Here is a 140,140-nt window from a genome sequence, read left to right on the forward strand (position 1 = left end):
TTGACACATGGGATCTTAGTTCCCTGACCAGGGATCGAACTCAGGCTCCCCGACTTGGGAACATGGAGTCTTATTCACTGGACCACCAGGGAAGTCCCTAAGTTGCTTTCATGTCTTGAGTAATGCTGCAGTGAACATGGAGGGGTGTAAATATCTTTTTTAAGACAGTGATTGCATTTCCTTCAGATAGATACCCCAAAGTGGAATTGCTAGATAATCCAATAGTTCTATTTTTCACTTTGTAAGAATACTCCATGCTGTTCTCCAAAGCAGCTGCACCAATTTACATTCCTACCAACAGTGCAAGAGGGTTCCCTTTCTCCACATCCTCACCAGTGATTGTTGTTATCTCTTGTCTTTGCCTTTCTCTTATAAAGATACCTGAAATGGCATTTACAAGCCACTGAGATAATCCAAGTGGGTCATAAATGCCATCTTTTGCCCTATGGGATAATATTCACAGGTTCCAAGGGTCAGGATGGGGACATCTCTTTGAGGGGGCCTACCATTCAGCCCACTACACCCTCTCACAGCAGACATCTATCTATGGCCATAGTTCCCAATCAGGGATGATTGGGGCCCCTGGGGACATACAGAAATGTTTGGAGACATTTTTGTTGCCACAACTGAGGGGGAAAGATGCAGCTAGCATCTTGTTAATAGATGCCAGCGATATTGCTAATTACCCTACAAGGCACAGTGTGTGTGAAAGTGCTCAGTTGTGTCCAAACACATGGACTGTAGTCCGCCAGGCTCTTCTGTCCATGAGATTCTCCAGGCAAGAATACTGGAGTGGGTTACCATGCTCTCCTCCAAGAGATCTTCCCAACCCAGGGATTGAACCCCTGTCTGTTGCATCTCCTGCATTGGCAGGCAGATTCTTTAACACCAGCGCCACCTGAGAAACCCCATGGCTCAGCAGGTAAAGAATTCACCTGCAATGCAGGAGACACAATGCACAGGACAACTCTAAAGCAAAGACTTAACCAGCCTAAAGTGTCGATAGTGTTGAGGTTGAGAAACCCTGAATTATAATGAAAATGAAAGTGAAGTCGCTCAGTTGTATCCGACTCTTTGCAACCCCCTGGTTTGTAGCCTGCCAGGCTCCTCCATCCACGGGATTTTCCAGGCAAAAATACAGGAGTGGGTTGCCATTTCCTTCTCCATGATTTATAATACATTATTATTATTACATATGCTCTAAGAAGCCTCCATGGTCAACTTTATCTCTTTATCCAACTTTATTTTTCATTATAGCCTTTATTATTTGCGACATTAAATACATCCCATTCTGTTTTATTCTATCCTCTTCTATTAATTTGTTTGTTGTCTGTCTCCCTCAACACATCAGCTCAATGAGGGCAGAGATTTGTGTCCGCTTTGTTCACTGCTATATCCTCAGCCTTTTGAACAGCACCCAGAATGTAGTAAGCAATTTCCAAATGTGTATTTAATTAACTCATTAGTTAATTAAAATGAAGACATTTCCTGAGCTTTTACTGTACATGAACACAGTGCTAGGTTATCTCATTTTGATGTTCATTAAAAAAAAATTCTAGAAGGTAGGAAGTATTGTTATTCTCCTCCATTTTCCAGATAAAGAAACTGAAGAAGTTAAACAGCTTACTGAAGATTACACAGCTCTTAAGAGGACAAGACAGGAGGCTTCCCTGGTGATCCAGTGGCTAAGACTTCACACTCCCAATGGAGGGGGCCTGGATTCAATCCCTGGTCAGGTGACTAGATCCTATATGCTGAAACTAAGAGTTTTCATGCTGAGTTTTCACCATGAAGACTGAAGATCCCACCTGCCACAACTAAGACCCCGTGCAGCCAAATAAATAAATATTAAAACAAAAAAAGAGGTCAAAGTAGAGCCTTTTCTCAGGTGTCCAATCCCAGGGTATATTCCCTTGGAGAGGTTGGGCTTACCATGTGCCAGGCAGGGTACCAGGGAACACAGAAGTGAAGAAGATGCAATCCCTGTCCCCAAGTCTCTAGTCCAGTGGGACAAAAAGCAAGTAAATAGGCACTTATGACACCAGTCATTGCAGGGGACTCTGAGGGTTAAACCAACCTCGGGAAATCAGGGGAGACTTGATTGGTGGTTCAGTCAGTAAAGAATTCGCCTGCAATGTTGGGTTGGAAAGATCCCCTGGAGGAGAGCATGGCAACCCCCTCCAGTATTCTTCCCTGGAGAATTGCCATGGACAGAGGAGTCTGGTGGGCTGCAGTCCACGGGGTCTCAAGAGTTGGACACTAGTGAGCGACTAAGCACACCACAGCACATCATCTGTGATGCTTTGCCTCCCAACCCAAACCTCAATCCATGGATGTTCACACTCATGAGTGCTCAGGGGACAGGAAGACAACAGGAGGATGGATCCTCTACTCCATCTGCCCCCTGGGGGCCACGGCCATTCACAGACCAGTCTGCATCCATGCCAGACCTTCAGCCCTGGGAATGTCGTGCTTTCATTCATGGCCATGGGAAGGCATCCACTCTGTTCCACTCCTTTAAAGGCCCCTGGCTCTCTTGGTGGTCATGGGAATGGAACAGCAGTTATCAACCTTGTCCTGAAAAAACCCAACAGAACCAGGGCCTTCCATGTGCTGCTACCCACTTAGTGGGGAATGCGAGTCCTGCACGAACAAGTCAGCTGCAGGTTACAGGCCATTCCTGAGGTGCTGCTACACCCCAGGGTGTGCTGGGCTTGGCCACCCCTGCATAGGAAGCTGTTGTGGGTGGACACCTGCACAGCATCCAGGAATCGCCCTGGGCTTTGCTGTCCTTTCCTCTGCTCTGCCCCTTCTCCACTTTCATCCAGGTGTATTTTGATTCCTGTGTGTGTTCTAAGTTTCCCTGAGCATGCATGCTCAGTCATATTCAACTCTTTGCAACCCCATGGTCTATAGCCTGCCAGGCTCCTCTGTCCATGGGATTTCCCAGGCAAGAATACTGAAGTGGGTTGCCTAGGTGAAGCCACTGCCTCTAAATATCCCTAGCTTGCAGACACGGCCATCCTCCCCTTTGTCACCTTCACCAGTAGCTGTGGCTCCATGCGTAGGTGAAAGGCTCCATCAGCAGTCCCCGATGGAGGCATCTGCTGAGCCACTCCAGTGATTCAGTTTTGGGCTCTGTAGATGGGGTGGGGGACTGCCACTTGGCTCCATTTGAGCCTGTGGGCCCAGAGTTGCCAGACTCTCCCTAACTTCAAGAACAGCCAAAAATCCTGGTTTTCTTTTCTTTTTTAAAAATCAGTCTGTTAATTTATGTATTAATCTGTGTGGGGTCTCAGCTGGGGCTCACAGGCTCTTTGCTGCAAAGCAAGGGCTTAGCTGCCCTGCAGCATGTGGGATTTTAATTCCAATGCAGGAATCAAACCTGCGTCCCCTGCATTGGAAGGTGAATTCTTAACCATTGAACCACCAGGGAAGTCCCCAGAAATCCTGATTTTCATGTGACCATTTCTGAATTTTTTAAGGATGCAACTCAATTTAAACTTTTTTTTTTAATTAAAAAAATAAATAAATAAAAACAAGAACAAAAACTTTGCACCATGGGGCCAAATGCCATTTGGGTCAAACCACATATGCTTATGGGACATGGACATGGGCTCTGAGTCTCCTCAGACTAAAAATCTGCTCTCCAGACCTTTATACAGGTAATTAATGTTGACTCACGCCGGGAAAGTAGTCACGGTTGTCTTCAGAACACTACTTCCAGTGTCTGCAGGACACAAATCACCCCTACCCAGCAAATTAGGTCCCTCATCACCCCATCCTAGTTCCTGCCCCCTGTACGCTTCAGGGACAGAGACTGGATAGCAAGGGAAAACCGGCATTTTGTGTGTGTGTGTTTTTGCTGCTTTCTTCTCTTGGTTCTTCTCTGCTAGCCACATTGTTGGTTTCTATTTGTTTTTATTTTGGCTGCTCTGGGTATCACTTGTGGCTTGCAGGCTCTTCATTGTGGCTTGCAGGCTTTCTCTAGTTGCAGCACACGGGCTTCTCGTTGAGGTGCGCAGGCTCAGTAGCTACAGTGTGGGCACTTAGTTGCCCCCATGGGAAGTGGAATCTTAGTTCCCTGATCAGGGATCGAACCCACGTGCCCTGAGTTGGACGGTGGATTCTTAACCACTGGAACACCAAGGAGGTCCCACCACACTGTTTTTAGGAAATTTCCTTTCATCCACCTCCTCCTGCAGGTCACAGGTGGCAGGTCAACACTCTCATCTGCAAGGCTTAGCCCTCCAAGATGGCATTTGTCACACCTGCCACCCTAGTGACCTTGTCAAGAGAGGACAGAGTCTGAATGTGACATGCATGTTGTCACCACATCCTGGTGATCCTGAGTGTCCTCCAGGTAGAGGCAGAAGAGCCCAACTATCTGGGAGGGACTAGGAGACTCCAGTCTCTGCCCAACCCATCCACAGCACTTGCCCCTGACTAAAGTGGCTGAATCCTGGGTGGAGAGCTCTGCTTTCTCTCCATCACCCTCCATTACTCTTATCCCTGCATGGGCTTTTCTCATCCATCACAAGCTTGGCTTCTTACCTGATAGAAAATTTGAACAACCAGTTTTTTGTGGCATCTACAGCTTTTGCAAGACTCCATTTATTTTAGCTTTGAGCCTTCCTGAGACTATAGTAGGCTCCCCTGATGCCTCAAATGGTAAAGAATCTGCTTGCAGTGCAGGAGACCTGGGTTCGGCCCATGGATTGGGAAGATCCCCTGAAGGAGAGCATGGCTACCCACTTCAGTATTCTTGCCTGGAGAATCCCATGGACACAGGAGTCTGACGAGCAACAGTCCATGGGATCATAAAGAGTCAGATATGACTGAGTGACCAAGCAGGCTCGCAAGCATGCAAGACTATATAACCCAGTACCAAGTACTGAGCAGTCATTAGGTTAAAACAGTGAAAAGTTAGACAAGTGTCTTCTATAAATAGTGCTGGAACAGCTGGATATATGATCCAGCAATCAAGCTCCTTGAATTTTAACCCAAAGAAGCTGAAAATGTACATCCACACAAAAACCTGCACGTGGATATTAATAGCAGCTTTATTCATAGTTGCCAAAACTTGGAAACAACCAACATGTCCTTCAGTACACGAATGAATAAGTTCACTATGGTCCATTGTACCTTCCCTGGTGGCTCAGATGGTTAAGTGTCTGCCTACAATGCGGGAGACCTGGGTTTGATCCCTGGGTCGGGAAGATACTCTGGAGAAGGAAATGGCAACCCACTCCAGTACCCTTGCCTGGAAAATCCCATGGAAGTGTGGTAGACTACAGTCCATGGGGTTGCAAAGAGTTGGACACAACTGAGCGACTCCACTTTCACTTTCATGGTCCATTAGACAATGGAATATTATTTAGCACTAAAAAGAAATGAGTTATTAATATCAAGCCTTGAAAAAGTATGGAGGCACCTTGAATGCCATATTACTGAGTGACAGAAGCCAATCTGTAAAAATTACATATTGTATGATTCCAACTATATGACATACCAGAAAAGGCAAACCTATGCAGACAATAAAAAGGACCAGAGGTTGCCAGGGCTTGAGGAGTGGGGTGGGGATGAATCGGCAGAACACAGAGGAATTGTAGGACAGTGAAAATACTGTGTGATGCTATAATGATGGATGCATGTCATTATATATTTGTTCAGACCCACAGAACATACAGCACCAAGAATAAGCCCTACAGTAAACTATAGACTCCAGGTGACTAAAATACTTCAATGTAGGTTCATCCTTGGTTTAATAAAAAAAAAGTATTATTCTGGTGAGTGATCTTGATAATGGGGGATGCTATGCATGTGTGAGTGTGAGAGTAGTGGTGTGTAAGAAATTTCTGTACCATCCTCTTGATACTCTTATAAACCTAAAACTACTCTTAAAAGACAAAATCTTTTTAAAGAGGTTCAACAAGTTCCTTGACCCAGTGGAACAGGTTCCTTCTACTCCACTGGAGGAGACAACCAGTCATTGAACGAGTATTCTGTGCCCTGAAGACATTAAAGTGGGACAATGAGACAGAGAAAGGATGGTGAGAATCCAGTAGACAACTTCTTAGACAGGTAACCAGGGAAGGTCTTCCTGAAGAGGAGATACTCCAGCTGAAACCTAAATAAAGAGAAGAGACCAGTCACGCAAGGAGCTGGAGGAGAAGCAGTGTGGCAGAGGTAAGAGCAGAGACCAAGGTTCTGAGGCAGGAAGGGGCTCAGCGCCTGAGAACAGAAAGGTCAGTGTGGCTGCACGTGAGTGGACGTGGGGCTGTGCGATGTTGGAGCAGGGCAGCGGCTAGATGCCGTGGGACTTTTAGGTCAGGGTGAGGGCTGGCCTTTAATCCAAGGGTTCTTAGGGCTCTGAGGAGGGGAGGGCTGAGGCCTGATTTTGATTTAGTCTGAGGCCAGGCTCTCTCAATCTCAACTCACTTGTGGGCCCTCTACAGCGCAACAAGCTTCTTGAAGGTGCCCCCACTTCCTTTTCCACAATAGCTTTTGCACAATCTGAATTGCATTTGAGAGCTTCCTGTGTCTCTCAAGAGACCGGTCAGTGGTTTACCCCTAGTTCAGCTACCATAATCAGTCATTCCCAGACCTTCCTTCTTCGCCCTTCCATGGGGGCCTCAGTCTCCGCATCCACTAAGTGGGAGAGTAGGACCAACCGATACAGGCTGCCTTTCTGGTTCTGTATCTCTAGTTTTGGAAGTGACTGGAAGAGGATGCAGCGAAAGTGGGATCCGAGGGAGAAATGAAAGTGAAAGATGGGAAAACATTCCTCCAGCTTCCAGAAAAGTGGGCAGAACTGGGAAAGAGGGTGATGGGCAGGGAAGGGAGGTTTTAGAAAGCTGGGCAGGCAGGGTCCGTGTGACCCAGGCTTTCGCTTCTCCTAAACAGCCCCGGGGCACCATGTGACGCAGCCCGGGCCACAGAAGCAGCGAAAGGGGAAGCTAGGGGCTCCCCGACTTTCTCAAGAAGCGGAGAGCCGGACCGAGGCTGAGCTCGGAGGGAGAGGGGCCCGGAGGGCCGGGAGGAGGGGACAGGCTTACAGTCTTGGGACGGGAGGCGGGGGAGGAGACAGCGGGCGGTGGAGGCAGAGGCAGGCCCCGTGAGGACCCCTCTCCCCGGAGTGCAGGCCAGGTGTCAGGGAAAGGAACAACGGTTAAGAAAAGGCAGCCAACCGGGGAAACAGACAGGAAAGGAGGGGGAGGGGCAGAGCAGAGGCGAGAAAAAGGGTCGGCAGTGAGGATGACTGGAGGCAGGAGGAAGAGTTAGGGGCGGCAGGAGGGGAGAGGTGAGAGTTAGGGAGCAAAGAGGTAGATCCGGGTAGCCCCCCAGGCCCCGTGGGGGCGAGAAAGACCGGGAGAGGGGACGCGGGAGCAAAGAAGAGGAAAGGGAGAGGAAGGGGGGCCCCAAGGGGGTGAGAAAGGAGGGAAGGGAGGAGAGGAGTGAGGCCGCAGGGGAGGGGCGAGGGACTCGGACGGGGGAGGGGCGGGGGTTCGGCGGGGGACGGGGTGGGTCCGAGTCGCTCCGCAGGGGGCCCAGGATGCCCGGGCCGAGCGCCCCCCGGGCGCCCTGGGAGTCGGAGGAACGCCAGCCGCTCCTGGCGCGCAGGCCGCGGAGGCCCCGTCGGTGGTGGCGGGCCGCGGCGGCCGCGGTGCTGCTGGTGGAGATGCTGGAGCGCGCCGCCTTCTTCGGCGTCGCGGGCAACCTCGTGCTTTACCTGAACAGCGCCGAACTCAACTGGGCGGGCGACCAGGCGTCCCGCGCCGCGCTTGTCTTCCTGGGCGCCTCCTACCTGCTGGCGCCCGTGGGCGGCTGGCTGGCCGACGTGTACTTGGGCCGCTACCGCGCCATCGTGCTCAGCCTGCTGCTCTACCTGGCCGCCTCTGGCCTGCTGGCCTCCACCGCCTTCCCCGACGGCCGCAGCTCCTTCTGCGGAGAGATGCCCTCCGCGCACCTGGAGCCCGCCTGCCCCTCGCCCGGATGCCAGTACACCTGGCGCGCCACCTACTGCGCGCCCACCCTCTACGCGGCGCTGCTGCTGCTCGCCCTGGCCGCCAGCTCCGTCAGGAGCAACCTCACCTCTTTTGGGGCCGACCAGGTGAGTGGCAGAGGGCCGGGGAGTATGGCGGGAAGAGGGAGGGATCTGGGAGTCAGGAGGCTACGACTGCCGGCGTGACCTTGGACAAACCACTTCCCCTCCATGGGTCCAGTTTACTTATTTGAAAGAAGCTGGGGTGGGAGGTGGGGGGTCAGAGTTTGCTTATTCCAACAACTAAAACGACAATAGCGACAATCTTAGTTGGCCTTTGACGATGTGTCACTTTCCGTGTTTTAATTCATTTCATCCTCTGAACTACTTACAGGGTAGGTAGGTGGATTATGCCCATTTTACAGATGAGGACACTGAGGTTACAGGACATTAATCAACCTTTCCAAGGTCTCATAGAGAGCAGCTCAAAAGGAGGATACGGCTACCCGGACTTCAGGCCCCATCAGGAGCCCCAGCTTTGTGTGTTATAGCCATCTGGGGGCTGCAAGAGGAGCAAGCCTTTTCCTGCCAGCTGTGGCAGAGGTGGAGTCAGACCTATTTGTTCACATCTTAGCTCTGCCGCTCATGAACCCTCAGCACTTGGGCCAATATCCTAACTACTGAGCCTGTTTCTTTACCCTTTTGGACAGAAGATGGCACATAGGAGAAATTCAATAGATATTTGCTAACTGAATGAGTAATCACCTGATTTATTGTTGTTCAATTGTCAAATCGTGTCTGACTCTTTGCAACCCCATGAACTGCAGCACGCCAGGCTTCCCTGTCCCTCACTATCTCCCGGAGTTTGCCCATATTCATCTCCACTGAATCAGTGAAGCCATCCAACCATCTCATCTTCTGTTCCCCTCTTCTCCTCCTGCCCTCAATCTTTCCCAGTATTAGTATCTTTTACAATGAGTCAGTTCTTTGCATCAAGTTGCCAAAGTATTAGAGCTTCAGCTTCATCATGAGTCCTTCCAATGAATATTCAGGATTGATTTCCTTTAGGATTGACTGGTTTGATCTCCTTGCAGTCCAAGGGACTCTCAAGAATCTTCTCCAGCGCCACAGTTCAAAAGCATCAATTCTTGGGGCCTCTGCCTCCTTTATGGTCCAACTCTCACATCTGTACATGACTGCTAGAAAAATACCTAATAGCACAGCTGTATTTTGATAGCTCTACTCAGTGGGACGTTAGACAGTAATTTTTTAAAATATGTAACATGATTTGAAAAAAGTCACTTACAATGTTAATGAGCAAAAGCAATGCAGAACTGCATACAGAATATGATCACAGCCATGTGAAAAGACCAGGTGTCTACAAAAGGAAGAAACTGGGAAAAATTGTAACAGTAGTGGGAACAGGATGCTGGACTAGTTAGTTATACTTTTTTTACCTAACTGTCTGTTTTAAAATGCTCTTTAATTACATGTGTTACATTCAGAAAGGGGACATTTTAGAAAGCATCATTGCATCCAGCTGTCATCCACAGTCCAGCATCCAACATAGTCTCCAGTGTCCTTGCCAAGGAGTGACTCACCCAGCCTGTTTGGATTCCTTTGGTGATGGGGGATTCAGTGCCCCCAGGACAGCCCTCTCCATTTCTCAGCCCCCACTGACCTTCCTTCAGACCAGGAGACTCCCAAAATTTGCCACTGGGAATCTCTCATCTTCCCTTAACTCTCCTCTTCACTGACATCCCACCCCATCCCCAGGTGCCCTTAATGTGTGCCTTGACCTCATTGACCTCCAGAGGGCCTCAGCCATCTACTGCCTCCTGTCTCTCCCACCTCTTGGTGGCAGAACTGACCTCTCAGAGGCTCGGCCACTGGGCAGCATGGACTTTGGGTGGGGCCAGGCCAGGCTGAAAGACTGCCTAGGGGTCTGGCCTGACCCCTAGGGCAGTTCAGAAACACTAAAATGATTTGAGGCAGGGATGGACATGATTAGATTTGAGTTCTTTAAAATGGCTCTGGCCACAGGTAGACAGTTGATGGGGGTCACAAGAGTGGGCACACCAGAGCAGTGAGGAGGCTGTTGCAGAATTCAGGGGGGGCAGTCAGATGGGCTTGAGGGTGGGAAGGGTTGGCACCATCTGGCAGAACAGCCATACATAGGAGCCAAGTGTTTTAACACACTTGCTGGTTTCAGAACGGGCCATCCATCATTCTCAACAAAGTGGCTGCTCATTTTGGGAGAACTCATTTATATCCTGAATGGGCTGTCTGCTCTTCCCCTTAGAGTTGCAATTGTCATATTCATTTACATCCAGTTAATAAATGGAGTGACTGCTCGTTATGGGACTTATTCGATTTTCTGCTTAAAAGTCTACAGCAAGGATTTTCAGTGAGTGGACAGGCCTTTCCCTCTTTATTGCCAAGAGGATCCCTCAAAATCTCCAAAGGGATGCAGTTTTAAATGCATCTGTGTGAACTGTAATCTTACATTTGAAAAAGGAACAAAATACCTAGTTATCTTTTTCCTAGTGCAATCACAGAAGTTAAAGCTTGATAAAATCTGCTTAGCTAATGGATATATGTATCTCTGGGTAGAAGAAGAATGATAGGTTCTGAGATTTGGGGAGTTGTTGAAGGGGTGATGGGGTACAGAATTGCTTATTTAGAGAGGTGACTTCCAGAGCTCACTGCTTTTTCAGATTTCAGATGTCTGGGCCCTGCCCCAGACCTGCTGAGTCAGAATCTGTGGACCAGGATCTAGGAGCAGGACAGCTGCCAGTACAGTTGATCCGAGCCAGCAGACCGGAAGTGGGCCTGGGGCTTGGCTGTCGCAGATTGATCCAAACCCTGGGTAAAGATTTTTCAGCCCTTCTGCCCTTGCTGGGGGGCCTGAATTTTTTTTTTTTTTTTTAAATCAGGCCAAAGTCTGCTCTTGGGGCTGCATCTAGGATCACTTCTGCTTTCCCTGATTATGCCAACTTTGTTTGACTGGGAGGCAAGTGGGGGTGGGGGCACAATAGAAAACTCTATTTGCATCTCCAAACTGCAGAGGAAATTCTCCATTGGACTTTGGTTCTTCCAGTAATACACATGAATCATATTTAATAATGTGGAGCAGACCCGAGATCTTGACTGGCTTTTTTCTGACTATGAAGGTTATGCACACTATGGTCTGCTCAAACACAAAAGGATAAATCAGCTAGAAATGAACAAAGTGGCATCAGAGACATCTGTTGTGTGCACCACTTAGTGACAATAAAAAAGCAATGTGTGTCAAGGGCATGAAGAAACAGCTGCGCCAAAATGTCCTTATCATTAACGAGTGACTCCCAAGGGAAGGGTTTATTCATTCATTCGACAAATATTATTGAGCATCTACTTAGTGATCAGGGATTAGGAAAGTGCCAGAATGCCCACCCACTGATGGAAGAAGTGTCTCTGTAGGAGGGTCATGCAGTCACAGAGAGTATGTCATGGCAGGGTGCCACCACACCTCCTTGGCCCTCACTCTTACCCCTGCTTTACAGGTGATGGATCTTGGCCGCCATGCCAGCCGCCGCTTCTTCAACTGGTTTTACTGGAGCATCAATGTGGGTGCCATGCTGTCATTGCTGGTGGTGGCCTTTATCCAACAGAACATCAGCTTCCTGCTGGGCTACAGCATCGTCGTGGGTTGTGTGGGCCTGGCCTTCTTCATCTTCCTCTTTGCCACCCCCAGCTTCATCATCAAACCACCCACAGGCAGCCAAGTGTCCTCCATGCTCAAACTTGCTCTCCAAAACTGCTGTCCCCGACTGTGGCACCGACACTCTGCCAGGTGAGGAGGGGGCTCTGGGGGGAGGGGCCGGGTGGTCCAGTTTAAAGATACTCTGGATCAGCTCCAGTAGTAGCCCTTCATGATGATGGGCACCTCTATGCCTGAGGAGGGTGATGGAGATGGGGGGTGGTAAAATTGACAGGGGACTAACTGTAGAAGGTATGAGGATGTTAACAGTCTTGACAGTGATGGAAGTGATGGATATAGGGATGATGGGTTATCAGTGACAATAACTTCTGGCAATAAATGCTGACCATGGCAGCAGAGGTGGTGGCTGTGGAGATGATAGTACAGTGAAGGCACTTGGGACAGAATTCTATACCACATTGATATTAAGTGTAAGAAAGACTAAGAAGTCAGCCAAACCAGTTTCTTTTCCCAAGGGAAGAAAACCATCCCCAAGAAAAAGAAATGCAACAAGGCAAAATGGTTATCTGAGGAGGTCTTGCAAATAGCTGAGAAAAGAAGAGAAGCAGAAGGCAAAGGAGAAAAGGAAAGATATACCCATCTGAATGCAGAGCTCCAAAGAATAGCAAGGAGAGTTAAGAAAGCCTTCCTAAGTGAACAAAGCAAAGAAATAGAGGAAAACAATAGAATGGGAAAAACTAGAGATCTCTTCAAGAAAATTAGAGATACCAAGGGAATATTTCATGCAAAGATGGTCACAATAAAGGACAGCAATAGTATGGACCTAACAGAAGCAGAAGATATTAAGAAGAGGTAGCAAGAATACACTGAAGAACTATACAAAAAAAGATCTTAATGACTCAAATAACTATGATGGTGTGATCACTCACCCAGAGCCAGACATCTTGGAGTGCAAAGTCAAGTGGGCCTTAGGAAGCATCAGTATGAACAAAGCTAGTGGAGGTGATGGAATTCCAGTTGAGCTATTTCAAATCCTAAAATATGATGCAGTTAAAGTGCTGCACTCAATATGCCAGCAAATTTGGAAAATTCAGCAGTGGCCACAGGACTGGAAAAGGTCAGTTTTCATTCGAGTCCCAAAGAAGGGCAATGCCAAAGAATGTTCAAACTATTGCACAATTGCATTCATTTCACATGCTAGCAAAGTAATGTTCAAAATTCTCCAAGCCAGGCTTCAACAGTACATGAACTGTGAACTTTCAGATGTTCAAGCTGGATTTAGAAGAGGCAGAAGAACCAGAGATCAAATTGCCAACATCTGTTGAATCATAGAAAAAACAAGAGAATTCCAGAAAAACATCTACTTCTGCTTCATTGACTACACTAAAGCCTTTGTGTGGATCACAACAAACTGGAAAATTCTTAGAGATGGGAATACCAGACCACCCTACCTGCCTCCTGTGAAACCTGTATGCAGGCCAAGAAGCAACCAGACATGGAACAATAGACTGGTTCAAAATTGGGAAAGAATATCGAGGCTGTATATTGTCACCCTCCTTATTTAACTTATATGTAGAGTACATCATGAGAAATACCAGATTGGATGAAGCACAAGCTGGAATCAAGACTGCTGGGAGAAATATCAATAGCTTCAGATATGCAGATGACACCACGCTTATGGCAGAAAGCAAAGAGGAACTAAAGAGCCTCTTGATGAAGGTGAAAGAGGAGAGTGAAAAAGCTGGCTTAAAACTCAACATTTAAAAAACTAAGATCATGGCATCCAGTCCCATCACTTCAGGTCAAATAGATGGGAAAATAATGGAAACAGTGACAGATTTTATTTTCTTGGGCTCCAAAATCACTACAGATGGTGACTGCAGTCATGAAATTAAAAGATGCTTGCTCCTTGGAAGAAAAGCTATGACAAACCCAGACAGCATAGTAAAAAGCAGAGACAGTACTTTGCCAACAAAGATCCGTATAGTCAAAGCTATGGTTTATCCAGTAGTCATATACAGATGTGAGAGTTGGACCACAAAGAAGGATGAGCACTGAAGAATTGATGCTTTTGAACTGTGGTGGTGGAGAAGACTCTTGAGAGTCCCTTGGACTGCAAGAAGATCAAACCAGTCAATCCTAAAGGAAATCAACCCTGAACGTTCATTGGAAGGACAGATGCTGAAGGCAGGAGGAGAAGGGGATGACAGAGGACAAAATGGTTGGATGGCATCACCAGCTACACAATGGACATGAGTCAGCAAACTCCGGGAGATGGTGAAAGACAGGGAAACCTGGGATGCTGCAGTCCATGGGGTTGCGAAGAGTCAGACACGACTGAGTAAGCAACAAGAAGGGAGGAAAGTTCTGAATAACCTCGCATATGCACAATGGCTGCCTTTTGCCCCTCTCTTCCCTGAGTTTATTGACTACTTATGCTAAGCAAACCTGTCTCTAGACCGTGGACCCAGTTATAGCTCCTATCCATGGAATCTAGACAGAAAAGGTATACAGCATGCTGCTCTCCCAACCTGGTACATTGCTATAAGGTTTTGTTTGAATGATCCATTGCTGCCTAACGAACCACCCCAGAACTTAGTGTCTTAAGCAACCACCTTTTTTGCCTCTCAAAATCCTGTGGTTCACTGGGCTCACCTGGGTAGTTCTGCTTCTTGTGTTGTCATGGGGGCTGCAGTCACATGGGGACTTGTAAGGGTTAGAACATCCAAGATAGCTCACATTCCTGGTTGGCAGTTGACGTTGATGTTGACAGTCAGCAAGCTCACCTTGGTTCCCCTTTGTGTGGCCTCACCCCCGGGCAGCAAGGTGTTTGGGCTCAGAAAGAAAGGAAGCATGCCAAGAGAAAATGTCCCAAAGGGCAGGAAGCGGAAGCTCCGTGTCCCTTGAAGGCCTTTTGGAGTTTCAGCATCCCAGAGCATCACTTCTTCCTCAGTCTGTTGGTTAGCACAGTCACAGGCTTGCTCAGATTCAAGGGCAGGGCAGATAAACTCCATCTCTCAGCCAAGAAGCGGCATCACAAACTGGGAGGGGAGAAGCTTACGATGGCCATCACACCGCACTGGTATGGTCCCTTTGGGCATCTCAAAGGATGAGCCAAGGCTCTTAGGTAAAAAGGGATTAGAAACTTCTCAAGACAAAGGGCAAAGGGTAAAAGTTGATCTTTCCTGCTTCCTAATAATGTCCCCTCCACCCCTACCTCTCCATTCCTTGGTCTGTAGAGAGAGGGCTCTCATGTTGCCTGTTAAGGAGGATGGGCTTGGAGACCACACCTGGGGAACTGGATTGTCTCAAATTGTAATGCCTCTTTCCCTGAGTCAGGCATGAACGGGGGCTTCCCTGATTCCCAGGCAAATCAACGCTATGAGTGGAAAAATCCCCCAAGACTCTGCCTGCCACAGCCTCTGGTCTTACTTCCCCCAGGACCCAAGAGGCTGACACTCTAGGATGGAATGAGCCTTGATCACCACCTCTGCTTCAGGGTTGATAGTGATCATATTGACAGTGGCAATGCCAACACCAAAAAAAAAAAATAATGGTGATAGGAATGGGAATTCCGTGGAGAAGATTGCTTTGGTGACTGTGGTCACCGTACTAATGATGGTGCTGCTGCTGCTGCTAAGTCGCTTCAGTCGTATCCGACTCTGTGTGACCCCAGAGACAGCAGCCCACCAGGCTCCCCCGTCCCTGGGATGCTGATAGGGGTGCAAATGTTGATAATGTTGGTGAAAGTGATGCTGATGGTGGAGTGGAGGAGAGGAGGGCAGTAATTTCCGAGATGATGGTTGTGATAACTGGTGATAGGGGAATGGGATTAAAGTAGGGGATGATGGTGGAGGTGGGAAGGTAGCCATGGTGGTGGTGACAGTAGCTGCCATTTAATCTGCTGCCTCTTTGGCCCCTTAGAGACCCTCCCAATGCCCAGCTGCTGCCTGACCAGAGGTTTCCCCAGCCTGGCCCTTCCCCGCAAGAGGACATCGCCAACTTCCAGGTGCTGGTGAAGATCTTGCCCGTCATGGTGACTTTGGTGCCATATTGGATGGTATACTTCCAGGTCAGCACCCCTGCCCTTTCACTCTAGAGGAAATGGCTCCCTAAGCCCTTTAGTAGTCTCATCTCTCACCATAGATGCTCTGGACACATGAAATGAGGGTGGTGTGGTTCAGTCGCTAAGTCATGTCCAACTCTTACAACTCTGTGGGCTGTGTAACCTACCAGGCTTCTCTGTCCGTGGAATTTTCCAGACAAGAATACTGGAGTGGGTTGCCATTTCCTTCTTCAGGGGATCTTCCCAACCCAGGGATCGAACCCCCGTCTCCTGCATTGCAGGAGGATTCTTTACCATCTGAGCTACCAGCCCCTCCCCCCATCTCCCCTGTGGAATGGGGAAAGGGCTTACAAAGTGAACTGCAGGGAGAGGGCCTCAAAAAGTGAACTGCTGCCTGTAGCAGCCAGGTGGGCCCTGATGCAAAGCTGTCCCAATAATTACATTCCCTGAGTGCACAAGGAGCTCTGGAGACGGGTCTGAGGCCCAGTGACTGAATAAATCACCCCATCCCTCCCAGCCTCAGTTTCTCATGTTAGACTAGAGGTCAGACAGCTCTGAAGCATTCTGATTCTCCAACTTGGCAATGAAAGCCCAGAGAAGGTGGGTCAGTTACCTGAGACCCTACAGCAAGTCTGAGACAAGCTCAGCACCTCAAGTGCTTTGCAACAGAAGTTCCCAGCCCTGGCTCTGCCTCAGAATCCACTGCAGAGTTTTTAAAAAATATACAGATTCCCAGGTCTCACCCCCAGATTTGTGAAAGAGAATTGCTAGGGGAGTCTCTAGTGTAATAAACTTCTCAGATGATGCTAATTCTCAGCGAGGTTTGAGAACCACTGCTTTCTCCCGCCCCGCAAAGTGTGTGGGTATGTGGAGGGTGGGCAACGAACTCCAATCTCTAAGCCCCAGGCCCCACATCTGCTTTCTAGGAGTCTTGTTTCGAGATGCAGAAGATGGGGGTCGTTCGGGGTCAGCCTGCTACTTGGGGACAGCACAGAGGCAGAAACTGTCTGTGATGGGACGTGTGTGTCCATGGTGATCCCCAGTCACACCAGTTGTTAGAACACTGACATCCTTCCATAACCAGTCAGCAAATAGCTGCTGCCTTGGTCAACCCAAGGGCCCTCTGCTGCCCCCGGCCCTTCTGTGGGATTCTATCAGATCCCCCTCCTTCACAGAGCAACTAACAGGGTAACACCTGGGATGGCAGGGCCCCCTGGAGTCTGCTCCTGCCGCTGTGTCCAGGGACACTCTGGTGGATCAGTGGCTATGCATCCCCAGTTGTGTCAACGCGTGTGACTCAGCTTGGCTTCAGTGTCAGATAAGAGCTCCCCATGGGGCCAGCCATGTCATTATCTTACCCATGTCAACAAACATTTATCCACGAGTACTCTATGCTGGCCCTGGAGACATGAACATGAGCCAGACCAGCTGGGACCCCGGCTCTGGAGCAAAGCTAGGCACGTAGCCCTCAGGCCTGGGAACAGAGTGACGGAAGCTCCCCAGGAGCGAGGAGGGTGGTATGGTCTCTTCTCCCTGAGACTAGGAAAGGGGACAGCTGCCTGGCCACCCTGTACTGCGGCAGAGGAGTGCCTGACTTGGAGCTAGGAGCGTCCTGGGGTGGAGGTGAGGTGGCCAGCTCTGTTCCAGCCTCACCTCTAGCTCTCTTGACAGATGCAGTCCACTTACGTCCTGCAAGGTCTTCACCTCCAAATCCCGAACATCTTCCCCAACTGCCCTACCAACAGATCCGAGGCTCTGAGAGCCCAGGGCAGTGTCTACAAGGTGAGAGACACATGTGCGTTCAGCCCCAATCTCGAGCCAGGCTGGGGGATTCCTCTGAGAAAAGGAAGACTGAAGCGGCCTCCACGCTCCCGTCCCCCAGTGGCAGAGCATCCTTGGAATATAGAAAATTCACCTGGAGGTCCAGGCATCCTGCCCCAAAGCTCAGCTGTAGCTTGTACAAGACTTCAGGCCGGCTTCACTCCACTGCTGCTCTGAAGTGGCCCTCACTGCCCAGTTTGCACCAGACCCTCAGATCAGACACACTCGGGGCATCCTCATCTCTTCCTCACTTGCTCCCTCTCTGGAACCCCCAGATACTCAGATCTCTGCCTTGCACCAGAACTTTCCAAACCAGTTCCTTGCCATCTCAGAGACTCTTAAAATCAAAGACTCTTCATAATAATAAGAGCTATATGGCAGATAAATGACATATTAGGTGCGTAAAAAGTTTGTTCAAGTTTTTCTGTTAACACCTTATGGAAGAACTCCAATGGACTTTTTGGCTAACTAAATATTTGCTTCTAAACCTCATGCCTTGCCCATGGCAGACATCACTAATCAATTTCGACATTCTTTCATGCTGAGCCCATGAATGTTCCAAGCAGCCACAGCCAATTGATAGAAGGAAGCTGTTTGCCATCCCTGATCTAATCCGTCCCCTAGTTGCACAGCCGAGGAGTGTGCATTCAGGGGAGGGGAACAAACTGACTCCGGGTCACGCAGGGACAGTCTGGATGGAGTCCAGGTCTGCTGACCCCAGTCCGAGCTCCTTCTGCTCTGCTCACCTGCCCCTCTTGGTTTCTTCTTGCAGATCCCAGAAGCCTGGCTGCTCCTGGCCAATGTCATGGTGTTGCTGATCCTGGTGCCTGTAAAGGACCACCTGCTTGACCCTTTACTGCTGCGCTGCAAGCTGCTTCCCTCGGCTCTGCAGAAGATGGCCCTGGGGATGTTCTTTGGTTTCACTTCGGTCATTGTGGCAGGTGCAGTGTAGGGCCTGGGGGAGTGGGATGGCCTTTGTCTGGGGCTGGAGGGAGGCTGGTTCCCCCAGAGGCTGATGCTGGAGCTGTGGGTCTGGGCCAAGTACACCCTCCACCTGTGGGTGCCAGTCTTGGTTTCTGGAAGATGTGAACTGAAAGAGACCCTCCTCCTTGAGTCCAGCCTCCTCTCATTTTTGACAGATGAGGAAGCTCAGGTCAAGAGAGGAAAAAAGATTTTCCCCAGTGGGATGTAAGCCCCCTGAAGGCAGGGAATTTTTTTTTCTTTTTTTATTCACTGCTATGAATAATGAGGGGTTCTCTGGTGGCTCAGATGGTAAAGAATCTGCCTGCAATGTGGGAGACCCACGTTTGATCCCTGGGTCAGGAAGATCCCCTGGAGAAGGGCATGGCAACCCACTCCAGTATTCTTGCCCAGAGAATCCCATGGACAGAGGAGCCTGGCAGGTTACAGTCCATGGGGTCGCAAAGACTCGGACATACTTTGTTGAGCGACTGAACAACAACATGAATAATGAACATAGGTACTCAATAAGTGTGTAGAATGTGTTTTCCAAAGACACACAGCTGTTCAGTGGTTGGGGGACTTTTTTCAAAAAGTATTTACTATTTATTCTCTTCTTTCTTCCATTTCAAAAGGATTTGAAGCTGCAAAGCTGCTTACAAGAAAGGGCTCTGATAAAAGAAGCTTTGCTTGCTACTGTACTGACCTCAACCCTTTCACTTTGTGACATAATGATCCTGAAGTTTCTTAGTGTCTCTGAACTTCATCTTTAAAAAGGAGAGAGTAATTCATTCAGACACTATGCAGGGCCTGGGCTCTGCCCTCATGGAATGTGGTCTAACAGGAGTGTTGTGAGGATTAAACAAGATGAAGTCAGTAAATCACTCAGCACCATGCCTGGATCATAAGTAGGAGCCAGAGGAATTAAAGCTCAGTAAACAGTATTGTGTTTGTTTACTGGAGGATGAAAGGATGAAAACCAAACTAGATTGTTTTTCAACTAGGTACTTTGGTAAATTTTGTCCTATATCACCCTCACAAGAATCCTGGGATTTTTATTCCTGTGTGCGTGCTCAGTCGCTCAGTCATATCCAACTCTGCAACCCCATGGACTGTAGCCCACCAGGCTCCTCTGTCTATGGGATTCTCTAGACAAGAATACTGGAGTGGGTAGCCAATACCTTCTCCAGGGGATCTTCCCAACCCAGGGATCTAACCAGTTTCCTGCATTGCAGGTGGATTTATTGCCACTGAGCCTCCTGCATGAAAGTACTGGGTCTCAGAGAGGTTAAGTGATTGGCCCAAGGTCACACAGCTAACCAGTGGCAGGGCCATGACTGGAACCCAAGTCACTTAATTACATAAATGGTTTTCATTCCATGACAGCACAGCTGTCTCCTAAGCAATGAAGGGAGAGAAAATAAACTTGAAAGCCAGGTTAGAAATGCTGCTGTAATACTTGATGCTGCAGCAGAGGAGTCAGGTGATATCATGGGAAATGGGCCAGCTTTGAAACCAGACACACTGAGGCACAAGCACAGCCTCAACTACTTATCAGCTTTGTGACTTGGGGCTGATTGCTTAAAGTTCTCTTTCTCATTTACAAGAATGCATACTAGGTGTCTCACCCATAACAGGCTCTCAATTAATAAGAGCTGTTACTGTTATTGAGTGCAAAATCGAGTTCTGAGCTTCCTAGCAGCTAAGGCAAAAAGGGAATAGTTGGAGGGCCAGTATTAATTTCCTTACCTGATGCCTGGTCAATCACTAGCTACTTAGGGAATACCCGCTACCTGCCAAGCTCTGTCATGGGCAAAGCTGCCTAAAGGCTTCTCAGGTGGTGCTAATGGTAAAGAACCTGCCTGCCAATGCAGGAGACATAAGAGACATGGGTTCCATCCCTGGGTTGGGAAGATTCCCTGAGGAAGGGCATGGCAACCCACTCCAGTATTCTCGCCTGGAGAATCCCACAGACAGAGGAACCTGGTGGGCTGCAGTCCATGGGGTCGCAAAGAGTTGGACATGACTGAAGAGACTTAGCACAAGCTGCCTACAGTGGATCTGACTGTATTCCTTCTCTCTGCCACCAGGAGTCCTGGAGATGAAGCGTTTAGAATACATCAATCACAACCAGACTGTGTCCCAGCAGATTGGGCAGGACACATACTACGCAGCACCACTGTCCATCTGGTGGCAGACCCCTCAGTACCTGCTCATCGGGATCAGTGAGATTTTTGCCAGCATCGCAGGTACCCTGGACCCCACCCCTCCCCACCCCCGCCCTGCTCTTGCACAGGTGATGGGCTCTGCCTGGTGGTGCCTTGAAGTAAGAGGTTGCACGGGCTCAGCCTCTGGAGCTTGTCTTCGTGGAGGCAGGCAGGACCTTCTGAGCAGGGCTGCGGTCACCCAGTGGGGACTTGTCAGCACTAATCCCAGTGGGGATTAGAGGTGAATAAGACATTCCCATACCCAACTTCCCTGCAGTCCCCCTGGTGCCATGTTCCCCACCCTCTGTGTCTTTGCACTTGCTGTCCCCTCTACCTCCCTATTTCACAGATTGGATGTGAACTCCCATTTCCCCTTCAGTCTAAGACTTCCCCTCCCTGTCTAACTGCCGTGTTCTCCACGAGTCCGTCTCCAAGGCCCCTGGGCAGACGGGGGTCCTCTCTGCCCTCCCTTTGTTCATGTGGCCCAGGGCAGAGGAAACAGGGGCGGAGACAGACTTTGGGAAGAGACTTCTGAGGTTGAATCAAAATGATGTGGTGATGATGTGAAAGCTGGGCAGAGAGGGTGGGGGAGAGAGAGGGTGAAGGCCGGGCTGGCTCAGCGGTGCCATCACTGAAGTGGGAGACCCAGGAGGAAGGGGCAGAGGGGAGACAGCAGTGTGGGAGCAGCCAGGAGGACATGTCCAGACAGGGAAGATGAGCCGGGCAGAGGCAAGGGGCCATCCGGGGGAGGCCAGGAGGGAGGCTCGGTGGGGGTGGGGTGGGGGCTGTGGCCCAGGAGGCTGGGGCCTGAGCCTGTTCTCTGCTCCTCCCCCAGCCCCTTGGGTAACCCTTCCTCCCTCTCTGCAGGCCTGGAGTTTGCATACTCAGAGGCCCCACGCTCCATGCAGGGCGCCTTGATGGGCATCTTCTTCTGCCTGTCCGGAGTGGGCTCGCTACTGGGCTCCAGCCTGGTGGCACTACTGTCACTGCCAGGGGGCTGGCTGTACTGCCCGGAGGATACTGGTGAGTCTGGGGGGCTCCCCGGGAATGGGACACGGTTGGAAGGAGGCTTAGAAAGGGGGTGTCAACTGCGAAGTGCTTTGACCCCAGGCAGAAGGAAATGGCACGTTAGACTCAGGAGAACGAGGTTGGAGCCCAAACCTAGCCCACCGCCCACAGCATGGCCTCCCCTCCATGGGCCTCCATGACCCTAACTATCCAAAAGGAGTCTGAACTCAGCAGACCTCCAAGGCGGCTTCCTGCTTCTGGAACCCTGCCAGTCTAGTTAAGGGTCACCTTTCTTGGTCTGTTTTAAGCACCTGAAAGAAGAGCCAGCTAACAGGACATTGTAGACGCCACAGGAAACACCCAGGGCAGCCCAGTGCTAGAGGATCATCTGCCCAGTGTGTTCAGATCCCACCCATTGCCCACTGTGACTTCAGCTGCCAGCCCCAGGAGAGCCCCACCCTGACCCAAACGCCAACCCCTCCTTTCTCCAGGGAACATCAACAAATGCCGAATGGACCTCTACTTCTTCCTGCTGGCCGGCATTCAGGCTGCAGCAGCCCTGCTGTTCATCATCATCGCTGATCGCTATGAGAGGGCAGCCAAGGGCCCAGCCCCCCAAAGCTGTCCCAGGAGGGACAGTGGCTGAACAGGGCCCCCATGCCCCACCCTCGCCTCTCTTCCCCCAACACAGACAGCGGCAGTCCCCGGCTGGAGTCTCCTTCTCAGTTTATTCCGACGTTAGGATGAAATGGTTCTCATAAATAAGGGCCACAAGCCCTTCCTCACGACCACGGTCCATGACAAGGGGCAGGGCAGAGGGGGCCTGGGCGGGAGTCCCGGCAAGGGACCAGGCAGGACTCAGATCAACAAGCACCAGAGGATGAACGGGAGGCTGCCCGGGCTGGAGGCCCACGGCGCCGGGCCAGGCAGGCTGGAAGGGTCAGGAGCTGCCCCGGATCCGCTCCATGTAGCTGCGCAGCTCCTCAGGGTCCTTCAGCCCCATGTCCTCACACACCCAGCGGATGTCCTCCTCGCCCGCCACCAGGATGGACTGCACGGCCGGAGCCCCCACCGGCTCCTCGGGCAGCTGGGCCGGGGGCGCTGGCGCAAACGTCACAAATTCCACACGCTTCCTCCGCCCCCCGGCTTCCTTCCTGGCCAGGGTGCCCGAGGAGCTGGTGGTGGCCCCAGTAGGAGGAGCCTGGGCCTGGGCCAGGGTCAAGGCCTCCCCTCCTCCCCCACTCTCACAGGGGCAGCCCCCCTCCCCCTTGGGCGGGCCAGGAGACTGCCGGTCCAGCTGGCGACTCAGTTCCTCCTGGTCGGTGCCCAGCCAGACCCAGTTGTGGGGCTGGGGGGAGGCAGGGTCAGTGGCACCGTCGGGAGGCTCCTTGCGCTGGTAGCGCAGCACAAAGACCACGCCATTGACCAGGAAGATGAGGATGGCCAGACAGAAGATGCCCAGAAGGGCATACATGCCCAGCTCTAGGTCAGTGACCCGCTGAGGGGCGGGGACCATCTCCTCCTCTCCCTCCTCCTCCTCCTCCTCCCTAGCTTCTGCCTCTTCCTTCCTGGCCTCCTCCTCTGTCTGCTCAAACTTGCCCCTCACATCCCCGCTGCCCCCCATGCTGCCTGCTGCCCACCGTCCTCCACCCACGCTGGCTCCTGGGGCTGGCGATGAGCTCCGAGCTGGGCTGGATGGGAGGGCAGGGGCTGAGGTGGGAGCAGGGGGCAGCCCCAGCCAGGCAGTGCCAGAGGCCAGGGGCACACGGTGGCGGCCACGGCGGCAGGGCTCTGGGGGGTGCAGAGCCACGTGCAGGGGCAGCCCCTCGGTGCCCGCCCCACTCACCACTACCCGGAGTTGGGCACCCTGCTCCTCAGCTGGCAGCACGGCACCGGGCTCCTCAGCCGAGACGGACAGTCCCAGGTCATGGTGGTCATAGAGCTCGGCGGGGGCCAGGGTGTGGTCAGAGAAGGACAGCCACAGGGAGAGGGCCACCTCCTGTGGGGCACACAGACACGGGCAGAGACATGCGAGGGCACGCACGCACGCATGCACACAGAGACCACTCCCACGGACACAGGCCACATGGAGGAGAAGAGACCAGAGAGAAAACAGACACAGGCAGAGAGGGACAAGACACAGGGAGAGAGGGGACATGCGTCAATCACCTGTCTGCTACTCGGCTCAGGGTCTGAGTCATCAGGAGGGTCCTCAGTTAGAGCCCTCTAATAACCTCCCACTGCCACACTCCAGCCAGCCACTGCTTGATCACCACCAGCCGCAGAGTGCTCACTACCTTACAGGGAGTCCGTCCTCATCCTGAAAACCCTAAGGTGAAGGGTGGAGGTACCTCCCATCCCTCTGGTTATCAACCCCCAGCTGGAGATGTCGACCTCAACCCCCTGACCCCGCAGCGTGTCACCTGCTTTGGGGCGGGAAGGGCGGACTGCGCCCAGCACGTGGCTGTGACCTCCCCTGGGTGGGCAGTGCCCCGGCTTAGGGCCAGTGAGATGCCCATCACTGGCTGCACTCGCAGCTCCAGCACCGAGACCTTGTCATCCGTCACAGCCAGCGCCTGCTCCCCGAGGATGGAGTCAGACAATGGGGAGCGCACCTGAGGGTGAGAGGGAGTTGGAAGTGGGGGAGAGTTATCACCCACAGACAGCCTCTCCCCTCTGAGAGCCCAGCACCCCTACGGAGGGATCTGGTTTATGAGCTAGGCAGCTTTCCCACTTTCTGCACCCCAACCACTCACCTTATACATACCTGGACCACAATCCCACTCCTAAGGGACAGTTCCCTCCTCTCTCAAGACCTGGCCCCCTACACCCAACCCCCGCCCTTCATACTTTGAGGACTTCGCCCCCATTCATTACACGGCCGCCCTATTTTGACCCAATCCCCCATCCCCCGGGCTCATACTTCCCCAGGTGCACTCTGGGCCCTTCCGACACTCTTCGCACCTGCCCATTAATATTCTGGGAGTCACCTCCATACACCCTTTTCGGGGCGTCTGCTCACCTCGATGGAGGTGACACCGGGCTCCCGACCCACCAGGACCCAGCCTCCCTCCAGCGAGGCTACGCGCGGGTCTTGCACGCGAGCGTGCGGCGCCACGAGGTGGGACACGTCCAGCAGCCAGTCCGGGCCGAGCAGATGGGTGAGGCGGCGGCCGCCGTCCAGCGGATGGGCCGCGAAGGGGACGAGGAAGCGCACGCCGGCACGCTGGTACTGCAGGCGGCAGCCGCGGGCGCGCCGCTCCGCTTCCTCTACCCCCGCAGCCTCTGGCTCCGGCGCCCTGAGGGAAAGGGCGGCCCGGGGAAGGGGCGTCAGCGCGGGCTCCGCCCCCTCGCTGGCCGAGGGCCCCGCCCACGAGAGGCCCCGCCTCCAGGGGGGGACAGGTTATCCAAGCCCTGCCCACAGTCGCGCCTCAGTGGTCAGGTCCTTCCACCTGCTGGCGCTGAGTTCAGTCCCCTCTGGCTCCTAATTGGAACTCTTTGACTATGCATGAGGCGAGGGGAAACAGTGACAGACTTTATTTTGGGGGGTTCCAAAATCACCGCAGATGGTGACTGCAGCCATGAAATTAAAAGATGCTTATTCCTTGGAAGAAAAGTTATGACCAACCTAGACTGCATATTAAAAAGCTGAGACATTACTTTGCCAACTAAGGTCCGTCTAGTCAAGGCTATGGTTTTTCCAGTAGTCATGTATGGATGTAAGAGGTGGACTATAAAGAAAGCTGAGCGTCGAAGAATTGATGCTTTTGAACCGTGGTGTTGGACAAGACTCTTGAGAGTCCCTTGGACTGCAAGGAGATCCAACCAGTCCATTCTGAAGGAAATCAGTCCTGAATATTCGTTGGAAGGACTGATGTTGAAGCTGAAACGCCAACATTTTGGCCACCTGATGCAAAGAACTGACTCATTTGAAACGACCCTGAAGCTGGGAAAGATTGAAGGCAGGAGGAGAAGGGGACAACAGAGGATGAGATGATTGGATGGCATCACCGACTCAATGGACATGAGTTTGAGTAAACTCCAGGAATTGGTGATGGACAGGGAGGCCCAGTGTGCTGCAGTCCATGAGATTGCAAAGAGTCAGACACGACTGAGCAACTGAACTGAACTGAGGCGAGGGACGCTCTGTTATTGGAGGAGACCTACTAGTGCTCCATCTCTAGAGGGCCTGGGGGGACAGATTCCTGAGGCCTGAGGCCCCCTCACCCTTGGGCTCTGGGGGGATCCCCTCAATAGTTACTGAGCTAGGTGCTATCTTGAGGACACAGCAGGGAACACAATAGACAAAGCCCTCACCTTCGAGGGGAGGAATGCGGAGGGGGATAGTCAGACCACAAACAAAATTAACCTGATCACGCGGTGTGTTAAAAGTGATATGTACTATTAAAGAGGCAGGGAAGGAAGAGAGGAGTGGAGGTCAGCAGTTACAAACAGCGGTCAGAACCTGTGTGAAGGGCAGGAAGGGGCAGAAGGAACCGCAGACCACAGGGCAGTTTTGCCAATTCGGGTTTATGGCGGTATCCCGCCCCCCTCCCCGCACGCTCAGTCCCAGAGGGACTTCGCCAAGGCCAGCCAGCTTCCCCAGGGCTCCACTCACCCTTCCGCTGGGCCGGGTACCCTCCAGCCTCGGACCTGCTCGAGGGTGGTGTCAGTCACTTCGATGCGCAGGGGCAGCAGCGGGGCCCACACGGTCATCCGCAGCGAGGCCCGCAGCCGGCGCCACCAGAAATCCACCCGCACCCCCCGAGCGCCCCGGCTCTCCTTGCCAGACACAAACACAGCGTCACAGGCCTCTGACACCTGTGGAAGGGCAGAGGGCAGGGGGTGGGCTTAGCCACAGCGGACAGGCGCAGACCAGAGAGTATTCCTGACTCCTACCCGTAAGAAAGGGTAAGGCTGAAATTCATTCTGTATTCTACTATAAGGTATGGCTTCCCTGAGATTTTCCCATGCAGCCAAGATCCATTGCCCGGGGAAGTACCGCCCTTCCCTGAGTTTACCTGGGGCTGTTGGGGAAACTGGCTTTTTGCATACAACAAAATTTTTCCACCAGCAGGTAAGGGTTTGAATGCACAAGTTTGGCTCCTCATTAGTGCTTTGGTAGACAAAGGGTAAGGGCAAGGCAGGCCTATCTACCCAAGGACTCTCAGGTAGGAACCACTTACATAATGCTACCTGGCACAGGTAGCAAAGAACACCTTCACTCAGGCAGCCAGGATTTAGGAAGTAAAGCCTCTGGGCTTCCCCCTCTTAGAACTTTGATTGGGAAACGTTGCCCTGCCTTTTTTTTTAAACCTCACAGATTATTTCAAGGCTCCAATAATGATAATTATTCTACAACAGAGGATGAGATGATTGGATGGCATCACTGATTCAATAGACATGAGTGAGCGAACTCTGGGAGATGGTGAAGGACAGGGAAGCCCAGTGTGCTACAGTCCATGGGGTGGCAGAGAGCTGGACACGACTGAGCGACTGAACAACAACAAATGTAACAGCAGCAGCTGCTGGTGTTTCAGCCCCTGCTTTGCTGAATACAGTCCTAGAGTGCCTTTTTTTTCTTTTTTGATGTGGACCATTTTAAAGTCTTTATTGAATTTGTTATAATCCTGCCTCTGTTTTATATTTTGGTTTTTTGGCCAGGAGGCATGTGGGATCTTGGCTCCCTGACCAGGGATCAAACCCACACCCCCTGCATTGCAAAGAGAAGTCTTACCCACTGGGCCACCCAGGAAGTCCCTCTTAGAGTGCTTTTAATTCTTACAACATCCTTAAAATATATTTTCATTTTAAAACTTAGGAAACAGAGGCTCAGAGAAGTTGAGATTTGCCCACAGTCACACAGCTAGTTGATAACAAAGATGGGTTTCAAATGAAAACTTTCCCACTGTAAAGTACATGCTCTTAACCCTCCCATGTCAGTTCATCTGCCAATGTAGTAATGAATGGGAAAATGCCTGAGTTGGGGCTTTGGGGTAGTACAGCTCCCACTTGACTCTGGAGAGAGTTGGTGGGACCAGAGCTGTGGTTCCCCTCATGAGGTCCCTGGTATCAAGAAGCAGCTGCTCTCTGGGACTCCCTGGGTGGTCCAGTGGTTAACACTCCATGCTGCCAATGCAGGGTCCACAGATTCAGTTCCTGGTCAGGGAACTAAGATCCCACATGCCGTGCAGCGTGGCCAAAAGATTGAAAAAAAGAAAAAGAAACTGTTCTCTTGGGGACCTGATTGGGGAAGGAGGAACACTGCGTGTGCATCAAGCAGGTACAGCCCCCACGTGCCACTCACCTGCAGGACCTGTGTGTTGGCCGACTCGCAGCCGATGTGCTCTGTCACCTCCACCAGAGCTCCACCACTGTCCACGGTGACAAGGCGCACAGGGATGCGCCGCGGCACTCCAGTCAACGGTGCTGTGTTCACGAGCTCCTCAGCCTGGGGGTGCAGCAGAGGCTCAGCCCCAAGCTCTCCACCTCTTCGCCCCCAGCCTGGCCGGGAAGAACTGTGGACCCCTTACCTTGGCCAGTGGGACGAGGGCTCTTATGTCCCGCTCCGACACCAGGATCTCCCACACCATTTTGTCCTTCTCTGCTTCGGGGGCCTGGCCTGGGTACTCCAGCTGCCAGGTGACAGGGCGAGTGACCGCCACGCCCCCACTAGTGCCATTCTCCACCAAAAAGTCCACCCACAGGAACTCGGACAGTTCAAGGGGGCTGCTGGCCAAAAGAGAGAGAATCTGAGTGCTTGCTAGCAGTCAGGTGTTGTCATGAGCACTTCCTGTCTTGATGAGGTCGGTCCTATGATTATCCCCATTTTACAGATGAGGAAACCGAGGTACAGAGGTTATATAACTTGCCCAAGGTCATGCAGTGAAAAGTGGCAGAGCTGGAATGAAACCTAACCATCCTGGCTCCAGAGTCCCAGTTCTTATCTGCTCAAGATCCAAGTAGCCACTTTACCAACCCCAGGGAGGCTTGCTAACCTCTGCCTTCCATAGCTGTCAGGGTGGCATAAAACACCAAGGAAGAAGATTCACTTCCAGGACTGGCACTCAACCCCTGAATTATAAAGAACCTCACAGCTTCCTTTGATCAAGCACCTACTATGTGCCAGAAACTGGCCTAGAAACTTGCTGTGCAGTACCTTATTTTCATAAACTATAAGGGGTGCATTGTTATGTCCATTTCACAGGTGAGGAAACAGAGGCTGGGGTGGGAATGGGGGAGGTGGGCTTCACCGGTTTGCCTAAGATATTTATCCACAAAGTGTCAGAACTAGAATTCAAACAGAGGCTACAAAGTCCAAGGCCTTGACCCAGACACAGGACATGAATAAGGAGTTCATAAGTGTTTAAGAACTGCAGCTGGGCTTTGGGGGAAATATTAACAGCCTGGAAAAATGAACACATGTAGTGGGAGTGGGAGATGGGGTAGTGGCTGTGAGGGTTGTGACTGGGTGACCAGGACAGGTTGATGTCACCTGGAATAAGACTCACAGATACTGTACCTGGCATGTGCCAAAAGATGGATAAATAGTAGCTGAGTGAAGGAAAGATATCTGTTTTGTGCTGCTTCCTTGAAGGAGACTGACTGCTCTTGTGCCTGACTACATGTGAATACAGGGGGCCGCGTGGCAGCCTCCTCCCCTCCAGCCCCATAAATCTGCCCACTTGCACTCTAGGACCATCCCTCCCCTCATGGAAAGAAAGTACCCACCTGGAATTTGGCTCCACTGGCCCGACTCGATGGCAGATGATGAGCGTGGTGTGGTGCTTGGAGCCCTTGAAGCGTTCCAGCTTGGCAGTCCAGAGGGTGGGCTGGGCTAGGCGAGCAGCCATCACATGCAGCCCCTTCTTTACCTTAATCCTGGGGGAGGGGACACAGGTACAATTTGTCATGGGTCGGGTGGTGTATGTTGAAGTGTGGGCTGGATTGGAGCAGGAAGATAAGGAGCTCTGGTCTGAATCTTCTCCTCACCACCCTCCAACCCAGGGGGACCCATCTCCATGCAGGTCCTGTCTGTCACACAGCTCTCCTCATTCACAGAGCACTTATGACTCCCCACGGTCCACAAGGTCAAGTCTTAGCCTGGCATCTGAGGCCCTCTAGGGTTGGTCGGTCCAGTCTCATCTTCGGTTGTGACATCTCTCCATTGCGCCCTTAGCTTCAGCTGCTCCCAAAGTACACATCCACCATGCCCCTTCCTGCCTCTAGCCTTTGCTCAAGCTGTGCCTTCAGCCTGGTCTGCCCTTCCTTCCTTAATTCTTTTTTAAAAAAATATTTATTTATTTATGCTGCACTGGATCTTAGCTGGGCTTCCCTGGTGGCTCAGATGGTAAAGAATCTGCCTGCAATGTGGGAGACCTGGGTTCGATCCCTAGGTTGGGAAGATCCCCTGGAGGAAGGCATGGTAACCCACTCCAGTATTCTTGCCTGGAGAATCCCCATGGACAGAGGAGTCTGGCGGGCTATATATTCCATGGGGTTGCAAAGAGTCGGACAGGACTGAGCGACTAAGCACAGCACAGCAGGTTCTGGATTGTAGCATGCAGGATCTTCGATCTTCATTGTGCCATGTGGAATCTTTAGTTTCAGCCTGCGATCTCTTTTACTTGTGGCATGAGGGATCTAGTTCCCTGACCAGGGATGGAACCCAGGCCCCCTACATTGGGAGCATGGAATCTTAGCCACTGGACCACCAGGGAAGTCCCTGCCCTTCCTCTTTTCACCTGCTCATTCTTCAAGCCTCCAGCAACACAGATACCATTTTCTTTAAAAAGCTTTCCTGGTGACAGGATGAATTTCCCCTGGCTCCCGGAGAAGGCAATGGCAACCCACTCCAGTACTCTTGCCTGGAAAATCCCATGGGCGGAGGAGCCTAGTAGGCTGCAGTCCATGGGGTCGAGAAGAGTCTGACACGACTGAGCGACTTCACTCTCACTTTTCACTTTCATGCATTGGAGAAGGAAATGGCAACCCACTCCAGTGTTCTTGCCTGGAGAATCCCAGGGATGGGGGAGCCTGGTGGACTGCTGTCTCTGGGGTCGCACAGAGTCGGACACGACTGAAGCAACTTAGCAGCAGCCGCTGCAGCAGCAGCCACCCTCTAACCCCTGCCCCTGCAGAGCTGGGTATGGTATGATCCAGTCCATGTCCATGCAGCCCCCTTCCCTACCACTAGGGGTCCCTCAGGACATGGGGGAACCGGGCCTTGCTCTATCCTGAGCTCCAGAGTGGAGACACAGGGCTTGGCATCTTTTAAGTCTAGGAAAGATCTAATGATGGTGCCAGTAAGCAGAAGAGAGGGAGAGACACAGGGGTGGGACACACGCAAACAATAACAGCGGGGTGGGGGAATGGCTGGGGCGAAGTGGGGAGGCCTTCCTAAAGAAAGGTACATGAAAAGGAGCGCCTTTGTATGGGAAGGAACCAACTCTGTCCAAAGGCTAAGGACCATGGTGAGGTGGCCAGCGGGAAAAGATGTAGATGAATGGGACTGGGGCAAATACCTCTCCTGGGGCATCCAAGCATTAACCACCCCCAGGCACCACATTTCCCAGTTTCTAAGTCCTCTTCCTGTTTCCCCTCCCTGGAGACACAATTGTGGGCAACGTTAGCCGCACCGGACCAAGGAGTCTCAGAAAAGTGCTGGGGGGAGGGGAGCTTCCTACTTCCAATTCTAAGTTCAAGATCCTGCCCAATGGCAGGGTCCTGCCTGCTACCAGTGCCTAGACTGGAGGGGGTTTGATGGACCCATGTTTTGCAGAAGTCAGGGATTCCATAAGGATCCCAAGAAGAGGGGGCACCTGCCCAGTCTTCCTGCAGAAGTTCCCTCTCTCTGACCCATCCCCAGGGACACAGGCAGCTCACCGCAGGGTCAGGACACCAGCTGTGAAGTTGTGCCGAAGCAGGAGGGTGGCACTGAAGAGCTGGCCGGGCCGCACAGGCACGTCAGGCACCCGCAGAGTCACTGCCTCATCCAGGGGCACCTCTTGGTGCTGTGGGGGGTCCGCTGGGCGCAGCTCCACACTGCCCACTGGGAGTGCCTGCTCCCCGGGGTCTTCCTCCCCACCGGGGCCACAGCCCCCAGGACCCTCAGCTGCTGGCTCCAGCGTGTAGGCCAGCTCTGCCCGGGTGGCCGAGCCCTGGGAGAACCAGTGTGAAGGGAACTCCAGCTCCACCACGCAGGCGCCCAGGGATGGCTGCCAAGACACAACAGCCATGGTCAGAGTGGTGGGGTAGGGGAGCCCCAGCACCCACCCTCTGGCAGGAAACCCAGAGCTGAAGGGGTCCACGAATACAGGGCCAGCATGGGCCAGAGACGCCAGCAGGTGACACGCCAGCTGGTGACACGACAGGCTAGGTCTTAGAACACGTCCCATTGGCCATTTTTCTACCTTTGGGAACATTCTTATTCCAAAGTGAACCAGCCTCAATACCTCCCCCTGATCATGCCCCGGACTGCCCTGACTACAGCTCAGGCTTCTCAGAACCCACAGCCCACAGAACACCTCTCCCCAGTGGAATCCCATGCTAGGCTGCGAAAGAGGGGAAATTGCAACAATAAAAGCAATACTAGCAATAATATAAACACTCGCTGAGGGATTGCTCTTGTGCCAGGCATTGTGCCAAAAGCTATTCTTGCATCTGTCTCATTTATTCTTTTTTTTTTTTTAATTACTATTTCTGTTTTGTTTTGGCTGCACCACACTTCACAGCATGTGGGATCCTAGTTCCCTGACCAAGAATCAAACCTGTGCCTCCTGCATTAGAAGGGCAGAGTCTTAACCACTGGACCACCAGGGAAGTCCTCATCTCATTTCTTTATTCCAGCTCCATATGAGGTAAGAATTGCTATTATCTCCTTTTACTGATGAAGAAACTGAACCTCAGAGAGATTAAGTTACTTGCCCAAAGTCATGTACAATAGACTGAACTCCTCAAGGGGCCCCAAATAACAGGGCCCTGTGAGAGCTAGCAGAGTAGGAATGGAATCGGGTGGTCTGTGACCCCCAAACCTCCCAGAAGTGGTGAGCCCTCTCTTTCCTATTCTGGGATCACCTTCTGGTGGGCACAGCAGCAGGGCCAACCCAGGTGGCAGCCCCCACTCACCTGGAAGCGGCAGGCTCGGTGAGCAGTGCCTGCTGGGTGTGTGGCATGGAGCCGGGCGCAGGGCAGGCTGCCAGGCCCTGGGGGCCAATCCTGCCCTCTGAGGTGGAAGAGGACACGGGCGTGGGGCTCTGCTGGAGTCACAGCCGCTTCCACTGACACAGCCCTCACGTCCCATGGGACTGGCCGTTGGTGTGGCTCAGTGACCCGAGGAGGGACCACCTGGAGGGAGAATGGGGGTGCTCAACAAAACAGGGGGTGGGGGGAAGCGAAATCTCAGGCTAGTAAGAGAGAGCCTTGATGGGTCTCCTTCTCCCCCTCTGGAAAAGGGGGAGCTCGGCTAGGGCTGTGGAAGGGCCCTGAGCCACACACAGCAGACCTCGGCTCTGAGTCCCAGTAGCCCAGGAGTCTCTGGTGGTACCTCCTTACCTGCTGAGTGGCGAAGGGTGGGTAGGAGGCCCGGAGAAGTGGCTGGGCCCTGGGCCAGGGCTGCAGGAGCAGAAAGGTCTCAGATCGGGAGCCCAGAGAGGAGTTGGCAGGGGGGTAGCGGCCCACCTGCTGCACACGGAAGTGCTCAGGGGCATCCAGGAGTCCCAGGGCTGCCGGCAGGTAGACTGGGTCCAGGGGATCCTGGTCACAGTCCACTAAGGAGGGAGAAGGGGTAGGGGTCGTGGCAGCTTTAGAGCGGGCAGGGGCTGAACCCAGCTTTGTCCCAGGGCAGAGCAGTCATGGGAGGTGAAGGAAGAAAAGGGTTGTGAGTCCCATTCTCCCAGGATGTTGGAGTGGGGATCTCCCCATTTCACAGGTAGCAGGGGCCAGGATTTGAATCTCCATCCAGGACTGACTGCCAGCTTCTGAGTCACTCCTGCCTTCCACAGACCCAAGCCTTCCTCCCACCAGCAGAACCTTCTCAATGTCTCCTCTTCCCCCACCCGCTCCTGCCCTCTACCTACCTGCCTCTGACACCAAGGCATTTGTGTGACACCAAGCCCTCCCCAGACAGGGTCCATGTGATAATAAAAGATGGTGACGAGGTGAGCTTTGTAGAATTAGAGACCCTTCCTCTGCCCCCTGGGTCCTTGGCAAGACTTGGCTGGGCATCCACCCTCGCTGCCACTGTGTCATCACCATGGCAACCTTGCACTGGTTTCCCAAACTTGCTCCTTTCTATGCCATCCCAACCGGGTATTGGAGTACAAGCCCAGAATGGGGTAGAGGGCAGGAACCCTACGGAAGCCTGGGGAGAGAGTCAAAGTAGTCAACACTCAAAAGGGCAAAGGACCCCTCTAGCTAGCCTTAATAATAATTTTTTGAAAGTTATCTATGTGCAAGTTACTATTTAAATGCTGTGCATATGTTAACGCTTCCGTGTTCTGTAATAGCTCTGAGAACTAGGTTTATTACTATTAATGCCATTTTATGGTTGTAGAAAATGAAGTTGAGAGGTTCAGGGACTGGCCTGGGGTTCCATATCTGAAGCGTGGTAGAGTTGGGAGTCAAAGAGCCCAGCTACCCACCATTACACACCCTGTCTCTCCACCCTCCCCCTCTCTCCACCCTGGGATGCTTTCCACTGCGCCCCTGCGGGCTTCACTCCCTAGACTGTATAGGTCTCTAGTCCTCGCCTCCCTCCTCCTTGAATGTGAATGTTGCCTCCTTCTTTAGGAAGCCCTCCTTGATTGCTTGCTCTCTCACCCTGGCTTCCTCCTCTGATTCAGTTTTCTTGTCTGTTGACCAGGGGGCTTGTCACACTCATCCCAGAATCCCCCATTCCTGGAGAGGATGATCTGGGAACCTGAAGTAAAAGTCCCTCAGTCCTGTCTGACTCTTTTCAATCCCATGGACTATAGTCCATGGAATTCTCCAGGCCAGAATACTGGAGTGGGTAGCCTTTCCCTTCTCCAAGGGATCTTCCCTTGGAAAACCAACCCAGGGATCAAATCCAGGGCTCCCACACAGCAGGAGGATTCTTTACCAGCTGAGCCACAAGGGAAGCCCTCTGGGAACCTGGAGACCTGCATTTATGTCCTAACTCTGCCTTGATGAAGCTTGGGTCAGTATGCTCCTCACCTGTAGAAGGAGCATTTAGTGACATGGTAGCCAGAGGAGGGCTTTGTAAACCGGTGGCACATTGTCTGGAGGAGGGGTTGTTGCTGCTGCATAATAGATGTGACAAGCCTTTCCTCTTCTCTCTGTGTGAGGGGTTATTAGGGCTCCTGCTGGGTCCCCAGGGAGGGGAGCAGGTGGCTGAAAGGAGCCCTAGAGCCAGTTCACTCTCAGCCCCACTGCTGGGCTGGGGGACTGGATGGTTTCAACCTCCTTCAAGACCCTTCCCTCCAAGCAGCCTGTGGTGAGAAGCTTCACTCCCCCCTCCCCAAGTGTAACAGGTGAGTGACTGTGGCTCCCTGGGGTCAGACCCTGGCTTCTGGTCCTCTTGTCTACTCCACTGCCTGGATAATTACAACATGCTCTTGTGGCCTGACTCCCACGGACTCCCATCACTCAGAGTTCAGCTCTCTTGTGAGGGAGGGGGGCGGGGGCAGAAAATGTCTCACTATCCCCCGCTCTCTCTGGCATCATCCACCTAGCAGCCTCAGTCCACGCCAGGGGCAGCCTGACTCCCACCTCTGGGGTCCAGGGGAGGCTCTGCCCCTCCTCCAGGGATCCCCATACTCAGTAAGGCATGGATGGGGCAACCCCTGGAGACTCCAAGGTCAGAGAGCTCCTTGGCGCAGGGGGAAGGCAGTGAGGATCTCTCAGGTTCTGGGCAGAGGGCAGGGGGCTAGGAGCCACAGGGCTACAGCTCTCTGGACGGCCAATTAGGGAGGTGGTGCGTGCGAGGCAGGGGGCAACCAGGTTAGACGTCCCGGCTGGAGGGGAAGCTCGCGGAAGGTGCGGGGACTCGGCGAGGGTGGGAGGATGACGCGCAAGAGCCCGGGGACCGTGCTGGTCCTGGACCAGGAAGGAATTGCCAGGTTATGCAAGTGAGGGAAGCAACGGAGGCCCGCGGCTGGGGGCCAGATCCCGGGGGTGAGACCTCTCCACCCTCCGGGCACGCTGCCGAGCGACCCGGCTCGGGGCTTCGTCCCAGAACTCGTAGACTCCCGGCTCCCGAGCATCCCTCGTCCCCGGCCTCAGTTTGGGCCCGGCTGCCCCTCACCCCGCCCTGTCCCTCCCGCTGACCTCTCACGATGTCCAGGGCGAAGGCCACCAGGAGGCAGAGCCAGGGGCCGCGGGGCCCCCGGGGAGCCGCGGCCGTGCGCCCCGCCATCCAGGCGCACATCCTTCCCAAGGAAGGCGGGGACTAGGCGGGCGGCTCAGGTGGCCGCGGTCCGCCCGGCATCTCCCGGCCGGGTGAGTCCCCGGTGTTGCCTGGGCGTTCGCAGGTCCGCCCGCCCGGCGGCTGCAGTTCCCAGACAATGGAGCGGAGCCGGAGCTGGAGCAGGAGGGTGGGAGGGAGCGAGCGCGGCTCGCGGGCTGCCCCTCGGCCCCGCCGGGTCCTAGTGCCCCGCGGATCCCGATCCCAGAGCGCCTCCTTGATAGAGGCTGGCCAGAAGGCCACTTCCCTGGGGGCTGATTTGGCTGTGCCAAGGGACAGGACGAAGTGTTCAGTTCGATCCCTCTCTGGGAAGCTCCTGATCAAGGAGGAAAGAGCCACGTCCTCTGCTTCATCCCCACTCCACAAGCAGCTCACCTGTAAAGGCATCTGACACCAGAACCAGAATTCAGGGATATAAGGAACCGAGCTCAAGGGTGGAGAGGGGATGAAAGAGGGCCCATAGGGCCAGGGGACCACTGCCTGGGTGCATGTAGCCCCATCCCTGCGGGAAGCCTGTGGGCCTAGAAGTGTGAGGGAGGAGCCCCAGGGAGAAGGCCTGCCTCCCAGGTCGTCTCCTGGCCCAGCTTCCTCAGCCAAGCAGTGTTGGGAGTAAGCGGTCTACAGCAGGGCACCTGGCTGCACATTAGCCTTTCCTGGGCAGTTTAAAAAGGAAAACCCACACCAGGACCCGTCCAGGAAATAACTGATCCATTCCATGGGCCGGGTTGAGAACCATGGTGGGGATGCAGGGAGGGCAAGCCAGTCTCTCTCTGGCTGGGGGCCAGGCTTTACCACTCCTGCACACAGGGATGGAAGCAGTCCCTTCCCTCCTCCCCTACAGGCACACTGCTCTCTCCAAGTTGGTCAGTCCCAGGAAGTTTGGGAATGGGGCATGCCCTCCTCATTCCTCAGCCCAGGAGGGAAGGGTCCCTGGTACCAGCTGTCTTTCTCACTCCCTTTCTCCCTATTTGGCACCTGCAGGGAGAAACTAAGCAGCTCCGCAGAAATGGGTTTAGCTGGAGAGGGAGCAATCAAGGCAAGCCAGACTTTTAGCAAATACATTTTATCCGGAAAGAGATAATAAAATAGCGTGCACTTTATTTAAAACCAACCAAGCGCCGATAAAAATATATATATATATATCACTGCAGCTGTGATTCCTTTCAACCTCAACAGTAAGAACTGGGCATTTCTTCACTCTTCACATCGTGTGCAGGGCCTGGCAGAGGAAGCCACCCACCTCCACCAGAGCCTTGGAGGAAGAAATGAGTGGCCCCCACAGTGGGGCCATCTCAGCTGCAGGGCATGAGAAGGGGCCGTGTGGTGCATCTCTGTTGTCTGTGCTGTGCTCCTCCTGGGCCGCTGATCAGCGACTCCTCAGTGGCAGTGACGGAGAGAGAGATGGAGAACCGCCTGGAGCTGTGCAGACAGGAAGATGAGTCCTCTTTCCTTCTTCGGGGTCTCTGAAACCCCCACGGGGGATCCCATCGCAGGGTCCTACTTGCAGGCACAAGCCTGCAAAGCAGTCATCTTTTGCTCTGGCTGAAGGGGAATCAAGAATCCGAGAGGAACCACTTTCCTCTTGACACAAAGCAGCCACAGGGCAGTTTCTTACATACAGTATGGCAGCAGCGGGCAAACGGAGGACCCCGCTGGCTCAGATTAAGGCACTTGTAACAGACTCAAGGTACGTTCCAGCCCCGGCCCCAGGTGGGAACTTCCTCACTTCTGTTTGCCCTCAGGCCCCATAGGCCCTGCCTCTCCCCACCACCGGGCAATGAAAGGGAAAGGAGCACGCCTTGAGGGACCGGGGTTTGGTTGGAGTACAGGGCTGGGAGGAGAAGACAAACAAGGATGGAAGGAGGGGACTTGGCAAAGGGGGAGGTAGAGAAGGACAGGAGGGAAAGAGCACTGGAGGAAGGCAAGTCGTGGCTGAGTCATGGAGGCCACTGGCAGTGATCGGGGTGCTCGCTGAGAGCAGGTGCAGAAGCTGGCAGGAGCCCCCCGCCAACCACCTGCCCTGCTAAGACAGGCTGGGAGCAGAGAAAGTGGGGAGAACCAAGCCCAAACCAGAGAACCTCAGAGGACAGGGCCCCTGAGGACAAGTCGGGGCATGGTCTTCCTCTCTCGGCTAAGGGGTCTGCAGAGAGAAAGGTCTGAAAGATTCAGAGACAGGGCAAGAAAGAGGCAGGGGGCTGGAAGGAGGGTTGTGTGACCCAGAAGCAGCTGGGCTCTTTGGTATGATGCAGGGGGTGGCGTCCGACGACCCTCTCACTCCTCCTCCACGTTCCGGGGCCCCTTGACCGCTCGCCTCTGCCGCCAGCGCAGCTCCTCCACCTGGCGTTCCAGACCCCGAACCTTGGCCTCCAGCTGGGCCCCCGAGGCGCGGGTGCCAGTGAGCCGGCTCAGCAGGGCGTAGAGGGTCAGCAAGGCCAGGAGAAGCAGCGCCCGGGTGGAGGGGTCAGGCACGGACCTCACCAGGGCCACAAAGGCAGCCAGGAAGAGGGCAAGCTTCAGGCCCCACAGGATCCGCCCCAGCAAGGCCAAGACCAAGCCGAGGAGCACTGACAGCAGCCAATAGGCAACCAGGGCACCTGCTCCCCACAGCAGGAAGGTCTGGACTTGGCCGGGGCTGAGCTTCAGGCCCTGGGTGAGGTGATCTCCTGGAAGGAGAGAGAGTCATAGAATCAGCCACCCTGGCATGGTGAAGGGAGTGGGGGGAGCTGGCAAGGACCAATAAAAAGGGGAAGAGCCAAACCCCCTTAGCCAAGGAAAAATCCTTTCCCCTCAGGTCATGGAGCTTAAATCCCAGCATCGGGTCCAGCTGACTGAGGGCAGACTCCTTCCCTTGGCTGAGTCCATTGCATCTGTGAAATGGGAGTGAGCCACTGTGGGTGCTGGTTAGAAAAGATGCTACGGCTTAGTGCGATGCCACAGTTAGTAGCCTGCTCTTAGGTTGCCTCTGGAGAGACCTGGGAGGAGTTAAACAGCTAGGGAAAAGTCTAGACTTTGAAAAGATAAACTCTCACAAACAGGAAGTGACACGTTAATCTCCAGCTGACCTAACCAGTTCTCTGCCACTCACCTTCTAGCCCCAAGGCGTTCAGCAACTGAGCAGCGATCCCAGACAGTGCGAAGAAGGCCACAGAAATGGCTGACGAGATGGCCCACATTATCTGCGCCAAGGTCTGTGGGAAGAGGAGGGCACAAGATGAGTCCATAATTAATGATGTTCTTCCTCTCTGAGCCTCACCACCACCAGCCAGGAACGCCTCCACCTGCTTCTCGTCCTGGCCGAGGGGTCCCTTCTACAGCCACCTTCCAGTGCATGGGGACAGGCCATTTCTCCTTCCTGAGCTGGAACCCATGACACTGGGGCCCTAATTCAACTGATGTGCTCAAATACTTTGGTGGTGGTAGTGGGTGAATGTGGATGTGTGGGAGAATCATCAAATCCCTGAAGCAGTCACCCTGTAAAATTTGGTGGGGGGTCCTCCTAGCCTCCCAAGGATTGAAGGTCTGGGAAGCAGCATCCCTGACGGGCTAGGCTGTTTCAGTGACAATGAAGTCAATCGGCTCTTCTGTATTATGGATCTTATAAATGGTAAGATCTTTGTTTCAGGTATTCAATAAGACCTATCAAAAGTATATGGCAACATGCTTGGGATGCCACTGGGTAGAAGAGACAGCCCTGCCTTAAGGCCCTGAGTCATCCCCACTCCCGCCTCTCCAGGTAAAAGTATGGACTCAGGTCTTGATATTTGGCCAATTTAAGACTTAAGGTCAGATTTAGACCAAAGTCAGACACATCGTCACCAGTGACATAGGTTTACAAAGATGGCTCATTTCCCAGTCTTTCTGGCAAGAAAAGGCAGGGATAAGGGAAAGATGGGGGTGGAGCTAAACGCTCTGGGGTAGGAATGAAACAAAGGGGGTGCAAGAGGCAGGGGCTGTCTGGCTTCATTCCGTGGAACTGGGGGGCTATCTGCCCCACGGATTATGATACAGAGGATGTGGAGTCAAGACAGGTGGCCATGAACAACGGCTCCTCTGTCCTTAACATGTGTGGTCACAGCAGGGAACACTCTCTTTACCTCGGAAACCAGGTGCATGGTTTCTGCCCCAATCCAGGTATCCAAGGTTCCCCGCACAGAGCTACCGATCTGGCTCAAGAGATCAACTGGGGCCTCCCTCTTCTGCTGGCCCGGCGTCACAAAGTCTCGATGTGACTGGGAAGACGCTGAGTGCAGGAGCAGGAGGGCCATGAGCACCATCAGGACAACTTTGAACAGATACTTGCCCCATGGCGAACCGCTGCCTAAGCCTGCCATGGCTGGATCTGTCAGGGTTGAGAAGCATGGTATGAGTGAGGGCCCGAACTGGCAGAGAAACCCACTGTCCTGAGTGCGACTTGCCCCAGCACCCTCCTCCACCCCTCCCTGTTAGTTGAAACGCAGAACTGAGACTTTCAGCCTCAGCTGGGTACAACCATCTGATTCACAGGTTCCTCTTTCAAGTTCTTTACTGTTTGCATATTAATAAACCAGTAAGTATACGTCAGCGCCTTAAGGTGGATGAGAAGATCTCTCTGAGGCTTACTCCAGTTCTAAAAACCTGAAGGCCTGCCTTTGTGTATTAGGTGCTTTGGGCATTAAAGAAAAAAAAAAAAAAAAAAAAAAAAAAAAATATATATATATATATAAGACTATAAAGCTTTGTCCCCAAGGAAGTTATAATCTACTTTAGATAAAGCTAATACATATATTTTACAAACTTAAAAATTGCACTCAAATAGGATTACCACTGCGTAAAGATGTAAAGAAACATGCTTGGTTGGGTGCTCAAATACACAAGAACACACTGTACACAGGCCATCTGTTCTGCAGGAGTATCACGTGAGATGGTCCTTATCCTCCTCACCACTATGGGTAGAGAAGAGACTGAGACTTAGGACTTTGTCATCCACCCAAGGTCACTGGGGCTAAGGAGAAAGGCCAGGATTTGGACCTAAACTTCTGCTTCCAAATTATAGAAGTGAAGGTGGATCACAACTGTGGTTGCTCACTGGAAACATCTGGAAGCTTCACAAACTATTGATGCCTCTGCCCTAAAGACAGGAGGTTCTGATGTCACGGTGAGTATGGCCCCGGCTTAGACCTCCAAAAGCCCCCCAGAGGATTCCACTGTGCAAAGTCAAGATCCACTCACACTGAATGACCTCAACTCCCCAGCCCCCAACGGAGGCAAAGAGTTAAAGCACAACTTTTAAGGAACAATATTATTAATAATAAAAAGTTAACCATGGGCCACCTATCTCATTTAATCCTCACTACAACCCATTAGGTAGGTACTGTTCTTATCCCCCATTTAACTGATGAAGAAACTGAGGAAGGATAAGTAGTAAGTAGGTGAGCCAGAATTTGAATTCAGGTATACCTGACATCAGGCTTCCCTGGTGGCTCAGCGGGAAAGAATCTGCCTGCAGTGCAGGAGACAAGGAGACACCGATTTGATCCCTAGGTTGGGAAGATCCCCTGGAGGCGGGCATCCCCTGGAGGCGGGCATGTCAACTCACTCCAGTATTCCTTCCGGGAGAATCCCATGGACAGAGCAGCATGGCGCGCTACAGTCCGTGGGGTCACAAAGAGTTGGACACTGAAGCAACTCAGCATGCATGCACGTGACATCAGCACCCTCACATATACCACCGTGCTGTATCCTCTCCAACTCAAATCTCACAAGTGATTGGAAAGTCACCCAAGAGATTATTCATGAGCTAAAATAGACTTGGCATCTACCAGTCCACTCCATGAATTACTGGTGATAATTCAGTTAACTGCTTTGTGTCTTATGCTCTGATCTCCTCTGTAATGTGATGCTGTAGGCAAGTTAAGACCCAACAAGTATCAACTCATTGAAGTACCAGTGGATTTAGCCAAGAAAAACGTTTTCAGTTCCAACTTCTATTTGCTACCGTGCTTGAGAAAAGTCAAACAGCACCGGCAAATTCCCTGTTCTCTTCCAGGCTCAGAAATGAACCTGCAGCTCCTGGGAGTGTCAGAGATTTAGACTTGAGGAGCAGAGGCTTAGCCAGGCCCCTGAGGCAGGAGCAGTCAGGTGTTTGAAGTTTTTGTAGCTACCAGGGCCCTCAGGTAGTCAGCCAGAAATCAAGAAGGAGGAGAAGATATTCTCGTTTTTGTTTAGTGGGAAGGAGGGTCCAAGAACCAGTTATAAAAATATCACATTTGGGGCACTTTCTGGCACAGAACAGTTGCTCTAAATCCCTCCTGAGACCTGTAGGATCAGGCAGGCTGCAAAACAGACAGTTCAGAGGGAACAACCTCAGGTTGGGAAGTCTTCTACTCTTCTTCTGGCACAAATCAAGAACCAGATGGTTCCTGCCTGCCCGTGGTCAGAGATGAGGAAAGCACAGGTCAGTTCCTGGTCTATCTGGGTCATGACTGCACTGGGGACGTAACGAGCAGGGATGCTATCTTGGGTTGGATTCTATATCCAAGGACCTCCACCCAGAGGGATCCGATGACTTCTCCTATCTTGAAGGTCAAGGTGACGTGAATTGCTCCCCACCCCCACCCCCAAATGGAAGTCTCCTGCGTTCTGTGCCAGCCTCAACCTTCAGGCAGCCATTTGCTTCAGTCCAGGGGAGTTGTGTGTGCTCAATCGCTCAGTCGGGTCTGACTCTTTGCAACCTCATGGACTGTAGCCCGCCAGGCTCCTCTGTCCATGGGATTCTCCAGGCAAGAATACTGGAGCGGGTTGCCATTTCCTCCTCCACAGGTTCTTCCTGACCCAGGGATCAGACCCAGAGCTCCTACATCTCCTGCATTGGCAGGTGTTTTCCTTACCACTGAGCCACCCGGAAATCTGAGGAAACTAGGGGGACCTTGAAATAAACTCTCCACAGTGAGGCTGGCATTGCCTGCCAGTCAACCTTCGGAAATGTACCAGCAACCAAATCTAACCCGATTCCGGAGTGAGCCCTTTGCAGATAAGAAAGCTACTCCCTTTCTTCAAAGGTTTCCCTGGTGGCTCAGATGGTAAAGAATCTGCGTGCAATGTAGGAGACCTGGGTTCGATCCCGGTTGGGAAGATTCCCCTGGAAAAGGGACTGGCTACCCACTCCAGTATTCTTGCCTGGAGAATCCCATGGACAGAGGAGTCTGGCAGGCTACAGTCCATAGGGTCACAAAGAGTTGGACACGACTAACACTTTTACTTTTCCCTTTCTCTTCAAATTGTTTTCTTTAACAGGATTCCTCCTCATTTCTCCTTCAGCAAGGGTCTAACCCATCGCCATGATACCTCCTCACTTCATCCCAACCAAATACTTTTGATAAAAAGAAGCCATGGGAGTCAGGGGCTGCAGCAGCCATGAGCTCTGAGAGGAAGGATGTCTTAAATGTCTCAGCAAATAGCAGGCACTCAACAACAACAAATTGTGTGCGTGTGTGTGTGTGTGTGTGTGTTGCTTGATAATTTACAAAGTGCTTGTTCTTTCACCATCACATTTAAGTCCACAACAATCTTATAAGATACTGTTATTTCTCCACATTTACTCAGAAAACTATGGCTTAGAGAGATCAAGTGTTGTTCAAGTTCACACAGCAGGACGGGGACCTAACTCCAGAACCCAGGGTCTAAACCTTGCCCTTTTGCTCCTTCCACATCCCACCCACCCTGCCTCATTAAGACATGGTTGCTGCCCTCAAGGAGCTTAAGGTTCTGCCCCAAATCAACCACCTCACAGACAGAGGGCACCCAGATTCCCACAAGGAGACCACCCACCAGATGATGACCCACCTGCTGGACTCACAGGTCATGGTTCTGCAGCAAAAAGCTGGGACTAGACCTGCCACTTTTGTTTAGGCAGCAGCAATATGGCTTGGGCAGGGACAGGCTGAACTGGGGAAACTGCTTCATTTAACTGTGGTAGTGAGAAGGAAATGGCAACCACCTCCAGTGTTCTTGCCTGGAGAATCCCAGGGACGGGGGAGCCTGGTGGGCTGCCGTCTATGGGGTCGCACAGAGTCGGACACGACTGAAGCGACTTAGCAGCAGCAGGAGCAGTGAGAAGACACTATATGTTTAGCTGTGGTTTGCTAAGAGGGTAGGGTAGGGCGGTCCCCAGGCTCCCTGCCAAGGCTCCTTCCTCCTGTCGCTTCCTCTCGCACTATAAATCACAACACAGCAGGAGGGGCAGCTGATTTTGTGCCTTCTGCCGGTCCTGATTTCCCCATCACTGTAGAAACTGCCCCCATGGAGAAGCAGTTCTCAATTGTGGTTGCCATGAAAAGGGCTTGAGCCTCCTCAATCTGGAGTGTCTGTCCCACCTGCACCCTCCAGCCCCCAGGGCTTCTTTACTTGGACTCTCCCCAGAGTCAGGTTCAGGCTTTTTTTTCAGAGCTCCTTGGGGATTTCTGATGCATAACAGGACAACTGCCACAAATGATCAGCAGCACAGGGGAAAGTCTACTGTTCGGGCAAAGCCGCCCAAATTCAGCAGTGTACAAAGCACTCTAGACTTTCCTGTCCCAGGTTCAGTTCTGCCACACACTAGAAGCCACTACTGAACTCCCCTGGCAGTCTAGTGGTTAACACTCCATGCTTCCAGTGGAGGGGGTGTGGGCTCAATCCCTGACCAGGGAACTAAGATCCCACATGCACTGCAGCGCGGCCAAAAAAAATAAAATTTAGAAGCCACTACCTTCTACCTTATTACTTAACTGTCTGAGTTTCAGTCTCCTCAAATCTAAAATGGGATCAAATGAGGTTAAGAGTTAATGCAAGTAGTTAACATGTTTCTACAAGAACTTTGTAAACTATAAACATCTATAGGAAAGTTGTAGCCCACAAATTGCCAATATACCACTCATTGCACTGTAGCATAATTTAGCAGTTTTTATGCCTGCCTTCCCCAAAAGACTTTGAGCACCTCCCCTTCACACTTGATAGCTAACCTTCCTTGGAATTCCCAGTGCCTAGCACAGAACAATGACTAATAAATGCTTGTTAAATGAGTGTCAAGAAGCCCAAGAAGCGGTGAGAATGACAACGGAGAGCCATGGAGAGGTACGGAGAGGACTATTTTAAAGTTGATCCAAATATGCAGCGGCCACTCGAAAAGCACAGCTGCGTGGAAAAGAAGCTCCTAAACCGGGTGAAGCTGCTACTCGGGAGTATGAAGTCAGCGTCCCGGCAGGTGGGGGCAGCCCCCGCTAAACCCCTAACAGCTGCTGCCCAGCAACTGTTTGGGGGCAGGGCGACGAGCAAAGGGGCAGCTTCCCATGCGCACGGCGCTTTCCCCAGGGCCCGGCCTTCCCGAGACAGGGTGTCAGTGGCATGCTTGTGCTATTTCGAACAGCGTGTCCCTTGCCAAGGCTGCTGAGTGACGTCGCCGGCAAGGGACGCGGCGCGGCCCAGGGGTTCGGGGTACCCCCAAACGGCTCGGAGCGAAGCCGCGGGAGGCCGAGTCGTAGGCGGGAGTTGGGGTCGAGGGGCTCAGCGCTGGCCTGGTCCCGCAAACCTGACAGCCGCGTGTCCTCGACCGGACCTTGGAGCAGCACCGCGAACTCTTCTCCCCGGAAACGCGCACCTCCCCTGTTACTTAGTAACGACGCCCCCTGTTGCATAGCAACGAGGATCCGGGTCCACTGTTAAGACTGCCCGCCGCGCGACTTCGGACCCCTCCCCACAGGCGCTCGTCAGGCCTCGCGGCCGCCGGGCTCACACCTGCAGCGGCCGCCGCCACCCAGTCCCGCGTGCAGCCCCCGAGTCCCGGTCTCAGCCTGCACTCACCGGGCTCTGGCCACCGCTGCTCTTCACGTGCGACTTCACTAAAACGCGGCACTACACCCGCGCCTCAACTCTGGGGCGTTGGTTTATCGTCTGCGCACGCGCAAGGCGGGACGTGCCCGGACCTGCGGGCCGCCCAAAAAGCCCAAAGTCCGGTGCCGGTCAGCGCATGCGCTCTACTCTCCGCTTGCGTATTTATCCCAGGCATTCCCACCGGGAAAATAATGGAGTCGGAAGTTCGAGCTGGAAACGGAAGTCTCTGGCAGGAAAGGGGAAAGTGACTATATCTGGACTATAGAGTGGGTAAACTTCATTTTTTAATTTGGAATGGAAGCTTATCTGCCTCTTAAAAAAACAAAAACAAAAACCCCTTGGCATTTCGGGCATTGTAGTTCTCCAGCTATGTGAGGCCTCCTGAGGCATTGTGGGAAATGTAGTTCTAAGAAAGAGGAGCCTGAGCGCACCTGGTCTTTTGAGAAAATTTTTCGCGCTTAAAAGACACAAAGGGGAAAGGGTGTTAGAGGAGCAGTAAGAGGCGCTCAACCGGGAAAATGCATCCTTTCCCTCTGAGATCATTTCCACTCCTTAACTCTGCAGATGGTTCCTAAATGTTCTCTCAGTTTTAGAGAGGGAAGGGCACTAACTTCCAGACCCATTTCAGTCAAAAAGGCAGCATTGTGAGGGAGAACGCCGCGGGATTTGGAATGAAGAGGTCTTTTGCCTGCTTTGTTATTCTGGCAGGTCACTTCATCTCTCTGGATGTCCTTATTTCAACTTTACTATTGTTTGAAAGAAAACTGTAGGCTTGAAATGGAGTCACTTATTGTAAGGACAAGTCCCTAATCCGGGAATTAATACCTGTCGTAGCTTAAATTTCAACGTCATTCAGAAATGTAGTCTTAACAAGTTAGGAATTTTTTGGTCAGCACCAATGAGGCCATCTGTCACACGGGGTCTCTGTTGTCCCCAAAGGAAACTGAAATAATCTGCCATATAGATCCCTTCCATTCCCCATAAAATATGTTACCTATGGCTGCAATGCGGGAGAACTGGGTTCGATCCCTGGGTTGGGAAGATCCCCCAGAGAATGGAAAGGCTACCCACTGTAGTACTCTGGCCTGGAAAATTCCATGGACTGTATAGTCCATGGGGATAGCAAAGAGTTGGACAGGACTACACGACTTTCCACTTTCATTTTCATGCCTAAAGTAATCTTTTCTTCTGTTTATGGATTTCATGTCCTGCGTTTGAAAACCTTTCCTTTACTATAGCTCTTTGGAGATATGGGATGCTGCCTAATTTATGAATCTTCTATAACTAATTAGATATTTGAAATGTATTTGGCTGAATTTTGTTTTTTAATTCTATAAAGTACTAAAAGTGTTCCAGTGAGAAAAAGGAAAAAGTTTTCTTTTTTTCTCTTGCCCTTTTCTGAGCACTTTTTTTTACTTTGAATGTTCCTGTCTGTAGTCAGTGCATGCATGCAATGCAAAATTCGTTCAGTCCTTTTGGTTGGAACTCTTTGCGACCCTGTGGGTCATAGCCCTATGGGCTCCTCTGTCCATGGGATTTTCCAGGCAAGAATCCTGGAGTGGATTGCAATTTTCTCCTCCAGGGGAACTTCCTGACCCAGGGATAAAACCTGGGTCTCCTGCATGGCAGCCAGATTCTTTACCAACTGAGTCACCAGGGGAAGGCTCCAGGAAAGACAATGGACCCAACTAACAGGCTGCTTGACTCCAGTCTATATCTGTTTTTGAAACAGCGCAAGAGGAAAAAGAATATAAGATCCTTACACCTTTGTTCTTTGTCACTGACCCTTGACTCTGTGCCCTCACCTATATAATCCTCTGATTTCTGGAGGAAGGGAAGCCCAGTGCCTGAGGCAGGAGCCTGCTCTGTCTCCCTTCCTCCACCTGAGGATTGAAGCCACCTTTCTATTTCTTCCAAACCTTGTCTCCATATTTTATTTGGCTTCAGTGGGCAGAGAAAGCCAAGATTTTTGGACTACATCAGAAGATCTTAACATACATCTTCACTTCTTAGCAGGTATGGAGATTCAAGGAAATAAGTGGAGTGAACTTTTTCTGATTAAGTAAGTGGAGTTTTTTGTTTTTTAAATTTAAGTTGCTGTCCAAATGCTTTTATGTAGGTAAGTTCCCCTTTGATGTTCCTGAAACAGTTCTGAAACTCAACACTCTAAAACAAAAATCTATTTTTCCCCTCCCTCCCTGAATCAGCTTTTTAATTCTGCCTTCCATAGCTCTGGGAGAAGGCAATGGCCTCCCACTCCAGTACTCTTGCCTGGAAAAATCCCATGGTTGGAGGAACCTGGTAGGCTGCAGTCCATGGGGTCACTGAGGGTCAGACACGACTGAGCGACTTCACTTTCACTTTTCACTTTCATGCATTGGAGAAGGAAATGGCAACCCACTCCAGTGGTCTTGCCTGGAGAATCCCAGGGATGGGGGAGCCTCGTGGGCTGCTGTCTATGGGGTCGCACAGAGTCAGACACGACTGAAGTGACTTAGCAGCAGCTTCCATAGCTCTGAGAAACTACTCCCAAGAGGTAGGGGAGAGGCCAGTATATCTGTAACTTTGGTAAGTGGTGTGTGCAATCCAGCATACATCTTGGAAGAAGGTTACTGCTAGTCGAGAGGAACAGGTATCTCAGTTCATTATTTTAATGCTTTTCTAAGTATGGGAAAATGCAAGAATTGGGGTTCACAAAAATGTTCCTATCATATCTAGCTATCTAAGGGTCTGTTTTGCCTGTTTTCTCAAAGCACAGTGGTTCACCCTGTTCTTCATCCTGAATTTCTTTCAGGGTGTATTGTAGGTCAGTGCTGAGGACTTACTCTAGAAGATTTGTGAAACTGGATGGTGAGTGACATTCCTTGTTTTACAGTGCCACCTTGTGGTCCTAAATTTAACCAAGGTTTGGGAGGTATTTCATAACCAAATTGTCCCATGGTGCCAGGAAGGCTTATTCCTAGGTCAGGAGAGGATTCCCTTGATATGCCACTCAGTGCATTATTAATGTCCCTGTTAATAGTAGCGTAAAAGTATCTGAACCACTTGTCTCACTAGTCTGCTATGTTTCAGGAAATGATTCCCTTTTGTTGCCTCTTCCCATGTCTGCTGCTGCTGCTGCTAAGTCGCTTCAGTCGTGTCTGACTCTGTGCGACCCCATAGACAGCAGCCCATCAGGCTCCCCCGTCCCTGGGATTTTCCAGGCAAGAACACTGGAGTGGGTTGCCATTTCCGTTACACTATTGTTCACTCGCTAAGTGGTGTCTGATTCTTTGTGACCCCATGAACTGCAGCATGCCAGGCTTCTCTGTCCAGAGTTACATTATTACAATTATTTTAATTTTATATAGAACTATATATTTGGCCGGGGCTTCCCTGGTGGTTCAGTGGGAAATAATCTGCCTGCCAATGCAAGTGACTCAGGAGAGCCAGGTTCAATTCCTGGGTTGGGAATATCTCCTGGAGAAGGAAATGGCAACCCTCTCCAATATTCTTGCCTGGAGAATTCCATGGACACAGGAGCCTGGCACACTGAGTCTATGGAGTCGAAAGGAGTCAGACACAACTTAGGGACTAAACAGCTGTATATTTGGTTGACTGTTTCAAGCTGCTTGGTCATCAAAATATTTGTCAGAATCTCAGTAGCACTTTGGGTAATGTGAAAAACGACAATCTTGTAGAGTAAGCAGAATACAGGTAGTACAGTTAGTAGTAAGGATTTTTTTAATTTATTTATTTGCCTGCACCGAGTCTTAGTTGTGGAGTGAGGGATCTTTAGTTTCGGCATACAAATTCTTAGTTGCAGCATGTGGGGTCTAGGTCCCCAACCAGAAACAGAACCCTGGCCCTCTGCATTGAAAGTGTGGAGTCTTAGCTACTGGACCATCAGGGAAGTCCCTTAAGTTAGCATTTAAACCAAGAACCTACATTGGATGTGAGCCCTGGTCACCTGACCCATCTGTTCCATACCAATTGCTATCTTTAAAGGTAATGATAAGTTGACGTTGTTCATAAGGCACTCTGCCCAATTTCCTAATGTTATTAAGCTCCTTATCTCTAGTATAATTTAATTGTTCCCACCATAAGGAAGCCTTTAAATTTAAATGACTATAGCCTGGTATTAACAATATAAATCCATCCCATAATTGAGGGATGGTCTCTCCCAGTAAGCAGGAGGTTATGATTTTTGACTAACATTTAGCTCATTGTTCTGATTGAGCTTGAGTGATTAACTTTTAAAGAAAAATTGTATTTATGGCCAGGGGCAGAGCTGGTATGATTGATTAGCCAAGTGAGGGAGTCCCATCTAGTAATATCAATAAGGACTTGAACAGAACTATATAACTTTTTTCTTCTAGAATAAATTTCCTAAGGGCCATCCAAGCAAGCCTTGGAGTGGAAAAAATTCACCAAGGTAAACCAAAAGTACTGAACATGGGTAATTGACCATAAATACAACAATTGGATTGATTTTTAAACTCTGCATAGGATTTGTGTATCCATGATAGAAACCAAGAAAACACTATAAATGATCACACAGGTCAGGCCCAGCATCTTGGAATAGCTGTTCACTTCTCATGTCATCTTCTTCTCATCCTGGTGTGGGTATTCTTTTAAGGTGATATTGAGGTCAGCAGTCCTATCTTTAGACCAGTCTGGAACAGGGGCCCTTTTTAAAGTGGGAGGAATGAATGCAGGAGTTAATTCTCTTTGGTTTCACTGCACATGAGCTAGTTAAGAATATGATAAAAATCCTTTCATCTAGGTTTGGAGACAGTTCTTTAAATGATGTCTTTTCCAGTTTGAAATCTCCTTGTTTCAGGTCATGGCACATCTGATCTTCATCCAAAGATAGATTACTAGGGTAAACATCAGAATCAATTTTAGACTGTCCTTTGAATAGTTCATTAAACCTTACAATAATGCAAATTGGTAAAAAGGAGTCATCTGGGAAGTAAGTCTTAGGCAGTAAATACCAAAACTCAAAGACAACTAACAGCACTAGAACTTAATATCTACAAAGGTATATTACTGAAACATAATTTTTCTTTTGAAAACTATCCTTGTCGCTACAAAATATAGCCAGATTAAGACTAATTTGCTTGCAAAATGAGTCCAGTTTCAATAAACTTAACCTGATTATATATATAAGTATAATTGACCATATATGCTTAAAACTCAGAATTTTGGGGTTCCATCAAGATCATGGCAAATAGAAAGGGAAAAGTGGAAACAGTGACAGGTTTTATTTTGGGGGGCTCTAAAATCACTTCAGACAGTGACTGCAGCCATGAAATTAAAAGATGCTTTCTCCTTGGAAGAAAAGCTATGACCAACATAGACAGCATATTAAAAAGCAGAGACATCACTTTGCCAACAAAGGCCCATATAGTCAAAGCTATGGTTTTTCCAGTAGTCATGTACATATTTGAGAGTTGGACCACAAAGAAGGCTGAGTGCCAAAGAATTGATGCTTTTGAACTGTGGTGCTGGAGAAGACTCTTCAGAGTCCCTTGGACTGCAAGGAGGTCAAACCAGTCAGTCCTAAAGGAAATCAGTCCTGAATAGTCATTGGAAGGACTGATGCTGAAGCTGAAACTCCAGTACTTTGACCACCAGATGCTAAGAGCTGACTCATTGGAAAAGACCCAGATACTGGGAAAAATTGAAGGCAAAAGGAGAAGCGGGTAGGAGACGATGAGATGGTTAAATAGCATCACGGACTCAGTGGACATGAGTTTGAGCAAACTCGAGGAGATAGTAAAGAACAGGGGAGCCTGGTGTGCCTCAGTCCATGGGGTCACAAAGAGTCAAACATGACTTAGCTACTGAACAACAACAAACGCTCTTTTAAATTGGTTTTGCTAGAACTTTTCATAAGGATTCTCAGGTTTGAACTATAAAAGGTTTCTCAAGGCCAGGAAAGTCATGCTAAGGACTGGCCATCAGATTCTGTTTGAGATACCTATAAATTTGGGTGAATAACTCTCTTCTTGAGGATCCAAAATGTCTTGAGGTTCTTGAACCTGCTGGGAAATGGCTTGAATTATTCACCTGATAAGGTTACAAGGTACCAGACTATTTTTTTCAAGAAGTTAATGGCTCCATAAAGTCAGTCTTAGTTCCTTAATGCTGTCTTGTCTTATCTGAGTCTATGCACATCTCTCAATTATAACATTCCAATCAAAGCCTTGAGAGTATAACCAATGTTTCCAATTGTGTGCTGTTGTAAGGAGAATAGGTTCTTACTGAATTTATGCAAATAACAGTATTGCCATGAAAATAAGAATACTCACTAAGAGTTTCCAAATTCTGGAGGGATCAAGTAGAGAGAAAAGATAAATGTTTCAGTTCTGCTTACAAAGATATAATTCATCAGATTGCTGTAAATCACAGTTAGCTTAAGGGGAAAGGTTTCTTTACATCTGGAAAGCAAAGATTAAAATTCAGTAATATTTCAGACAAAAAGCCACACTTGTTAATCTTGATACTTCATAGGTTTGATGCCATCAAGTTTTCCATTAGAATTCTTTTAATTTTTTACCCAGTTCAGCAATATAATCTAAACATTTTCAGAAACCTGTACTTATCAGAAAGCCCTTTCTATGAGTCTTCTTGAAAATGAAGCATTTTTATGAAGCATCAGAGCAAAATAATAATTGTCTATAAATGACAAAAGATTTTAAAGGGCATGGCTAAAGACCTGATTACAATGTAGTTGTCAAAAAAATTTAGTTATTTTTGTGACATAGAATATTAATAACTAGAATTATGACTGATAACATTTTATCAGGACACAGTCAGATTTTAGGCATTTCATATAATTTCCAGAACATTTATGTTAATAACAATTACCCATAGTGGAGAAGGAAATGGCAGTGCACTCCAGTATTCTTGCCTGAAGAATTCCGTGGACAGAGGAGCCTGGCAGGCTACATACAGTCCATGGGGTCCCAAAGAGTCAGACATGACTGAGCAACTAACACAACATACACTATAACCTAAGAAAGTTAACAGTGCTTCCCCTGTAATTTAATATACCAAATAAGCATAATTAACTTATCATCTTTCTTTGAGATGTTTTGGTATCCTCTGAAGTATCCCCAGGTTAGCTAGAGGTCAAAAGAACTTCATTTTAAAATTGGTTTGAGGAAGCTTGTCAAAGATATCAAAAATTTTAGAGACTTCCCTGGTGGTTCAGTGGTTAGGAATCCACATCTCAATTTGGGGGACATGGGTTCAGTCCCATGTCAGTTCCACATGCCGAGGGGCAACTAAGCCCATGTGACACAACTACTGAAACCCATGCACCTGGAGCCCACGCTCCACAATAAGAGAAGCTGCCACAATGAGAGGCCTGGGCACCGCAACCAGAGTGTGGCTGCTACTCACCGCAGCGAGAGAAAGTCCACAGGGAGTAGTGAGGACTCAGTGCAGCCAAAAAATAAATAAGTAAATAAATAATATTTAAAAAAGGAAAAAAAATTAAACACTTGGTCAAATAGGATCATAGGTCACTATGAAACGATATTTATTTGACTAAGTGACAATTGTTGTTGTTCAGTCGCTAAGTCATGTTCAACTCTGCGACCCCATGGACTGCAGCACGCCAGCCTTCCCGGTCCTTCACTATCTCCCAGAGCTTGCTCCAACTCATGTCCATTGAGTCAGTGATGCCATCCAACCATTTTCATCCTCTGTCACTCCCTTCTCCTCCTGCCCTCAATCAAGTGACAAAAGAATATTTCAGAGGCAAATACAAAAGTTTACAACAGGTTGTTTAAAAGGTAAAGAAACTTGACAATCTGCCATCAAAAGCAGATCAGTATTCCAAGAAAACTTTGTCCCTCTTAACAGAGAGAGAAAAACAAATTCTAATTTTGTACCAGCATATTTTTAATAGTAAAACTCAACCAATTAAGTTAATTCTGATCTTAGCCAGTCCTGCTCACATACAAAACCCTTTTCCTAGAATTTCTTTTCCATAACCTTCTGTAACTTTCTTGTTTTACCTTCAGATTTTGTCCTGTGCTGTCCCTTTTCTCTCTCTGTCTTTAACCTTTTTTAGGACAAAATTATTTCCTTTTCCCTTAACAAAATTCACTTCCTTTCTTTATACTTTATTTTTCCTTTGCATACAAATATATATTTTCCTTATTAATTTTTAAAAGTTTGAGTTATATGTTTTAATTATAATCTTAAACCATTAAAACCTTAATTTCTATTAAAAGTTAAGAAGTAAGCAATTATGAACTAAACTAGCATTCTGTAGAATGACAAACTTATTAGCTATAATTTCTAAAATCATGTACTTTCTTATAGAAAATGTCTCATATTAACTAATAGTCCTAAATATCATTAGTTTCTCTGTAAAAGAATCTTTATATTAATTTGAAGTATATTATTTTATTTGTAAATGACCTGCTGCTGCTAACTTGCTTCAGTCGTGTCCGACTCTGTGCGACCCCATAGACGGCAGCCCACCAGGCTCCGTTGTCCCTGGGATTCTCCAGGCAAAAACACTGGAGTGGGTTGCCATTTCCTTCTCCAATGCATGAAAGTGAAAAGTGAAAGTGAAGTCGCTCTGTCGTGTCCGACTCTTAGCGACCCCATGGACTGCAGCCTACCAGGCTCCTCCGTCCATGGGATTTTCCAGGCAAGAGTACTGGAGCAGGGTGCCATTGCCTTCTCCAGTAAATGACCTAGATATTCAATAAACTTCTATCATTTGACTTAACTTAGCGAAACTCCAAAGTTTCAAATTACCAAAAGTCTGCAGAAACTATTTTTAAGTAAACATACTGTAAAACATAATTATTCCTAGCTCAGTCAGTAAAGAATCTGCCTGCAATACAGGAGACCCGGGTTCAATTCCTGGGTCGAGAAGATCCCCTCGAGAAGGAAATGGCAACCCACTTCAGTGTTATTGCCCAGAGAATCCCATGGACAGAGGAGCCTGGCAGGCTACAGTCCATGGGGTCGCAAGAATCCGACACGACTTAGCAACTAAAGAGAGAGAATCTCTTCTCTGACTGCTAGCCTTGTTCCTCTCCTTCAGTGGCAGTTCCTCTTTCCATATTCAAACGTGATCATTCTTCAAATTTAGTGCTTGGTCTTGTTTGTTCATTCCTAAAGAGTTTGCCTAAAAACTCTTATCTCATTTATACTTAATTTACTTGTAAAAATCTCACTATAGCAAGTTATTTTTCTTGCTGACAGATTTTGTAAGAGATAATCAGATCTTATTTAATTATCTGATTTTATTATATTATTTGATTCTCTGATTACAGAGAATCAGATCTCTTTTAACAACCCTACATACAATAAAAGGATTATGTCATCTCAATATTATTCAAATCAAAAGGCTTAAACTTGTTTACCACCAGATATTACTGTAATACTGAATATTTCCCAGATTCATGTGAACCTGAAATCCATTTGGGTTAGTTTCTTTTATATTTCTGAGCATTTATATACGTGCTCAATTTCATTTAAGCCAATTATATAGAGCTCCTTTACAAATTAATTTTGGCGTTACTACCCAGAGGTAGAAATATATCTATAACATATACACAGACATATAGACATACACAGCAAGATATCCCATAGCTTCACTGAAAAGCTTAGTCATTAAAAAATAAAATAAAAACTAAAAACTTAGTCATTAATCAGTTATGACAATATAAAACTCATTTGTTTGTAAGTAAGTGAACAGAATAAGTTAAATTTACTTGCTTGCGTTTAAAAAGGCCTCTTTTCTGTTTTTTCCCCTCTGTCTCAGAAATTGGAGGTGATGTATGTAAGAGTTCCTGAGAGTCGTGGTAGAACATCTTATATCTCAAGGCACAAGGAGAGAAATGCAAGCTCCTCCTAGAAGGACTTTTGTTCCCCTAGGTTCAGAATTTTGAAAAGATGTTTTATCAAACCAATTTCTTTAACTATGCAAAAACCAGTTTTGGAATGTGAAACAACCCCATCTTGGCCATTTCAGGGTGGGGTTTCCTTGAGTTCCCAATTAAATAAATACTTATGGAAGTATTTGTTGGCTCCTCTTTTCTTCTTTTTGGGAAACTCTATTCCCTGTTTCTCAGATGACCATTATATCTACCACTGTGGGCAGGAATCCCTCAGAAGAAATGGAGTAGCCATTATGGTCAACAAGAGTTTGAAATGCAGTACTTGAATGCAATCTCAAAAATGACAGAATGATCTCTGTTCGTTTCCAAGGCAAACCATTCACTATCACAGTAATCCAAGTCTATGCCCCAACCAGTAATGCTGAAGAAGCTGAAGTTGAACGGTTCTATGAAGACCTACAAGACCTTTTAGAACTAACACCCAAAAAAGATGTCCTTTTCACTATAGGGGACTGGAATGCAAAAGTAGGAAGTCAAGAAACACCTGGAGTAACAGGCAAATTTGGCCTTGGAATACGGAATGAAGCAGGACAAAGACTAATAGACTTTTGCCAAGAAAATGCACTGGTCATAACAAACACTCTCTTCCAACAACATAAGAGAAGACTCTACACATGGACATCACCAGATGGTCAACACCAAAATCAGATGGATTATATTCTTTGCAGCCAAAGATGGAGAAGCTCTATATAGTCAACAAAAACAAGACCAGGAGCTGGCTGTGGCTCAGATCATGAACTCCTTATTACCAAATTCAGACTTAAATTGAAGAAAGTAGGGAAAACCACTAGACCATTCAGGTATGACCTAAATCAAATCCCTTATGATTATACAGTGGAAGTGAGAAATAGATTTAAGGGACTAGATCTGATAGATAGAGTGCCTGATGAACTATGGAATGAGGTTTGTGACACTGTACAGGAGACAGGGATCAAGACCATCCCCAAGGAAAAGAAATGCAAAAAAGCAAAATGGCTGTCTGAGGAGGTCTTACAAATAGCTGTGAAAAGAAGACAAGCAAAAAGCAAAAGAGAAAAGGAAAGATATAAGCCTCTGAATGCAGAGTTCCAAAGAATAGCAAGCAGAGATAAGAAAGCCTTCTTCAGTAATCAATGCAAAGAAATAGAGGAAAACAACAGAATGGGAAAGACCAGAGATCTCTTCAAGAAAATTAGAGATACCAAGGGAACATTTCATGCAAAGATGGGCTCAATAAAGGACAGAAATGATATGGACCTAACAGAAGCAGAAGATATTAAGAAGAGGTGGCAAGAATACACAGAAGAACTGTACAAAAAAGATCTTCACAACCCAGATAATCACGATGGTGTGATCACTGACCTAGAGCCAGACATCCTGGAATGTGAAGTCAAGTGGGCCTTAGAAAGCATCACTACGAACAAAGCTAGTGGAGGTGATGGAATTCCAGTTGAGCTATTTCAAATCCTGAAAGATGATGCTGTGAAAGTGCTGCATTCAATATGCCAGCAAATTTGGAAAACTCAGCAGTGGCCACAGGACTGGAAAAGGTCAGTTTTCATTCCAATCCCAAAGAAAGGCAATGCCAAAGAATGCTCAAACTACTGCACAATTGCACTCATCTCACACGCTAGTAAAGTAATGCTCAAAATTGTCCAAGCCAGGCTTCAGCAATACGTGAACCGTGAACTTCCTGATGTTCAAGCTGGTTTTAGAAAAGGCAGAGGAACCAGAGATCAAATTGCCAACATCCACAGGATCATGGAAAAAGCAAGAGAGTTCCAGAAAAACATCTATTTCTGCTTTATTGACTATGCCAAAGCCTTTGACTGTGTGGATCACAATAAACTGTAGAAAATTCTGAAAGAGATGGGAATACCAGACCACCTGACCTGCCTCTTGAGAAATCTGTATGCAGGTCAGGAAGCAACAGTTAGAACTGGACATGGAACAACAGACTGGTTCCAAATAGGAAAAGGAGTACATCAAGGCTGTATATTGTCACCCTGCTTATTTAACTTCTATGCAGAATACATCAAGAGAAACGCTGGGCTGGAAGAAGCACAAGCTGGAATCAAGATTGCCGGGAGAAATATCACTAACCTCAGATATGCAGATGACACCACCCTTATGGCAGAAAGTGAAGAAGAACTAAAGAGTCTCTTGATGAAAGTGAAAGAAGACAGTGAAAAAGTTGGCTTAAAGCTCAACATTCAGAAAACGAAGATCATGGCCTCTGGCCCCATCACTTCATGGGAAATAGATGGGGAAACAGTGTCAGACTTTATTTTTGGGGGCTCCAAAATCACTGCAGATGGTGACTGCAGCCATGAAATTAAAAGACGCTTGCTCCTTGGAAGAAAAGCTATGACCAACCTAGACAGCATATTAAAAAGGAGAGACATTACTTTGCCAACAAAGGTCCATCTCGTCAAGGCTATGATTTTTCCAGTCGTCATGTATGGATGTGAGAGTTGGACTGTGAAGAAGCTGAGCACCACAGAACTCATGCTTTTGAACTGTGGTGTTGGAGAAGACTCTTGAGAGTCCCTTGGACTGCAAGGAGATCCAACCAGTCCATTCTGAAGGAGATCAGCCCTGGGATTTCTTTGGAAGGCATGATGCTAAAGCTGAAACTCCAGTACTTTGGCCACCTCATGTGAAGAGTTGACTCATTGGAAAAGACTCTGATGCTGGGAAGGATTGGGGGCAGGAGGAGAAGGGGACGACAGGATGAGATGGATGGATGGCATCACCGACTCGATGGACGTGAGTTTGAGTGAAGTCCAGGAGTTGGTGATGGACAGGGAGGCCTGGCGTGCTGCGATTCATGGGATCTCAAAGAGTCGGACACAACTGAGCGACTGAACTGAACTGAACTGAACTGATTCCCTAATTTTAAAGTTCATTTGCCCAGATAAAATTACTATTGAAAACCATCTGGTGGACACGTGCTGTTTGTGAGCTTAATTCCTCTAGGTGTCACCCTGGAGTCATTGCAGCTCTTTTACCTGCCTTGCTTTCTCCCTCCAGCAATCTAAACCCCACCCCCACAGTTTCTCATAGCACTGGATGGCCAGTCCTTATGTGTTCATCTTTTGATGAGCAACTTTTCGACGTTAATGAGTGGGTTTCCCTATGGGACTGCTGCTTGGTATAAGGACTCACCTTCCCCACTGCCATAAATGTCTCGCCTGAGAAAGCTGAAACCAGCCAGAAGGAACTGTGTCTGGAACTGTGTCCCTTATCTTTGGAGCTGAAAGCTCTCATGTGGTAGCTTCACTTTAATTCCAACTAACCCTGTTAAAGTTTGGTCTTCCCTAGTGGCTCAAATGGTAAAGAATCTGCCTACAATGCAGGAGACCCTGGTTCGATCCCTGGGTTGGGAAGATCCCCTGGAGAAGGGAATGGCAACCCACTTCAGTATTATTGCCTGGAGAATTCCATGGACAGAAGAGCCTGGCAGGCTACAGTTCATGGGGTTGTAAAGAGTCAGGCATGACTGAGCAACTAACACTTTCACTTTCTGTTAGAGTTTATGAAGCTGTCGTTGGCTTTCAACCTCATCACCCAGTCCAAACCTCCACAATGTCTTTCTTTTTAAAATATAATTGTATTTATTTATTATTTTTGGTTGCACTGGGTCTTTGTTGCTGCTCACACGCTTCCTCTAGTTGCAGCAAGCGGGGCCTACTCTTCATTGTCGTGCACAGGCTTCCCTTTGTGGTTGCTTCTCTTGCAGACCATGGGCTCTAGGCACAGGGGCTTCAGTAGCTGCAGCCCATGGACTCGGTAGTTGTGGCCCATGGGCTTTGTTGCTCTGAAGCATGTGGTATCTTCCTGGACCAGGGAATGAACCTGTGTCCCCTGCACTGGCAGGCAGATTCTTATCCACTGTACCACCAGGGAAGTCCTCCTCAGTATGCTTCACCTGAGGAAAATTTCCCCAATGTCTCTCAATACAGGAAATACAGCTATCTCTTCTTGAACCTAAGTTCAAGGATAACCCACTTCTCATACCAAGGAATTTAACAACCTGTGAATAAAACTCAGGATTGTCAACCGAGATGGGAGATCTGGAGTTTAAGAGAGACTCATCTAATTTCATTGGGACACACCAAGGAGGTAGATGGACACAAGGAGCCCTTGGTGGTACCAGGGCTCTGGATCATTCTAGAGTACAGGCAAATGAGGGAAGTCTGCTCTGGGTCCCTCTCTGTGTGGTCACCAACTGTCAACTGGAAAAAAAGTGCACGACATTGGAGCTGTGAGTTGAGTTCTATGCCTTATCTTACTGAGGACTATAGCCTGAGAGACAGCCTCTCTGATAGCTCTAAGGAACTGCTAATGAGAGGGAGGGAGAGAGGCCAGTGTACCTGTGATTTTGGCCAAAGAGTATGTACAATCTCGGGAGAAGGAAACGGCAACCCACTCCAGTATTCATGCCTGGAAAATCCCATGGACCAAGGAGCCTAGTGGGCTATAATCCATGGAGTCGCAAAGAGTCGGACACGACTGAGCGACTTCTGTGTGTGTGTGTGTGTGTGTGTGTGTGTGTGTGTGTGTGTGTATGTACAATCTCACATACATCTCTGTAGGTTACTACTAGCCATGAGGAACAGGTATCTCAGTTTGTGATTTTAGTGCTTTTCTATGTATAGGAGGACAGAAGAATTGAGGTTCATAAAAAATTTTATAGCTAATTATCTAAGGGCCTGTTTTGTGCACTTTTCCAAAGCGCAGTGTGCCTCATCCTGTTCTTTGTCCTGAATTCCTTTCAAGAAGTACTTAGGGCAGTGACTGTAGTGGCTAATGACTTAATCCTTCCTTGTAGGACTGGATGGTAAGTGACATTCCTTGTTGTACACAGACTATGCATGAGTAGCAACCAGTCTGTCCCCATGTCAGATTGCTTCTTTCCTTCAGACACATTCATTTTCCCCCGGACCCTCTGCTTTGGCTAAGGATCTCTTTCTTCCAGAACAAACTCTGGTAGCATCCTTGGTCACACCTCCCAGCCTTTCTAACAGTTGCATCTTCACATTTGCTTGTGAGATCATTTCTCATTCGTAGGATTATCAATCTCATGTCACGGAATTTCCTGTGCAGGAAATGTAACTATTTTGCCCCTTATGAAAAATTAATTTTTTTAAATTCATTTATTTATTTGTGTATCTATTTTTGGCTGTGCTGGGTCTTCATTGCTACCCAGGCTTTTCTCTAGTTGCGGTGAGTGGAGAGGGGGAGCACTACTCTTCATTGCAGTGGACAGGCTTCTCATTGCAGTGGCTTCTCTTGTTAAGGGGCACAGACTCTAGGGCACTCAGGCTCAGTTGGGCATGTGGGCTCAGTAGTTGTGGTTCCCAGGTTCTAAATCACAGGTTCAATAGTTGTGGTACATTGGCTTAGTTGCTCCATGGCATGTGGGATCTTCCCGGACCAGGGATCAAATCCATATCTCCTGCATTGGCAGGCAGATTCTTTACCACTGAGCCACCTTTCTTCTTCTTTCTTAAAAAAAAAAAATTTAATTTATTTGGTTGCATTGGGTCTTAACTGTAGCACTTGGGATCTTCTGTCTTCATTGTGGCATGCAGGATCTTTAATTGCAAATGTGGGATCTAGTTTCCCAACCAGGGGTCAAATCTGGACCCCTTGCATTGGGAGCACAGAGTCCTAGCCACTGGACCACCAGGGAAGTCCCAAGTAAACTTCTTTTCAACTCTCTTTTCTATCTGAATGGAGGGACACTCTTAGACAGTTCAAGGCTCTTTCCACCCTTGTTTTACAGTCTGTATAAACCTTTTGGAAAATTAACAGGGTGAAGGGGGAGAATCCACCTAATCCTTAGTTGTTTGAGGTGCACTGTCCTGCTTAATCCTATATCAGTTGTCCACAAGGTTGTAACTTAATCTACCTGTGAAATGGAGCTTCTAGGTTATTGACCTATGTGTACCCTTGCTTCTCAAGCAGCAGCAGCAGTCTTGGCCTAGGGAAGCAGGGCATAGAGTTCCAATCTCAAGAACCCACTGACAGTTATCTTATAGCCATTCCCCCCACCTCTTTGCTTCCAAACCTTAGGTAATCTTTATCTCCTTTGTGCAGAGATTGAGACTGGGGGAAGTGAGGAGGAAACTGAGATCAAATTCTCACCTCTAATAGTTACTCCAAAATCAGTTGCCCTGAATCCTTTCTGTTTCATGAGGGCCTGGCTTTTGAAACTCAAAAGCCTGGAAACAACTCCCTGTTTCCTCCATTCTTCTGTGACAGCTGTAAGCTCCCTACCATAGGGACATGGGCTTCCCTGGTGGCTCAGTTGATAAAGAATCTGCCTGCAGTGAGGGAGACCTGGGTTCGATCCCTGGGTTGGGAAGATCCCCTGGAGAAGGTAATGGCTACCCACTCCAGTATTCTGGCCTGGAGAATTCCATGGGATGGTACAGTCCATTGGGTCACATAGAGTCAGACATCACTGAGTGACTTTCACTTTCACCTTCATGGGGACACCTCTGTTTTTGCTCAAAGTGCTATCCCCAATGTCAAGTATAATGTCTGACTGGCACATAGTGGGTACTCAATAAAGATGGGTCTTCCCAGGTGGCGCTAGTGGTAAAGAACCTGCCTGCCAATACAAGAGAGGTAAAAGATGCAGGTTCAATGCCTGGGTTGGGAAGACCCCCTGGAGGAGGGCATGGCAACCCACTCCAGTATTCTTGCCTGGAGAATCCCATGGACAGAGGAGCCCGGCAGGCTATGGTCAGTCCATAGGGTCACACAGAGTCAGTCATAACTAAAGTCACTTAGCATAAATATTTATCCAAAAAGTGAATGATTGGGTCTTGCTGCCTCTCTCTGCAACCCATCCAATAAATGTCTTCCAGAGGAATCTGCTGGAAGTGTGGTTATGATTCTATAGCTTATCTGCTGTCGATCCAATCAAGTCGATTCAATCAAGTCTAACCACCTCTGGTTCAAGTTCCCCTCTAAATAGATTGATTTTTATTTCCTACCACATACAAATACTTAAGATGCCTGGATTGTCAGGCAGCCTGTCATTCAACCAACAATAGTTACGATATTCCTGCTATGTATCAGGCACCGTGCTAGACCCCGAAAAAACAGCAGTGACCAGAACAATCATGGTTCCTGCCATTACAGACTTTATAATCTGCCAGAGAACCCAGACAGTAAACAGATACTTGTACATAATTAAATGATTATAGTGGGACTTCCCTGGTGGTCCAGTGGTTAAGAATCCACCTGCCAATGCCGGGGACACAGGTTTAATCCCGGGTTCCTGAAGATCCCACCTGCCAAGGGGCAACTAACTCTGCACTCTGCAATTAGAGAAGCCACTGTAATGAGAGTCCACACACCATAACAAAGAGTAACCCCTGCTTACTACAACTAGAGAAGGCCCTCTCACATCAATGAAGACCCAGCACAAGCAAAAATAAATCATAAATTCTTTGAAATAAATTATTATAGCTATCCCAGAGTGACTCAGAGGAAAATTACAGGGTGCTGTGGGGACTAAAATTCAGTCAGGGGTCAATAAAAGAGACTCCAGAGGAAGTGCTATTTAGGGTGAGATTGGATTTACTTTGGAAAGGATGGGAGGGGTGGGGAGAAGAAGGGCAGACACTGCGGAAAGTGTTCCAGGTGAAGGATCTGGAACCAGTCAGAGTGGGTAAGTTTGAGGGCTTGAAAGGCCAGTGTGTCCAAGAAGCAGATGACTTGCCCAAAATCACAGAGCAAATTGGTAGTACGGGCAAGACCAGAAGAGTTTCTTAGCCAGTGTTAAGGCTTCTCTGCCCATGTGTATCTTCGTCTTCACTGGGTCTTCCAAAGCTGCTGCTAAGTCACTTCAGTCGTGTCCGACTCTGTGCGACCCCATAGACGGCAGCCCACGAGGCTCCCCTGTCCCTGGGATTCTCCAGGCAAGAACACGGAGTGGGTTGCCATTTCCTTCTCCAATGCATGAAAGTGAAAAGTGAAAGTGAAGTCGCTGAGTCTTGTCCGACTCTTAGCAACCCCATGGACTGCGGCCTACCAGGCTCCTCCGCCCATGGGATTTTCCAGGCAAGAGTGCTGGAGTGGGGTGCCATTGCCTTCTCCACTTCCAAAGCTAGTCCTCTGAGAACACTTGCCAGAGAAACACATGGGGCATGAAGGGAAAATGCAGACTCTCTAAATTAGGCCCCAGAAAAATGCATTTTTAAAAGTTCCTTAAGAAATTCTTACAGAAACCAACATAACATTGTAAAGCAATTATCCTCCAATTAAAAATAAATTAAAAACTTGAAAATAGAATAAAAAATTATGAAGTACTCAAAAATAGACATAAAATATGCAAAACCATTATGGACAATAATATAAAACTATACTGAAAAAATATTACAGAAGACCTAAGTAAATCAAAGTATACCATGCTCACGAAATAAAAGACTAATAGCATTTAAAAAAAAAAAATTCTCATATACTCCAATATTTGCAAGACGGTCGTTCCACCGCCCTTGGCTCAAAAGAGTGTAGCTAAATTGATTGACTTTAAGGTCCCAGTGCATTAAGGGAAATGTAGTTTCGAATCTCCTCTCCCAGCCATTGGAGCTTTACGAAACTAGCCGAGAGGGCCCGGAAATACCCGAGTATTTCCTGGCGCGCCCTTTCCTGCCTGATTGCATTATGGGAAAGGACAGTTTCCGTTAAATTCTGGACGCTGGGGCGCGCGGCTGGCCACACTCCCACGTGAAGCTATTCGCGAGCATCGCTCCGCGGGGCAGCTCCCCGCTCGCAGCGGAGCGTCTGGAAGCAGCGAGGGAACTGGAAGTGTCCCGCGGGGGCCCAGAAGCTGATCCCGGAGCCCAGCGTGAGGAGCCTCGGAGTGCAGCGAGGGCGCCATGTCTCTGATCTGCTCTAGTGAGTATCGGCTGCGGCCGCTCGCGGGGTGCTGGAGGCCGGAGAGCCGAGCGTGAGGATCTGCGCGCCTCTGCGGCGCCGGTGTCGGGGCTGGACCTGAAAAACGGGGCTCCGGGGAGGCAGGGCGGCGGCCTGTCAGCCCGGGGGGGTCTTCCTCCTCCAGCGTGAGGTCAGTTTGCGCAGCGCTTCATAGTTTACATAACGTCTCTAGTGCATTCTCGCAGGCTGCACAGAGGCAACCCACCTCGTTTGCGCAGTGGATCTGAGGCTTGGATAGCGGGGAGCTGGTGGTGCAGGGGAAAGAGCTCTCTGTAGGAAGCAGGAAGCCAGAGGGCTTGTGCAGGATCCGCCTCCAGTTGGCTTTGTGATCTGGCGCCGGGATGAGGTCCTCAGTTTCCCCAACTGCAAAAGTAATGGCCTTGGCACTGGATGTGTTGTCTGAGGCCCCGCTTGGGTAGGTAGCGCTTCTGCAGTTTGCGAAGGTCGCACAGTGAGTTGGAGGCGGTGACAGGCCTGGAAGCCAGACCAGCCTCACCCTGTAGGGCTGATGAAAACAGCTGCACATTTGGAAAAGCCTCTGTTGGTTTACAGCGTGCTTGCAAGACTGCAAAGTCGTTATGTCCCCACAGGAATTCTCCAAAGCAGAAATAAAGATCCGGTTTTACAGATAAGGATGTAAGGTTCAAGGAGAAATGTGGCTTTTGTAAAACAGAGTACAGCTAGTTAGTGGCAGAGCTTTGTAACGGATCCAGGTTCTCTGACCCTGAATCCATGCTTTTTTCAAATGCTTTGTCCTGTCTTTTGGATGTGTTATTGAGGAAAGTGGGTGTTTTGCATTCTGGTCGTTCATCAGGTTATTAGTTTCTCATCCTTTTCTCTCTCGGCTTCCTAACTCTCAAGCTCTTGACTCTTCTCAGAACCTCCCCATAAACCCAAAACAAAGGAGAGAAAGAGTGAAAGGAAATGTGACTAGAAAAAGAGTCCTTAAGCGTTAAAGAAATGACAGTGTGCAGAGTATTTTCACATTCATTGTTTCTGTCCTGAGGAACATCTTTTCAGTATCCGTCAGCTCCACGCCATTCGCTGGTCTGTTAGATGTTTACTGAGCATTTGCCAAGCACCTGCATTGTACTGGAAGTCAGAGAGCAGCTACAGTCCCAATCCTCAGGGGTGTAAATGGATACTTCTGTTGGGGCGTGGTGAGGATGATTTCATCAATGGAAAGTGTTTACAGTGGAGCTTGGTACCTAGTAAACACCATGTAAATAAATACTTTGTTATCATAGCTCTTGTCACATCGCCTTGTAATTTGTCTGAGAATCCATCTAGGCCCTAGTCTAAGACTTGAAGGGCTTTGTGTGTATCTTCCTGTCCTGCTGTATAATGGGTGCCTAAGCGTTTTTGTTCAGAAATGAGATGGGCAGGAATTATTGACTGCTCCCTAGGTGCCTAGCATTTAGTAGTCGTGCAGCAATTATTTGTTGACTACCTGACTGTCAGAGACTGATGGAGAAGGTAGTTAAGTGGCTGGAAAGCATTGTGGGTACAGTCCACAACTGGCTTGGTGTCATGTCTTGATTCCTGTTAGCTGAGTGTAGAGAGGCAAGGTCTTGTGGAGGCCAGCCGAGGGTGAAGCGTCCCCTTGGCCAGAGTCCCTGTCACCACCCCAGGCTCACCACCTGCCTTTTCTCCGCAGTCTCCAATGAAGTGCCAGAACACCCCTGTGTGTCCCCTGTTTCTAATCATGTGTATGAGCGGCGGCTCATTGAGAAGTATATTGCAGAGAACGGCACAGATCCCATCAACAACCAGCCTCTGTCCGAGGAGCAGCTCATTGATATCAAAGGTGCCTGCTGGCCAGCCTCAATCCAGGGCTGTCGTAGCCTAAAGCCTGGGAAGGTGGGAAGGGTGGCGGGTACATAGCACGTTAGTGCGGGCTGAAGGGGAAAGAGTGTGGGAGGGCCAGCACGCCCTAGGTCATGAGTTTTCATGCCCACTTTGTCTCTCTTGGCAGTTGCTCACCCAATCCGGCCCAAGCCTCCCTCAGCCACCAGCATCCCAGCCATTCTGAAAGCCTTGCAGGATGAGTGGGTGAGTCCCTGGAAGAGAATTTATATTTTTGCCACTTGAAAAGAGGGGATCACTGGACTAGGACATAGGTGGGGATGGGAGGGATGGAGCCTTATTTTCTGTTTTGAGGGGAGGGTGAGAGCAGAGGAGGAGCCCGGTTGTTAATGTCACACAGATCTCGGCTCCACCCTTTGCTCCGTTGCCCACGTGCCACGTCCCTTGGCAAATATCCAAGTACTGCTTTTCCTGACCATATTGCATGGATTAGTACCTGTCTCAGGGTTTTCAGAGACTCGGAGTAAGATAAGCTTCATGGTGTCAGGGACTTGTTTTACTCATTAGAGCCCCAGCAGTGAGAACCTCAAGGACTGCGTCTTGAGGACTGCCTGGCTCAGTGCCTGACACAATGAGCAGTCAATAAACAGCAGCTTTAGTGTTCCTTTCTGGTGAGGTGACAGCATGACGCCGGAGATGTGCCGGTAAATTAGAGAAGACGGTGGGAAGAGCTGGCCCCCGTTCCTGTCTGTGTGCCCAAGGTTTGGCACGGTGAGGAGCTTGGGAGCGTCTGCTCAAGAGTTCAGGGTCACTCAGATCTTGCTTGGGTCACTGATACCGGTCTAGGCCGTGGGATTGGCCTAGGATAAGAGCGTCCTCTTATCAAGGGCTGACTCCTCTGCTGGGTGCTCCCCACGCCTCCCCGCCCCCTCACTGTGGCGTCTCCCTCTCCCAGGATGCGGTCATGCTCCACAGCTTCACCCTGCGCCAGCAGCTGCAGACCACCCGCCAGGAGCTGTCCCACGCTCTGTACCAGCACGATGCCGCCTGCCGTGTCATTGCGCGTCTCACCAAGGAAGTCACTGCTGCCCGAGAAGGTACAGCCTCCGGCCTGCCATCCCCCACTCTCGGGTCCACTCTGGGGCAGGCCTGTTTTGTAATAGCCCATTCCTAACATTGCCTTCTCTCTCAGCTCTGGCGACCCTGAAACCTCAGGCCGGTCTCATTGTGCCCCAGGCTGTGCCAAGCTCCCAGCCAAGTGTTGTGGTGAGTGTCCCCGCAGCCCTGCCAGCAGTGGAGTGTGCATGGTGGCCCATCGGCCTCCTCTGCAAGGGAGGAGGAGGGCATTCTGTGCTCCTCTGGCATTCCATGCTCCTCTCACCTTCCTCCTTGTTCTCTTCAGGGTGCAGGCGAGCCAATGGATTTGGGCGAACTGGTGGGAATGACTCCTGAGATTATTCAGAAGGTACGTCATGCTCTCGCTTGGTGGGAAAGCTGATGGACTCTCCCTTTTGCCTGGAGTCCAATATGAGTAAAAACCCCATCCATTTGGAGATGGAGTGGAGTCGTACAGAGCACACACTCAACCAGGCTGCCTGGCTTTGTGTTTTGATGTCCCCGGTTATCAGCTTTATGACCTTGGGCTGACTTAACTAATCCTATGTCTAATTTCCCTTGCTACTAAAGTGAGGATGATAGTACCTACTCTATGGACTTGTGGGAATTTTAAAGATATTAATTATTAAGTGCAATTTGTTGCTCTTATTAGGGTTCTTTGCAGATATTAAAGCATTTTGTTACATGTTTTCATTTTTTATTTTCTGAAGGAGACAGGATAGGAATGATCACTTTGATTTTATAGATGAAGAATCTGTAGATTCAGAGTCAGAAGCACAGCTCACAAGAGGCAGAGCTGGCCCCTGATTCTGTGTCTGTGCTCTGTGACTTGGGGATCCTCCTTAGTACCAGTTGATAGTTTGTGTCTTTTCCAAGCCATGCAGCTTGTCAGCATCTCAGCTCCCACCATAGTGGCACAGGCGTGGTCTGGGAGCCCTGCCAGCTATTGACTCTGTGGCCCTGAGCAAGTGACTGCACCTGCTCTGGGGCTCAGTTTCCTCCTCTGAGAAACAAAGTCATCAACACCCACCTCATAAGGTTGGAGTGAAAATGAAAAAAGATATTGCACGGAAGCCTTCAGCACAGAGGCTGGCAGATGATGAGTTCTTGGTGATGGCTTGTGAAAGCGTAGATGTGACGAGCATTCACTGTGCTTTTCTCTGGCAAATTAGTCTCACATTGAGCTTATTCCCCTCTCTCCCCCAGCTTCAAGACAAGGCCACCGTGCTCACCACAGAACGGAAGAAGGTGAGTCCTCCCAGGGCCGGGCCCAGAGCTGACCTGGAGGAGCTGGTGGTTCCCTTAGGAGGAGAGGGGGTGGCCAATTAATTCCTGCACCCAGTAACTTCTTGGGGGATTTTTCTTTTTCTCAGAGAGGGAAGACTGTGCCTGAGGAGCTGGTGAAGCCAGAAGAGCTCAGCAAATACCGACAGGTGGCATCACATGTGGTGAGTGGCTCGGTCCCACAGACTTGGGAGACTGGGTCCTCCAGGCTATTTCCAGGGTGGGACAGGCCAGCATGAAGCATTGTCCAGGACCTCTGGCCCTCACTGTTTTTCACCTTGGCTGCTGAGTTGTCAGGGTTTCTCCTCCTGCCCGGCTGTGGCCTTCCCCATCATCACTGATGGGAGTTGCTGCATCCGGGCAGAAAGCCAAGCACAGTGGACGAGGAACAGAAGTCACTCTTGTTCCCCAGGGCTGGGGCTGGGGCCAGGGCCGGGGCTGGAGCCGTTGAGTGGCTTTGTGGCCTGCTTTGATTCAGCCGTGACTGGGTTTGATGTGACTTTTTCTGCATAGGGGCTGCACAGTGCTAGCATTCCCGGGATCCTCGCCCTGGACCTCTGCCCCTCCGACACCAACAAGATCCTCACTGGTAAGAGTGGGCCCAGCCCAGCAAGCCGAGAAGGGGGTGGGGGAAGGGTAGGAGAAGGACAGCAAGGAGGGTGCCCACTCCTGTCCTCTCTGGATCTGGGGACAAAAGAACCTTTGGCAGAGGGGCCTGGGAGCCTGACTCATTTTTGGATCTCATTTTGGTCCCCTCCAGGTGGGGCGGATAAGAATGTTGTCGTCTTCGACAAGAGTTCTGAGCAGATTTTGGCCACCCTCAAAGGCCATACCAAGAAGGTCACCAGCGTGGTCTTTCACCCGTCCCAGGTAAGCGCTCCCCTAGCACCCTCAGCCCTCATTTCTGAGCCCTGTTCCCATGCTGTGAGGTCCCAGAACCAGGCCCCCACCCCCATTGCCTTCTTGGTGAAGTGACACGGGCCTGAGAGTGCCAGCTCTTCAGCACTGGCGGTTCAGGGCCAGATTTGGGGTCATGGGATTGCCCACTATTCTGTCAGAATTCCTGAAACAGTGGTCTTCAAACTAGGGAAGAAAGGAAATATATAGTTTGAAAAGCATATTGAAAAGTTTTATGTTAGGGAAGGAAGAATCTCTACACTATTTTAAAATACGAACTGCAGAGCACAAAGTTCAACAAAATTCTGCCCCATGTGTCTGAGGGGGAGGGATAGGTCCAGATTTCCCACAGTCTTCCAGGCCGGGGGATGGAAACTTGATGCTGAGCGTGTTAGTATGTTATTTCTCTTACGCAGTTGTGCTGATGGAAGATGGTAGTTTTACCTTACGAGTTTTAACATCCTAACTAACCAAAATAATAGGTTGGTGACACTATGTGAGTTCTCCCTGTTACCAGTTTTTCTGAGAATTAACTTGCCCCTGAATTCTTAAGTGTGGGATGCTTAGGACATGCCTTCACAACCCTTCCAGGCCTGCTACTGCTCAGACTTTCTGTCCTAAGGAGCCATTGACTACATGAGGCTATTTAAATAAAATGGGATTAAACATTCAGTTCCTGAATTGCTCTAGGTGTATATCTCTCTGGTCCTGGGAAAGGGATGGATGGTTTCCCTCTAGTTCACTAATCTTTTTTACCACTAGATGGCAGGGCCTCCTCCACTTGGCCAAATGCTGTTTAATTTCCCATCCTGATAGCGTTTACCCTTTGGCCCACTCAGGCGTTGTTGGGTGGATGGAAGGTTCCAGGCCTGGCAGAGCTGTGGCCGTCCCCAGTCCCCTTTTGCAAGATGATTGTGGTCTATCTCTTCTGTCTCTGATAATCTGCCTCTTGGCTCTCCTTTTAGGAGCTGGTGTTTTCTGCCTCCCCTGATGCTACTATCAGGATTTGGTCGGTTCCGAACGCCTCTTGCGTACAGGTTGTTCGTGCCCACGAGAGCGCTGTGACAGGCCTCAGCCTCCACGCCACTGGTGACTATCTCCTGAGCTCCTCTGATGACCAGGTATTGTCCCAGCCAGGCCCTAAAGAGGTCCCCAAACTCAGGCATCCTGGGAGGAGGAAACATCTTACCCAGCTGGGTCCCCAGAACCTGGAGAGAGTATTTCCTCTCTACAGAGAGGGGATGGCCTTGCCTAGGTCTGCCCGACCAGGGTCCCTGCCTTCCTGAGGGGCCATCAGAACCTGGGGACCTACTGTCTTACCGGCTCTGTTGTCTGTTTTTTCAGTACTGGGCCTTTTCTGACATCCAGACAGGACGTGTGCTCACCAAGGTGACCGATGAGACCTCTGGATGCTGTAAGTTGTCTCCTAAGTGTTGGGCTCTTCATTCGCTGTATAATGTTTTATTTAGCTATTGCTCATTTGTTCTAAAAAGTACATGCTGCCAAGAGCTTGCTGAGTGCCGGGCATAGTGCTGGCCCAGGGAGCAGGAGGAAGAGTGAGGAGCCTACCTTTGCTGTGCTTAGTATCCTGAGGGTGGGCTCTGACCGTCCGTCTGTCTCCCCCCAACAGCTCTCACCTGTGCGCAGTTCCACCCTGATGGACTCATTTTCGGGACAGGAACCATGGACTCTCAGATCAAGATCTGGGACTTGAAGGTAGGACATGGCCGTCCCCGTCTGCAGCCCAGGGTTGGAGCTCTTGTCCCTGTGTGGTGTGATGAAGTGGTTATGGCACCTGGCCTCAGGGGTGTCCCAGGGGCTGTGTGTGTGACACAGTAGGTGTGGTCTGGGAGCCCCAGGCTAGGCGTCCACCCTTGCTCTTCCTGCTGGTTGTCCTCCCTGAGGGTGGAGGACATCTCAGGAGTGGAGTTGTCTGAGCTCCATTTTCTCCCTCACGACCGGTGGGTGACATTTTACTCCCTGCTCCCCAACCGCAGGAGCGCACCAATGTGGCCAACTTCCCTGGCCACTCGGGCCCCATCACCAGCATTGCCTTCTCGGAGAACGGCTACTACCTGGCTACAGCGGCCGATGACTCCTCTGTTAAACTCTGGGATCTGCGCAAACTTAAGAACTTTAAGACGTTGCAACTGGATAACAACTTTGAGGTACACCTCTTTGTCACCCCTCCTCCTCATTTGTTGATGAATTACTCTAAACTGCCTCTGTTGTTCCCAAATTGCCCATAGTTTCTGCTTCCTTTCATGTGACTTCTTTCCTGATTTTGGCAGGTGAAGTCACTGATCTTTGACCAGAGCGGTACTTACCTGGCCCTTGGCGGCACCGATGTCCAGATCTACATCTGTAAACAGTGGACGGAGATTCTTCACTTTACAGGTAGAGGCTTGCCTCAAGATCCTGAGGTCTCTGGGTGCTCTGGCCCAGAAGAAAGTGGGGAAAGTTTCACTGGGTTAGGGGTTTCTAGTGGCAGGCATGCATTTGCCAAAGCCGCTTTTAATTGCTCTGAAACAGTAGAGTTTAGTGGCTAAGACAAGGAACTCAGGAGTCAGACTGCCTGACTTTAAATGCTAGCTCTGCCACTCGAAGCTTTGTGACACTGGGCGAGCTACTTAACTTCTCTGGTGAATAATAGTACAGTTGATTCTCCACAGACTCAACCAACTGTGGATCAAAAACATTTGTGGGGGGAAAATATCCAGAAAGTTCCAAAAAGCAAAACTCTTAATTGCCTGCACACTGGCAACTATTCATGTAGCATTTACATTATATTTAAAACTATTTGCATAGAATTTGTGTTGTGTTAGGAATTACAAGTTATTTAGAGATGATTTAAAGTATACAGGAGAATGTGCGTCCGTTACACGCAAATACCACCTCAACAAAGTTGGCACCTCCTAATAGTAGTGTGGCCTCTGGTACATGACTTTCCCTTTTGGAGCTGTAGTTACTTTATCTTTAAATGGGCGTATTGACACTGCTTTGCATATTGTGCCAGCTGGTGCCCTGGAGGTGGCCTGCATGGGGACAGGGTGCCTCTTTCACTTTCAGGAACTAAAGGAATGGCAGCTGCTGCCATCTTTGTTAATGAAGTTTTCTTGTTCTCATTAGCAGGTGGTGGGCGGGGCACAAGCACCTTCTCCCACCCCAGATTCTACTCACTGTGTGTCCCAGAAGTGGCCAGGCCTGCTGGTGTGGCCCATGGGTTTTCACCTTCCCTGGGCCCCGGTGCCTTGATTTGGAGCAGTCTGTGGAGTGGCGGGCTGGAAGCATAGGGCAGCTTTAGAATGGGGAGGTGGTGGGCCGGCTATGATCATGTCCATGAACTATCTGAGCCCAGCGAGGAGGGTTGCCTGGCGTCTTCTGCCCCTGACCCAGCCCTGCCCTGTGCCAGGAGCCCAGCTTTCTGTGTGAGCTAGGACAAGCTGATAAGGCTGTTCCAGTTACATACAGGGACTCAGAACTAAATACCAACAAGTCCAGCTTCCTGTCAGTTCTCAGACTTGGACTGAGCTGAGCAGAGCCGATCTGTAGCTGCCCCCTGAAAGCTTAGGTGGCGGGGACTGGTGTTCCTGTGTTCACTCAGCCCAGCCACACACAGTGCCTGCTGCGGGCCAGTCCCACGGAGGCTCTGGAGCTCAGTGCCATGTCAGTCACCCTAGAGCTCTGGCGTTAGGGGTTAACAGGCCATGGGAGGTTTCCAGGTCACAGGGATGGGTGAGGAGCATGTCATCAGGGGTCGATGCTGAGACCCCAAGGAAGAAAAGCCTCCTCACTGTTGTCTTATCTCTCCACAGAGCACAGTGGCCTGACCACAGGGGTGGCCTTCGGACACCACGCCAAGTTCATTGCTTCCACGGGAATGGACCGGAGCCTCAAATTCTACAGCCTGTAGGCGGCAGCTCACCAGACCGGAGTGGGGCCTCGTCTCAGTAGTGGGATAGCATTGGGGTGGGGGTGGGGGGCAGGGGAGAAGAGACTACTGGGGGGTGGGGGGTATATGGGGTGGGACATTCGCATCATTTCACTCTGGTCCCGGTGGTGGCCTGAGAGCCGCAGTGGCATGGACCACCCTCATCCGTCACCCTCTGAGGGCTCAGGGTCGGCCCCAGGGCCTCTCTTCAAGGAGTTGATGGAGTTGATGGCTGTTCCACACCTACCGTGTTCCAGTTCCTGTGAGTTGGGGAGAGGCTGAGCCAAGGGAACTGTGAAGGGGCTGGGCCAAGGGCTCAGGCAGGTTTTTGTAAGCAGCGCTCTAGTTTCATTAAAAAAAGAAAACAACAAACATAGCCGCCTTCCTGTGTCTGTAGCGGGGAGAATCAAGGGGAGGGAGCGCCAAATAGGACTTGGACCACCAGGATGCCCATCGTTCTGTTGTCTCTTTAATTGGACAACAAATTAAAAAATAATCTACAAGCCATTTGCCAGAATGATTCTTCCACATCCCTGCAGGCTTTGACTTTGTGATTTATGGGGTTTCATGTCACCTGCCTTGGGTGGCTCCCATGTGAGCCTGGAAGTGGGGGAAGGGGAGAGTGCTGAGGATCTCACTGCCACACAACTGGCCATCTCTCAGGGCGTCCTCAGTCCTTCGGTCCAAGGGGACAGAAAATCTGTCTCAACTGGCCTGAATCAGAAATCTATCTGTGACTGGTATTTGAAGATTAAAAGTCACACTGGTCTGGGAGGACCCAGCCAGCAAACAGTAAATTAGCAGAATGTCAGGGAACCCACACCCCCTGTGGTTGGGGAATTAAGGTAGGGTAGTCCGTGCAGCTGCTTTGGGTGGTCAAGAAGGGCCTCTTCTAGATGATAAGCTGGAGGGTGACTGATGGGAGCTAAAGGGGAGGAGTGTTGCAGTTGAGGGAAGGTTCTGAGGCTGGAAGATCAAGGTCAAGATGTGTGCTGCAGGCTCGGGAAACCAGCATGGCTGGAGTGGTGCCACTGGGTATGGCCTTGGGAGATCATCAGTACCCTTTCAAAGAGCGGTCCTAGTGGAACACAGAGGAAAAGAATGTGAGATGACATTTTGTTAATTTTATGCCTGAAACAACTTTGCCTTTGGTTGTCCAGCAACTGGGCAGCTTCCTGCACCCCCGTGGGGCTTCAGGTACCTTGGCAGTCCAGCCTAGAAGGTGGGCTCTGCGAGCTTGAGGACAGACTCCGGGCTTTGGCACTTAGTAGAGTAAGGCCACAGACAGATTGATTAATTTATCTCTGTTTAAGTGTCCATTAAGACAGGAATACTGTGCTTACTAGGGATGTAAGGCTGAAGTGGACTTCCCTGGTTGCTCTCTCAGTGGTAAAGAATCTGCCGGCCAATGCAGGAGACTCAGGTTCAATCCCTGGGTTTGGGGAGATCCCTTGGAGAAGGAAATGATGACCCTCTCCAGTATTCTTGCCTGGGAAACCCCCTGGACAGAGGAGCCTGCAGGCTAGAGATGGGGTCTCAAGGAGTCAGATACAACTTAGCGACTGAACAAGGCTTAAGTAGGTTAGTGTGTGAGCAGTGTTTGGACGGACGAACGCAGTGAGTGCTGTACATATTTTAACTGCTGCTGCCGCTTTTACTTCCTACTGCTCCACTGTTTTACTCTCCCTGGGGTCCCTGCCCTGCCAGGCGGGTGTCCTCACTCCGCCCAGGTTCATGGTGTTTGGCGTGTCTCTACCACGTTACCTTGGAGGTGTTTATTCATTTGTCTCTTAACTATTTAAACTTAGGTTTTAATCTCCTTGAAGGCAGCACCCTGTACCCTGCTGGCATTCAATTCATTGCTGCTAAGAGGCGGACAGTTTCAACTCTGGGGCTTCGAACAAAGCCCAGGTCTGTTCTTTTGTGTTCTGTCTCTACTCAGAACACAAAAGAAGATGTGGTAGTGGGGAGGGGGAGGGCGGGGATGGATGACAGACTTTGTTATTTCAGCCAAGATGGAATAGGGTCTGTTACTCCTGTCATGTCTCTAGATTTCAGCTCGTTGCCTTGAAGGTGAATCTTTTGGAATTGGGTCTCAATTGATAGATGGTAAGAGGCTCACCTTTTCTGGGCCCTTATCGTTAGGCTCATGAATTTTTGTAATTAATGCTTATTGCATTCTCTGTGAACTTCAGCCCTTTGACGATCCGTCTGTACCTTTCCATGCATGAGGACCCAGTTCCCACCCACCCCGCTGTGCCTCCGCTGTTGAAGGTTGCTCAGCCTTGGGGCACTGACCAAGGCAGCCACCTGGGGGCACTGTAGTTACACTAGTCTCCCCAGTAACAGTGGCACCAGGACCCAGCTCTCAGCACCAGTCAGGCGCTATCATCTGCATTCCACAGACAGAAAACTAAGCATTATAGTAGAGCTGGGATTTTAAACTGGCTTCAGAGACAGCTGGCTGCCCTAGCGTCAGCTGAGACAGGAGCAGGCAGCTCTGTGGTGTTCCAGGAGTGTAGGGCTGGTTAGGTGTGGGCTCTGGTGTCAGGGCTTCCCCTTGTGGCTCAGTTGGTAAAGAAAATCCCTGCGATGCAGGAGACCCTGGTTCGATCCCTGGGTTGGGAAGATCCCCTGGATAAAGGAAAGGCTACCTACTCCGATATTCTGGCCTGGAGAATTCCATGGACTGTAAAGTCCATGGGGTTGGAGACTCAGACACGACTGAGCGACTTTGACCTTTCTGGTGTCAGAAGCCAGGTTTGAATCTCAGCATTACAGCTTTCTACGACTTAGGTCTCCACTTCTGCAGGTGTGGGCTTCCCCAATGATTCAAGCAGCAAAGAATCTGCCTGCAACGTAGGAGACACAAGAGGTGCAGGTTCAATCTCTAGGTCGGGAATATCACCTGGAGGAGGGCATGGCAACCCACTCCAGTATTCTTGCCTGGAGAATCCCATTGACAGAGGAGCCTGGTGGGCTACAGTCCATGAAGTCCCAAAGAGTTGAACACGACAGAGCATGTGATGGATTATTAATATCATCTGTCTGTAAAACTCAATTAGTGCCTCAAATCAAACAGGGCTGTTGAGCTGATACATGCCTCCTGGGAAGCCCTCCATAGCTGGCTGCTTCTCTTCCCTGCTGTTGTCTGCACTGGCGTGACACTGCTGGCCCTGGTGGCCTTGGGATCTACACCTGTGTTATAAAAGTGGGGCCCACAGGGCCTTCTTCATTTGCAAATCTTCCATTTATTAAGCTCTGGTGACACAAGGTGCAACGTGATGAGGCAGGGAGATGGGAGCACACAGGTGACACGACCCTGGGCTGTAGACTTTGGATAGAGGTGCCAATGCAGAAGATGGGGTGCGGCTTTTTTTGAAAGGCAGGTAAATCTGGGGAGAGGTTGACATAGGCACATTTTGGAGAAGTAAAAATTCCCTAGGTTGTCCCAGGGTAGGGGTGGCTGGTGTACGGAGAGGCTCTGGCAGCCCCACTGCCTTGACCAAGTTAGGAGGGAGGAGGGAGCGGGGATGGGGTGGGAGAGAGTGTGGAGGGCAGCGGGGGGCAGGATGTGGGAACATGACCCACAGATTGTGAAGGCAGGTTGGGAGACGGCCAGTCTCAATCAGCAGCTTGAAGTCTTAAGATTTCATCTGAAGAGTTTCAAAATTTGGAACAGGTCTTTAACCCACATTTTAAAAGTGGTTTTTTTTTTTTTTAATTTCAATTGTGAAACATTCATTCAAAAGGGTCTAAAACATATCTTCTGTTTAAACGATAATAAACACCCTTGTACCCATCACCCAGCTTAGGAAAGACAGCACTGGGGGCCCGCTGTGCACCCTTCTGCAAACACATCCCTCTTTCTACCCGGCAGAGGAAACTGATATCCTACCCTGATATGGGGTTTTATATTTATGCCACTATCTATATCTTTGCTTTTATAATTTTGCCATAATCTATTTTTCTTCCTTTTTTTTTTTTTGCTGACTTTTGTACTTTGTATAACTGCAATCATTCAGCTTGCAATCTTTGACTTTATCCACTCAACACTGTTCTTGAGACTTATCAGTACTGACCTCATAACTATTGTTGTTCAGTCACTAAGTCATGTCCAACTCTTTGCAACTCCATGGACTGCAACGCACCAGGCTTTCCTGTTCTTCACTATCTCCTGGAGTTTGCTCAAATTCATATCCATTGAGTCAGTGATCCCATCCAACCATCTCATCCTCTGTCACCCCCTTCTCCTCCTCCCCTCAATTTTTCCCAGCATCAGGGTCTTTTCCAATAAGTTAGCTCTTCACATCAGGTGGCCAAAGTATTGGAGCTTCAACTTCAGCATCAATCCTTCCAGTGAATATTCAGGGTTGATTTCCTTTAGAACTAACTTTTTTGCTCTCCTTGTTGTCCAAGGGACTCCCAAGAGACTTCTCATGTAGCTATAGTTCTTAACTATTTTGCCAACAAGTGCAAGTGGCCAAACAGAACTACCCCCTAGGTTGCTGGAACAGCATTCACTGAGGATGGGGATAGCCAGGTCCCCAGGGCACATTCATCCTGGGCAGGGTGCTCCAGGGGAGGGACTCCCATCATCAGGCTGAGGTGCTCTTCAGTCGGGTGATTGGGAAGCACAGCTTCTCCGTTGTTGTCCCCAGGGAAGGGGATACATAACACTATGATGTGGCAGAATCTTGCTTCTGGCCCTAATCTGCCAGCTCCTTGTTTGGGCTGGGTTCAGGCAGTGGTGGGGGTGGTTGTCCCAGCTCTTTCCCCTGAAATGACCATGAATCTAGGGTCAAAAGCATGGTGTTGCAGCTGTTTGATGTGGCTAGCAGGCAGCAGGATTCACTCATCGCATACATAGTTGGAGAAGCACCAGACACCGCCGACTCCCGACGTAATTAAGGGGCCGGGGTCCAAGCTTTGTAATGATCAGCACCTTAGGCTCTTGGCAGCGGCTGGACTTCACAGAGATAAGAGGCCATCTCCTTTCCTGGGAGGCCAGGCTGTAAGGGATAAACTTGGACAGGTTAATCCTTACATGTCATTCACTGTAGAGCCCCAATATAGGAATACCCTACACTGCCCTTATATGTCCTAATGTTGATAATGGACATGTGTATGCTTAGCCACTCAGTCGTGTCCAATTCTTTGTTATCCCTTGGACTGTAGCCCGCCAAGCTCCTCTGTCCATGGGGATTCTCCAGGCAAGAATACTGGAGTGGGTGGCCAGGCCCTCCTCCAGGGGATCTTCCTGACCCAGGGATCAAACCCAGGTCTCATGGATTACAGGCAGATTCTTTACAGTCTGTGCCACCAGGGAAGCCCAATAATGGACATAGAGGTTTCCAGTTATTTTGCGATTATAAATAGTGTTTCTGTGAGCATTCTGGTGCAAGGGTTTTCCCTAGGATATTAATCTAGGGGAGGATTTATTATATAGATCATATGTATCTATATCATATATATTATATAGATCATATGTATATCGTATTATATATGATACGTAATGACAATTTTTAAAATTTATTTTATTCAAGTGTAGTTCATTTACAATGTGTTGATTTCTGCTATACAGCAAAGTGATTCAGTTATATATTTATATATTCTTTTTTATACTTTTTTCCATTGTGGTTTATCATGGGCTTTCCTGGTGGCTCAGATGGATGTGAGGGATGTATATATAATAGCATCTCTTTTTTGATATGTATACACTGCTATATTTATATATTTTTGGCAGCGCTGGGTCTTCACTGCTGCACGTGGGCTTTCTCTAGTTGCAGAGAGTGGGGGCAAGTCTCTAGTTTCACTTCCAGGCTTCTCATTTGTGAGGCTTCTCTTGTTGGAGAACACAGGTTCTAGGTACATGGGCTTCAGTAGTCATGGCTCACAGGCTTAGTTGCTCTTCAGCACGTGGAATGTTCCTGGACCAGGATTGAACCTGTGTCCCCTGAATTGGCAGGCAGATTCTTATCCACTGTGGCACCAGGGAAGTCCTGTAACAGCATCTTGAAGTTTACTTTCACATCCATGATTGCTAATGAGGTTGAGCATCTTTTTATCCACTTGTAGGCCATTTGAGTTTATCTTTTGTGAAAGGCCTTTGCCTGTTTTCCTATTTGGATTATTTTTCCTGTTGATTTGTAGCAGTTTAATATATATATATATATATATATATATAAACATTTTGGATAGTAATCCCTTATCAATGTGTTGCAAATATATTCCCAGTTAGCCTTGATTTCTCACTCTTTTTTATGGTATCTTGTGATTTTTGGCTTGTGAAATTCTTGTTTCGTTTGTGACCCTGAGAATTCTTTCAGACTTTGGTTGAAATCTTTTTTTTTTTTCCAGTCAAACTTTCCATCTGCTTCTCCTTGAGCCCAGGGACTACTTTAATTATAACCCTGGGATCACTTTAAGTTAAATTCAGCCCTTGAATTTTCTCCAGATTGAATTTTTGAGAGCCTTCACCCCTGCCCTAGACTAAGAATTTGGACCAGAGAAAAGAGAATTGTACTCTTAATTCTCAGCGGAGATTTTTTTTTCTTATCCATCCATCCATTCATCACCATGATCAAGACATGCAAGATCCCATGTGGTCCTCTTCCATGCAGTGGGTTTGTTTCTCCTTCTCTCTGGCCTGAGAATGTGGCCCCCTGAGTCCCAGCTTGGATAGAGAGTCTGCCTGGAAGCTCCAGCCTCTGGCAGCCCCGGGGCTGATCTGTGTGGTCTGTGTGCTCATCAAAGCAGAACGCCAGGACCTCCAGGCTTCTGCAGAAATCCCCAGAATAGAAGCCGGTTTCACTTCCCAGAGGTTTTGCTTTTACTTTATTTTTGGCCTCTGTGCATAACCTTTAAAAAAAAATTAGTTCAGCAATGAACTCAACGTTTTTAAATACACATGTATAAATATAGTTGTTTACTTCGGAAGACTGATCTGGCTATCTGGTCTTCCTACTGCTACAACAGAGTAGCACTTTTAGGTAAAACGCTCTTACAGAAATGCCTGGGCATGGAGTCACACTTTACAAAACTGAATTTTACTTAAGTTGGAGAAACAGGCTGTGACATGTTCTCCTTTCTATTTAAGGCAAAGTGTGGGCTTCCAGGTACTCAGTGGTAAGAGAATCCATCTACCAATGCAGGAGATGCAGGGGACTTGGGTTTGATCCCTGGGTTGGGAAGATCCCCTGGAGAAGGGAATGGCTACCCACTGAGTATTCTTGCCTAGAGAATCCCATGGACAGAGGAGCCTCGTGGGCTCAGTCCATGGGGTCACACAGAGTCAGACGTGACTGAGTGACCAAGTACACATACACACCACAATCTCAGTGTCAGGATGAGGGATCCTGGTGTAGATGGAGAGATATAGGATCCTCTTTGGTCTCACCTAGCTGACACAGCCCCTGGCCCTCTCCCCAAGGGGCAGGAAGACAGAAAATCTGACAGGCTGCCAATCAGCTCTGCTTCCTGTCACAGGTCAGCAAAAATAGGTTGTTATCAACCCCATCAGGTCTGACTCAACTGTTCCTGAGGCTCAGGTGCTTTCTCATACCAGGAGGTGGTTTCAGGGAAGGAAGAAGTTTTAAACTGGGCAAATCTGAAAATCACATGGACAGAAGAGCCTGGTGGGCTACAGTCCATGGGGTCGCTAAAAGTCAGACACGACTGAGCAACTTCACTTTCACTTTTCATTTTCATGCATTGGAGAAGGAAATGGCAACCCACTCCAGTGTTCTTGCCTGGAGAATCCCAGGGACGGGGGAGCCTGGTGGACTGCTGTCTCTGGGGTCGCACAGAGTCGGACACGACTGAAGCGACTTAGCAGCAGCAGCAGCAGCAGCAGCAGAACTGGATTTAGACATTCAGGAAAGTCAAAGCTTAGACTGCTTCCTTCCAGAGAAAGCACAGGAAACTTAGCACTGCAGGGGTCGTCATTGTTCACATTCTTAGTACATTTGCTTCTTCAAACAGAACCCTTTGAAGTGGGAGTGTTGACAGAAGTCTGTATACCATGGAAATTGCACTTGCCAAAGCTACCTTCAAAATCCTGAGCCTGTATACATGCAACCGTGGGAGGAAAACTCCTGCATTTTGATCTAGGAGCATCACAAAACAGTAAATGGCTACTTTTCTGACTGTATAGGGTAGCAAAGGTCTTTTCCAAGTTCAAAGAGGAAAAATAAAAGGGAAATGATACCCATTGTTACATAATCCTTTCAAACAGCAAGATGGAAGGACCTTATGAAGAAAAATTCATGACCAACTCAGTGGGAAACTTAAAAGATGAGGATATCCACCCCTTGACTTGCAAAAGCTCTTAACAAACAAGGAAACAAACTTGGGAGAGTAGATAAGAGAGACGAAGAAGCAATTTATTGGATGTTAGAGACTATAAATGATTCTTGGCGTGGGACTTCCTTGGTGGTCCAGTGGTTTAAGGTTCTGCCTTGTGCCTATGGCTTATTTATGTTGATGTATGGCAGAAACCAACCCAATATTGTAAAGCCGTTATCCTCCAATTAAAAGTAGATCAATTAAAAGAATCCGTCTTGCAATGCAGGAGATGTGGGTTCGATCCCTGGCCTGGAAACTGAGATCCCATATGTATTGGAGCAACTAAAGCCCAAGTGGGGCAACTACTGAGACCGTGAACTCCAGAGGCTGCACACCACAACTAGAGAACTCACACACCAATGACAGATCTTGCATGAAACAACTGCAACTAAGACCCAACGCAGCCAGTTTAAAACAATAGCACATAGGAGGGGCGGCCCTAAGATGGTGGAGGAATAGGACGGGGAGACCACTTTCTCCCCTTCAAATTCATCAAAAGAACATTTAAACGCTGAGTAAATTCCACAAAACAACTTCTGAATGCCGGCAGAGGACATCAGGCACCCAGAAAAGCAGCCCACTGTCTTCAAAAGGAGGTAGGAAAAAATATAAAAGACAAAAAAAGAGACAAAAGAGGTAGGGACAGAGCTCCATCCTGGGAAGGGAGTCTTAAAAAGAGAGAAGTTTCCAAACACCAGGAAACACTCTCACTGCCAAGTCTGTGGTGAGCCTTGGGACCACAGAGGGTAAAATAACTGGGAGGAAAAATAAATAAATAATTAAAACCCACAGATTATGTGCCCAACGGTAACTCCCCCAGCGGAGAAGCAGTGAAGACGCCTGCACCCGCCACTAGCAAGCAGGGGCTGGGCAGGGAAGCGCGGGCTGCATTGCTTGGAGTAAGGACCAGGCCTGAATGCCCTGAGGGCAATCTGAGGGAACTAACTTCGGCTAGCAAACCAGACTGTGGGATAGCTACCACGCGAAAAGCCCTAACCTAAGACAACGCCAGGCCCGCTCACAGAACAAAGGACTGTACAAAGCTAGTCGGCTGCTGACCATACCCCTCCGGTGACAGGCAGCCAGAGCCAGAAGGGGGCAATCGCAGCCCAGAGAGACATTATCTACCAAACTCCAAGCAGGCTTCTTTGCTAACTGAGACTTCTTGGGGTTCTGGACAGTCAACATCCGCCTGAGAAGGTGCGCTGGTTGTACACCCAGAAAACCGAGGGGCAGGGACAGGGGAGGCGATAAGTTGCAGCGACCACGCTCACAAAACACCTCATCACCTGAGCTGCTCAGAACTGGGAAGGGCACAAAACGCACACCCAACCGAGTCTGTGCCTCTGAGGACTACCGGAGTGCCTGAACCTGAGCGGCGTAGAACTGGGAGGTGCACGTAGCCCAGGGCCGGCCTCGGACAGTTCCCGGAGGAGCAACATAGAGCCTGAGCAGTGTGGGCAGGGAGGGCACACGCAGTGTGAGTGGGGGCAGGCCCAGTGTGGCTGAGGCACTGCGAGCACACGCCAGTGTTATTTGTTTGCAGCGTCCCTCCCTCTCCACAGCGCGACTGAACAAGTGAGCCTAAAAAAGTGTCCACCACCACCCCCTTGTGTCAGGGCAGAAATTAGACACTGAAGAGACCAGCAAACAGAAGAAGCTAAAACAGAGGGAACCGTCCTGGAAGTGACAGGTACAATAGATTAAAACCCTGTACTTAGTACTGACTACATAGGAAGGGGCCTATAGATCTTGAGAAACATAAGCCAGACCAAGGAACTATCTGAAAATGAACTGACCCCACACTGCCCACAACACCACCAGAGAAGGTCCTAGATATATTTTTACTATTTTTATGATCATTCTTTTTTTTTTTTTAATTTTAAGTCCTCTATTACTCCTTTAATTTTCATTTTTATAACCTACTATTACTTTGCAAAAAAAAGACCATATTTTTTAAAGCAAACTTCATATATATATTTTATGATTTTTGTGACTTTGTGTTTTGTTTTTTTTTTCTTTAATATTGTATTTTTGAAAATCCAACCTCTACTCTAGATTTTTAATCTTTGCTTTTTGGTATTTGTTATCAATTTTGTACCTTTAAGAATCCAATCTTCAGTACCCATTTTAATTTGGGAGCGAGATTACTGGCTTGACTGCGCTCTCCCGCTTTGGACTCTCCTTTTTCTCCACCAGGTCACCTCTATCACCTCTCTCCCCTTTCTCTTCTCTACCCAACTCTGTGAATCTCTTTGTTTGTTCCAGACGGTGGAGAACACTTAGGGAACTGATTATTGGCTGGATCTGTCTCGCTGCTTTTTATTCCCCCCTTTATCCTCCTGGCCACCTCTGTCTCCTTCCTCCCTCTTCTCTTCTCTGTATAACTCCATGAACATCTCTGAGCGGTCCAGACTGTGGAGTGCACATAAAGAAGTGATTACTGGCTAGCTTGCTCTCTCCTCTTTTGATTCCACCTCATCTCATTCAGGTCACCTCTAACTCCCTCCTCCCTCTTCTCTTCATGTCACTCTGTGAAGCTCTCTGGGTGTCCCTCACTGTGGAGAAACTTTTCATCTTTAACCTAGATGTTTTATCAATGGTGCTGTATAGATGGAGAAGCCTTGAGACTACTGTAAAAATAAGATTGAAAACCAGAAGCAGGAGGCTTAAATCCAAATCCTGAGAATACCAGAGAACTCCTGACTCCAGGGAACATTAATCGACAGGAGCTCATCAAATGCCTCCATACCTACACTGAAACCAAGCACCACCCAAGGGCCAACAAGTTCCAGAGCAAGACATACCACGCAAATTCTCCAGCAACCCAGGAACACAGCCCTGAGCTTCAATATATAGGCTGTCTAAAGTTACTCCAAACCCATTGACATCTCATAACTCATTACTGGACACTTCATTGCACTCCAGAGAGAAGAAATCCAGCTCCACCCACCAGAACACCGACACAAGCTTCCCTAACCAGGAAACCTTGACAAGCCACCTGTACAACCCCACCCACAGTGAGGAAACTCCACAATAAAGAGAACTCCACAAACTGCCAGGATACAGAAAGGCCACCCCAAACTCAGCAATATAAACAAGATGAAGAGACAGAGGAATACCCAGCAGGTAAAGGAAAAGGATAAATGCCCACCAAACCAAACAAAAGAGGAAGAGATAGGGAATCTACCTGATAAAGAATTCCAAATAATGATAGTGAAAATGATCCAAAACCTTGAAATCAAAATGGAATCACAGATAAATAGCCTGGAGACAAGGATTGAGAAGATGCAAGAAAGGTTTAACAAGGACCTAGAAGAAATAAAAAAGAGTCAATATATAATGAATAATGCAATAAATAAGATCAAAAACACTCTGGACGCACCAAATAGTAGAATAATGGAGGCAGAAGATAGGATTAGTGAAGTAGAAGATAGAATGGTAGAAATAAATGAATCAGAGAGGAAAAAAGAAAAACTAATTAAAAGAAATGAGGACAATCTCAGAGACGTACAGGACAATATTAAACGCCCCAATATTCGAATCATAGGAGTCCCAGAAGAAGAAGACAAAAAGAAAGACCATGAGAAAATACTTGAGGAGATAATAGTTGAAAACTTCCCTAAAATGGGGAAGGAAATAATCACCCAAGTCCAAGAAACCCAGAAAGTCCCAAACAGGATAAACCCAAGGCAAAACACCCCAAGACACATATTAATCAAATTAACAAAGATCAAACACAAAGAACAAATATTAAAAGCAGCAAGGGAAAAACAACAAATAACACACAAGGGGATTCCCATAAGGATAATAGCTGATCTTTCAATAGAAACTCTTGAATTCTTGCCAGGAGGGAATGGCAAGACATACTTAAAGTGATGAAAGAAAATAACCTACAGCCCAGATTACTGTACCCAGCAAAGATCTCATTCAAATATGAAGGAGAAATCAAAAGCTTTACAGATAAGCAAAAGCTGAGAGAATTCAGCACCACAAAACCAGCTCTCCAACAAATGCTAAAGGATATTCTCTAGACAGGAAACACAAAAAGGGTGTATAAACTTGAACCCAAAACAATAAAGTAAATGGCAATGGGATCATCCTTATCAATAATTACCTTAAATGTAAATGGGTTGAATGCCCCAACCAAAAGACAAAGACTGGCTGAATGGATACAAAAACAAAACCCCTATATATGTTGTGTACAAGAGACCCACCTCAAAACAGGGGACACATACAGATGAAAGTGAAGGGCTGGAAAAAGATATTCCACACAAATAGAGACCAAAAGAAAGCAGGAGTAACAATACTCATATCAGATAAAATAGACTTTAAAACAAAGTCTATGAAAAGAGACAAAGAAGGACACTAAATAATGATCAAAGGATCAATCCAAGAAGAAGATATAACAATTATAAATATATATGTACCCAACATAGGAGCACTGCAATATGTAAGACAAATGCTAACAAGTATGAAAGGGGAAACTAACAATAACACAATAATAGTGGGAGACTTTAATACCCCACTCACACCTATGGATAGATCAACTAAACAGAAAATTAACAAGGAAACACAAACTTTAAATGATACAATGGACCAGTTAGACCTAATTGATATCTATAGGACATTTCATCCCAAAACAAGGAATTTCACCTTTTTCTCAAGTGCATACGGAACCTTATCCAGGATAGATCACATCCTGGGCCATAAATCTAGCCTTGGTAAATTCAAAAAAATTGAAATCATTCCAAGCATCTTTTCTGACCACAATGCAGTAAGATTAGATCTCAATTATAGGAGAAAAACTATTAAAAATTCCAACATATGGAGGCTGAACATCACGCTGCTGAATAACCACCAAATCACAGAAGAAATCAAAAGGGAAATCAAAATATGCATAGAAACGAATGAAAATGAAAACACAACAACCCAAAACCTGTGGGACACTGTAAAAGCAGTGCTAAGGGGAAAGTTCATAGCAATACAGGCATGCCTCAAGAAACAAGAAAAAAGTCAATAAATGACCTAACTCTACACCTAAATCAACTAGAAAAGGAAGAAATGAAGAACCCCAGGGTTAGTAGAAGGAAAAAAATCTTAAAAATTAGGGCAGAAATAAATGCAGAAGAAACAAAAGAGACCATAGCAAAAATCAACAAAGCCAAAAGCTGGTTCTTTGAAAGGATAAATAAAATTAACAAACCATTAGCCAGACTCATCAAGAAACAAAGGGAGAAAAATCAAATCAATAAAATTAGAAATGAAAATGGAGAGATCACAACAGACAACACAGAAATACAAAGGATCATAAGAGACTACTATCAGCAATTATATGCCAATAAAATTGACAACTTGGAAGAAATGGACAATTTCTTAGAAAAGTACAACTTTCCAAAACTGAACCAGGAAGAAACAGAAAATCTTAACAGACCCATCACAAGCATGGAAATTGAAACTATAATCAGAAATCTTCCAGCAAACAAAAGCCCAGGTCCAGACAACTTCACAGCTGAATTCTACCAAAAATTTAGAGAAGAGCTAACACCTATCCTACTCAAACTCTTCCAGAAAATTGCAGAGGAAGGTAAACTTCCAAACTCATTCTATGAGGCCATCATCACCCTAATACCAAAACCTGACAAAGATACCACAAAAAAAGAAAACTACAGGCCAATATCACTGATGAACATAGATGCAAAAATCCTTAACAAAATTCTAGCAATCAGAATCCAACAACACATGAAAAAGATCATACACCATGACCAAGTGGGCTTTATTCCAGGGATGCAAGGATTCTTCAATATCTGCAAATCAATCAATGTAATACACCACATTAACAAATTGAAAAATAAAAGCCATATGATTATCTCAATAGATGCAGAGAAAGCCTTTGACAAAATTCAACATCCATTTATGATAAAAACTCTCCAGAAAGCAGGAATAGAAGGAACATACCTCAACATAATAAAAGCTATATATAACAAACCCACAGCAAACATTATCATCAATGGTGAAAAATTGAAAGCATTTCCCCTAAAGTCAGGAACAAGACTTTCACCACTACTATTCAACATAGTTTTGGAAGCTTTGGTCACAGCAATCAGAGCAGAAAAAGAAATAAAAGGAACCCACATTGGAAAAGAAGAAGTAAAACTCTCACTGTTTGCAGATGACATGATCCTCTACATAGAAAACCCTAAAGACTCCACCAGCAAATTACTAGAGCTAATCAATGAATATAGTAAAGTTGCAGGATATAAAATCAACACACAGAAATCCCTTGCATTTCCATACACTAATAATGAGAAAATAGAAAGAGAAATTAAGGAAACAATTCCATTCACCATTGCAACAAAAAGAATATAATACTTAGGAATATATCTACCTAAAGAAACTAAAGACCTATATATAGAAAACTATAAAACACTGGTGAAAGAAATCAAAGAGGACACTAATAGATGGAGAAATATACCATGTTCATGGATCAGAAGAATCAATATAGTGAAAATGAGTATACTACCCAAAGCAATCTATAGATTCAATGCAACCCCTATCAAGCTACCAACGGTATTTTTCACAGAACTAGAACAAATAATTTCACAATTTGTATGGAAATACAAAAAACCTCGAATAGCCAAAGCAATCTTGAGAAAGAAGAATGGAACTGGAGGAATCAACTTGCCTGACTTCAGGCTCTATTACAAAGCCACAGTCATCGAGACAGTATGGTACTGGCACACAGACAGACATATAGATCAATGGAACAAAAGAGAAAGCCCAGAGATAAATCCACACACCCATGGGCACCTAATCTTCGACAAAGGAGGCAAGAATATACAATGGAGAAAAGACAATCTCTTTAACAAGTGGTGCTGGGAAAACTGGTCAACCACTTGTAAAAGAATGAAACTAGAACACTTGCTAAAATAAACTCAAAATGGATTAAAGATCTAAACATAAGACCAGAAACTATAAAACTCCTAGAGGAGAACATAGGCAAAACACTCTCCGACATCAATCACGCAGGATCCTCTATGACCCACCCCCCAGAATATTGGAAATAAAAGCAAAAATAAACAAATGGGACCTAATTAAACTTAAAAGCTTCTGCACAACAAAGGAAACTATAAGCAAGGTGAAAAGACAGCCTTCAGAATGGGAGAAAATAATAGCAAATGAAGCAACTGACAAACAACTAATCTCAAAAATATACAAGCAACTCCTGCAGCTCAATTCCAGAAAAATAAACGACCCAATTAAAAAAATGGGCTGAAGAACTAGACATTTCTCCAAAGAAGACATCAGATCAGATCAGTTGCTCAGTCGTGTCCGACTCTTTGCGACCCCATGAATTGCAGCACACCAGGCCTCCCTGTCCATCACCAACTCCCGGAGTTCACTCAGACTCACGTCCATCAAGTCAGTGATGCCATCCAGCCATCTCATCCTCTGTCGTCCCCTTCTCCTCCCGCCCCCAATCCCTCCCAGCATCAGAGTCTTTTCCAATGAGTCAACTCTTCACATGAGGTGGCCAAAGTACTGGAGTTTCAGCTTTAGCATCATGCCTTCCAAAGAAATCCCAGGGCTGATCTCCTTCAGAATGGACTGGTTGGATCTCCTTGCAGTCCAAGGGACTCTCAAGAGTCTTCTCCAACACCACAGTTCAAAAGCATGAGTTCTGTGGTGCTCAGCTTTCTTCACAGTCCAACTCTCACATCCATACATGACCACAGGAAAAACCATAGCCTTGACTAGACGAACCTTTGTTGGCAAAGTAATGTCTCTGCTTTTGAACATGCTATCTAGGTTGGTCATAACTTTCCTTCCAAGGAGTAAGCGTCTAAAGAAGACATACAGATGGCTAACAAACACATGAAAAGATGCTCAACATCACTCATTATCAGAGAAATAATCACAAAATATCACAAAACCACAATGATGTACCATTTCACGCCAGTCAGAATGGCTGCGATCCAAAAGTCTACAAGCAATAAATGCTGGAGAGGGTGTGGAGAAAAGGGAACCCTCTTACACTGTTGGTGGGAATGCAAACTAGTACAGCCACTATGGATAACAGTGTGGAGACTCCTTAAAAAACTAGAAATAGAACTGCCTTATGACCCAGCAATCCCACTGCTGGGCATACACACTGAGGAAACCAGAATTGAAAGAGACACGTGTACCCCGATGTTCATCGCAGCACTGTTTATAATAGCCTGGACATGGAAGCAACCTAGATGTCCATCAGCAGATGAATGGATAAGAAAGCTGTGGTACATATACACAATGGAGTATTACTCAGCCATTAAAAAGAATACATTTGAATCAGTTCTAATGAGGTGGATGAAACTGGAACCTATTATACAGAGTGAAGTAAGCCAGAAAGAAAAACATCAATACAGTATACTAACGGATATATATGGAATTTAGAAAGATGGTAATGATAACCCTGTATGCGAGACAGCAAAAGAGACACAGATGTATAGAACAGTCTTTTGGACTCTGTGGGAGAGGGAGAGGGTGGGATGATTTGGAACAATGGCATTGAAACCTATATAATATCATATAAGAAATGAATCACCAGTCCAGGTTCGATGCAGTATACAGGATGCTTGGGGCTGGTGCACTGGGATGACCCAGAGGGATGGTATGGGGAGGGAGGTGGGAGGGGTTTCCAGATGGGGAACACGTGTACACCCATGGCGGATTCATGTCAATGTATGGCAAAACCAATACAATATTGTAAAGTAATTAGCCTCCAATTAAAATAAATAAATTTAAATTAAAAAAGTATATATGTATTAAGACATTATCGGATGAATAAGAAATTTGGAATACAAAAAAAAAAAAATTATCTGCCCTAAAGGGCTTTTAAAACTTTTACATATTTTTGTTTGGTTATAAAAATAATAAATGACAGCAAAATAGACACAGATGTATAGAACAGTCTTTTGGACTCTGTGGGAGAGGGCGAGGGTGGGATGATATGGGAGAATGGCATTGAAACATGTAAATTATCACATGTGAAACAAATTGCCAGTCCAGGTTTGATGCATGATACAGGATGCTCAGGGCTGGTGCACTGGGATGACCCAGAGGGGTGGGATGGGGAAGGAGGTGGGAGGAGGTTCAGAATGAGGAACACATGTACACCCATGGCAGATTCATGTCAATGTATGGCAAAACCAATACAATATTGTAAAGTAAATAAATAAATAAAACTGAAAAACAAACAAAAAACAATAGCAAATAAAATTTTAAAAAAAGAAAAAAAATGCTTAACCTCTAATCAGAGAAACCTATTTTAAATCAGTGATGCTATTTACCTAGTGATGCTCAGATAGGCAAAGTTTTAGAATGATATGATCTGTAGTGGCAAGGCTGTGAGGGAACAAGCACCCATACATCACCAGAACCCAACAGTCAGGAGGGGTGTAGCTTTCAACCCAGCAGTTCTAAGAATTTCTTCCAAGAAAATGGTGTACAAAAAATTACACACATTGGCAGTTATATTCAGGCTTCCCAGGTGGTGGTACAGAACCCGCCTGTCAATGCAGGAGACTTGACAAGAGACCCATGTTCACTCCCTGGGTCGGGAAGTTCCCCTGGAGAAGGAAATGGCAACCCACTCCAGTATTCTTACCTGGAGAATCCCATGGACAGAGGAGCCTGGCGGGCTATAGTCCATGGGGTTGACTGAAGCGACGTAGCATGCATGCATGCAATTGTATTCAACACCTGTTATCCTTAACAATAGACTTGATTTTCATCAAAAGGGGATCAGGGAGTTCCTCATGGGTCTAGTGCTTAGGATTTGGTGCTTTCACTGCCATGGCTCAAGTTCAATCCCTGGTCAGGGAACTAAGATCAAACAAGCTGCCTGGCCAGTACTTTTTTTTTTATTAAAAAGTTTTAAAGAATGAGATTAAATATAGAGTTCAACCATGATATGGAGGAGAATACAGCTGTTAAAAATGATAAACAATGACACAAGAGGTTTACCTTTGCATGAAAAAAGTTAAAAGAGAAAAGTCAGTTATACATTGTGATTCCAATTGGAATGTGTAAATTCATACTTGGTTTAAACACAGCATCGGTGCCATTCCCAGAACCACCCTCCCGGGCTGTTTAAATGCTCACGATGAGCTTGAGTGATGAGGGTGGTGGTAGGAAGAGTTGGCCCTGGATGGAACTTGAATCCCTGACCCCTCAGAGCACGTCAGCCTGGCTCCTCCAAGCAGCAACAAAACTGAGAAGTGTTACTTCACACTAACCCTGAAGAGCACAGCCCACAGGCCCTGTACAAGCCAGGAGGTTGGACAGGACAGGTCATTCCTAGTCACAGTGGGTAAACAGTCTAGCTAAGGGGAGCTCCTTAACCAACTTCTACAGCAAATGTCTGTGTCTTCCTGCCTGAGTGCTCTATTCTGCTGGAAAAGCCTGAGGCAGCCGCTTCTCTCAGCCCCTCCTTATCTTGAACTATCAGCTTGTCCTCATATAGGGGAGGAAAAAAATATTAGGTAAGCATTAGGTTTGGGGCAGCAGGAGGAGAAATTCTAGCAGTTAATGGCACTCAGTAAATGTTGCCATTTTGGCTTCCCAGGTGAGGGTAGTGGTTAAGAACCCACCTGCCAATGCGGCAGACCTAAAGAGACGCAGGTTCAGTCCCTGAGTTGGGAAGATCCCTTGGAAGATGGCATGACAACCCACTCCAGTATTTTTATCTGGAGAATTCCACGGACAGAAAAGCCTAGTAGGCTACAGTTCATAGGGGCACACAGAGTTGCGACCTAGCATACACACAATATTCTAAGGATTCTTATTTACTAATTCATTTTATCCAACACCCCCATGGGGATAGGTATTATTCCCATTTTACAGATAGGAAACTGAGGCCCTGAAGAGTTCAATAACTCAACATTACCCAGCTAATAAGAGGCAGAGTCACACAACTCAAACATCTTGGCTTGTATTTCTCCTCCCAGATTGTCCAGCTGCCAGAGACTGAACCCTACCCACTCTGCCTAGGTTGGGTTAGGTACCCAGCCTTCCTTTCCCATTTTAGAACCTCTACATGGCAGCAAAGGCCTTTCTACACTGACAAATTAGTGATGAAGGCCCGCATCATATATGAGCAGATGAAGGTCAGCACCACACCAGCACCTGTACTGACCTGTCCAATGGCCATGGCCACTGGGATACCAGGAAGCATCAGGGTCAATGGACTGCCATTTAGCCTGTGCCGACCATCCCCGTGTGGACCAGTCTTGGGGACCAAGGGAGAGGGGAGGGGAGCAGGCGATGGGAGAAGTAGCCAGCATCCTCCATGGGAGGCTGGAAGGCTCAGAGAGGGGCTGGGAGGAGCTTGTTTAAGTCTAGTTCTTTAGGCCCTGGAAATTCTGGGTTCCCTCATCAACAATGGCAGCCAAGCAGCACTTTGCAGACACCAGGTCAGAACTCCCGTATCTGCCGGAAGGTGACAAGCCTTCAAGGGGCCATTAGCCCTGCCATTCCCCATACCTAGCTAGGGCTGCTCTTTGACTCTGCAATGAATTGACTTCCCCCACCTTCTTTCATTCTGCTTGTTTTACCTGAGAATACTGCCTTTCCTTGCGGGGAGGCAGTCTCCTCAATTCAGTCCTGGGAGACAGTGGAGTCTACCGCATAACGTGTGTTAGTCACTTAGTCATGACCAACTCTTTGGGACCCCATGGACTGTAGCCCACCAGGATCCTCTGTCCATGAAATGTGTTGTAGTTGTTTAGTCACCTCAGTCGTATCCAACTCTTTGAGATCCCATGTACTGTAGCCAGGCTCCTCTATCCATGGGATTTCCCAGGCAAGAATACTGGAGTGGGTTGCCATTTCCTCCTCCAGGGGATCTTCCCCACCCAAGGACTGAACTGGTCTCTTATGTCTCCTGCATTGGCAGGCGGGTTCTTAGACCACTGAGCCACCACCCCATAATAGAGGCCGCAATTCTGAGAAGACGGAGCTGACTCCAAGGAGCAAGTGTCTTAAGACAAGAAAGATTCTGTCAGTCATCACCAGTAGTTTTTCCATACCTGCCTTCACTAGGCTGAAACGAGGGTCTACTCAGCCTGTTCACTCTCCTTTGCCTTCTTGGAACTTCTGGACTTGGCCTGGCTCAGGCCCACGAAGACATCAACCCCTCAGACCAGGGCAACAGCAAGAGAACTATCCAGAGGAGACAGCTTGGGTTATAGTTCCAGGTGGAACCTGCCAGACAGAGGGTCTGAAGGATGGAGGGTTGGGGGAGGACCCCTCCCATCATCTCCCCTACCCCAGATCTTTGTAATCACAGTGGGCAGAGCTGAAACTGAGATGCAGATGAGGTGGACCATGACTACCTTTGTTTAGTTCCCCAGTGAATGCAGTTACACCATCTCCTGCCCTCACTACAGCCAGAACTTCTCCGTTTTATTGGCACACTCCGGGGGCCCGAGGCCTGAAGGGCTGACCCAAAGGCCTGGTACCCGAGGGCCCAAGCGTGGAGTCCTGCCCGGAGGAATCCTCAAAGCCCAGGGACCTGCAGAGCTCCCCATGCTCTGGGCTTGGCAGTGTCACTGGGGTGACCTGAGAATCACGGCCGTCCTGCTCACCATGTGACCCAGAAGCCAGGAACAGGCCTGCAGATGGGAAAACAAAGAACCCCCCATCCTGTCCCCAACCCCAGACTCACCCACAATCCCTGATCTACATGTACTTGAGGTCTCCAGGGGAGGCAGGCAGAGATGCTGCAGAGGAAGTAAACCTTGTGGGACGAGAATAAGGTCCAGGCACGGGGCTGGCTCAGAGTCATAGGCAGGAAGCAGTGAAATAGGAACATGGGATCTGGGACCCAGCCCAGGTCCACAGTGCTGCTGGCCAGGCAGACGGGGAAAGATCTGGGCACACTGACCAGCCCCAGTCCCACGAGGTACAGAGCCATGTGTGCTGCTTATGCATTTGGAGTCCAGGCCTTCCTCCTTCTGGATGGCTCACATCTACAGTAGAGGACTGGGCGGGCAGGAAACACTACACCTGGTAGCACCCTGGCTCAACCTGCAGGGTCCCCCTGGGAGGGTCGATTTTCTTTCTTTGCTTGGTGTTGACCAACAGCAGGAGAGCCGATAATTGGTGCCCTCTTTTTCTGGCTCTCGATGACCAATGACTGAAGGTAAGGTAAGAGGTTACCACTGCTTCCAGAAACACAAGGCCATGGGCAGCTTCCAAAAGGAGGAGAAGCAGGAGAAACTGACCTGAACCAACCTTCAGCTTCCTAGGCTTCCCTCATGGCTCAGGAGGTAAAGAATCTGCCTGCAATGAGGGATACCTGGCTTCCATCCTTGGGTCAGGAAGATCCCCTGGAGGAGGGCATGGCTATCCACTCCAGTATTCTTGCCTGGAGAATTCCACTGACAGAGGAGCCTGCAGGGCTACAGTCCATGGGGTCACAGAGTCAGAAGTAACTTAGCAATTAACAACACAGCCCTTAGCAGCCCATCCAACAGGTACCTCTTCATCCAACAGGTTAGGATTTCTTGGCTCAGGAAGAAGTACACAGCAGAGCTGATTATTAAGCCACCCTCCCAGGTGCTAACCAGTGATGAAATGGCTTCCCTGATGGAATGGGCTTCCCTGATGGTCCAGTGATTAAGAATCCATCTGCCTATGCAGAAGACACAAATTCGATGCCTGGTCCATGAAAATCCCAGCACACCAGTCATCCACCACAACCACTGAAGCCCACACGCCTAAAGCCCATGCTCCACAAGAGAAGTCATCGTGATGAGAAGCCTGCCCACCACAACTAGAGAGGAGCCCCAACTCGCGGCAACTAGAGAAAACCTACATGAAGCAATGAAGACCCATCATAGCCAAAAATAAATACATAAATCTTAACAAAATAAAATATACAGGAATCAGTCTTTATTAATGTGAAAGATGTATCTGGTTTGGTAGAACAAATGTTAAACAGTAGTATGTGTCCTATGGTGCCATTTGTAGATTATGTTGAAAAACCTAAACATACCCTTGTTCTTTTTGTTCAGTTGCTAAGTCATACCTGACTCTTTGCGACTCCATGGACTGCAGCATGCCAGGTTTCCCTGTTCTTCACTGTCTCCTGGAGTTTGCTCAAACTCATGTCCATTGAGTCAGTGATGCCATCCAACCATCTAATCCTCTGTCACCCCCTTCTCTTCTTGCCCTCAATCTTTCCCAGCATCAGGGTCTTTTCCAATGAGTTGGTTCTTCAAATCAGGTGGTCAAAATATTGGAGCTTCAGCTTTAGCAACAGTCCTTCCAATGAATATTCAGGGTTGATTTCCTTTAGAATTGACAGGTTTGATCTCCTTGCTATTCAAGGGACTCTCAGGTGTCTTCTCCAACACCACATTTCAAAAGCATCAATTCTTTGGCATGCAATAAAACTGCCATTGGTGGTGACACCTAAAACCATTGCCGAAACCCGGGATTGAACCAGGGACCTTTAGATCTTCAGTCTAACGCTCTCCCAACTGAGCTATTTCGGCTACTTCTAAATATACCCTTAATGTATCTATATTTACCTTCCAAAGAAGCTATGTGATAAAAATTCAAAGCAGAATTATGCTCGACTCATCATTTCTAGACTCAGAAATGAGGCCATTCTAGGGCACCATGCCCGGCTCAGATTAGGTTGATTTGGCATTTCCCTCCCTCCCTCTGGAGTGGTTTGCAGGTTGGGGCTCACTGCCCTCCACAGCACTCAGGAAGATCAAGCCCCATCTGGGGACCTCCAGTCCCTCTGTTGACTGGAGAGATTCGATGACAAGTTATCTCCACTTAGCAGATACGAGCAGACAAGAGGGAGACCTGCTTCTGACCAGTAGGTACCAGTGGGTACAGGAGGACTCTCTGGGACCCAGGGTCCAGGAGATCAAAGGTGGTAACAGTGAAGCGCTGGTAATGAGACAAAGGGCAGCACTGCCCTCCCATCACCACCATTTGAGTCCTGAGCTGTCACCGAAAGGACACTTGGGAAAGAGAAGTCAAGGAGGTGGAAGGGTGGGGAGGCAGCCTGAGGCTCTCCAGCATCACTACCACTCCCCTGCCAAAATGGCCACTGAGGCTGCTGGAATTGGTGCTGGGAATGGCCCAGCACTGGTGCCCAGGACTGCCCCATGGGAGGGTGTTGCCCAGCTGTCTCTTCCTACAGGTGGGTGGCACCCAGCTCATCCAGCAGAACCAGCTAGTGTCCCCACATCTGCCATGTGGGAGTCTGCAGTCCAGGTGTGATCAAGTTTGGGATGGATCAGAGTGACCATCAGGCAACACAGCTTCTAGGACTTCCCTGGTGGTCCAGAGGCTAAGACTCCATGTTCACAGCACAGGGGGCCTGGGTTCGATCCCTGGTCAGGGAACTAGATCCCATATGCCACAACCAAGAGTTAGCATGCTGTTTTACACATTGAATTATACCAACCATACACATTTTATTCACTTGTGGAAATGTCAGATTGCTTTCAGTTTCACACTGAAGTTCTGTCCTCCAATAAATGGGTTCATTTCCTTCCAAAAAAATAAAAGATTCAGAGTGTTGCAATGAAGATCGAAGATCCTGTGTACTGCAACTAAGACTTGGTGCAGCCAAATAAAAAGAAAAAACTCCACAGCTTCTATGAACACCCTCAGGTGGGGGCACCCATCTTGCAGGAGCCGGGGGACAGCAGGGGAGCAGCATCCAGGCAGAGGAGGAGTGGGTGCCCAGGAGTTAGTCCCCCTCACCCCCTAGCTCTCTGAGTGGTCTTGAGCTCCAATGTGTCCCTGGTCCCTGAGGGTCCTCTCCAACCTGACACTGGTTCCCAGCTGTGGGGTCTCCCCCAGCACATGGCAGCCTTTGTAATCAGTAGAGAAGACCGTGGGGCCCCTGGAGCTTGGCAGTCAGAGCAGACAGAGCAGAACAGACAGAGCAGTTGTTCACCTCAAATTGGTTCCCAACTTCATCTGGAATGGGGGGAGGGGAAAGAGGGATGGAGGGATGAGTCACAGATGAAGAGTGAAGCCAGAGGCCGCTGGGCTCTGCTAAGAAGACTCCACTCTTAGGAGAAGTACCTCATAGAGGTCTCCTGGGGATTAAGGTCATTAATACCACTGATGACAAACACAAACGGACAACTGAATAACGTGGCCTCCTGCCTGGGAGCCTGACACAGAAAAAGACCTTTGGTAAGAGCTAAGGAAATGGACTTTAGTTATAACAATGTGTCAACATTGGTTCGTTAATTGTAATAAATGTGCCATCCTAATGTGAGATGTTAATTATAGAGGAAGCCAAGAATGGGATATACAGGAACTCTCTGTGCTGTCCTTTCGGGTTTTCTGAAAATCTAGGACAGTTCTAAGAAAGTCCGGTAACAACAACAAGCCCGGTTCACAGACTAGGCTGCTTCCCATTCACTGGACACAGTCCCAGGGCCCCTTGAATTAGCTCATTACCGGCCATCTGCCCCATCTTCCAAGGGAGGGGCTGTCACCCTCCTCATCGCCTGGAAGCCTTAGTGGAGGGCCTAGCGGAGTCCAGCTCAGCGAGTGTTAGTCCACATCGGTCCCTCATATTAATGATTCACAGCAGCAGGAAGGATGCGTGGCTGGGCAGTTAGAGTCTGATTGCAGTTCAGCCCCACCACTTTCACACTGTGACTGGGGACACATCATCTTTCTGAGCTTCTGTTTCCAGTTTGTGAACTGGGGCTGGTGGGCTTCCAAGGTGGCTCAGCAGTAAAGAATCCACTTGTCAATGCAGAAGACACAAGAGACTTGGGTTTGATCCCTGGGTTAGGAAGATCCCCCGGAGTAGGAAATGGCAACTCACTCCAGTATTCTTGCCTGGAAAGCTCCAGGGACAGAGGAGCCTGGCAGGCTACAGTCCAGGGGGTCGCAAAGATTCAGACACGACTGAGCAAACACACACACACACACACACACACATACACACACACACACACACACAAAACGCTTACCTCGCAGGGTGGACAAGAGACTGAGAGAGACAAATATTGGGGGTGATAAGTCATTTGTAGTAATGACTGAATGCTTGGCAATGATTAACTTTTCCTGCAACCTGTGCTCAGGGGAAGCTTGGTGGCTTAAGGGCCCTGGCAGCAGAGCAGGTAGAGGCTGTGAACCCAGAGGTGGCCTGTTGGTTGGGGTGGGTCTGAGGGCATATTTCTGGAGGACAGGTTGCCTGAGCAGTGCTGGGGAGCCGGTGGATGCCGGGGGTGCTGTGGGGGCTACTGTGTTGAGGGAGACGGAATTTCAGGGGCAGGGCATAGAGAACTGGGAGAACAGTGGGATCAAGCTGGCTGGGAATGGGGGCAGAGGTGGCTGGAGTGGTGGTGGGAAGGGGCTACTGAGCTGAATTTTTCCTGGGACAGTAGAGTTTTTCAACTTCCTAGTTTGAAATATTTTCCCCCTGTTTGGGAAAAACATCTTAGGCACTTGTTTGGAAATCGGCCATTTTTAGAAGACGGCTGCTCACATCTACCAATCCTGGACGGCAGCTGTAACATTTGCAGTCTCCTTCCAGCCCTGCTTGCTTCAGACAGGCCCCCGCAGTCCGAACAGGCTCTGGCCATTCAGACAGGCCCCCACAGTCCGAACGGGCTCTAGCCAGTTTATCCAGTGGACATTTCCCTGGTGGCTCAGTGGTAAAGAATCTGCTTGCTAGTACAGGAGACATAGGAGACACAGGTTAGATCCTTGGGTTGGGAAGATCCCCTGGAGGAAGGCATGGCAACCCACTCCAGTATCCTTCCCTCAGAAATCCCATGGACAGAGGACCCTGGGGGACTATACAGTCCATGAGGTCACAGAGTTGGACATAATTTAGTGACTGAAAACAACAATAAATCTATCCTGCTACTGTTCATTCAGAATTCAGTGGTTTTTGTATACTGACAAGTTCCCTGGGTTTGTCTCAAGTCTGAAGTCAAGGGGAGGTTCTATCAGCAACCAAGGACCTCTATTCAGTCCTGAATGGACGGTCTTTCCTTCCATTCCAGGGCTTGTCTCTATACTTGTACTCCAAAGTGTGTATTACACCATCCCTAGACTGTAGTTGGTGAATATATTGTGTAGTGTTAAAATACATTGCAGCTTTAAAGCTGTTTGTCCATTTTATCTTCATCTCAAAATCTGAACATCCAGCTAGCATATACTTGAAACCTTGGTGAAATTTAAATGTTAATAAAATAGTATACTCAGAAAAAAAAAAAGAAATACTTCCAGACTTATTGAAAAGTTCGATACATCCTTCATCCAGATTCCTCAAACATTGCTAACTTCTTTCTATGTTTGTTTTAGCACTCACTTTCTCTCAGATTGTACATACACACACACACATGTGCACACACATACACAAGTGCTTTCTTCCACATACCATGAGAGAGCTGGTTGCAGACATGACTGACCCCTCACACTTTACCCACAAATACTGCAGTGTGTACTGCTTAAAGAAAACAAGTAACCACAGTCAAAAGATCAAAATCAGGAAATCGGCAGTGGTATGACACAATTGTCTAACCTACAAAGCTTATTCAATTCACCAATTGTCCTCACACTTCTACAGAAAAGGAAAAAGTTTTTGTTTTCATTTTTTTCCCCAGCTAGGATCCAATCCAAAGTGAGGATCATGTTCCTTGGGCCTCTTCCAATCTGGGACAGTCCCTCTGTCTGTGTCTTTCACACCATGGATGTTTTTGAGGCATTCAGGCCAATTCTTTTGCAGCATGGCCCTCGTTTGGGTTTGTCTGGGTTCTCCTCCTGCTTAGTGGAACGCTTTGCATTTTTGGCAGTGTACAGGTTTGCTGTGGTGTTGGAGAAGACTCTTGAGAGTCCCTTGAACCAGTCAATCCTAAAGGAAATCAATCCTGAATATTCATTGGAAGGACTGATGCTGAAGCTGAAACTCCAATACTTTGGCCACCTGATGCGAAGAACTGACTCATTGTAAAAGACTCTGATGCTGGGAAGGATTTAAGGCAGGAGGAGAAGGGGACAACAGAGGATGAGATAGTTGTATAGCATTACCAACTCAATGGACATAAGTTTGAGCAAGCTTGTTGAGTTGGTGATGGACAGGGAAGTCTGGCTTGCTGCAGTCTACGGGGTCGCAAAGAGTTGGACACAACTGAGTGACTGAACTGGACTGAATGGCTTTGCTAGGGCTGCCATAACAGAATAGCACAGACTCAGTGAAAGTTTATGGTGTCAGGAAGTCTGGTCTCTTCTGAGGCGTCTCCCCTTGACTTGCAAGTAGCTGCCTTCTTGCTAAGTCCTCACATGTGTACATTCACCCCTGGCATCTCTTGGTGGGTTCAAAATTCTTCTTCTGAGAAATATCGTATGATGTCCCTTATATGTGGAATCTAAAAAGAAGTGATACAAATGAACTTAATTACAAAACAGAAAGAGACTCAGAGAATGAATTTATGGTTGCCAGGGGAAAGGATGGCGGGGGTGGGAAGGGATAGTTAGGGAATTTGGGATGGACGTGTACACACTGATATATTTTAAATGGATAACCAACAGTCAAGGACCTCCTATAGAGCATATGGAACTCTGTTTAATACTATGTGGCAGCCTGGGTGGAAGAGGGGTTTGGGGGAGAATGGATACATGTATATGCATGCCTGAGTCCCTTCACTGTTCACCCGAAACTGTCACAACACTGTTAATTGGCCATACCCAATGCAAAACAAAAATTTCAAAAGGAGTAAAAATATTTTTTTCTAAGGATACCAGTCTGATTGAATTAAGATCCACCCTAAATGGTCCCACTTTAACTTCATCACTTCTTAAAGATCTCATCTCCAAATACAGTCATATTCTGAGGTACTGTTTGGGTTTCAATCTGTGAATCGAGGCACAGTTCAGCCCATAATAGGCAGGAAGATTCCAGAGGTAATGCTGTGTCCTCAGTGCCTTATATGGAGAAGGCAATGGCACCCCACTCCAGCACTCCTGCTTGGAAAATCCCGTGGACAGAGAAGCCTGGTAGGCTGCAGTCCATGGGGTCGCTAAGAGTCGGACACGACCGAGCGACTTCACTTTCACTTTTCATTTTCCTGCACTGGAGAAGGAAATGGCAACCCACTCCAGTGTTCTTGCCTGGAGAATCCCAGGGACGACGGAGCCTGGTGGGCTGCCGTCTATGGGGTCGCACAGAGTCGGACACGACTGAAGCGACTTAGCAGCAGCAGCAGCAGCAGTGCCTTATAACCAGAGGCTCCTGGAACTGGCTTGCCCGATTACTGCTGATAGAACTTTTTAAAAAATTGGGTATAATTACTTCACAATGTTGTGTTGATTTCTGCTGTACAATGTAGTGAATCAGCCATGGGTATCCCCCACTCTTGGACCTCTCTCCTCCCCCCATCCCATCCTTGAGGTCACTGCAGAGCACCGAATTGAGCTCCTCGTGTTCTACAGTAGCTTCCCACTAGGTATCTACTTTACATGTGGTAGTGTATATATGTCAACCCTAATCTTCCAATTCAGCTCCCTTCCCCTCCTCCCCCTGTGTGCATATGTCTGCTCTCTGTGTCTGCCTCTCTATTCCTGCCCTGCAAATAGGTTCATCTCTTTGTATCAATTTTCTAGTGTGCATTAAAAAATGTGTATGCATTTTTCTAGTGTGCATCATTTTCCACAAGTGTGCATTAATATATGGTATTTGTTTTTCTCTTTCTGACTTATTTCACTCTGTGTGACAGACTCTTGGTGTATCCACATTTCTGCAAATGACTCACTTTCGTTCTTTCTTATGGCTGAGTAATACTCCATCGCATATATGTACCACATCTTTATCCATTCATCTGATTATTCAGTAAAGATGGGGTTGGCCACTTTCCTCCATTCTATAGCTACTGTGTTTCTATTTGTAAATATGAATCATCTTATGGGGAGATACTTTGAGACTATGTAATTATCCTGTCCCTCAGGAAACATTCACTCACTGAGGTGCTGATTCTCCAATCCATCATTCCTTTTAACACATTGCTCTACTTTCTATTGTTGTTGTTCAGCCACAGTCGTGTCTGACTCTGCAACCTCATGGACTGCAGCAAGCCAGGCTTCCCTGCCCTTCACTGTCTCCCTGAGCTTGCTCAAACTCATTTCCATAGAGTCGGTGATGCCATCCAACCATCTCATCCTCTGCCGACCCCTTCTCCTCCTCCCTTCAATTTTCCCCTGCATTTCCAAAAAGTCAGCTCTTTGAATCAGGTAGCCAAAGTATTGGAGCTTCCACTTCAGCATCAGTCCTTCCAGTGAATATTCAGAGTTGATTTCCTTTAGGATTGATTAGTTTGTAACACAGAGCCTTCCCTGATGGGGTGTTTAGGTGCCAGGAACAGCACCAAACAGAGGAGTTGAGAGACTGGGATTTGATCCTGCATTCACCTCTCAGAAGCCAAAGGCCCTTTCCCATCTGTAAAATAGGTGTGGAATTAGGCAACACCCAGAGAGGTATTTTCTAACCAATCACCAACCTTTGTTGTGAGGAAGGCATCTCTTCCAGGTCCCTGTAAAGGCAGTGAAGAGCAGGGGGCTTCCTCATTGCCAAGGGCAGAAGGATACCTTTGAAAAAAGTGGTGCTGAGCTGTCCTGGAGCGAGACAGCCCTGAGCCCTCGACCATGACTCTACACTCTCGAAAAGACTCGGCACCAGAGCTCATCAGTCTGATCTTGGACGACCTTGGCCTGCAGCAGCTTCAGCAGGGCTTTGGTTACCAGCCAGAGATCAAAGTCAGGTCAGGTAGTGAGAACGCTGTCTTAGCCACTAGATCACAAGGGACCAGTGGCCAGTGACAAGGCCCTGGCCCATGAACTGTTAGAAATAAATTTCCACATAGAGAGGGAAAGTAGTGAAACAAGTATTTATGTGTGGATAGACACACGGGTGGGCTCAGAGAGAGTCCTGCCCTTATGGTGGTTTGAATCACTTATATGGGGCCTCCCTCTGGGTTTCCTTTGCCCGATCATCTTGCTCTGCCTGGTTTTGAGTCCAGATTTGGTTTATCTCAGGGTCCTCCCATGTGTGTGAGTGCACTTTCTTAGCCAAGATGGTTTCTATGGGTAGTTGACATTACTTACTATGAGGTGACCCACTCACCTTTCTTTGACTTTCGAGGAGCCTTTCTACCCTGTGTAGTTGGGAAGGTCTCCTTGACTTCAAGAATGAGGAATATGTGGTCTTTTATCTCTTATTGGGGCAGGGCCTGGCTGCTCACCCGGGGGCCCATCTGTCTCCTGCCTCAAGCCTGTAACTCCAATGCTCACCCTCTGGAGACCTCAGAAATGTCACCTACCAGCTTGGTGATTCCATTTCTTCATGTATATAATGGAGCTAATAGAAGCATACCTAATGTGTCGGGTTGCTCTGAGGATTAAATAAATGATCCATGTAAAGAACTGAGAGCAATCTGCATGTGGTAATCAATCAAACTCAATAGGGATGAAAACCATCCTCATTCTGTATGGATGAGGACAGGATCAGATCAGAGTGACTTGACTTGGAAATATTGGCTTCCCCCTTAGTCTATTGCCAAACCTCAGTTTATCTCTTTCATATCTTTTTTTTTTTTTTAATTACTTGTTTTTTGGCTGTGCCAAAAAAGTATAATTATAATTTGGCTGTGTCCTAGTTGTGACACAGGGGATCTTTGATCTTTACTTGCGGCATGTGAGATCTAGTTCCCTGATCAGGGATTGAACATAGCCCCCTGCACTGGGAGTGTGGAGTCTTAGTCACTGCACCACCAGGGAAGTCCCATCTTTCTTACCTTTTTAAACTTTGTTATTGTTCAGTCACTAAGTTGGGTCCGACTCTTTGTGACCCCATAGACTGCAGTATACCAGGCCTGTTCTTCACTGTCTCCCAGAATTTGCTCCAACTCATGTCCATGGAGTCAGTGATGCCATCCAACCAGCTCATCCTCTGTCACTCCCTTCTCCTCTTGCCCTCAATCTTTCCCATCATCAGAATATTTTCCAATGAGTTGGCTCTTCGCATTAGGTGGCCAAAGTATTGGAGTTTCAGCATCAGTCCTTGCAATGGATATTCAGTATTTCCTTTAGGATTGACTGATTCGATCTCCTCGGTGTCCAAGGGATTCTCAAGAGTCTTCTCCTTAAAGGTACCTTTAAGGTACCTTTAATCTTTTTATTTTTAAAAATTGGCCTTCAGTTTCTGTAAAATGGGATTAAAAATAAGGTCAACCTCATTGGGGTGCTGAGAGTAGCATGGTAGTTCTCCACCCCATCCGTTCTGGTAATTAAAGCCAGGGATGGAAGAAGGGCACCAGTGAAGGAAGGGGCCTTTCTAGGCTAGAAAGACAAGGCTGAGGGGCACTGGGATACTGTGATTTATGGTAAGAGATACACATTTGGGGAATTCGCTGGTGGTCCAGTAGTTAGGACTCTGTGCTTCACTGCCAAGGGGGTGGGTTCTGTACCTGGTTGGGGAACTAAGATCCCATAAGCCATGAAGCATGGCCAAAAAAAAAAAAAGAGAGAGAGAGAGAAATATATGTTTGGTCTTTGTTCCCATCCTAGCAGAGCTCCTAAAACCCTTGGACTTTCCTTTAAGGAGAGAAAAACAAAGGTGTCTTTTGTTACGTTGATGAGGTTCCTTTTGGAAGGAACTTAGGGATGGAGGCTGGTACCAAGGGAGACATCCACATGGTTAGAGAGCTGGAACTTCCAATCACACATGCCTTCTCCCCACCCGCTGTGAGGAGAGAGGGGCGGGAGGCTGAGGTCCATCACCAAGAGCCAATGAGTCAATCAGTCCTGTCTGTGTAGTGAAACCACCCTAAAATCCTCAAAGGATGGTGTTCAGAGCTTTCAGGTTGGTGGGCACATAGGGATTTGGTGAGAGGTACCCAGACAGTCCCTCCCACACACCTTACCCTGTTCATCTCTTCTATCTGGCTGTTTCTCTGAGCCCTTCTGACAAATTAATTGAATCCAACCAGGGGGTTGTTGGAACCTCAGATCAATAACCAGCTGACACCTGGACTTGGGATTGATGTCTGAAGTAGGTGGAGGGGATGGTCTTGTAGGACTGAGCCCTTGACTTATGGGATCTGATGTTATATCTCCACGGAGATAGTGTCAGACCTGAATTGCAGGACACCCAGCTAGTGTTGGGGCTTCCCTGGTGGCTCAGACAGTAAAGAATCTGCTTGCAATGCAGAAGACCTGGGTTCAACCCCTAGGTCAGGAAGATCCTCGGGAGAAAGGAAAGGCTACCCACTCCTGTATCCTTCCCTAGAGAATCCCATGGACAGAGGAGCCTGGTGGGTTACAGTCATGGGGTTGCAAGGAGTTGGACACGACGGAGTGACTAGCACCTCAGCTGGTGTTGGGGGCTGGTGGGGAACCCACACATCCTCACAGGGACCAGAGCATGTATGAGAACCAGCAGGAAGAAGGTCACTTCACCTAGAAGCCCACAGACCATGGTCCCTGTTTTACAGGGAAGAGCAAATGTGACTCCACATAGGATCTGCTTCTTTTACTTTAACCTTTATATTCTGTTTCTTTGGCTACAAGTTAATCACTAAAGGGATATTGCCTGAGCTTAAATTATCATAACGGCCTAGCTAAAATACCTTTGTTTACCTTACAGGAAACATCATGACCAGGCCCAAGTGTGAACGGCTATAGGAAAAAAGAAATTAACACGTCCCCTCTGGAGTCTGACTGGAACCAGGAAATGTTTGACTTTTACCCCCTACCCAATCCACACACACACACACACTTTTAGTATAAATGAAGACAGAATTCTGACTTGGGCAAGTTGATTCTTTGAGATACAAGGTCTACCATCTTCTCGGTCTCCTGGTTTTCTGAATACAGTCTTGCCCCAACAACTCCTCTCTGGATTTATTGGCCTGTTTGGGGCGAGTAGTAACACCTATGGACCCTGTGGACTGCAGAGACGCTTCCCAAAGCTTGTGGAGCACGTTTAACAGCTGGAAGGCAGTCCTACTTCTCCTGCAGGCAACAATAAACCTCTGAGAGTCCAGTCATCTGTGAAGAGCTGGGTCCTAGTTGTAAGAAAGGCATGGTCTTTTCTATCAAAGGAGAAGTTATAAGAAATAAAGAAGTGATTCGTTCTCAGGATAGTTGAACAGAAAGGTATACAGCTGGCTTGTGAACAAGATTCCTAAAATGGTGGCTAGTTAATTCTTTGTTGTTTTCACTTCCTGATTCTCTTTCCTCATAAGAACATTTTGGCAGGCTAAGCTCACGGACTTTATCCTGGACCTGCACGAAGAATTAAAAAGGTGGAGAAAATAGTTACCAATCGTCCAATAAAAAGTTAGGCTGTATCTGGGAAACCTTGTAACTCTGTGGTCCTCAGCCTATGAGAAGGCAAGGGAGGGAAACTGCATTTTAGGGATAAAACCGAGTGGACTTCCCACTGGGTGTCCTTGCTCTGTCCTTTGTCTGTAGCACACCCTTCTGCAGAAGTGAAGAGCTTTTTTTAACTTTCTTTAACCTTGCCGAGCCATTTTTGATTATTTTATTCCTGCAACACCATTTGAGAGCATTTGCAACACAGTGCTGGAGCAAGCATCTGCTTCTTATTTTTCTTCTTGTTTTATTTAATTATTTAGGCTGCACTGCATGGTATGTGGGATCTTAGTTCCCCCACCATGGATCGCATCTGTGACTCCTGCAGTGGAAGCACACAGTCCTAATGACTGGACCACCAGGGAATTCCCTGGAGCATCTGCTTCTGAGTTCCAGCTCTTCTGCTCACTGGTTGAGCAGCCTTGGCTGGGCCACTCAACCTCTCTGTTTTCTCCTCTGGGAGTGAGGAAGATAATGGTCCTTACCTCAGGTTCAGAGGGTACTTGAGAGAATTAAACCAGCTAACACATGTAAAGTGCCTAGCCTGCTGAATGGCACATAGGAAGCACCTGGTAGATGTAGCTGATAGATACTACCTGAAATAGGTTGCGTAGTTGCTCCTCAACAAATATATCCACATCCTAACCCCTGAAACTGTGAATGTAAAGCTTGTTCGGAAAACAGGGCTTTGCAGATGTAGCTGAGTTCAGTTCAGTTCAGTTCAGTCGCTCATTCGTGTCTGACTCTTTGCGACCCCATGAATTGCAGCACGCCAGTCCTCCCTGTCCATCACCAACTCCCAGAGTTCACTCAAACTCATGTCCATCGAGTCGGTGATGCCATCCAGCCATCTCATCCTCTGTCATCCCCTTCTCCTCCTGCCCCCAATCCCTCCCAGCATCAGGGTATTTTCCAATGAGTCAACTCTTCACATGAGGTGGCCAAAGTACTGGAGTTTCAGCTTTAGCATCATTCCTTCCAAAGAACACCCAGGACTGATCTCCTTTAGGATGGACTGGTTGGATCTCCTTGCAGTCCAAGGGACTCTCAACAGCACAGTCTTCTCCAACACCACAGTTCAAAAGCATCAATTCTTCAGCACTGAGCTTTCTTCACAGTCCAACTCTCACATCCATACATGACCACTGGAAAAACCATAGCCTTGACTAGACTGACCTTTGTTGGCAAAGTAATGTCTCTGCTTTTGAATATGCTATCTAGGTTGGTCATAACTTTCCTTCCAAGGAGTAAGCGCCTTTTAATTTCATGGCTGCAATCACCATCTGCAGTGATTTTGGAGCCCCCCAAAATAAAGTCTGACACTGTTTCCACTGTTTCCCCATCTATTTCCCATGAAGTGATGGGACCCAATGCCATGATTTTAGTTTTCTGAATGTTGAGCTTTAAGCCAACTTTTTCACTCTCCTCTTTCACTTTCATCAAGAGGCTTTTTAGTTCCTCTTCACTTTCTGCCATAAGGGTGGTAGCTGAGTTAAGGACCTCAAAACTACACCATTCTGGATTATCTGGGTGGGGCCTAAATTCATATATATATATATATATATATATATATACACATACATACATATATATACACACATAAAACATATACATATACATTTTTTGGTGAGGAGTAACTGGCATACACATGGGTCTGAGAAAGTTATTAGTTAATAATGCTGCCGAGTCCAAGCTCACTCTGCTCACTGCATGATGAACCAATGAATCTGAGAAATGAAGGGTTGAGGCAAGGAAGAGACTTAAATTGAGAGCTACCAGACTGAGAAGATGGCAGGCTAGCATCTCAAGGTAATCATCTTATTGGGGTCTGGATGCCAGGTTCTTTTATAGATTAGAGATTGGGGGCGTAGATAAGGAAGCAAAGTAAAAAGGCCATGAATCTTGCAGACATCTTCTAAAATGGCAAGCCTCAGGCAGGGGATGTGTTCATTTCTTTCTTTCTGCCATCTCCAGATGGACAGGGTTTTGAACAAATGCACTGAGACAGGCAGGCAGAGGGGCAGGATGCTCTGAGGCAGGCCATTCTGTATGATTATAATAACAAAAGCAACTAAAAGCAAATCAAAGAAACAGTTCCAACATGGAGTCAGAATTGGCTTCTTCTCTGCAACAATGATAACAGGAAGTGACTAGTCCCCAAGGTTGTACCCATGAGTAACAGTGGGTCCAGACGAGTCGCCATGAGGAGCTGGGGGGCTTTTTCAGGTCTAATCTCCGATACTAGAGATTCATTTTTTTGCACACATTCATTGAGACCCCTCCCACGTGTCAGGTCCTCTGCTTGGCTTTCGTGATGAGATAAAATACAAATCATCTCTGGTTCTTCAGTTGCTGATGAAGGTGATGAGCATAGGGAGCAGGCCTATGAAAGTTACTACGGAGGGCAATGCTACAGTATATGAAGTGAGGCAAGAATGTAGGAGGTAGGGTCTGAGAGGCTCAGCCAGGGCTTCCCAGAGGAGGTAACCTCTGACCAGGGTTTTGAAGGATGAATAGGAGTTCACAAAGAGGCCAAGGGAGGAAATGGTATTATACAGCAGGTAGCAAACAGCATAAGCGAGGGCACAGTAATAGTCTGATATGCACAGGGTGTGGCGAGGTGGTGCTAAATGCTGACTGATGTTAGGAAGTGATTAGGGAGAAGCAGAAATGAAGGTGGAGGTACAGGCAGGGCTAAGTCACCCAGGGGCTTACTGACCATGTGAGGAGCTAAGCCTCCACTGTGTATGATGATGGCATTGGGGAGCTCCACCCAGGCCTCCCGCAAGATGTCGGGGCGGGGGGGTCCTACTCTGCTGTGTGTGGTCAACTCCACGGCCTTCTGAGTATAGTGGGCTGGAGGGTTCTAGGGTAGGCCTCACCTGCTTCCTGTCATGCATCTCAATTCCTGTTTGATTACTTCTTTAAAGAGGTCAGAAAGGAACATGAAAACCTACTTCCTAAGGCAGGGCCAGAGGGAGAAAGTCTTTCTGGGCTGGGCCCCACGGCTGGGGGGCAGTTGGCCCATTCCCTTGACTGTACGTTAAATACACTTGATGCCGACAGCATCCTTTTGGGAGCCCAGAGACACTGATGGTCTCAGAAAAGGGCCCTGCAGGATAAGCGAGGGAGGGGGAAAGGTATTCCAGGCAGCAGGAACAGCATATGCAAAGGCATAGAGGTGAGCAGAGGGGATGGGGTAGCTGGGGACACTGGGAAGGGGGCGGGAATGGGTGGGTGCTGCACTGGATCCCAAGAGGACTTGAGGGTGGCGTTGGGAGTCTGGACTGTTTCCACAGTTGGCAGAGCCCCCGCAGAGCTCTGTTAGGCTCCAGCTTGTCTCCTCTAGGGCGGTACATGTGTTTCATGTGGAGACGGACCTGACTTTGGCTCTATCTGGCTCTGACATCAGGTTGTAAGCCACGGAGAAGGTTGTGCTTCAGGGACTAGGGTCTGTGGTCTGGAGGTGGCTGCATCTGTCTCTAGGTCCTGGGGTGGGGGGTGTCAGTGGACAGCCCCCTTCCTTCCAGTGCTACCAGGACCCTGCTGCTCCCGGCTTTGAGGGCACCAGATCCAAGGACCCAGAGCTCTCCATCCTAGCAGAACCAGCAGTGTCAGCATCTCCCGGGGAACTTGACACGAATGGAAACACCAAGGCAGCCCCCACAGACACGCTGGATCCAACACTCTGGGAAGACCCAGAAATCTGGGCTTCACAAGCCCCCCAAGAGGTTCGGACGCACATTGAACATGCGGTGGGCTGGTGTATCTGCCAAGTGAAGTGAAAGTCACTCAGTTGTGTCTGACTCTTTGAGATCCCATGGACTATACAGTCCATGGAATTCTCCAGGCCACAATATTGGAGTGGGTAGCCTATCCCTACTCTAGGGCATCTTCCCAACCCAGGCATCAAACCCACGTCTCCCACATTCGGATTCTTTACTTGAGCCACAAGGGAAGCCCAAGAATACTGGAGTGGGTAGCCTATCCCTTCTCCAGGGGATCTTCTCGACCTAGGAATCAAACCGGGGTCTCCTGCATTGCAGGAGGATTCTCTACCAGCTGAAAGCCCTGGTCATGTCACTCTCCTCTGGACTCTGGGCTCCACGAGGGCCCCTCTGCCAGTCTGGGTGTCCCCCTGCCTGCAGCAGTGGCCTGACACTGTGGAGGCCTCCACAGGGTTTTCTGATTGTGTCTTCTCCCGGGAGTGCCTGTCCTCTGCTCTCAGCCAGGGATCCCCTCTCAGAGCCTCCACCACTCATGAGACTCCTTCTGGTCAGTGCCTGGTGCTGAAACCCAGCGCTTGAGACTTCTGAAATCTGGAGAGGAGGCACATTCTCCCCATGCTCCCTGCCCCAACTCCATCCTGCCTAGGCAACCTCCAGATGGAGCCTGTGGGACTCACGCGGGAGGCCGGTTTCCACCATGGGAGCATAGCCGCAGGCCCCTCAGGAACAAATAGCCCTGCCTCCTTGTTTAGAAAATGCCTCAGGGCTCTGCTCATCTGGAGCACTGTCTTGTTTGTTTTAGTAACTTTTCATAAAATATCCATCCCCGGATGGTTGGGAAGCAAGTCACCACAGTGATTACGGGATTGGAAACGAGGGTTGGGGGAGGGAGGGTCAGAGTAGTGAGGGTTTCGGTCTGGAAAAGTCTTCAACTGGAGAGATGGGGGAAGGATCAGAGAAGCAAGGGTTTCAGGTGAGAAGCACCTTGGCAGGGCCGCCAGGAGAGGTTGTACAGGGTGTTCACAGCACAAGGGTATGTGCTGGTCGAGCGGATGAGGAAAGGCTGAGAGCCAGGAGGAGGGCAGGGTCCTGTCCCAAGCTTAATGCCCTGGAGCTAAAATGTGCCTTTAGGAGGAAAGGGGGGATTCTTTTTTGTGTGTGCTTCATGGCATGTAGGATCTTAGTTTCCGACCAGGGATCGAACCCAGGACCCCTGCATTTCGAGCATGCAGTCCTAACCATTGGATCGCCAGGGAAGCCCCAAGAGGGAATTCTTTCTAAGCCCAAAGAGCAGTTTGTGCACCACTTTGGGGCAGGAACTGTGCAGGAGCATCTTTAAAAAAAAATTACTATTTTACTGCTGCGATGTTACTTGCCCAAGGTCACTGGCCACACTCCGCTGCCTGCGTGGCCTTAGAGGATGTCCGTGCTCAGCAGGTCAGGTGGTGGTGGGATGAAGATGAAGGTACTTTCCCCAAAGTGGAATGGAAGCACCCGCCGAGGGCTGTAGGCATTTGTCTTCAGAGGACAGGGCTCCTCTGTCACTAAGAGGAGAGGGGACATTGCCCTAGTGCTAGTCATTTGTTTAATCAAGGCTCTTACTAATCTCTATCTTGGATGAGAGTGAGCAAGTTTCCCCATCACATTCCTCACTCAGGAACTGCAGTCTCTCAGCAAATTTATCAAGTGCCAGGCCCTACAGTAAGCCTGTACCAAAAATGGAGGCGTTTTAGAGTCAATCCTGTGGCAGCGGGTGGGTTTCCGAGTTCTTAATGTGTTTGGGGTATTTCCTGGGTGCTAGATGCTGAGGTCACCCCATTCCAATACTCTTGCCCGGAAAATCCCATGGACGGAGGAGCCTGGAAGGCTGCAGTCCATGGGGTCGCTGAGGGTTGGACATGACTGAAGCGACTTAGTAGCAGCAGCAGCAGCAGATGCTGAGGTTGGAGAAAGAATCCTGACCTCAGGAAGCTTGGTCAGCAAAAGGAGGTCAATCATTTCATCCGTGGGGTCTGAGCCCAGACCTTTTTATTATTATTTTGGCCTCCCCCGCATGGCTTGTGGGGTTTTTAGTTTCCTGACCAGGGATTGAATCTGGGCCCTTGGCAGTGAGAACTGGACCATTAGGGAATTCCCAGTCCATTTGAAATAAAAGCTGTATTGCTCTTGCCCAACAGTCTATACCCATTTTTCTTCCAAAGGGAAGAAACCTGATTTCTACGAGCACCTACTGTGTGCTGGCTCCGTTGTGAATGAGGGCACCTGGTCAGCCTGGGAGGTGACATTGTCACTTTTGGTCACAGATGGCCAAGCAGGGGCAGGCAAGGGGAAGTGGCTTACCTCCTGGCTAGGACTGTGGGCAGCCTGGACAGCCAGACCCATGCTCTTACCACAGCCCCACCCTGCCTTCCTGGCCATAGAGCCCTCGGGGCCACTTCACAGACTGCCCCTACCCCTGGCCCCTGCGCTGCCTGCACACATGGCGGGAGCCACATGAGTTTCTTTCCTGAGGGTGATGGGGTCGGGGGACCCCATCAGGGAGGGCAGTCCAGGATAGGACAGATGGACAGGACACCCTTCTCCTCAAGCACTTCTCCTAAACACCTGCCACTCTCAAAATGAACACAGGCTCACATTTTCTGCCCTGCACCTATTTCTCCATGTGCACTTACACTTGACCCTGGGCTTTTGCAAAATCGCCTTTGTAAAGAGAGACAGGAAGAGCTGGGCTGCTGGCAGTTACGTCCAGTCCCCATCAATGGAGATGAATGTTACTTGAACACCAGTGTAATAGCTCACTCTCTAGCTGTCTCCGCCTCCCCCCGCACCCCTCCCCTAAATATACACGCACTGACTCTGGGGCTAACAGCTATTTCCTCCCTCAGCCTCCCTCCCCTCTCCCTGCCTGCCCGCTGCCTCCTGTCTGCCTCGAGGAGCTGACTGCCTCTGGGGCTGGAATCCTGTGTGCCCTCTATGCCAGGTAAGGAGACGGTGGCTCTGGGGCTGGGCAGCCTCAGTGCATTCTCTGGACCCAGGAGAGAGGGCATAGTTTTATCAGGGGAGAGGACTGTTACCAGCTAGGATGGCAGAGAGTAGGGTTTACTGAAGACTGGAGGGGACTTACTGCTCTGAGGAGGGAAGGACCACAGTTCCTTAGGTAATTACTAGACAGCAGTCACAGTGATAGACCATTAAAGCTTCTTTTTCAAGATTCAGGAGTCATCTGGGTGGAAGGATTCCAAGAGCGGGTCCTAAGGTAACGGACCCCAAATTCACCCAGCCAGGAAGTCAAGGAGCTGGGATTCAAAGCCAGGTCTCTGACACCAAAAACCTAGTGTTCTCTGCCCCCAGCCCTCTGTCAAAACAGGACCCTTGCTGCTAGGCTTCCTGAGAATCCTGGGAGGCTGGGGGCCAGACTCTGTCAGCCAGAAGGTCCATTCTGGCTCAGACCCCAGGGAACAGCAGGACATGCTTTCGCAGCATCCTCAGGGGACTTAGACGGGGCTAAAGGGAACGTTTCAGCACAGGGAGGGGCTGGCATGTGTGTGTTTGCTGGGAGTGGAGTTCCTGCAGCCCCCCTTTCCTGGCAGCTGAGGGACACTGGGTAAGATATTTGCTCCTCTGAACCTCTGTTTCCTCTTCTGAAAAATGGGGTCTCACTGGGTCATTGTGAGTGTAACTGCTCTGCAGACTCTAGAACTTGGGAAATTCTAGCGTTCTAGGGAGCAACAGCTCCCCTCCTCATACCTGCAGGTCCCCAGCTCCAGGTGCCTCACCTGTCAAGGAAATTCTAGTTTGACATCCTGGGCCCTCATCCTATGAAGGACCGTGGTCCCTAGAGAAGGGTGTGGACTTTCTTATCCTGGCCAAAAGTGTCTCCTGTGGAAAGATGGATAGTGAAGACCACCCCCCTCCCCCGACCCCACCTTGCTTTTCCTTCTTTCCCTCCATCACCTCATGCTTAGAGCTCAGAGGCAGAGGAAAGAGAACAGACTGAGTGCTAAACTCTTGTTTCTCCTCCTGCCTGTGTTATTTGGGAAATTTTGGGCAAGTGATGCAAACACTTGGGTCTCAGTTTCCTCATCTGCAAAAATGGGATGGAGAGAAGTACCAGCCTCTTTCTTCTAGAGCCATGAGCAGGAGAACACTTACATAAAGGACCTACCACGGCTCCTAGCATGTTATGGGGGCCCAGGACGATCCAACTTCCTGCCCCCTGCTACCCTGCTGACCTCCTGCAGGCAGCCTCCAAACCCAATCTCTCTGCCCTCACTGATCTCCACTGGCTCCACTTTGGGTGGTCCTGGATTCTTGATGAGGCTGTGGATCTGCACTTCTGGGATGTCTGCACATCTGGCCAGAGGCTGGCTTCTCCAGCACTTACCTAAGTAGTTGCTCAATAAAGAGCTGTTGAATGAGTATGTAAGTGAGTGAATAAATGAATGAATCAGGCTGGGTTTCCTGGAACTGGCAGAGTGCTTGTGGCCGCCCCGGGGCAGGGGAGAGGTCTTTTGGCCCTACTGGGCCTCCAGAGCCCAAATCTGGTAGTTCCTCCTGCCCAGCTCTCTCCCTGCTCTTATCTTATTTCCTCTTCAACTATCAAAGGGGGGGTTGCTTCCACTGTTTGCAGCCACACACCCAACCAGCCACCACTGTAGGAGTGAAGGGCAGGAAGATCTGCAGGGAGGCAAGGTCTGGGGGGTGCTAGGGGTGGGTGGAGGGAAGGCACCCCTTAAAGGCACAGACTCCTTCCCTTCCTGTCCCCCAGCCCAGTTGAATCCTCCTGCCCTTTAGGGGAGCCTAACTCATGCCCCAGTGCTCTGGGGATTGGGAAAAGTGAGTCCCACCTGGCCTGACCTTGGTACCTATTTCTCCAATTGATCTTAGATTATCTACTTAATCACGCCATTGATATAGTGCTTACTTTGTGCTTACTCTTGCTTGAAATGCCTATAATGGTTGTTGTTTAGTCGCTAAGTCGTGTCCAACTCTTTTGCAACCCCATGGACTGTAGCCAACCAGGCTCCTCTGTCCATGGGATTTCCCAGGCAAGAATACTGGAGCGGGTTGCCATTTGCTTCTCCAGGGAATCTTCCCAGCCCAGGGATTGAAACCATGTCTCCCATTGGTAGGTGGGTTCTTTACCACTGAGCCACCAGGGCAGCCCCTGAAATGCTTGTATACTTATTAATTCATTTAATTCTCCCAACAACCCTATAACTAGACACAGTCCCATATCCTGGCCAGGGTCCCCCGTTGCCCAGAACTGCCCCCCACCACAGCGCCTCTTCCTCTCTGCCGCAGAGCCCACCATGTTGGCCAATGTCACGACGAAGCCGCTCTGTCCCCTCCTGGAGCAGATGAGCCGCCTCCAAAGCCACAGCAACTCCAGCATCCGCTACATGGACCACGTGTCGGTGCTGCTGCATGGGCTGGCCTCGCTGCTGGGCCTGGTGGAGAACGGACTCATTCTCTTCGTGGTGGGCTGCCGCATGCGCCAGACCGTGGTCACCACCTGGGTGCTGCACCTGGCCCTGTCCGACCTGCTGGCTACAGCCTCCCTGCCCTTCTTCACCTACTTCCTGGCCGTGGGCCACTCCTGGAAGCTGGGCACCACCTTCTGCAAGTTACACTCCTCCATCTTCTTCCTCAACATGTTTGCCAGCGGCTTCCTGCTCAGCGCCATCAGCCTGGACCGCTGCCTGCAGGTGGTACGGCCCGTGTGGGCGCAGAACCACCGCACGGTGGCCGCGGCCCACAAGGTCTGCCTGGCGCTCTGGGTCCTGGCCGTGATCAACACTGTGCCCTACTTCGTGTTCCGGGACACCATCCCGCGGCTGGACGGGCGCATCATGTGTTACTACAACGTGCTGCTCCTCAGCCCTGGGCCGGACCGCAATGCCACGTGCGACTCACGCCAGACGGCCCTGGCCGTCAGCAAGTTCCTGCTGGCCTTCGCCGTGCCGCTGGCCATCATCGCCTCGAGCCACTTGGCTGTGAGCGCACAGTTGCGCCACCGCGGCCGCCGGCGGTCCAGCCGCTTCGTACGCTTGGTGGCGGCCGTGGTGGCGGCCTTCGCGCTCTGCTGGGGCCCCTACCACGTGTTCAGCGTGATGGAGGCTCGGGCGCACGCGAACCCTTCGCTGCGGCCGCTCGTGTGGCGAGGGCTGCCCTTCGTCACCAGCCTGGCCTTCATCAACAGCGTGATCAACCCGCTGCTCTACGTGCTCACCTGCCCCGACGTGCTGCGCAAGCTGCGGCGCTCGCTGCGGAGCGTGCTGGAGAGCGTGCTGGTGGACGACAGCGACCTGGCCGCCGGGGGCAGTAACCGCCGCCGCCGCCGCGCCTCCTCCACCAACGCCTCGGCTTCCTCCATCTCCGAGAGCAGCGGCCACCGCCTGCACGCGCTCTGGCCCGCGCGCCTGCTCGACTGGCTCCGGGGCGACCCCGCGGCGCCCCCGCAGAGGGACCGCACCCCATCCCAGGACGAGCGGGGCCCCCTGAACCGGGCGCTGAGCACCACCTCGGGGTAGGAGGCGCGGACCCGAATCGCCCGGCTCAGAACCATTCCATTCTCCCCGGGGAGGCAGGGGCTGGGAACGATAACGCGTAGTAGCTTCCCCAGGGCCCCGACGTCCAAATGTAGATACCCCGGCTCTTAGTCTAAGGGAGGCTAAGGAATCTATCTGCGTGTTAAAGCCCCCCATGTGACTCAGCGAATTCTCTTCAGAAAAGAAGTGAGTTAAAGCAGTGCTTCTCAAACATTATTGCGCGGGAGTTATCCAGGGATTCTGTCTTGATTGAGCTGGCCCGGCCGAGGGCGCGGCGGGGCTGGGGAGGGGGGCGGGACTGAAATTCCCTGTTTCCAACAAGTTCCCAAGAGTAATGCAAGGCTAAAACCCTAAGACGTCTCAAGCTAGGGTAGTGGATACACAGGACGCATCTCCCTGGAGCTATTTTAGCTGGTGATGGGTGAGGTCGAGTTTTACATTAAACCAGTCATGTAGTTTTGGAGCAGAAAGTGAGGGGAAGGGTTTGGGAAGTGCTGTTTGGGGCTAACCTTTTCAACTGTGGTCGTTTAGGTGTCATTTACTGACCTATATAGGCTTTATCTCAGTCTGGGGAAGAGGGTCAAGTTCTATTAGCCACACTTTTTATTGATACCATGTGCAAATTACAGTGCAGGAATGTTAAATAACCTGCCCAACACAGAGGATCTGCATACTAACCATTGGCATTTACCTGTTCAATTACTATTAGTATGTGAAAGAGCCCCCCTACCCCCCACCCCATATCCAAGGTCCTTAAGATAGTAGCTGCGTGGGAGCCCCCAACTCTGTCTGCCCCAGCACTGCCCAAAATAGCAAAAGCAAGGGGTGCTATGGTCAAATGTTCGGGAAACCTGGGCTAGTTAAAGTACAGTGAGTATCTGTACTGAGGTCTGTAGTGTTTGAATGTGCCTGGCAACCTCTGAGACCACAGCCCTTTTTCTGAGCTCACCTGACGTATGTGTCGGCCTTCAGTTCCGTGGGATGCCCTCCAGGCAATGCTGGTAACCCCCAGATCTGTGCGTCCCTCTCCTCCTGACCTCACAGGGGCTGCAGCTCTGACCCTCAGTTGGCAGGTCCAAGGGGTAACTTACTGCAGCACCTCCACTATCCTGTCTGTTTGGCTCAGCATCCCAGGCCTGGTGCATTTGGTGCAGTACACGTCTGGCTGATGGAATACCCATGGAAGAGCCGGGTGAGAAACTTCTGGGACATGGTTCAGGGCTCCCTGTACTACCACCTGCAGCAGGGCTCCCAGTGTTGACTCATTTGTTCCCATGCTAGGCAAACGGAACAGTTGATGGACAGCTGACTAAACAGACATCCCATCCTGATGCCTCACCCATGTTCCCTCCTTCCTGCTCCCTTGCTTCACTCAGCACTTGGCACCATCTGACACACGATACACTTTAGTTGTTTATTATGTTTTATCCATCAGAATGAAAGCTCCTTGAAGGCAGGGACTTCTGTCTGTATTCCCTGCCACCTAGAATTGTGCTGGTACACAGCAAATGTTCAATAAAGATTTTTTGCTAGAGACTGGATGGCATGAATTAATCAGATTTCTGGGGGCTTCTGCAGAGTCTGAGACAGGAAAGGGGGAGATAGAGAGAGACTGCCCCCCTCCCCCGCCCCGCCCGCAAAACACCTCCCTCACAACAACCTTAACTGTTGCAAAGTGTGGTGGAGTTCGATTTAGTCTCCTGGGTGACAGGGTCAGTGGGCTGCAGAGGGATCCAAAACAGCCTTTGGAAAGGTTCAGCGGGGAGCTAGATTCCTGACTTCCGGTCTCCTGGCCTGGGTTGGACCCAAGACCCTGAGACAGAGCCCACACATACTGGGGAGTCACCCTCCAGTCTTCAGCTCCTTGAGGAAGCAGAAATTACTCAGTTTGAAGGCACTTGGAGAGAAGAGGGCAGTGGTCGGGAGTAGGGGGGAGGAGAGGGCTGACCCTTTTCCGTCTTCCAGTCTCTGTTCCAGGCTCCGTCTGCCCCACAGAGACCTGCCCGATGGCCCTTGAAGGCTCAGAGCCCTGGCTTGGGTGGAGCCCCTGTTTGGGAGCCACGGAGCCAGAGTGCTGGGTCAGGGGAGGTGTGTGGCCAGTGGCCCAGGGGCTGCCGTGTGTGACACGGTGGTTGGCCACCTAAGGCCTTGGCTGTCCTGAGCTCAGACCTTGGTGGCCGGCCGCTGTGGCGGCTGCTTCTGCAGCTGGGCCAGAGTGTCCCGCTTCTCGATGGATCGCAGCTGCTTCTTCTTCGCCCGCTTGAGCTTGGCGGGGTTTCGGATCTGGGAATGGTTGAGGGGAGGGCATCAGTGTGGCTGGGCTCTCCACCCCATTCCCTGAGGAAAGGGAGGTCACCGCGGGGGCCTGGGATCGTGGCACGAATGGGGGGCCGTGGGGGAGGGGCGCCAGGGTGTCTGGAACCTGACATCCAGCCTATCCCCCAGGCAGGGCAACACTCACCACTTGGACGATCTCCGCCTTCCGCTCGTTCTCCAGGCGGCGTCTCAGGTTCTCGGCACGGCGTTTCTTCTTCTCCTGGACACAAAGGGGAAGGAAGTATGTATGGGTCTGGGTGCTGAGGCGACCTGGTCTCAGAGGCAGTGAGAGCTGAGAGAATTCCCAGGGAGGAGGGCCAAAGGGCCACTTATCCCAGCTCCCGGTTGCTCCTGGTGCTGTGGGGGTGGAGAGCCAGCGAGGAAACTGTCCCTGTGCCCGTGGGACCACCCCCCAGAGGCCTGCTATAGCAGGAAGTTCCTGACTCCACCTGAGAAAGTGGGCATCCGATCAGGTGTAAGACATGGGTGGTACCCCACCTGAAAACTCGGGCTCACGTGGACAGTGGTCCTTTGCACCATGCCCCTCATCAACTGCCCCCTGGGGAGAAGGGATCACTGGCCCTTCCCCTCATTTCTATCCTCTCAGCGTCCCCCTCCTCCTTGAAGTCCACAAGCCCCTAGAATGCAAGGGCAAGGGTGAGGGCTGGCTTCCCAAGGGTCACCCCAGTGCAGGGCTAGGAAGGGCGAAGGCTACAGAGAAGAGACCCCAGAGCAATCTGGGTCAGTCTGAGTCCTGACTCTGCTACTTCCTAAATGGGTGACTTTGGCCAAGTGGTTTAAGCTCTGGGTCTCTACCTCCTATCTTTAAAGTGAAGATGTGATTACATAAGATTGCTTTGAGGACTAAATGAACGAATACATACACAGGGCTTGGAACAGTACCGGCCCACTGGGGACACTTAGAAGGTGAATCTAGATGGAGTCTTCCTCCGGAATGGCTACGCTGACTACTGTCCCTGGTAGTCAGGGGCAGGGATGGCAGCCTCAAGGCTGTGTGTGGTCAGGGGCCTCTTTAGGCTTTGGCAACTCAAGGTAGAAGGGGTGGCCTGAGCCCGTGGGGAGAAAGGAGAAGTGACACTTGAGCTCCCCAGAGGCTGGGGAAGGTCTGGGCTGGGGGCTGGGCAGGGGCACCTCTGAAGAGGACAGTGACAAGGTTCTGTCTTGCCCAAGAGGGAGCCAGGGCCGCACAGGAAGTGAGATAAGGCCCCAGTACAAGGCGGCAGCCACACCACCTGCAGGGTCTCTGCCACAGGAGCTGAGCTGGGGCGACTCAAGGCGGGGGACAGATGACTGAGTGACTGGCCCACCTCTCCCCTTGAGGGCGGGCAGGGCCCACAAGCTGGGGACGAGGTGTCTGCCTCTCTGGGGGCCCCTGGGACCCCCGGGTGAGTGAGGTCCCACTGACCACTCTGCTCCTGGTAAACCAACACCAGCACCCCCTCTCTCTGGGTGCTGCCTGCTGGTGCTTCCTGGAGACTAAAGAGGTTGGGCGTGAACCTCTAACGGGATATTTGTGGCCTTGGGTTGGGCATCAGGGAGGAGCTGGAGGATTCTGCAGGCAGCCTTCTCTGCTGACGTGTGGGAGCTGTGTTTCAGAGGACACTGGCAACAACACCCAGGATAAAGCCTCCGATTCGTCAGCCCTTCCCATCAGAGCAGGTCCAGGGCAGGGACCCCCGAGCCCATCTCACTGAATGCTCTGATCACCAGTGAGGGCCCAGGGGGCTTCATCCTGGGCCTCCTCCCATCCCTGGGGTTCACATAAGCCTCCTGGCTAAATGTGATGTTCCCCTGGGCTTCCCTACCCTGGGGTTCTGGACTGCGCTCCTGCTTCTGGCCCAGCTCCCTGTCTTCCCAAGGTCTCTGGGTTAGAGGACAGTTCCTCTCCCCACCTGCTCCTGTTATGGCCAACACCCGCTCAGCCCCCGCCCAGCCCGCCCCTCACCTGCCGGCGCCGCTCCTTCTCCTCCTCCAGGTGCCGGGCAAAGTCCTTGGCCAGCTTCCTCTCCTGCCGGTCCTTCATCTTCCGCTGCCAGGATGTGCGCAGGGGCTTGTCCTGAACCATCTGGGAAAACCTGGACGGGGGAGCGGGCATTCAAAGAGCCGGTGCAATACCTGCTTCCCTCCCTCCTCTCGGCTCTGGGCCTTCTTCCCCAGAACCCAGTCAGAATCACCTCCCCACCTGCCAGCTTCCCGGGCAGTTGACCGTCTGGGCCTGGGGCAGGAAAGGGCCCCCAGTCACACCCAAGGCCATTTCTGAAGCCCTGGTTATGTGCCTGAGGTGGGTACTCTCATTCTCTCCACTTTACAGAGGTGCTGACCAAGGCTCAGAGAGGTTAAATAATTGCTCCAGGTCATCCTGCTCCTGAGGAGCAGTCTGTGATCAAGAGTCCAGGCCAAACGGCCTCTGCTACCAAGCTCCACTGCTCTGGCCAAGCACAGGGGGCCTGAGTGTGGATGCTTCTGGAGCAGGGTTCACTCCCTACCGGGGTGCCCGTTTCATCTCAGAACATGTGAATGGTCAAGGTCCCTTGCAGTGATTCAGAGTCTCTCTTCCCAGCAGGGGCAATGTGAACACAGAGTGGGAGCTAGGCAACATCAGGGAAGTCTGGATATTCTAGAGAGTGACAGTGACAAGGTCACAGGAGGAATGAGATCACCTCTGTAAGAACACCACCAGGATCTAGGGGTTGGATGACCTATGTAGGATATGCTGTAAAATCTTCCAGGAAAAAGGAAAAACACTTTGAGGAGCAAGAAGGAACAAGGAACAAAACCAGGAAAATGCTGAGGGCTGCCTAGACTGGTGATGTGGGCCTGGGGGTTTCTGCAACCATGCCCCTCCCCTTTCTTTTTTCCTGAAGGATTTGAAACCTTGGGTGCAGGTGTCCCACGGGCCTTCTTTCCTTCTCAGCAGATCCTTTCGTAGTGGCCTTTCCACCTCCCTCAATAATTTCTTGACTTTCCAGAGCTCCTGTTTATCTGCATCCACTATATCACAGCCCAAGTGGTCACAGTAAGCAGGGCTCTGAAGGCTGCAGTGGGCACCGCGCACAGGCCCCACTCCCACCCCCAGGGAAGGCTCAATACTGCTCTTCCAGTTCATCTCTCCCCCTGCCTGCTCCCTAGGAGTCCGGCACATACAGCCTGGACCCTGACCCCAGGCCTGTCCATCCTCAGCCTGCTTCCTCCCTCCCCAGTTCTGCCTGCCCCACCCCAGCCCACCCCCCACTGCTCCTTGTCGCCCTCACCAAGGGCCTGCTGCATGGACTTCCTCCCTGCCCTTACTGCCGGGCATCTCAGACTGGGGCACCAGGCCCCCGAAGGGACAAGGCAGAAGGGAGCCGGACACACGGAGCCTCAGGCAGGACTTGTGCTGCATCCCCCTGGGGCAGCGGTCAGGCAGACCCTTCTGTAGCGGTGGAGACGCCCTTTATCTATGCTGGCCAATCAGGAAGCGTTGAGTCACACTGGCTGCTGAGCTTTTGAAAGGTGGCTGGTGACCAGGAAACTGAATTTTGAACTTGAATTGTATGCTATTTAAATTTAAACAGCCATAGGTGACTGATAGCTAAGACACTGAGGCAGTGCAGTCTCAGAGCACTGCTTTTACCTGGAGGTTGAAGGAAGGCAGGTGTGGATCCACCACTTACTACCTGTGTGACAGTGGGCCAGGTAGCCTCTCTGAGTCTGTGTTACCTGGAGACGAGGGTCATTGCCATTGCAAAGGGTGGTGGGAGGGTTAGTGGCTCTCGGCCCAAGAAACACTTAGCCCAGTGCTTTGCACACAGTAGGTGCTCAGTGAATCCACCTTTTAGAGATGGGAGCTGGCTCACTCCGGGAAGACTGGGCAGAAGGGGGCATTGGGCCTGGACATGGGAGGCGGGCCTTCCCAGCCTTGGCTGCCTCCCTTGAACCCCCCCACCCCCACCCCCCCGCAGCTGTAGCAGGTGCTGGCCTCCCCACCGCCCCCCCACCCACCTTATGGTCTTGGGGCTCACTCACCAACCGCCAGAGCTGCTTCCTCAAAGATCCCAAACACCCATTCCACCACCCTTCTGGCCCTTATCCACAGGTCTGGTGCAGCTTCTGAAGGTGCTTTAATTCTACCACAGCAGTCCTTTCTGGTCTCCCTGCTCTCGACCCTGCCCTCGGAACAGTCTGTCCTCCACAGGTCACACCGGTCCTCCCAGAGGTCAGATTGCATCACTCTTTTGCTCAATACTTCCCATGGCTCCATTGCGCACTTGGGTCCCTACAAGGACCCGCGTGACCTCGCCCCGTGACCCCTCTGACCACTCTCCTCCTACGGCACCCCTACTGCCCACTGATGAGGCCTCTGGACTCTCTCTCAAACACGGGAGCACAGGCTTGCTTCTGGACTTCCTATTCCCCTTGCATGGATACTCTTTTCCGATATGTTCATTCAAGCCTCTGCTCACATCCCTGGGGCAGTGAAGTTATCTCCGATCACTGTGACAACGGCCCACACTCTCCGCTCTTTTACTTGTTACTGACATACTATGTGTTGGTTACCCGTTTCTCACAACCAGAATGTTTTGTTTACAGCCACGCTTACCCCCAGACCCTAGCTCGATGCAATGTAAATTGGTTACATGAATGAACTACCTTTTGTTTCCATTCATCTACTTGTTCAACTCAGTGTCTAGCATGTGCTGGGCTCAGCCATTAGAGGTAAATCCCCACTTTCTTGAAGCCTCTGGTCTAGAGGGGAAGCTGGCAGCCCACAAGAATCACACAACTAAACAAGCATTTGTACAAGTTGTGGTGTTAACAAAAGAGAAGTACAATGACAACACACAGCTTGAGGACTTGACCCTTGTTGGGCTAGAAAAAGAGAGCTTTTCCCAGGAAGTTTAAGCTGAGCCTTGAGAGATGAGCAGGGATTGGCCAGGGGGACAGCCTTTCAGTAGAAGAACAGTATGTGCAAAGGTCCTGAGCTGGGAAGGAGCATCACCCACAGAGGCACACGGAGGGGAGGTCAGCGTGAGAGATGCTCAGTGATGGCGGAGGAGAGGGAGAAGTCTGGAGCACGTCTCCAGGCAAACGACAGGAAATCAGGAAGGGTTTCATGCAGTGAGCTAGGACAAAATATTCTGTTTCTCTCGCTTCTTGGTATCCTCTGCTGAGCCCGTTCGTGGGAGCAGGCAGCCCCCTCTTGCTCAGCGAGCTCATCTCCCCCCTCCACCTCCCAAGTACCAGGCTCCCACACTCAACTTGCTCATCACCCTTTTCCCGCCAGAACCAGCCTCTTCATCTGGTCCTGCCTGGCCATCAGTGGCCCCAGCATTCTCTGGGACCTGCTGGCATTGATGTGGAGGGGCAGTGCCACCACCCACTTCTCCAAATCCAACAGTCCAAAGTCTCTGATTGGTGACTTGTAGGAAATCACTCCCTGTTTTAGATTCTTCTCCATTTAATGCGGGAGGGGAATAATTTCCACTGCCTTGGGCTTCAGGGGATTCAGCAATATGACATCTGCAAAAGGCCTAGCACACAAAGCATGATATACAGTCAATTCTTAGTAAGTTTCTGCTTCTTCCTTAAAATCACTGCCTTCCCCCTGGTCCCTCACTGTCACAAGTTCCTGCCTGCCAAGTGATTTTAAGTCTTGTCTGACTCTTGTGTGACTCCATGGACTGTAGCCCGCCAGGCTCCTCTGTCCATGGGATTTCCCAGGACCTCTCCTTACTGGCAACCTAAACACTTCCTTAATCAGCTGAGCCTCTTTGTTCCTTCATTCAACAAGCACTTAACTGAGTACTCACTGCCTGCAGCACAGAAAGACACGATCTCATGCCTACCCTTTAGAAGGGATAGTCAGGGAAGTTAGGGATTGACATGTACACACTGCTGTATTTAAAATGGACAGCCCCAAGGACCTATTGTATAGCACAGGGAACTCTGCTCAATATTACGTCACAACCTAAATGGGGAAAGAATTTGAAAAAGAATGGATACAGGTATATGTATAACTCAATTACTTTGCTGTACACCTGAGACTAACACAACATTGTTAATCAACTATACTCCAATAAAAAATTAAAAGAAAAAAGAAGGTTGCAATCCAGTGCAAGGGGGATCTACAGAGCATAGGTAAAAGGCTTTCATGCAGACTTCGGAGTCAGATCTGTGTTCAGGTCCTGCCTCTACCACTCATTTAGCCTCCCTGAGCCAAGAGGTCCTCACATGTAAAATGAGGATAATCTTAATGCCTGCTGTTTTCAGAGAGCTGATGGGCAGATTAAATGCCAAGATGCATGCTGGTCCCTGTTTGAAAGACCCTTCCCCTGGACAATAGGTACTAGAATGCTTAGTAGCATCCTTTATGCTGCTGCTGCTGCTAAGTTGCTTCAGTCGTGTCCGACTCTGTGCGACCCCATAGACGGCAGCCCACCAGGCGCCGCCGTCCCTGGGATTCTCTAGGCAAGATCACTGGAGTGGGTTGCCATTTCCTTCTCCAATGCATGAAACTGAAAAGTGAAAGTGAAGTCGCTCAGTTGTGTCCAACCCTCAGTAACCCCATGGACTGCAGCCCACCAGGCTCCTCCGTCCATGGGGTTTTCCAGGCAAGAGTACTGGAGTGGGGTGCCATCGCCTTCTCCGAGCATCCTTTATACTAGGTGCTTATTAACGCCTTTATTAAAAAGGCAAATAACTGTAATGGATGTTGGTCCATGAAGACCTCCCTTGCTGGTATACTTGCTTCTGCCCCATTATTAGAGAAGGCGGAGACAAGGATAAAATTGTGTTGAATGAACACAGACAGGAGAGTGCTATCCAGGGGTCCTTTGAGGGCACCCCTGCCTGAGATCTCAGGGCATTTTACCACATTCGGGTTATAATGACCTGTTTGTGTGACTTCCCACTGATGTGAGCTCTCTTTTACCCATGGCCTATCTCCAGACTGCACCCAGGCCCCAGTCACACAAAACCCCAATGCTGCCCTGTTGTCTCCCACTTCACCTCTTCTTTGAGCGGTCCTTCCACACCCGCCCAGACTTGGGCTTCCCCTTCGGGATTACAGGAATCTCCTCCTTCGGCTTCTTGGACGCTGGGGCCTGGGCCGAAGAACCTTCTCGCTTCTTTGGCGCGGGGCCTTCTCTCGCCGGCTCCCCAGCTGCAGGTGGCTTGCTCGGTTCATGCTGATCCCGTGGGGAGCCGGGCGACCGCGGTGTCAGCTCCTGCAGTGGTTTCGAGGGCTCGGGACCCGGTGCTTTCTGACCGGGGAAAGGCTCTAGTGAACCTGAGTCCTGCTGCAACTGATGTCGAGGGCATCCCGGGGTCGGCTCCTCCTTACTCTTGGGCAACTCCGAGTCCGCTTCTCCTTGGTTCTGGGAGAACTTTGGTGACTCCTCACTTGGCTTTGGCTGAAGTAGGTGGGATTCAGGACTCGATTCCGGCTGATTTTGGGGAAAATTCAGGGCTGGATCTCGGTGACCTTCGGGGGACCCTGAGTCCAGCTCTGGCTGCTTTCGAGGGGACCCCAACGCTGGCCCGTTCGGCAGACTGGGTGATCCTGGGCTTGTCTCCGGCTGACGACTAGGAGATCCCAGGCCCGGTGGAGACCTAGGCTCCCCCGTTTCTTTTGGGTTCGACTCGAACTCCACAAGGGCCCGTCTCACCCGCAAAACTGAGGTAGGGTTCTCCGGAGATTCAGGCTTTAGGCCTTCCAGCCGCCGGCTGCGTCTCAGCGGCGTATCCATGGCTCCAGGACCAACTCCGAGCCCACGTGCAGCCTCCGGGACTACCGGCGCCGTCCTATGACGTCAGAAGTCGCCACGTCTGTGCCTGGCAAGAGAGGCTATTGCCGCAAAGGCCATGTTGGTGATGGGCGAAGAGGAGTGGCTGGAGTCCGGGGATGGGGGTGGGGCCTGGGCTCACTAGGTGCATGCGCAAAGCGCATTGGCGCATTTACTTGTGATTGACGAGTCCCAGATAAAGACCCGCGGTTGCTTTTCCTAAGAACCCTGTCTCCTGGCTAAGAGAATGTGCAGGCGGAAAAAGGAAGAGAGGGACCCATTTTTGGAAGACAAGAGGATTGGGAAAACATCCAGGGAATCTGAAGGCAAGGCTGGATGGAAACTTTACCGCTAACTCACTCCTGTGCAATTGGACAGGGGTCCTCGATTTTCTCATTTGTACAAAATGTGGATGCTTTTGCACTAGTTTGGTCCTGTCGGGGTACTCCTGACCGCCAGAGTGAGTGGTAGCTGGCGGATCCTGGAAGTGGGAAATTTCTTAAGTCCTGAATTGTGTGTTAAATGTAATACTTGACTTCCCTGGGTCCAGTGGTTAAGACTCAGAGTTTCCACTGCAGCGGGCACGAGTTCCATCCCTCATCCCTGAAGGGGAAACTAAGATCCCTCATGCTGAGTGGTGCTGCCCCCCAAAAAGAAAGTGTAATCCTTGCTTTCTCTTCTCCCATTCTGTGCTCAAGCATAAAATCTGCAGCTCTCCCTTTGCAACATTTTCAGCTTTACACGTAGTGTTAAGGGACCAGTGAGAGATGTACCACCTTTGTTTGTATTGTGGCACCCCCGGGTGCTCAGCTGCGTATCCTCTCCATTCTAGAAACAGAAGTCTGATCATCTCTGAGCTTTCTTTCAGCCAACATAGTTGTCCCCGCCCCAACGTGTGAGGCTGCCTCCTTCCCTCCTCTGTGTGAGACCCAGATGGGGACTTTGAGTTACTCACAGCACTTGCCTTTCTTAGGAAGAACATCTTGGAAATCGCCCAACCACATACCTTCCAACTCTTTTCCAGTGTATTTTTGGAATTGCCTGGGGATCCCTTCGGGCATCCAGACACCCTGCCCTGCTGTCCCAGCGACTTCTTTTAGAAACCATTAGTATTTAACCTAAGGAGTTATGAACAGGCCTGGGAAGTTGTCCAGAGTAGGACTCTGCCTGCTCAGAGGCCAGGCAGACATCCAAGGGCCTCAGTGCTGGGCAAACCCCCATCTGCTGAGTCACTGTGGACACGACACTGGAGCAGGGGTGAGAGTGTCAGATCGGGCCCCGGGTGTCTTGACGGCTGATGGAGAGGAGGTAAGGAGGATTAAAACCCAGCAAGGTTTCTGGATGATCAAAAAGAGGAGTGAGGATCCCTTAAGACGTCTCACCCCTTAGCTGGTGCCACACAACTTTCAAAGTGCCTCCCAGTGAGGTTAGCTTGTTGAAATTACCTCCCATAAGGGTAGGATGATGGCATGGCTTCACCAGTATTCTTCCAAGTTGTCAGAAATAGTTGCACCCTTGCACTGAAATCCTGTGTCAGTCCCTGCCTTCTTGGCCACTCTCAGAGGCTCCACCCACAGGCTCAGCATCCCCGGTCCCCTTACTGCTGGACTGAGGAAGGCCGTGCAGCAAGGCTTTTCCCCAGGCCAGCAGTGCAGCTCTCCACGGCAGAAGCAACTCAGTCCCTTCTTTGCCCAGCTCTTCCAACCCCCAAGTCTCAGTTCCTTAAATTCCCTGCCCCAACCTGGAGGCCTTAATGGTCTGCCACTGGGATCCACACCAGGGCTGTTTAGGAGACTGCATACCACCCCGCCCTACCCCAGGGGCCCTTCCATTCTCCCTGCTTCCTGAGTTCCCATCCTGCAGAGCCCACTCTCAAATGCCAGTTGGATCCTATCCTGGTTCTGCTTAAACTTACTTCAGAGAGTGATCTCAGATCCCTGCCAGGGGGTTTAAGAGCAGGCAATGCTTTACAGACATCTTTCAGATCAGGTAAGGAGGCCCCTAACCCCAGTGGAGGCATCAAGTGAAGTAAGGGCCCAGAACCCTCTCTTCCACCTGGGCTCAGTTTGTCATTGTCATTATAAGTGGTGTGCAGGGGTCCCGGGGACACTCCTGAATTTTTTCAGAAAAGCTTCATATGGCAGTCACTGTTGAGACTCTGTTCTCTTGTGCTCCCTGTCTTTCTGCTGCAGATAGACCAACCTCTTGATCTTGGGGGAAAGGATGCTCACAAGGGTGGGTCTTCTACAGACTCCCAGAGGCCCAAGCAGGATTGAGCCCCATTTCTTACGAAGAAACCTGGTCATTTATACACCGTCTTTTGGTTTCTTCTGTGTCCCCACCTCAGTTTCCCACTCCCTTGTAGGTGCTTGCTGGGGTCGTTTTCTGAATAGACTATTTGCATTTAAATCCTTGTCCCTGAGTTGGCTATGGAGAAACTCAACCAAAAACTCTGGGGCAAGCAATTATTGAGTCAGGCATTCTTTCAAGCACACTGTGTGTACAAGCCCATTTAGTCCTTATAACCACCCGATGAGGCAGGTGCTGTTATTATTACTCCCATTTCACAGATAAAGAAGCTGAGGCACAGAGAAGCTGGAACACTTGTAAAGGTCACACAGCAGAGAAATGTGGACGTGGGATCTACATGTGGGCTTCTGACTGCAGAGCCACAACTCTTAAGAGTGAATCTCCCTGTTATCCAGGTAAGGGAACCAAGGCACAGAAAAGCTAAGGTGTTTGCCTAAAGACATATAACTCTACATCAAGGAGCAAGGACTACAATTCCAGAACTGGCGAACTTAGTTGCCTTGCAACTGCCCTTCCCGTGGGCCTCCCTCACTGGTTCCTCACACTGATCCTGGTTGGCTTACTGGGAGATGCTGGGTGTCAGGTAGCCCCACCACAGCTGAGGCCCAGTGCATACATGGGCAGGGCAGAGTGTGCTGAATTAGCAATACCCTGGCTTTTTATGTAACCTAAGATCTGCTGACTGAAGGAAACCGTGTACCCACAGATGATGGAAGATACGGGTCAAGTGTTCGTCTGGGAGCCATCAATCCTCCACCCAGCCATGGGCACTGTTGTTGGGAGGGTTTGAAATGGCAGGGACCTCTACCCACTGCTCAGCACCAAGATCGGAGATGGTGGGGGAATGGATCCTGGCAGTCACATCACCTAAGGCACTCCCAGAGCACTTAGTGTCCGTCTCCCCTGGGTGCTCATTTAATCCCCTGGGGCTCTGGTGCAGGAGGTGGGTTGCAGCACTGGCTGGATGAGGGAAGAGGCAGGGAGGAACCTCCCCAGCTTACCCACAAGGAAATCCAAGGCTGGGAGAAGCTGTGATTTGGTACAAGGTGACCCAAAGATTCACTGCAAGGTGTGGGGTCAGGGCTGGAACTTGGGGTTTCCTGATTCTAAATCCAAGCCCCCACCCTCACATCCACTGTGCTCAGGATCAGGAAACCGGCTGAGGACTTGTAAGGAATTTCTCGGTCTGGGAGGGTGGATCTGGCGACTGGGACGTGGCTGAGCATGGCGGGAGTGAGGACAGGACCTGGATGAGGAGGCGGCATCTCCAGACTTGGGCTGCCCCTGCTTGACCTTCACTGGGTCACATGGGTCCAGGATGCTTTCTCTTCCGCTCAAGAGTTCTCAAGTATTTGAAGACATTTATCCTGTAGCTTCCTTAGACTTGCCTTTTGTCGTGACCAGACATCTGCTCTTCTAGTTGTCTTTCCCACAACACAGTCAGTCCTTGGAGAAGACACTGGTTGTCTACAACCTTCCAGAATGTGATGTCCAGGGCTCCCACAGGTACCCAGGGTTGACCGCCCCACAGAGAGCTGAGTGGACTTGTCCCCTTCCTGCTCCATGTTTCCTGTCACTACAGCCAGGCAGCCATCCCCTTTCTCAACAGGCATCTGCCAATTGAACTCCTTCATCTGGTTCCAGCTGCCGATCCCAGGATGCTGGACGTGAGCTGCTGGCCTTTCTGGACAAGTGCAGGACTTGTCGTTTGGCCTTGTTGTGTTTTGCTTTGACCTTTTGGGAGACCCATCTCTCCTCCTTCAGTGTTTGCCACCCCTCCTCCTTTGCGTGTGTGAACAGCTGCTCTGGGCACTGTGAATCAGGCTCTACTGAGAACCTGCAATAAGAGTGGGGTTATCGCATCAGTTCTTATCACAGGCTCTTATCTTGGAGGTTTATCTTTTTTGTGTGTTCCCAGCAGCTTGTAGGGAGTTTCCAGTCCTCAACAGGACGGGGCAGAGACTTCAGCAGAGGGACCAGGGGGAAAGAAGGGCAGGAGTGGCACCTGGGACCCTTGGGTATTGCTGGGGTACAGAGAGGCTGGCTGGATTGGTAAAGGACTCCTTTGCAAAGCTCTTGTGTACCGGCAAAGCTTATCTCCTGATCCCCTCTCAGCATCTGCAGGTTTTGCTGAAACAGGAAGGTGTGGACATGCTACCATATGTGTGGTAGCAAGGCCTCCTCCTGCTGGCCCCCCTCCACCCCCCAGCACAGCTCCCACAGCCTATTCCCCTGCTCTGGGCAGACCAAGCAAGGGTTGGGGTGGGCTGGGGAATGAACACTTGTGCCTGGTGGGAGGAAGGCACTCCAAGAAGGGGGGCATGGAAGCTCATGCCCCATCTCACCCTCACTCCACGGTGTCCAACAGCAATGCTTCTCAAACTCGGGTGAGCTTCAGAATCACACAGAGGATTTGCTGAAACCCAGGTTTCTGGGCCCTGACCCCAGACATGATGATTCAGTAGGTCTGGAGTAGGCCTGGGATTCTGCATTTCTACAAATCCCAGGCGATTCGGCTGTTGGTTTGTGGGCCACACTTGGAGGACCTGTGTCCTGCAGAAGGAGTGAAAGCTTTCCTGCTTTACCTGGTTGGATGGCTCACAGCCTGAGTTCCCATCATCCTCCTATTTACTCACTCACCAAATATTGATGGAATGTTTACTCTGAGAGGAACTAAGAGTACAGCAGGGAGCAGGGCAGTCATGGTCCCTGCTTCAGTGGCACTTACAGTGTCTTGGCGGCACAGATATTGAACACTTGAGTCTCAGAACTGCCCTTTGAAAAAGGCTGAGCAGGAATTGTCATTCCTGTTTCACACCCATGCCAACTGGGAGGAAGATACCCCAAGAAGCGAGACACAGAAGCTCATGCCCCATCACAGGTGAGGAAATAGCATCACAGAGAAGTTATATGTCTTGCTGAATCATGTGGATGTTAAGTGGCAGAACCTAAGCTCAGAACTTCTCAACTCAAAATCTGACTGCCATCCCCTGGCTGTGAGTCATCTTAGCTTCATGGGGCTGAGTTTAGATGGCTGAGCTACAGACCCTGGACACATGACAGCTGGGGGCTTCATCCTTATGGATGGAAGGCAAGCTTGACAGACAGGCAGGCACCCCTCCCCCACGCTCACACCCAACTCAGTTCCTGAGACCAGGATAACTACAGAGTTTCACAGTGAGTCACTTCCCCTCCCTTCCTCACTGTTCACTTATCCCTCTCCTCTCATTTCCTCTAATATTTGGTTTCTCTACAGCTCTGGTCCCTCCTTGATGCCATATCTTCTCCGGCGAGGGTTATCTCCCCCATCCAATATGGCAGTCTCGTCTCCAAGGCAACCCCTAGAGAACTTGCCTTGGTGACCAAGGAACAAATCATGAGGCCCCTTTTCTGACGCACTGGCCAATGAGGTCCCAACTTGAGGATGGGCATCTGCTGGCCCTTTGGTGGGAGAATCTTCACTCTCTCTCCACCTCTGCATACTCTAGCGGTGAACAAAAATCAGCCCTGTATCAGACTGAGCAGCATTGAGGTTTTCGCTTAGTCACGAATCTTGCTTCTCTGTTCCTCTCACTCTGCATCCAGAAGTTCATGCTCCCAGAGCTCAGTGGACCAGCCAGGCTCATCCTTTCAGACCTCACACCCCCAAGGCTTGCTCTACTGAAGGATTGTTGTAGAAACATATAGATCATTTCACCCTAAAGGCCCATTCCTATGCTTACAGATTTAAAAGCACAGTGTTTATGATAAATTTTTTTCTTTCAAAATTTTAGTTATTTACTTAGCTGTGTGGTTCTTAGTTCCTACACTCGGGATCTTTAGTTGCAGCATGTGAACTCTTAGTTGTGGCATGTGAAATCTAGTTCCCCGATCAGGGATTGAATCTGGAGCCCCCTGCACTGGGAGCTCCAAGTCTTGGCCTCTGGACCACTAGGGAAGTCCCTATGCCAGATTTTAAGGATGTAAAAATTATAGCAACATTGATGAGAAGACATTTTATTGCTATAGATTAAAAAATACAAAAATACACCTGTTCCATTAGCAGTTTAAAAGATAAAGATTCTGTCCAGAGTGGCTGCCCAGCATGGAGGGCGTTTGCAGGTATTATCTCATTTAATCTCAGGAAACCTCATGAGGAAATTAACACTACCACCCTGGTTTTTAGAGGTGAAGGACCGTGTCCAGGGACAGGCAGTTGGGAAAAGGCAGAGAATGGATTGGAATCCATGACTCTGCCTCCCAAGGTGCCTTTGCCCACACCTCTTGCCTCTTATGTTTTAAGCACTTGACCTAAATTAAAAAATTAACTCTTTCTTTAGCCTAGGCCTAATTTTTCATTCTTTAAAAATAAGTCCCAAGACAGAAATTTCAGGTCATTAAGAAATTGTAAGCCTTCCACACAGAGCAGGGCTGGACGACTAAAGGGTTATTCCACCGCTCTTTTGTTTTCTGTTCAAAATAAAATATTACATAACCCTCAGATGTTATCACTTTCTGCTTGAGTAGTTTCAGTTCTCTGCCTGTGGGATGACTCTGGGTAGATCTACATACCCCCCAGTTTTTTGGTTGTTGAAATTAGTCACAGAAGGTGTTTTAGAAGACTGCAGTTTTTGAAGTTGGCTGCAATGGTATCTCCCATCCATGGGCTCTTCTTCCAAGGTGACCTTGACACCTTTTCCCTTGAGTGGTAGCGTCTGTGCCCTGCCCCCTCTCCCCCAATCCCTGAACCTGGATAGACCTTTGTGATTGCCTTGGCAAAAAGATTATGGCAGAACTGTTGCTTTGTGACTTCTGAGCTTAGATCATAAGAATCCCATGTGCTTCTGCCTGACTTTTATGGGGTGCTTGCTCTTGGAACTTAGTCACCACACAGTGAGGAAGCCAAAATCACCCCATATGAAGAGACCACATGGAGAGTCTGGTGAAGGTGATCCAGCTGACAGCCCAGCTGAGGTCCCAGCTGACAACCCACATTGTCTGACAGGCATGAGCAAAGGTGCTTCCAGAGGATTCTAGCCACCACCTGTCAGGTCACTGCCCACTTTGAGTCTTCCCAGCAGAAGTCCCAGAAATCGTGGAGCAGAGACAACCTCTCCCCACTATGCCACGTCCAAGTTCTGTGCCCCAGAATCCGTAAGCATGATAAAATGGTTACTTTTGTTATACAGCAGTACTAACTGTAACAGGAGGTATTTTCTCATAAACAGGAGTCTGTCTCAAGAGAGAATGTCTTGTGGCCTTTTTTGCACCTTCTCCCAGGGTATGTATGATTGGCAAGGATGACACCCAATTGGAGCCTCATGACTTCATTAGAGGCAGATTGAATAGCAAGCCTTTCCTTGTTCTATAGTCACAATATATTAATATATTTGACTTGCCTACTTGTTTATTTTTTATTTCTCACTGACTAGAATGTCAGTTTCCCTTGGACAGGATTTTTTTTTTCTATTTTGTATGTTACTATATTCTTAGAGCCCAGACTAGTAAATGCTTGGCAGTTAGCAGTTGCTCAATAAATAGTCGTTGAACGAATGAGTGAACACATATGAAACATCAAGCGGACACATTGATGGACACAATCATTCTGATAATGATTTCTCAAGACAATTTCATTAACATTACCAGGTTCTAGTTATTATAATAGGAAATGATTTTTTAGCTAATGGCAAGCTCATATTGAAGTGGAAATTTCCTGAGAATCATAGTAGAGAACAGACTAGATAAGAAGTAAGAATAATAGGGAAATTTGCCTGCTGGCTCAGATGGTAAAGAATCTGCCTGCAACGTGGGAGGCCCAGGTTTGATACCTGGGACTGGAAAATCCCCTGGAGAAGGGAATGGCAACCCATTCCAGTATTCTTGCCTGGAGAATCCCATGGACAGAAGAACTTGGTGGGTTTATATAGCCCATCCGGTTGCAAAGAGTCAGACACAACTGAGTGACTAACACACTCAAAAGAGTTAAGGGCTAATAGTTCATAGTTGAGAGTCCCAAGCTTTTCTTAAAGGAAAAGAGAATCATTAATTGTATGATGAGCAGTTGAGGGATTTCAGGTCTATGCTAAGAAGTTTGTGTGATTAATTTTTTCCTGGACACTCTCTAAAGGATCAATCTAGAATCAGTCTAGAATCAATTTAGAATCAATCTTAATAAGAATTGATTCAGGGGGTTCCCTGGAGGTCCAGTTAGGACTCTGTATTTTCACTGCCAAGGGGACAGGTTCAATCCCTGATTGAAGAACTAAGATCCTGAAAGTCGCATGGTACAGCCAAAGAAAAGAAAAATAATCAATTTAGGCAATCTCTTTGTGCCTTCTGTGTGCTGGGTATCATGGGAACCACAGATAAATGTGAGATGGGGATGCTGTTGTCAAGCTATGTTGAGTCCAGCTGGAGAGGTAAGACAAACAGCCCAGAGAGGCATGTGAGGCCCAGTCACAAACCTGTAGGGTTTCACCCACTGAGGCTCCTCAGGGTGAGGAGATATCTAGGAGGACTTCCTGAGGGAGGCAGGTCCGGGGGAATTGAGAGACTGTCCAGGTGGGCAGCTTCCCCAGCTGACTCTGAGGAACACTGAAACATTACAGGGATTCATCAGAGATCTGCTTCCAGTTAACTCGGATTTCCACCTGTAAATCCTCACACAGCTGGTGGAAAGGAAATTAGTGTCCCTTTTGCTCTAATATCCTTAGGTAGATAATTAAATACTTAAGTAGGTAATACCTTAAATAAGAAGAAAAACTTCTCCTCCCTAGCACCAGCCCACCTTCGTGGGGGTGTTTTTATGATGCGCATAGCAAGATGCTGTATCCATTGGCCTGTTAGAGCCTGAGACCCGTCAGCTGACAGCCCCTGGAATGGGCATTACTGGGAAGCCCAGATTCTGAAACTAAATAGTGCACAGCAATAGGGTCTTTACCAAGAACATATCTACAAGCCTTTAAAGTGACTCCTAAAAAGCTGTTTGGTTGCAAAAGAAAACTCCAGGGAGAATAACAGTTTCAGAACAATAAACCATGGACACTTGAAAACACCTGGCTGCTATATTTGGAAAAAGATTTGTTACTATCCCCCAGCAAGTCACCTCTGCAGTCTGGAATTGAGTGAGGAATGCTCTCCAGTTAGAGTGGTGGGAGAACCAGAAGAAAGACAACTCCAAATAACTAGAGTTCTGTTTGGTGCACATGATACAACTCTATTTTGAACATAAAGAAAGAAGGGTTACAGTTTTCGCTAGTGGAAAAATGATTTCTTCATTGTAAACAAATATTGGAAGGTTATTAGTTCAAAGGGTACCAACCTTTTAACCTACCCTGGGTCTGTTCTTCCTAACCCAGGGATTAACCCATGTCTCCTGCATTTCAAGCAGATTCTTTACTGCTGAGCCATCTGGGAAGCCCATTTACCAGTGAGAGATCTTGGGTTTTCCAGAAGCTGTTACTATGCTAAGGTACTGTTACAAACATATATATTAGGGCTTCCCAGGTGGTACAGTGGTAAAGAACTCTCCTGCTAAGCAGGAAACATAGGTTCTATCCCTGGGTCAGCAAGATCCCCTGGAGAAGGAAATGGCAAACCACTCCAGTATTATTGCTTGGGAAATCCCATAGACAGAGGAGCCTGGTGGTCTACAGTGCACAGGGTCACTAGAGTCAAACGCAACTTAGTGACTCAGTTCAGTTCAGTCACTCAGTCATGTCTGACTCTTTGTGACCCCATGAATCGCAGCACGCCAGGCCTCTCTGTCCATCACCAAATCCCGGAGTTCACTCAAACTCATGTCCATCGAGTTGGTGATGCCATCCAGCCATCTCATCCTCTGTCGTCCCCTTCTCCTCCTGCCCCCAATCCCTCCCAGCATCAGGGTCTTTTCCAAGGAGTCAACTCTTCACATGAGGTGGCCAAAGTATTGGAGTTTCAGCCTTAGCATCAGTCCTTCCAAAGAGCACACAGGACTGATCTCCTTTAGGATGGACTGGTTGGATCTCCTTGCAGTCCAAGGGACTCTCAAGAGTCTTCTCAAACACTACATTTCAAAAGCATCAATTCTCTGGTGCTGAGCTTTCTTCACAGTCCAACTCTCACATCCATACATGACTACTGGAAAAACCATAGCCTTGACTAGACGGACCTTTGTTGGCAAAGTAATGTCTCTGCTTTTGAATATGCTATCTATGTTGGTCATAACTTTCCTTCCAAGGAGTAAGCATCTTTTAATTTCACGGCTGAAATCACCATCTGCAGTGATTTTGGAGCCCCGCAAAATAAAGTCTGACACTGTTTCCACTGTTTCCCCATTTATTTCCCATGAAGTGGTGGGACCAGATGCCATGATCTTCGTTTTCTGAATGTTGAACTTTAAGCCAACTTTTTCACTCTCCTCTTTCACTTTCAACAAGAGGCTCTTTAGTTCCTCTTCACTTTCTGCCATTAGGGTGGTGTCATCTGCATATCTGAGGTGATTGATATTTCTCCCGGCAATCTTGATTCCAGTCTGTGGTTCATCCAGCCCAGTGTTTCTCATGATGTACTCTGCATATAAATTAAATAAGCAGGGTGACAATATACAGCCTTGACGTACTCCTTTTCCTATTTGGAACCAGTCTGTTGTTCCATGTCCAGTTCTAACTGTTGCTTCCTGACCTGCATATAGGTTTCTCAGGGGGCAGGTCAGTTGGTCTGGTATTCCCATCTCTTTATGAATTTTCTACAGTTAATTGTGATCCACACAGTCAAAGGCTTTGGCATAGTCAAAGGCTTTGGCATAGTCAATAAAGCAGAAATAGATGTTTTTCTGGAACTCTCTTACTTTTTCCATGATCCAGCCGATGTTGGCAATTTGATCTCTGGTTCCTCTGCCTTTTCTAAAACCAGCTTGAACATCTGAAAGTTCACAGTTCATGTATTGCTGAAGCCTGGCTTGGAGAATTTTGGGCATTACTTTACTAGCGTGTGAGATGAGTGCAGTTGTGCGGTAGCTTGAGCATTCTTTGGCATTGCCTTTCTTTGGGATTGGAATGAAAACTGACCTTTTCCAGTCCTGTGGCCACTGCTGTTTTCCAAATTTTCTGGCATATTGAGTGAGCACTTTCACAGCATCATCTTCCAGGATTTGAAATAGCTCAACTGGAATTCCATCACCTCCACTAGCTTTGTTCGTAGTGATGCTTTCTAAGGCCCACTTGACTTCACATTCCAGGATGTCTGGCTCTAGGTCAGTGATCACACCATCGTGATTATCTGGGTCGTGAAGATCTTTTTTGTACAGTTCTTCTGTGTATTCTTGCCACCTCTTCTTAATATCTTCTGCTTCTGTTAGGTCCATATCATTTTTGTCCTTTATCGAGCCCATCTTTGCATGAAATGTTCCCTTGGTATCTCTAATTTTCTTGAAGAGATGTCTAGTCTTTCCCATTCTGTTGTTTTCCTCTATGTCTTTGCATTGATCACTGAGGAAGGCTTTCTTATCTTTCCTTGCTATTATTTGCAACTCTGCATTCAGATGCTTATATCTTTCTTTTTCTCCTTTGCTTTTCATTTCTCTTCTTTTCACAGCTATTTATTTAGCTGTGACTATTAACTTAGTGACTAAACAACAACAAATATATATATATATACACACACACATATACATATATGACTTATTTATTCCTTAACACATCCTATAAGGTGGGAAGTATCATTATCCCAGTTTGTAGATGAGGAAATGAGGGGCCAGAGAGGTTAAGTGACTTAAGTAACTTGCCAAAGGTCACACAGCTAGAGG

At 49.3% G+C, this 140,140-nt stretch overlaps 6 protein-coding genes, 2 long non-coding RNA genes and 1 other non-coding gene across 10 annotated transcripts in view; 5 read left to right on the forward strand and 4 right to left on the reverse strand.

The window, feature by feature from the left end:
- Positions 1 to 7,084: 7,084 nt before the first annotated feature.
- SLC15A3 (solute carrier family 15 member 3) lies at positions 7,085 to 22,457 on the forward strand. The gene is made up of 8 exons (XM_086383088.1): positions 7,085 to 8,113; positions 11,530 to 11,819; positions 15,612 to 15,759; positions 17,425 to 17,535; positions 18,347 to 18,515; positions 20,625 to 20,783; positions 21,609 to 21,764; positions 22,241 to 22,457. Exons 1-8 carry the CDS (start codon positions 7,556 to 7,558, stop codon positions 22,393 to 22,395), a joined length of 1,746 nt encoding a protein of 581 aa, XP_086239214.1. The 5' UTR covers positions 7,085 to 7,555; the 3' UTR covers positions 22,396 to 22,457.
- A 1-nt stretch (position 22,458) lies between these two features.
- Positions 22,459 to 36,345, reverse strand: TMEM132A (transmembrane protein 132A). Of its 2 annotated transcripts, none has more exons than XM_086383064.1 (11): positions 36,057 to 36,345; positions 33,303 to 33,517; positions 32,877 to 33,095; positions 31,635 to 31,966; positions 29,481 to 29,630; positions 28,283 to 28,478; positions 28,057 to 28,200; positions 26,368 to 26,570; positions 24,772 to 25,048; positions 24,173 to 24,364; positions 22,459 to 23,748 (listed from the first exon to the last, which is right to left on the reverse strand). In XM_086383064.1, exons 1-11 carry the CDS (start codon positions 36,154 to 36,156, stop codon positions 22,690 to 22,692), a joined length of 3,087 nt encoding a protein of 1,028 aa, XP_086239190.1. In that variant the 5' UTR covers positions 36,157 to 36,345; the 3' UTR covers positions 22,459 to 22,689. The 2 variants fall into 2 exon arrangements, with proteins under 2 accessions (XP_086239190.1, XP_086239189.1); XM_086383063.1 differs by having other exon boundaries at positions 28,283 to 28,481; positions 36,057 to 36,311.
- A 925-nt stretch (positions 36,346 to 37,270) lies between these two features.
- On the reverse strand, positions 37,271 to 46,085 carry TMEM109 (transmembrane protein 109). Its single transcript, XM_086383090.1, has 4 exons — positions 46,009 to 46,085; positions 40,287 to 40,531; positions 39,278 to 39,380; positions 37,271 to 38,855 (listed from the first exon to the last, which is right to left on the reverse strand). The coding sequence occupies exons 2-4, from the start codon at positions 40,521 to 40,523 to the stop codon at positions 38,464 to 38,466; spliced, it is 732 nt and encodes a 243-aa protein (XP_086239216.1). The 5' UTR covers positions 40,524 to 40,531; positions 46,009 to 46,085; the 3' UTR covers positions 37,271 to 38,463.
- Positions 46,017 to 56,076, forward strand: LOC147342156 (uncharacterized). Its single transcript, XR_015157370.1, has 4 exons — positions 46,017 to 46,304; positions 48,055 to 48,100; positions 48,833 to 48,888; positions 55,820 to 56,076. It is a non-coding gene; the product is annotated as an uncharacterized LOC147342156 (long non-coding RNA).
- Positions 56,077 to 64,668: 8,592 nt separating this feature from the next.
- On the forward strand, positions 64,669 to 74,298 carry PRPF19 (pre-mRNA processing factor 19). Its single transcript, XM_086383089.1, has 16 exons — positions 64,669 to 64,853; positions 66,550 to 66,699; positions 66,868 to 66,944; positions 67,654 to 67,795; positions 67,891 to 67,964; positions 68,101 to 68,163; positions 69,021 to 69,062; positions 69,188 to 69,262; positions 69,612 to 69,687; positions 69,859 to 69,968; positions 70,961 to 71,116; positions 71,340 to 71,409; positions 71,626 to 71,711; positions 71,993 to 72,163; positions 72,287 to 72,392; positions 73,811 to 74,298. The coding sequence occupies exons 1-16, from the start codon at positions 64,835 to 64,837 to the stop codon at positions 73,906 to 73,908; spliced, it is 1,515 nt and encodes a 504-aa protein (XP_086239215.1). The 5' UTR covers positions 64,669 to 64,834; the 3' UTR covers positions 73,909 to 74,298.
- Positions 74,299 to 96,739: 22,441 nt separating this feature from the next.
- Positions 96,740 to 96,812, reverse strand: TRNAF-GAA (transfer RNA phenylalanine (anticodon GAA)). Its single transcript has one exon. It is a non-coding gene; the product is annotated as a tRNA-Phe (tRNA).
- A 17,452-nt stretch (positions 96,813 to 114,264) lies between these two features.
- Positions 114,265 to 119,500, forward strand: PTGDR2 (prostaglandin D2 receptor 2). Its single transcript, XM_086383091.1, has 2 exons — positions 114,265 to 114,393; positions 116,718 to 119,500. Exons 1-2 carry the CDS (start codon positions 114,387 to 114,389, stop codon positions 117,944 to 117,946), a joined length of 1,236 nt encoding a protein of 411 aa, XP_086239217.1. The 5' UTR covers positions 114,265 to 114,386; the 3' UTR covers positions 117,947 to 119,500.
- CCDC86 (coiled-coil domain containing 86) lies at positions 119,365 to 128,071 on the reverse strand. The gene is made up of 4 exons (XM_086383092.1): positions 127,289 to 128,071; positions 122,247 to 122,376; positions 120,426 to 120,500; positions 119,365 to 120,247 (listed from the first exon to the last, which is right to left on the reverse strand). Exons 1-4 carry the CDS (start codon positions 128,026 to 128,028, stop codon positions 120,128 to 120,130), a joined length of 1,065 nt encoding a protein of 354 aa, XP_086239218.1. The 5' UTR covers positions 128,029 to 128,071; the 3' UTR covers positions 119,365 to 120,127.
- A 766-nt stretch (positions 128,072 to 128,837) lies between these two features.
- The window catches only part of LOC147342161 (uncharacterized), a 17,287-nt gene continuing 5,984 nt past the window's right edge, over positions 128,838 to 140,140 (forward strand). The window contains exons 1-2 of the long non-coding RNA XR_015157371.1: positions 128,838 to 129,372; positions 130,635 to 130,769. This is a non-coding gene — a long non-coding RNA (uncharacterized LOC147342161). The remainder of the gene's footprint in view (positions 129,373 to 130,634; positions 130,770 to 140,140) is intronic.

This window comes from Bos grunniens, chromosome 29 (genome assembly GCF_055505025.1).
Source record: "Bos grunniens cultivar Pamir isolate PY7600 chromosome 29, Bosgru_T2T1.0, whole genome shotgun sequence".
NCBI classification, from domain to species: Eukaryota; Metazoa; Chordata; class Mammalia; order Artiodactyla; family Bovidae; genus Bos; species Bos grunniens.

Excerpts from the sequence above, each read along its gene's own strand:
- SLC15A3 (XM_086383088.1), top strand. The coding sequence starts at position 7,556 with ATGCCCGGGCCGAGCGCCCCCCGGGCGCCCTGGGAGTCGGAGGAACGC. Across the intron at positions 8,114-11,529 it reads CCTCTTTTGGGGCCGACCAG|GTGATGGATCTTGGCCGCCA; the intron begins GTGAGTGGCAGA and ends CCTGCTTTACAG. Across the intron at positions 18,516-20,624 it reads CACTTCGGTCATTGTGGCAG|GAGTCCTGGAGATGAAGCGT; the intron begins GTGCAGTGTAGG and ends CTCTGCCACCAG.
- TMEM132A (XM_086383063.1), bottom strand. The coding sequence starts at position 36,156 with ATGTGCGCCTGGATGGCGGGGCGCACGGCCGCGGCTCCCCGGGGGCCC. Across the intron at positions 33,096-33,302 it reads CACCCTTCGCCACTCAGCAG|GTGGTCCCTCCTCGGGTCAC; the intron begins GTAAGGAGGTAC and ends TTCTCCCTCCAG. Across the intron at positions 24,365-24,771 it reads CCGGTGTCACCTCCATCGAG|GTGCGCTCCCCATTGTCTGA; the intron begins GTGAGCAGACGC and ends TCTCACCCTCAG.
- PRPF19 (XM_086383089.1), top strand. Across the intron at positions 69,688-69,858 it reads CACCAACAAGATCCTCACTG|GTGGGGCGGATAAGAATGTT; the intron begins GTAAGAGTGGGC and ends GGTCCCCTCCAG. Across the intron at positions 71,712-71,992 it reads TCAAGATCTGGGACTTGAAG|GAGCGCACCAATGTGGCCAA; the intron begins GTAGGACATGGC and ends CCCCAACCGCAG.
- TMEM109 (XM_086383090.1), bottom strand. The coding sequence starts at position 40,523 with ATGGCAGGCTTAGGCAGCGGTTCGCCATGGGGCAAGTATCTGTTCAAA. Across the intron at positions 39,381-40,286 it reads CCATGCACCTGGTTTCCGAG|ACCTTGGCGCAGATAATGTG; the intron begins GTAAAGAGAGTG and ends CTCTTCCCACAG. Across the intron at positions 38,856-39,277 it reads GAACGCCTTGGGGCTAGAAG|GAGATCACCTCACCCAGGGC; the intron begins GTGAGTGGCAGA and ends CTCTCCTTCCAG.
- CCDC86 (XM_086383092.1), bottom strand. The coding sequence starts at position 128,028 with ATGGATACGCCGCTGAGACGCAGCCGGCGGCTGGAAGGCCTAAAGCCT. Across the intron at positions 120,501-122,246 it reads AGAAGGAGCGGCGCCGGCAG|GAGAAGAAGAAACGCCGTGC; the intron begins GTGAGGGGCGGG and ends CTTTGTGTCCAG. Across the intron at positions 120,248-120,425 it reads AGGCGGAGATCGTCCAAGTG|ATCCGAAACCCCGCCAAGCT; the intron begins GTGAGTGTTGCC and ends AACCATTCCCAG.